At 40.1% G+C, this 144,179-nt stretch overlaps 2 protein-coding genes across 2 annotated transcripts; one reads left to right on the top strand and one right to left on the bottom strand.

The window, feature by feature from the left end:
• Positions 1-82,630: 82,630 nt before the first annotated feature.
• Positions 82,631-121,862, top strand: RNF17 (ring finger protein 17; the record flags this gene model as incomplete). Its single annotated transcript, XM_084201019.1, has 34 exons — positions 82,631-82,952; positions 83,545-83,636; positions 84,309-84,364; positions 85,318-85,373; positions 86,635-86,734; positions 87,810-87,890; positions 89,279-89,376; positions 90,183-90,354; positions 91,673-91,749; positions 95,292-95,395; positions 96,917-97,078; positions 97,660-97,852; positions 98,294-98,459; positions 99,790-99,980; positions 100,552-100,690; positions 101,155-101,308; positions 102,005-102,120; positions 103,050-103,170; positions 103,908-104,025; positions 105,593-105,814; positions 106,769-106,919; positions 107,979-108,097; positions 108,697-108,787; positions 109,607-109,722; positions 110,050-110,357; positions 111,490-111,653; positions 112,445-112,564; positions 114,876-114,956; positions 115,603-115,737; positions 118,043-118,147; positions 118,752-118,902; positions 119,805-119,940; positions 121,250-121,439; positions 121,764-121,862. Exons 1-34 carry the CDS (start codon positions 82,876-82,878, stop codon positions 121,860-121,862), a joined length of 4,461 nt encoding a protein of 1,486 aa, XP_084057145.1. The 5' UTR covers positions 82,631-82,875.
• Positions 121,863-124,369: 2,507 nt separating this feature from the next.
• CPAP (centrosome assembly and centriole elongation protein) lies at positions 124,370-141,486 on the bottom strand (the record flags this gene model as incomplete). The annotated part of the gene is made up of 16 exons (XM_084226390.1): positions 124,370-124,562; positions 125,174-125,294; positions 125,388-125,472; positions 125,580-125,720; positions 125,828-125,926; positions 126,608-126,708; positions 127,872-127,971; positions 128,568-128,807; positions 129,865-130,030; positions 130,842-130,974; positions 134,266-135,883; positions 136,181-136,286; positions 138,081-138,228; positions 138,894-139,127; positions 139,947-140,070; positions 141,109-141,486. The coding sequence occupies 16 exons, from the start codon at positions 141,484-141,486 to the stop codon at positions 124,370-124,372; spliced, it is 3,987 nt and encodes a 1,328-aa protein (XP_084082516.1).
• Positions 141,487-144,179: the final 2,693 nt, after the last annotated feature.

Raw genomic sequence — 144,179 nt, 5'->3', positions numbered from 1 at the left:
ATGTACAGTACTTGCATTTGAGTGTTACCAAGCAACCTCACATGATTTTTGTATCTGTGATTGTCACAAGGGACTGTGAGGTGCTGGCTCAAAAGCAAACTTGCTGCTGCTCTACTTGGGGGGAAAAAAAGAAAAAGAAGATAAATTATTCCAGATTTGCCATGCTGGCTGAAATCCATGGTTGGGCTGGTCTAATCCAGTCTCCCTTGTCCAGCACCAGCTGAGAGCTTCAGAGGAAAACTGAAACAAATAAACAAATAAAATCTGAGAGATATGTAAGCAATTTACAGTGTGATTTACAAGATCAGAGCACTCTTTGCTGACTTGCAGGGATGGCCTGGGGCAGACAAGTGCCATTACCTTTATTAAAGCCCCGGGGCAGCAGATTGAAAGGAGTTCAAGTGAGGTGTGTGGTGGTTTGAGGGGGGTTGACACAACACTGGCAGGGGATGTGGCATTCCCTCCCTTGGCAGAGGAGGGGAGGAAGGGCTGGGAAAGGCCCCTTGGGCAGCACTTCTACCGCTGGAAGATCTAAGGGAAGCTGGTGGATGCTGATCCTCCTATGACTTGGCATGTACCTGGACACGCTGTCCTCAGAGAGGTGATTCTCCCAGCTGGGGTTAATTACCACTTTGATGAAGAAGAGTGTACTATGAGAATTGCTACTGCTGCTGGTCTCAGAAAAGGACCTGTTCAGAATGTTCATGTTGCTCATCCTGGACATGCAGGAGTATAAAGGATGGGATTCAGGAAACTGCTTTAGAACCTTCTCCTCAAGCAAGGCTGGAAAGAGTGATCAGAAAAACCTGGCCTATGTCCCTGGGACCTGTCCCTCTGCCCTAATGACAACTTTATTTCTCATGGACCCCTGGCTGTGGAGGATGGCCCACCAAGGTGTTTACTGCCCAGCAATCTGACCTCTCTTGAGAAGAACTCTCAATTCACTTCCCCCATAAGCTTAGGAGGACCTAGAATTCACATCCCTTTCACCTCACTGTCCTGATTCCCCAGGTCCTGTCTCCCATCTCCTACAAAATCTCCCCCCATACATGCTGCAGCAGCAAAACCACAATTATTTTAGGGGCATGTATAAGATCCTTCTTGTAAGATCTTTGGGGTGGGGATGCCCAAAGTAGGGTACACTGTCTTAGTCCAGAAAGAGGTCTGATTGTGGGTTTAAACAGTTGAGTAATTTTGCTAAAGGAACCAGTTCTGTGCTTATTCCACCCTGCTGGAGCAACCACAGCCACTCATTTCTGACTCCCTCCAGAATGTTCAGTGGCTGGCAAGATCAGCCCTACACACTCGTCACAAGTATCTCAGCAACCCAAAGTCAGAGTCTGCCTCCAGACACATAAGAAGAGAGTTTGATCCATCAGGGACTTGTCATGGTCCCCTGAGTGGCTCCAAAATGATACAGAACAAAACAGGATGCAGAGATCTTCTTCAGTGAATATTTCTGCAGCATCTATAAGAATCAGCAGGCTCTCATAAAACCCTCGTGAAGACGAAGATATGGTCCCAGAAAGTTCTTTATCACAATTCCCATCCCAAAGACAGATTCCATCCTTTACACCAGCAGTGGAGCAACACCTTTCGAATATGAATTAATGGTGGGGTTTTTTTCACAGAATATTTGAAGCCCTTCTAAGTTGTCTTTATGCTAGTGCTGATAGTGTGATTTTACAAATGGCCTCTGCTGCTGTGAAGATAAGCCAGGCTCTGCATTAATGCTGCTGCTGCACATTCTAATCCAGCAAACCACCTCCAGCTCTCTCAGCTTCCAAAATAGGAGCTGTCAAACAGTTTTCTGTTCTGTCAAGATTTTAGGAGCCTTCTGGACAAGAAGAGTGTCTCCTAAATACATTCCAACATTTTCTAAGTTCCTACTGGTTTTCTAAGAATTTTTACCAAGTCTCCCAACAGTATATGGAAGTTTATAGCAGCTAAACACCTAATTTTGACAGAATGCCTTCATTCCATTTTCTTTTTTCTTCTCAATTATTAAGGCATCCTGGACAAAGAGCCATAAAGATAACATTTGCTATGTAGTGTTTTCTAATATCAATTTAATAATCCTCAGATCAAAATATGAAAAGAAAAAAATATATATATAAGTTTAGCATATGGAAAGGCACACGTTTATCTGCTGTAAATCCATCTGACCCCACATTGCCCAGCAAATATCTATGTGCAACAATTCACACTCAGAGACAGACACAGAAGTCACAGTGGAAGACCTTGGATCAAGCCACTAGTGCCTGCATTTTTCTCTGGAGGAAAATTATTTAAAGCCTCCAGTTAGAGGTTTCCAGCAGAGCTGAATTACACATTCCATGCTGAGTTGGGAAGACTGGGAAGTGTCTCTGAGAACAACTTTCATACATTAGTGCTGCACATACAGCAGTGAAAGTGCAAATAACATCTGGTTCTCAACACTGTTACATCAAGGGGCATCCCCCAGCCATTAGTCCAGGTGTTAATCCTTCTTCCAGTAGAAATCAGAGAACACCTGGAGTGGGAGAAATCCTTTGGGAACAACAAATTTAACTTCAAAATGTGTTTTAAGGCAAGATTTTTCAAATGTACCTAATGTCAGAAGCAAGTACCAACCATGAAATTTAAAGCACTCAGCAGGTAAGTTTGTGGGAGGCGAGTGCCAGGTCAGCTTTGGGATTTGTACTGATGAAGACAAATGATGCCTAGGTGAGTATCCATTGAGGTGGGTAGGATGGAAGGAGGGAGAGGGAGTCAAACAGGCTGCCAAGGCAGGAGTTCCAGGTGGTGAAAGCAACTTCTCTGTGTTACACTTGGGCAGTATGGTTTCCACACACAAGCTGGGCATGGTTTCCACATGAGACAAGCCTGATCTCCACGGGTACTCCCACATGCTGCCTGGAAGCAATCTGCTGCAGGAGGCTCCTGGGATAGAAGAGTACCAGGATGCATTAGAGCACAGCCTTCCCAGGACGCAGCAGAGATGAACCCAAGACAGGGAAGGAAGGGACATAGTGGGATAAAGCCAAACATCCTTTTCTGCTGGATTTCCTTTTCTGGTCACGATAAAGTCATGGTAGAGAAAAGTTTTGTGCAACACAGAAGGCCGAAGGATATTTCACCCTGTTGGCTGTGTGCCATCTGTAATCCCAGCTGATGTTTTATGATGCCAGCATGGGGTCTACATTGACGTTTTCATTGAGGGCTTCAGGTGTCAGACATGTACCTGAGGAGTAGTTAGATTTACTCCAGATTTCCCCATTTTCACTTGTTTTCATTTATATGTGATTGGCATGCCTCCTTTCATTAAAAACATAAACTCATAGCCCACTCAGTTCTTGAGTGAGATTAGGTACACAAGTATTTCTAACAAGCTATATTTCTTTCTCAGAATTCTGACTTTTTCTAGGGAAAAAGACCACAACCACAGCAATAGGAGAAGCTATTTCAAGAGCACTGACACCTGACCACTTTCTATGGTCCTTTCCCATCTTACTTCCCCATCATCTGCTATCAATTCCTAATCTAGATGAGGAATGTCAAAGGGTAAATACCTGTCTTTCCCCTTTAGTACTTATTTTTAACCCATTGTCTATAAATCTACTTAATTTCTATTTGAATCTCCTTTAGTTAAGCAGCTTGGCAACCTACTGGGACAACTAAGTAATAAAAAAGAAAAATGACTACTCACTTAGAATCATAAAATCATTTAAGTTGGATAAGACATTCACGATCATTGCATCTGGCCATTAACCCAGCACTGCCACTAAACCATGTCCCCAGGTGCCACACCTACATGTGTTTTAAATACCTCCTGGGATGGTGACTCCACCACTTCCCTGGGCAGCCTTTTCCAGGGCTTGACAACCCTTTCCATGAAGAAATTTTTCCTGCCTTGTAAAGAAATACTTTCTGTTTTGAAAAATCTTGATATTTAGAATTTGGAAAGTTACCATTAGGAATTATGGTTTGTTTCCAATCCTTCAACCAGTTGTCAGTCCAAAAAGGACCCATTTCCAGTCCCATAGCAACATAACTTCTTTCACAACCTTCAGTGTAGAACTCCATCACAAGCTCTTTGCAAATCTACACTTGCTATATACAAATAAGAATGCACCCTTTATCACCCTCCCAGAGCACCGTTGCTTGCTCCTCTCTTCACAGAGGCCCCATTGAGTTTCCCCAAAAAATAATGCTAACCCATGTGGTGAAATGATCCTGTTCTGCACCAGGGCTTACCAGGGCTGGAAGTCAGAGGCACTGACTGATTGTGCCTTTTTGGAGCTCTTTTGTGGATAGAAGTTCCACTGAAAATCCACAGGGTCTCCAGCAAGCAGCTGTTTGTAAGGACAACAGATACACCTTTTGTGCATAGGGGCCCTTCAGCACTGCCAAATCAGTGTTATCCCAATCTCACTACTTGATAGGATGTGGTTTTCTTGTTTGGACTGCTATACCCTGTCTCTTCATCTCAACCTGATCTAGCTCTGCTCACCTATTTGCAAAGAATCTGCTCATGGTCTTCTGTGTTAAGACTGACACAAAAAATTCACTGATCTTTGCCGCTCTGGCTTCATCATCTGTAAATGAGCTTTTGACTTGTTGCTCACCAAGTGCTCCTACTAGTTTCCTGACTGTATGATTGCTTTTCAGCTTTTTGTTATCCCCCTTTCCCAGGCACACTTATTTCTTCTGTTTGCATTTGAGCAGCCGTGTTTTATAGCTGCTCTGCTCCCTCTTTTGGGTAATCTTTTCTAGTCTCTCCTCTTTCTGATTCTGTTGGGCCACACACAGTTTTCATTGCATTACTTTCTTATGTTTTTGCTAGTAGGGTTAGGAGTACAGACCACATGCAGGACGGGCTGGCCATTTGTTTTTTAATAATCAGGTTACTTTCTTGAAGCCCCACACCTTTTATATTGTTGTGTATCCTCAGTGAACTGTGTGTTAGAACTCCACATCCTCAGCCCTGCTCCTTGACTCACTGGGATTTGTGCAGAGGAGCACACTCACCTGGCAGTGTTGCTGCACAGAAAATTGAGACAGGCACGTTGGCTTGAGTACCTCGATCTGAAACTTGTGAAATTCTGACCATTTTTGATGGTTTTCTTTCCTAAAATGAGCTTTTGTGTCCGTTTTAGGTACATGTACAATAAAAACAATTACAAATCTTACAAACCAGACCACTGAAAAATTAGGAAGACTACGAGATGAGTTATTCCATCATTCCTTGGCCCTCCTCTGCACTTTGTTCTAGGAAGGGGACATCATCGGTCAAAAGAAAAATTGATTTTCCATATGTGTAAATGATAGTGAGGACTTTTTCTTCTCTTATGAATATCCTCTGGCTGTATGGCCTTTCCTATTACAAATATATGCAGGTATTAAAAGAGGTGTGACAATGTATGCTTATAGTTTTAACATTCTAAGGATTTTTTTTAAACTGCATTTTAGAAACACAGTTACAGTGCTTGATTTGCTGCTGCATCTGTACAATTGAAAAAGAATTGCTGGAAAAGGTTGGTATGTTAAGGAAACTGAACTCAAAAAATACATATGGTTTACAGGCAAAATTCAATGAAGAGTCTGATTAGCTCATGATTTATTTTATGCTTTTAAAGGCAAATGAATTCAAAGTATTTAGAGAGTGTTTTGTGTCCCAGAGGTCCTGTTAGGACTTAACATGGTCTTCTACTTGCTGGAATGGTCCTAAAGAAATAAGTGAGATGTCACAACTGTAAGTGAAGGAATGCTGTGTAATATAAACAAATTATCAGTAAAACTGAACCAGCGTTACTTGCCCAATAAATTAATTTTTGGCACATATTTCACAAACATTAATTTTAATGTCTACATCCTCTGTTTTTATTTCCCAGTGATACAGTTTTATGATTGTGACCTCAGCAAGGATCTCTATTGATTGTTACCCACAATTGTTTGGCTCCAGTCTCTAACCTTTCAAAACTAAGCCTGTGCCTGGATGTGGGAAGAATAAAGGAATAAGCCAGACCACTTAGTGAAAAGTTGTACAACGAAACAGCCATGGCTTTTTACCTGGACAGAATTTTAACAGAATGCTATTTCAATTCAAACCCCAGAAGTGAGGTCTAGTGGACCTAACTTCAGATTAGATATTAAAAGATATTTTTTTAAAAACTCAAAAAACCCCCAATAAACAGGTTCAGCTTTAGATCAAACATTAGAAAAACATTTTCACTGTAAGGGTGATTGGAATAAATTGTTTGAGGAGATGGTGGAGTGGAGGGAAGGTGGTCTCTGGATGTGGCTTGGGCATGATCATGGTGGTGCTGGGTTGATGGTTGGACTAAATGATCCTGAAGGTCTCTTGCAACCTTGATGCTTCTGTGATTTCATAACTTGAGCCCTGTCATTCAGCTGTCAGCCTCAGAGAGCTAGAGAGCTCCTTGTGAGTCAGTCAGGAGCAACAGGCAGAACAGGGTGGGTGGTTCACCCTCCAAAGGTGCCCATTTCTGTCCCAGGACTTGAAAGGGAGCTCACATCATGAACTTCAGATCCAGCCAGCTCTCAGACTTCCAGCTTCACTTGAAATGGACTCCCCCAGAAGTTATCTGCAGTGCACATATACATGCTGGCACAGCTTGCATCATGAGGAAAGAATCTGATGCCACAGAGATGACAGAACTACCCAGACCCCACAAATCATATGGTGAAGTGCAGGACTGGGGTTTGGTACCCCACAGTGGTGTCTTAGCAGGCAGAGAGATGGATATATGCAGGTGGGCTGCTGGAAAAGAACAGAGCTGCCCCAGGTCACATCTGGCCACAACCACAGGAATTGGTATGGATAGCCCATGGAGTGTGCAACAGAGCTGAGGGAGAAGTCAGCATCCTCCAAATAAAACCCATAAGCAAAGGCCAGACATGGTGCCAGATCCCTCAGTTTTCCTTTCCCATTTCAGATTTTTCCCTCAGATGTTGTAAAGTTGCTCAGAGCTGCCAGCTAGAGTATGCCAGAAAATCCTAATTTTGTTAAAAGAAAATGTCTTTATTTGTGCCAAGAAAACTGCATTTTCAGCAGCACTGAAGAACTTGGCCTTGGGACCAAATGATGGAAATACCTTCTTGTTATTCTTACCACATCTGTCCAAGTTCTAGCAAATCATATCACACGGCTCCACAGGTTTCAATGTTCAAGGATGAGTGATACAGAAAAGCTAATTAACACTCATATTTTAAACAATTATTTTCAGTCCTCGTTGAAATTGCAGCAGAACTATATTCTTTCCAAAGACAGTTCTGGATCACAATTTTTTTGTTACACAGCATAAAAAACTATACATTTAAGAAACTAATCAGCCTTAGTTGCACAAAACTTACAGACTTTTAAAATGATTGCTATAAAAATATTATTTAGTGCTTCAATGAAAGAAATCTGTTGGTCTGCCTTTTTTGCAGAAAAGGCAATCTTAAAACTTTTGCTCATCAGTGGAGTTCACAGTAATGCAGCCAGCTCATGTATGTCAGCTGTAATCTACAACCCATGCATTTCTTTAACTGGGCTCCATTCCCATCCTCCAGGATGTTCTAGAGGCATCTGCTGAGATGTGCTTCAGCACCATCCTAACCTTCAAGGCCCTAAGCAGTACCTGCCTGATGCACAATCAATGTGCACGTGCACAGAATGCTTCTACATCACAAACACCTCAAAATTCTGCGGTGTTTGTGATGCCTGAGAACTCATACCAGAATCCAGGACATCAATAAATCCTCTGCAGTAAACAAGATTAGACTTGTTGCACTTTTGGACCAATTTTGGAGCGCCAGTTAAAGAAGAAGAATTGCAAAACTGCCGCCAAGATGATCAAGGAGCCAGAACTTATGAGGTACAGAGAAAGTTGAGGATTTTGGGCTGGCTTTGTCTGGTAAAGGGGAGGTTAAGAGGGGTGTAATAGCCCCCTTTGAAAAGGTAGGTGCAAATGGCAGTTTTTGGTAGTGGCAAATGACTAAAAGAGATAAGGGCCCAGATTGTGGCTTAGCAAGCTCAGGCTGAACATCAGGAAAAATTCATCCACCTTGAGGGTAGTGCAAAACTGGAACCAGATAAGGGGAGACAGGGGATCCCCATCTTTGGAGTTGTAGCAGACTTTGTTAGACAAAGCCACAGGCAGGTTGATCTGGTGTTGTTGATAGCACCACTTTGAGTGGGAGGCTTGGAGTGGAAACCTCCTGGAGTCCCATCCCACCAGTATGTCTAAGAAAAAAACTGCACAGCCTGGGTGATGCTGGTAGATCTTCCTTCAGCCTGGGGCTCGGGGTCAAGGCTGCAGCATATCAGTGCTCTGCTCACAGCTGGGACAGTCCTCAGCCACTGGTTTAAGCCTCTTTGGCTTGCAAGGGCCACCACTCAAATCACTGCTGAGACTGGCACTCAATCCTTACCTCCTGTGAGTGTCCTTGGCAGCCCAGGAAAGGTCTGCATGAGTTTACACGTGGGTAAACTCATGGTAAGGATCTGCTGCAGTCTTCTGGCAGTTCCTGGCTGGCTGCCACAGAGATCTGACTGTCCCCATTGCTCTTCCTATGACTGTCTCACAACGAACACATATGGAACAAGGTGTCACTTTGGGATTTTAGCTTTTCTTTGAAGAGGACTAGAAATCTGGAGCTTCAGCCATAAACAGAAACCACCTGCCATCCATACTTTATAATTTGGTTATGCTCACCAAAGCATTTTCAGCTCAGACAAGTTTCTCCAGGGAACCTCAATCCCCAAGCAAATTAGGAAAAAAAAAGTATATCTCTCAATATTTTCTAGCCAGCTCTGCCAGTTAGTAAGCATGCTGGCATCTGCAAGCTTGCAGGATTTATGAGTGCACATTATCTCCACCAGCTCCAATGGGAACAGTGACCATAAATCCCTTCATGCCATTAATACACCACAGTGTGCTATCTGCAGTTCAGCACGCTCAGCAGAGCACTGAGGGAAGATGAACATTAGAAGCATTGCTTTCCACTCATCACTGGCAAATTACCATAAAGAACTACCCTTACAGCAACAGCAACCAAAGTAGATGATTAAGTATTTGCCTGGAGACATATATACACTCTGATTATTTAGCCTAATTATCTCAGAAAAGTGGTAACTCAAAAGTATTGTCTCAGCTATAGCTGCTATGAGATTTCCCTTTCTTACTATAAAGATTTTTACAAGTTTGAATTATTTTCTCTAATACGTGCTAATATTTTTGAACAAAATATGCGAAGATAAATACAAGCCTCTTTTACCTTTCAAAGTTGGTTGTATTTGTTTTACACAGGGGGCTGAACTCCTGACTACATTCCAATTAAATATTTAACTTCTGTCTACTTAAAATTTACCCTAAAGACAGACTTGATGAATGTATCCACCTTCCTTTCCCGACCTGTTGTTCCCCCATGCTGCAACCATCTTGGAGGCAGCTGCATTTCCCTCGGACTGCAAAGCTGGTCCAAGAACACCTCACAGAGAGCTTGTCAGAAACACAGAGGGTATGAAACAGGCTCTTGTTTTGACAGGCAGCACAGATAGCAACAGATGCAGTTAAAAATACCCTGAGATTTGCTGCTCCAAGGTTTTCTTTTCAGTTGCTGATGATTTTGTCCAACTGTACAACTATTTTTTCACCCTTGAATCTTTCTGTCCTTGGTTGATTTTCATTGGAAACTTCCAGTCAAAACATGATGTTCAAAAAGAGGCTAAGAGGCTAAATATTAATATATTTCACATTGCAGCTTTAGCAGTCTCCCATGCTGCAGCATACCCCTGATGTTTGGAAAAGTGGTCAGCCTGTGCTTTGACTAAAAAACCTCCCATAGCTCCTAAGAGTCAGGGGCCTCTGGAAAACTCCATCCACTCTGGCAGAATTTAGCAGCTAAATTCCCCAAAGCTCCTGATCTGTCAAGGATGCTGCCAGAGCAGGACCTCTGGTCACCCCAGCCCTCACCAGAGGCCAGCCTGCCACAGCAGCCACCCAAAACCAGGGAATGAAATGCACCCTTTCTACCACAGCTGGAGTACCCAGCTCCCCACACTGGGGTCCTGGTGTCAGACCTGGGGCTCCTCTCCTTCCAGGGCCAGGCTCCTCCTGCAGAAAGGCAGATTCCAGCAGATTCCTCCTTCCAGCCTTACCTCAGAGGTAAACTCCCTGGCAAACTGTGCCCGACACTGCACCACTCAGATGCCATTAGAAAAGAAAGTACAAATCCATTTGACTTGAATGATGTATTTTGTTGAACCTGAAATATGTTTCTTTGGTTTAGTTTGGGTAATTTTTAATGAAATTAGAGGTACAGACCCTGCAGGGTGGTGAGGAGATGGAGGGGGCCAGGGTGTAGCACTAGCCTCAAGTCAAACCTCATCCCTAGTGCTGTGCTCCGAGCTGAGTCTGACTTACTGCCTACCACTTTCCCTGGGGACCTTGAGAAACTCTGCCAGGGTATTTTCTTCCTCTACTCTTGCAAGTTTTTTGTGTACAAAGTAGTCAATTTGTTGGATAAGCCAAGTGGGTACTGTGAACATGAGCCTGTCTCTCCCACAGTGGATACTCAATTGTCTGGTACAGCATTGACTGAACTCCAGAAGGGGCAGCAAAGGGTCTTGCAGTGTGTAAAAGGCCAAAGTGTAGCTAAGGGCTAATGAGCAGAACCTCCTGAGGGGTTTGTACACGGGGGCTGGATGTCCTTACAAGACCTGCACTAGCTGAACCTACTCCTGGAGAGAATTTAGCAGCACTTGTCCGGGCATCCCCTGCAGTAAGGCAGTCTGACGGCTCTAAATCCCTCTTCCTGCCAGTGAAGGTCTGGATGGACTGTATCCCATAAAACTGAAATAACACCAAGGTCAATGAGTGACAAAGGCTATGTGCAGAGTCAAAACAAACAGAGCATTGAATCCTGCCCCATGAGGCAGGCCCTTGAGGTCTCCAGACATTCTGGATGCTGCAGGGAAGCCTTTTCACCTCTGGGCATGGGCATTTACCAGCTGAAGGCACAACACCCTCCCTAGTCACCAGGACACTGCTGCTCACAATATGGAGGAAGACACAGCTTGTGTTCCCAGCTGGGACACTGCTGTCCTCAGCTCGGCGTGCCGGTCCTGGAGGGGCTGGGCTACCGTGTCATGCCAGAGGCACAAACACAGGGAGCAAGCGCCATTCGCACAAGAGGGGCTGGAAAGACCATCTAACTTTAGATGGGAAGGTAAATCTCACAGGGTCAGTGACTTAGGCTACGGGAGAGTTATACTGACAGTGGCAGAGGGCTTGGTCAAGGCACTCAGCATCACAAGGGTCCCTGTCGGGCACAGTCGTTCACCAGGACCTGTCGAGTGCTGCCGCGACCAGAGAGCTCCACCGGGTAAGGAAATGGCCCTGCCTTTGTTTCTGCCTCGCCTGCAACAACCAAACCACCTCAGTCATCCCTGGCTGAGGCAGCTCTGCACAGTATTGTGCTGATCCCTGGAGATGCACCTTGAATTCCATTGAAGTCCAGCTGTAGATTCCTGACTGCTTTATTACCGAATTCACCTTAAATCTTTAGGCAGCCTTCAGACACTAAGGCAGCCAGGCAGTAACAGTTAAATAAGATTTTAAATATAGAAATAAAAACTACTCCAAAGACTGCATATGCTTGTTATTTTGCTGAGACTAAACTAAATTTTCAGCTCCAGGATAATGGATTTGTTTAAATTAAAGAACTCTGGTCTTTCCGGTTTGTGATTGTTTTCTGCTAAGATACAAGCCAAGTGAGTATTAAATGAGCCCAGTGCAGAGAAAAGAGGACAAAGTGAAAATATAATTTATTTACATAGTGAATGCTCCACACAAGGTTCATAAAAACAAACCATATTATGAAAAGTGAATTAAAGCCCAATTGCTTCCAGGTCCAAAGAGTTTGATGAGCTAATTAAGCAAGGCTTTCTCAAATCCAACCCCTGGAGTCTCCAGGGAAGGTGAATAGCTGAGGGACACACTTTCAGACCACCTGTTCATTAATTCATTCCCTTTCACAGCATGGCTCTGCAGCCTGAAGCAGAGCAGTGGGAGCCACCTTCCCTCTCTGGGCTCCTCCCAGGAAAGGAAATCTGCCTTGCAATGGTCTGGCGTGCCTTGCAGTGATCTGCTGCCATCACTGTCCCCAGGATGAGGCCAGGGCTGCTCAGCTTTGTGTCACAGGCTGATTAAATTCTCAGTGTCCTGTGTACAGTCTGTAAATGTCTGCTCAATGATATTTGATGTCTCCTTACTAAAAACATTGTTTAAAAATCCTGCTGACTTCCAACAACGACTACCACAGGGACAAGGTCCTCTGGCAGCACAAACTGGACAATTCCCAGACAAACTTGATTCCAGGACTTCAGAAGTGACAAGTTTTGGATGGTACATGTCATTATCTGAGACCGTCCCTACTGTACCCAATGCTGTAAATTTATTTATAATGTGTGTTTATTCAGCCTCATGTTTTTGCAAATCCACATGTCAGATCTTGAGCTACTTAGATTTTTTTTTGCTTCACTCTTTTACTCTGTCAACTTCACGCCAGGAAAGTCCAGAGTACATTCAGCTTAGTCCTCTTCCACCAGTTTTTCCAAGTATTTTATTATAAAATCTCCCCTTTTTGGTGGAACAAACTATTTAAATCCCAACTTCAGCATTTGTTTAAAACATAGGTCTGATTGCACCCATAAACCCTTTGCATTATAGGAGGCACTATATTTCATGATGTTGGTTAAATTCCCACCTGATTTTCATACCCTATTACAGGAAACAAAATGTCTAAATTCATTGAAGTAGGATCTGTTTTGGGGTGACTTCAGATTGAGGGTACATGTTGGGATTTGGTTCATTTTTAAGTGACCTTTGGCAAAAATTCAGGAAACAATTATCAGTAAATTAAAGTAGATCATGCACATCACAGAACTGCAATTCTGAGATTTTTGATGTACAAAACAGTTTTGATCATTCTACAGCAATATGCAGGACTGGCTTTAGCCTGAAAACTCTGGAAAGCCACATTTTCTTTGTACACAGTCAGAGGGAAGCTGGTGACCTATGGTCCTCTGAAACAAAACAAACCACACTGGCTGTCACAATCTGAAATGTTTATAAAGGTCAAGGGACTCTGACTTTTTGTCTCTGTGCCTATGTTAGGCCACTGTCAAGACAAATACAATCATTGTTTCAAAGCTCTGTAATTCATATTTGTACTTTGAAAGCAAGAAATATTCCCTAAATGGTAGGGGTAATATAACCTCACATAACACATACTGGTATTTCCACAAATTTGTGAGCCAAGTATGCTTCCACACAGAGAATGATTTTATATTCCAGTGGGTACACTTTTCATTCTGTTGTATGTCGAAAGTTGTTGCTCTCTAAGGTCCAAAGCACTCTAACACACTCTCTCCAACCATGTGCAAAATGGAGTATCAGAAATTAGTGTGAAATTAACTGTTTAAAGAAAAATTAGTCTCCAGTTACCCAAACTCTTCAGATTGCAAATAAATCCAGCCTCATTCTAATACAATTAAATTGATTTCCTTTTATAAAGGCTTCTAGGAAAGGATCTGGTATGTCAGTGGTTGGATATACTCAATTCAATAAATGTGAATATGAAAAGAATTTTTATGCAAAGCTTTTGTTGGCTTGTCGCACTGGTGCATTAAAAATTGGCAGCAGCACCAGTTTCCTCTTTGAGAGCTATTTTCTCAATTTAGATGTGATTTTACAGTCCTGTAAGATGCTAGAAAATAAAAGGAATCATACATCCTTTTCTATCCTAACATGGAACTCCTGGTGAAAAATAATCTCTTGCCTATACTTAGGTATTAGGAAAAAACAGGCTGAGTTCAGATATGAGAAAAAAACTTCAAAAGCTACAAATTCTCTCCTAAACACTTCTGGTTTTATTAATTCTCAGTGTTGTCACAGAACCCCCACCAAACTGCTTTTTTCATGAGCTTTCTTGTAATTTCTGCTCTTGGACTGAAAATAGAGGCTGGGGGGGGAGGGGGAATCTGTTCTAATTCTCTACTAAAACTCCTTGTACAGAACTTCAGCTGTCTTGGTAATATGCCATAAGAGAACATTTGAGCTTTCTTGTATCTATTCCAAAAACACCCAGGAAATGAAAAGAAATGAGAGGATGTAATGAAGATGGAGACAGTGTTTTCTCAGTAGTGCCCATTGAGAGGACAGGAGGCAATAGGCCAAACTGAAATATTGGACACTGCACTTCCAAACACATTTTCTTTTACCATGAAGATGGAAAACAAAAGATGGCATAGCTTGCCCAAGAAGTTTGTTTAGTCTCTGGTTTGAACACAGTCCTGGGGAACTTGTTTTCAGCAACAGACTGGACTAGGCAATCTCCTAATGTGCCTTCCAGGCTCAGCCACCCTGTGATTCACCTGTATGTTGATTTCCTCCCAGAGAGTACAAATCCTTTACTCCAGGCAATATTCTCAGGCACAACTCAACATGTTTTTGCACAAACAGAAGAGCACAGCTCTGGACAAACCACAAAGCGAGTCTACTGATGGTGTACATGTACCATAATTTAAATCTATATAAAACACAGTCCAACAAAGCCCAGCACACTGATCCCTGCACCTTAAACTGCAAATAAATTAGGAATAAATAAATGTATAAGGGTCCTGGAGGCATTTCATTTTCCGTTTTGAAGAGCAGCACACCCCTCTGTGCTCAAGTGCAATTTCTTGGCTTGTATTAGGAGAGCACCTACCACCCACCAAAGCTCCTCTACAAATCAGAGGCAAGGCAGAGGCACCTTATTCCAATCTGATCTCCAGGGCAGTTCAGCCCCTCAGGAAGTCCTCAGAAAAGTCTGTGTGTCTCCACTGACTGACTCTGCTCCTGAGAGCAGAGAATGACCAGCTCTGATGGAGGTGCCCACACTGGAGGTGTCTGCACAGATGAACTGCACCAGTACTGACAATAACCTGCAACCTCACTCCTCAAGGAAGTTCCTGCCTGGACAGCTCCCAGCACAGCTTTCAGCCTTTGTGCAGGTTTGTGCCACAGGACAGCTTTGAAATCCAGAAGGGAGCAAGGACCATACAAGAGATGTTCATCTAGAAATTCCCCTTAGGAAGGATGTCAGTGTCCAGCAGGTAGACAAACATATTCTGGTAATAAGGGGGAAGATTTCAGGCTAAATTTCCAATTACATACTGACCTAACTTTTGATCCACAAAAAGTCTACTTCAGTGTCACAACATGCTGAATCTCCTTCAATTAAAACAGTTACTGAAGCATATGGGCCCTCCAAACTTACAAACATTAGATCCTAGAAATTAAATCCAACAAGATCCATAGGCCAACAAGGCTGTACTTAGACTGTAAAGACAACAGGACCATCAAAATCTGCAAAAGGCTGAGCAAAATGCAAAACTTTCCCAGTTGCCATGATCTTTAAAATATCTCCATTCTGTAACACTTGGTTGGCTTTTCATTTTCAGGGGAGAGTCAGCATGAAATCACATTTCATACTGAGCCTAGCAAGTGACAGTGCCTCCTATATTCCTGTCAACAAGGAATAAATTGGATTAGTCTCAGACAGCGTATGGTGTTCTGAAGATGTAAACATATGCCAATAAGAAGTAACATAACTCTCCAATTTAAACAAAGTAATGCACAAAGGAAGCCAGCAAGAGCCATACCAAACTTGTGTTAGTCATAATAGGCAGCTGCAGAACATGGGATGCCAGGAGATTTACCCAACCCCTAGTGACCATTAAAAGTGTTGTAAATAAGAAGGGCAAACTCGTTTTGCTGAACTTATAAATGACATAAAATATCCCATGCTGGAACATGGAAGGAAGATTCTGGGGAGGAAAATATGAATTCACATCAGCACTTTGAATCTGATCTGTAGCGACTGCACCTTGTGTTACTGGCTGGTCATGATGCAGTGCCCAGGCAGTAATGCAGGACTGACTGTCTTCACTTTGTTTTTCAGCTGCTACAGGCATGCAGAAGAGAAGCAGCCATCCTGGTTAGTGGTAGCTGTTACTGGAAACTGGGAAAAGGGGATGACACTGGAAAACTGATCTGTGCTCTCACCTCTCACCGAGGTCAAAATTGGATTACACTGGACAAGGAGGGGACAAATAAAATAATCTATTCCTGCTGCTCACAGTGGACTAAGGAGCCTGTTTTCAAGTCCCAAATCCAGCAATAAACACACAATTCTTCCTGCTATCCATAATCAGGCAAAAGGTAAAAATAGATGCTACAGAATCAACAAAGTTTCTCCACATTCCCACCAGGGCAAACAGACAGTCCTGACATGCAACTACTTGTATGTTCTATTACAAAGATTTAATTTATTTTAATCTTGTTACCTACTGCTTGGTCCCTTGCAAATGGACAGGTTTTTCAGCCCTTATGGGTGAGCTTTATGGAAAATTGACTCTGAAGAGTCTGAAGAATCTGTTGGAGCAGTCCTGGAGGATACAACAGCTGGGTGATGTGATCTGCTGCTAGCTATGGACCATATGCTGAGCAGAGTCTATGCACACAAACACAGTTCCCTCCTCCCATTAGCAGCTGGGAAGAAACGAAATTATATAGAAATGAATCAAACCTTCATTAATCTGCATGAAATACACAATATTTATGTGCCTAGATGACATTCGAGGGAAACTATTTTGCACAAAGTCAAAAAAATCTGTCAGAGAACAGATGCATAAAACTTAGTATTTGATTCTATCCTCACTCGTTGCAATCAATTTTTTAATGTTTTGTAAGGATAATACAGGGAGATCTAACACATTTGAGTTTGGTTGCCTTTACCAATTAAGCAGTTTTCAGGACTATTAAAGTGCTGTTCCTGTGTGAGCCAGCACAACAGCTGTTAAAATCTCTGGAATGGCCTGTACCACACCTTTTACATTAGAGCCTCTGAAGCACAGAAATGCTGCCCAGGACATCAGCAGCATCCTTAGACCTTCAGAACAAAAAGCTCCATGGCACAAGCTGCTAAATAAAAGAGCCACTAAGCTGAAATATACATTGAGAGCAAGAGCAATATTACCAGGTAGGAGGCTGTATCTACAGCACTACAATAAATACCCAAAGCTTTTCTGACCTTTCTTCTCCACCTCTCCTAGTGTTCCTCTGCACAGTGCATCTTTTGAAATACGAGTCTAATAGCAAAATGGATGTGGAGAATGGTCCCCACAGATCTCTGTCAGATGGTGCAATGCACTTTTCTTTGTCAAACCTGTTTTTTTCAGCAAGCATCTTTCCCTGGCAGCCCAATGGTGTTTTTACACACTGTATTCCACTCTGCTTGGGGTGGTAAACAATAGTCCACAATAATAAGAGCACCTGATTAACATATATTGTAATATTAAAAAAATACTATCCATATATGTATATGATAAAGAGGATATAACAGAGTCAAAGAAGATGAGGATGTATCACCAGTGGTCTTCCCCAGGCTTAATACTGCAGCCAGTTCTGTTTAATATCTTGAAATTACATCTTCCCAGGATGTCAAGAGCATCTTCAGACCTGACAAACAAAAAACTCCATGAAACAAGCTGCTGAATAGAAGAGTTTCTGGTTTTGTCCATCAGTGATCTGGACAAGGGGATCAAGTGCACTCTCAGTCAGTTTGCTGATGACACCAAGCTGGGTGGGAGTGTCGATCTGCTGGAGGGCAGGAAGGCTCTGCAGAGGGATTTGGACAGGCTGGATCACAGAGCCAGGGCCAATTGCATGATGTTCACCAAGGCCAAGTGCCAGGTCCTGCACTGGGGTCACAACAGCCCCAGGCAGTGCTGCAGGCTGGGGACAGTGGCTGGAAGCTGCCTGGTGGAAAAGGACCTGGGGGTGCTGGCAAACAGCAGCTGAACATGATCCAGGGTGTTCCAGGTGGCCCAGAAGGGCAGTGGCATCCTGGCCTGGATCAGCCAGGGCGTGGCCAGCAGGAGCAGGGCAGTGACCGTCCCCCTGTGCCCAGCACTGCTGAGGCCACAGCTCCAATGCTGTGCTCAGCTCTGGGCCCCTCACTGCAAGAGAGACATTGAGGGGCTGGAGCGTGTCCAGGGAAGGGCAACGGAGCTGGGCAAGGGGCTGGAGCACAAGGGCTGGGAGGGGCAGCTGAGGGAGCTGGGGGTGTTCAGCCTGGAGAGAAGGAGGCTCAGGGGGACCTCATCACTCCCTGCAACTGCCTGAGAGGAGGGTGCAGCCAGGTGGGGTCAGCCTCTTGTCCCATGCAAAAAGTGACAGGAACAAGAGGAAACAGCCTTGAGTTGCACCAGGGTAAGTCTAGATTAAGTACTAGGGAAATTTTCTGCACCAAAAGGGTTGACAAGCCCTGGAACAGGTTGTCTAGGGAGGTGGTGGAGTCACCAGTCTCCCAGGAGATATTTAAAATATATTTAGGTGCAGCACTCAGGACATGGTTCAGTGGTGGACTTGGCAGTGCTGGGGTAATGCTGGGCTCGATGATCTTAAAGGTCTTTTCTAACCAATGTGTTTTTATGATTCTGTGTTTGGAGATAGGGGCAGAGGGAAGAGAGAGGGAAAGAAGAAATACTATTATGTGTGTATCCCCAGAATAAAGAGCAAACAGCAGCAGCCGTATCCCTGCTGAGAACAAATGAGGAGTCGACAGCAGTTAGTAGACACCCACGGTATGTTTTTCAGCTGCTGCTCTGGATAAAATCACACATCAAGGAAAGACATTCCAGTGCTGGCTGATGAAAACTGACAACAGAAATTTCGGTGTACCAGCTCTGGCACAGCTATGTTTGAACTGTTCAGGTAGGATTCAGCTCAAAGACAAGCATGGCTAAATTTAGCAGTGTGCATGCGCAGTCGGTTATCTCTTTGTTGTCAGTGCAGATACAACCAAGTCTCTCACAGAACCCAGGGAGATATTCAACTCACCATGAAACAGACAGGGACAGGTATGGATATCTGAAATGCAGTGACTGTATTGTCAGGGCGTGACTCCACAGAAAAGCATCTTCAGCTGCTCCTAATTATCCCATCTCCAGCAGCAATCCCAGCAGAGAAGTGTCTTTCACACATCCTCTCTAATATCTCCCAGGCCTATGAAACTCTCTTGGATACCTCACAGCACCTAAATCAGCAATAGGCACACAGATATAATTGACTGAATTCCGCACTAAAGCTCCACTGCTGAGATTTAAGGGTCAGATCCAGAATCCTGCAGACAGAAAGGCAAATAATGCTTTACAAAACATGAAAAACAAGTGTTTTCTTACTCTGCTATTAGGTATGCTTCCACCTGTTTCTGCATTCTACCTTCATGTTTTTCAAGCATTCCACACAGCCTGAATTCCAAGAGCCATATTAAAAACAACACAATGTTTAGTAGAGCCTCAAATATGTCCCATAGAAGAGGTTAATAACCAACAAGGCACTTCTATTTCTGCTTCATATATAGTTATATTTGTTCTGTAAATAAGAAAATGCAAATGTACTTTCATGCAAATGTAACCTTTCTACTTGTAAAAGCTGAATGAAAAAGGTGTCAGCATCAGTTGGCTTTATAATAAATTTTACAACATCTAGAAGTTGGGCAGAAGGAAAGCTGAAGAGCTTTGTTCCAAAATTACTATGGAAAGAAAAAAATACAAAATATATTTCTACCTCTCATCATGCAAGTTTTTAGTAAGTGCTGGTAGGCTTCCTTGTGGTGGTATAGAAACATTTCCAAGGACCTACAAAAAATAGCAGATCTGACAAAGATAGTGACATGTTTCTTCTGTTCCACTCAGACAAGAAAAAGACTGACAATTAGCACCTTCTTAATGTCATTTGGAACACCAACACTTAAACTGTAACCTATATTCCATCAAAAGCTCCAGCTATTTTGAAAGATCTCTGGAACTGGCCCCAAGAATACAAATGTACCAAAACTAATAGATAGGATAGGCTGCTGCATTTAAATTCCCTATGATTAAATCATTGCAATTTTTTATTGCAACATCACAGCATTTTATTGTGCTTGACACAGTACTGCCCTGAAAACCTCCATGTCAGTGAGTAGGTAATCAGGGTCCCCGTGCATTTTCCCCAGATAAGTAAGAAAGCAGCTGTGTTTAGCTTGGCTGTAGCTCAGCTGCAGGTGGAAGGTGAGGAGAAAGAGAAGCCTAGGCTTTTAGCATCTGGTCAAATTACAGAGTTACAGAACCAGACAATGCTCGGAGTTGGAAGGGACCCACAAGGATCATTGAGTCCAACTCTTAAGTGAATGGCCCACACTGGGATAAAACACACAACCCTGGTGTTACTAGCACCATCCTTTGAGGAAGAAACACTGAGAAAAGAATGCCCAAGTGAAACAAAATAAAAGGAAACCTGCATAAGGGTATTGGTCACTCATTGGAGTTGGGAAGTCCTGGCTGGTTCTCATGCAGTGCTTACCTTAGGGATGCCTACAAAAATTTACTTCAAAGTTTTGGCTGATTTGGTACCCCAGCAGAGGTGGTGGAGAGTACTGAGAGAGAGCCACAGTCCTTCTATTTTAAGCCTACATTTGAGTGGCAGCAGAAATCCAGAATAGCTCAAGCCGAGAGCCGAGTTTGAGCTACAAGGGCCTGCAAAGAGAACAGAAGGTCAGCAACAGCTGATGAAATGCCAGCTACATGTGAGGCACTTCATTGATTTTAAAGTCAGAAATAAATTTATAGTCCCTTCTGATTCAGAATTTCAACAAACAACTTCCACTGGGAACAATTATTTACAAGTATACAGAATTCCATTTAGGTGGCCGTTGAAACAATAGTGTGAGTCACCAAAAAAAGAGGTAAGAACTGAAGTTCTGTGTGCAGATTATGTCATCTAGGATTAGTTTGAGCATAAGAAAGAATGGACTGGAAATACAGACCAGATATGATTGATTGAAAGTATAAATAAACATTAAAATAATTAAGCAACTTCTTAATCATAGATCTATTCTAGCAGAGACACAGAATTGTTAGCACTTGTACACTTATAATTTGGCAAAAAAACATTCTTCCAACAAAATACAGAAATACATAATGAACAGCAAATTATTTCATTTACTAGGGAGGCTTAAAGACAGAACACATTGTTTTTCAAATCACAGCTTGCATGTAAATTGCTGTACCAAAAGAGACCAGGGGTTCCTCTGGCATCAGGAGGCATCAGGAGGCTTCTGGCATCAGGAGGCATAAAAACACACCTCACAATGCACCTGGACTTCTGTGCCAAGCTGTGTCACAGGGAGAAAATCTCAGCCCCAGCCTGAGCTGGCAAATGTATTTTGCCTTCAAGTAGGAGTCCAGTTCGCTTTCTCCAGCACTCTTTATTTCACTTTTTGCCTTACATTTAATTAAAGTAGAGACTGGAATCTCTTAAAATCTGAAATCTCTTCTCACTTAATTTCAGTCTGTCCATGGAGGGTTTCCATTTGCCTTTGGACACAGCAGGACAAAAAAAGTCATTGTTTGTCACTGTGCACATTTCACTGCCTGACTTGGAATGTGTCTAATTCCACCCATCATGGAATTAGACAAACCTATCTCTGTTAGGACAGTGTATGTGGTCTCTTAGTTCTGCATAAGGCCAGACCTTTTCAATGGCGGCTAGCACCTGGGTTTTTAACCCAGGTTCCACTGTACATGTCAGCAAGGTCCTCTAATATTTCATGAGAACCTGCTCAAAACATCTTTGATTGCTTTTAGATTGTGCTCTTCTGAAAGCAGCACCTGGAAGTGAGGCATTTCAATAAAATGTGTCTATTCCCATGAGATCCTTCATCAGAAAAATGGCTGCAGGTTTTGTTTAGACAAAGGCTGCAGGATTTTTCTCTCACATGAGTTTTGATACACTTCAGTATTTGAGTTTGAGTATTTTTTGGAATATATCAGTGAGCTAACAGTGGGTTCTACAGTACATGGTGTTTAATGCTGAATATAAAAAAGTTTATAAGCTGCACTGTATTTAATATTGAAAAGCAATAATAAGGTCAAACCATAGCATCATAGGATCATTAATGTTGGAAGAGACCTCTAAGACCATCAAGTTCAACCATTAATCTAACACTTCCATGTTCACCACTTAACCATGCTCCTAAGAACCACATCCACACATCTTTTGAGTACTTCCTAGGACAGTGATTCCACTGAGCAGCCTGTTCCAATGCTTGACCAACCTCTCAGTGAAGAAATTTTTCCTAACATCCAATCTAAACCCACCCTGATGAAACTTGAGGCTTGTCCTAAAATGTGTACAGATATGAGATTATATTCTGGGTTACAGCAGCATAAATAGTAATAGTAAATAGTTTAAGACATTGGAGCAAAATGTGCTTGGCTGGGCTCCATAGAAAACAGGACAAAGCAAAGCACCAAAGCTATTAGGGTTGTTGTTGTGCAGGGTTCATCCATCCATGGGGCAGGACTTGGCACTATTTCTTGCTGAATTTCATGAAGTATCTGTCATTCCATTCCTCCAGCCAGCCTGGTCCATCTGAGTTACACACTAATTTGCCAGTGAACCAACAGGTCCCCCAATTTGTTGTCATCTGAAAATCTGAAAAAAAGCACATCCAAGCAGCCCCTGCAGGCCTGGCTACCTGCTTTTTCAAGAGACACTTATTATTTTATAAATGTTTTTTATTTAGGAGCCTATTCATCCAAAATCCTCTTTCCCACTGGAGTATGGCTGCACTCTGACACACTGATTTCATATCTATTTTGTCCCACAAGGGTTTATTCTGCTGTTCTCTCCATGTGGTGCTTCCTGCCATATGTTGCTGTGCAGTGTGAACCGTGCCTGCTCTGTGGATGCCAGCGGGTGCCAGAGGCACACTTCCACACTTCCACATTCATGCCCCAGGAGAAGCTCACATGCCACAAGTTGTGGCCACATTTCTCTTCACAGAGAAAAGCAAGGCACAAGTTCCCAAAGATGTTTTCTGGGAATCACAGTGAGGTACCTCAGAGAAAGAAGGAACAATTCTTATCTCATTGGCTGTGCCTGTGTTTGTGCCAAAGTAGAATGCAATGTGGAGACTGTTCACCCAAAGTTTTGGTGTTTTGTTTCCTTGGCCCATCAGGCCAAGCACGTGGGCAGACTGTGTTTCAGCAGACAGTCATGAGATTCTGGGCAGTGGAGTGGAGTGCTTGTGCAGGTTCAGTTAGATGGAGTGTAATACAATATAGAATAATAGAGTATAATAAAGTAATTAATTAGCCTTCTGGGGTCAATGGAGTCAGATGCATCATTTCTCCCAGACCCTGGGGTCGCCCTGCTTTTACTAGAACAAGTGTCAGAGGCAGCTCCCTGTCGCTGTCATATTTTCTGGAAAAATCCCTTCGCCAGAATTTCTTCTCCTGGGAAGCTGAGAAGCCTCAGCGAGAAATGAAAACAGTAATTATCTGATTGCTTCTCCTGTGTTTGCTGCTTTGGAATGCGGTCTGGAGATTGTTTACCAACTGGTCATTGTTTCATTGGTTTCATGTGAAGTGTTTTAACTTAATGGCCAATCATGTCCAGTTGCATCAAAGCTCTGGCAAGTCATGAGTTTTTCACTATCATGCTTTATAGCCTTCTGTTTGTATCCTTTCTCCATTCTTTAGTACAGTTTTAGTATAGTATTCTTTAATATAATCTAATACAGTAAAATAATAAATTAGCCTTCTAAGAACATGGAGTCAGATTCTCAATTCTCTCACCTCGTCCTGGGGACCCCTGCAAATACCACAGCTGCCCACAGTGACAGAGGAGGTGCCAGAGATCCATACTCCTGGAAGCAAATGCAAATGGAACCCCTCTCCAGGACGACTGTTTCCAGCCAGGGTGAGCACAGGAGCACCATGCAGAGCATGTGTGCAGACAGTGAACAGAGCACCAACAATACAGGGGGGGTGTGCTGGAATGTGATCTGCTGGCCATGCCCAACAGGATTGCATCTAGTCTCTGCTTCAGAGGCATTTAAACACACACAGCAGCAACTGGGCTGAGCAAGAGGACTGCTCACAGGATGAGGTTTCAGGGTAGGGCTCGTTTCGTCCAGTGTCAGCCATATGAAAGTTGTGAGTTTAATTTAAGGCATTAGGATCCTGCTATGCTAATGGGGAGAGAAGACCACAGAAGGAACGTGAACTTACCCTTCCTGCTCTTCTTCAGGATAGGATGGATCATCCCTTGCAAGTGCCTGTGTCTCTCCAGTAATTAGAGGAGATCAAACATCCTTAGGTTCTCCTTCAAGTGACTAAGTTTTGGTAAGGATGAGAATTCTTCAGCCTATGTAGGGGTAGTATATATTCAATGAATGAGGTCTTTTACTAGCACTGAAAAAGTGCTAGTAACTCTTTGTCTCAACAGCACTGCTCTCTTTCATTCCTCTTCCTCCCCCTTAGTGCTCAAGCAGTCTATTCAGTTTGCAAACCTTTTGAAGCCAGGACCTGGCTCCTCTCTGCTGGTGAAGCAGCTGGCACATGGTTAGTCCTGTACAAACAAACAATAATAATGCTCTCTAGAAGCAGATGTTTGGAACCTGTTCTCAGATGGAAGTGGCTCTGTCTAATTTGATGGAACACAAGTAATGTGCTACATGCAATTACCTCCATATGAATGTTGAACTCATTAATTAAAAGGGGACTTGGAGAATTTATTGCACACTGTGTCAGCCTGGCCTCACAGGTAGATGTTTTCCATACAAATGGCTATGGATGTCAATCCTGGTCTTACTAACATCCATTGTGAAAATGCCACTGAATGCTGTGGGGGACAGACTTGGTTCTCTCCTCAGAGAGACTGTGAGTATTCCCTTTTCCCTTCAATATGAGCATAAATACGGAAATATTATTAGGCCAGTGAGGTTATCACTAGATACTGATAATTTTCTTTGAGATTTTAAAAACCTTTAAAGACAGGGTATCAGTACTTGAACTCTGATGCAGTTTCTCTGATTCCACAGATGGAATATGCATGCACCTTCTGGGCTGCTACACCGACCATCAGTGGGTAGCTCTCAGACAGCAGAAAAGCAAAGGTGTGAGATAGGTGGTATTCATTCTGCTCATCCCACATTTCTTGCTGGAGTTTAAAATGCTGACTAATATGCTAGGTGCTGAACTGGAAATGATTCTCCCTTTGGTCACTCATTTGGACCCATCAGGCTTTTACTGTGATCAGACACTCTGAAGACAATGTTAGCAGATAGTTTAACCTACTAGAATTTAGTGAAAGTTTAACCTACTAGAATTTAGTGAAAAGGTATGAAAAGGTATGCTTTCAACATATCAGAAGATACCTGAGAAAAAAAGATAGTATATCTTTACACACACTGGAATGTATAAATACAGAATTTCAATGTAACAGCGTTTTCCTTTCAGCTGAAATTGCCTCTTACACTTCCATCAACCCCAGCAGTCTTTCACAGATGCAGATACCAGACCTATGTGTCCTTAACTTGGCTTCTGGCTTTCAAACCCAGACCTCACTTCACCATCACTTCTGTTTACAACTGTATCAATTTAAGTTATTACTCATTACTGGCAGCATAAGCCAGAGAGGGATCAGAGCTAGTTTCAATTTTCTGCTATGACTACTGACAGATACAGAGCTACAGACAGAAAAATATGTGCAGAATCAGTGTTTCTGAAGTGTCTTCAAATTCACAATTTCTGGTGAAGAAACATGGAAAATGGTTCTTTGGCCTCCCAGGTTACATTCACTTTGCTTAGTGGAGAGATCTGAATCCTAATTCTGACCTTGATAAGTTCTGATCCAAACCTCATGGGACAGGCTTCTCCCAGAAAAAAATGTTCTGAAGCAACAAAATTTGTTGGCAATCACATTTATTTAGCACCACATTCTGTGCTAGGATGAAATGTTTTCAACATAAAGGAAAATGCTGGAAGAAATCATTACTGTAAACAGTTGCACCTCTTGATATTGCACAGTCCTTGTTTTTGTTTTTTTTTTCATTCAGAATATAGCACCATTTCATTAAAACATGAAGGGAAAATCATGTTATTAACAGAAAACAAAGAGATATTTCAAAATCATGCAGAATTATTTTAATATATTATGGTCTGTATAATAAGGAATGTTCAAAATTTCTGCAGTTCCAAGCTGAGAACAAAAACAAGCACTACAGTGAGAGAAAGCCCCATGGGAGGTAATTGTGCATTTTGACCAGCTCTATTAATAGCCCTGAAATTCTGATTAAGTTTGGGCTGCAGGCCATAAAGTTAGGATTATCTTCTTATGGAATTTGAAAGAAAAATGGAGCCTGAAAATTAGCAACTATTAACTAATTAGAAAGCTCATTACACTGGAACAGCATGTCAGAAGAATTCATGGAAGATCTGTTTCTTGCAGCCCTGAACAGACGGACACAGATGGACAAAAACACTTGAAAAGCTCTGCTATGGACAAGAAAAGAACCTGATAGATTGATCCACCCCAGCAAAACATTTCCATCTCTACTATCTGTCCCTGACAGTGAACAGTAGATGCTGAGTTTTATCAAGAAGACTGAGTTTGATCTAATTGCTGCTGAGCCTTTTGGAGTTTCATCATTTCAGCTTTCAAAAACACTTAAGCTATTTCGAGAAATTTCTCAGACCTGAATGTTGTCTTTCATCTTCCAGAGGAAATTATTCTGAGCCCTGCATGAGGAGTATTTTCAGCTCTGAGATTTGAACTCACTGTAGTAATTGGAAATGTGAAATTTTTTAAGTAAGCTAAGTTTGCTCTTTGAAACTTCACTCTCTGGGGCATGTTTCCAGATATGCTCTTTCACAGACACAGCATGTTCCAAATTGTCCAGTCCTCCCATGCACTTGTACCAGCAAGAACAGCATGACTGCTTTTCTGGATTTTTGTTTTCCAGCATTTCTTTAAGCAGATGTTTACCTCCATCCAAGTAGCAAAGTTATTTGATACACATAAAATACTTTAACGATGAAATTTTAAGGATAATCATTCATTGTTTTGTTCCATCCAGTTCACTTTTTCCAGTTTCTATGGTGAAAACCATATGATATCCACAGTAAATTCCATGCTAAAGTTAAAATATATTCCACTCTCAATTTTCCAGGAACTCAATATGATCGCATTGTACTTCAAGAAATGAAAAACTGACTTTCTGAAAACAAGAAAGTGTCCAAGGCCCCAAAACACTTAATTTTCTGTGGTTGGTTAGAAGATTCCATTCCCTGAAATCTGTGGTCTGGTCATTGCCTCCCACAGCTTTGTTATTTCCTTGTTGCACTGTGAGGTAATACAAATAATGTCAGCAACATGGATAATAAGCAGGTTAAATAAATAATGCACCTGATGTGAGTCTTTCAGGATTTGGAAGATTCCAGTTAGCTCATAATCTACACATCCAAGATATCCTCAGCCACCCTAGCTCTAAGAAACAAATCCAAATTGCTTTCATTCACACACAGTACCTCTCCTAGTGTTCCCCAGCAATAAATCATAAATCAAGACCCCACACAGGTCTTGAAGGCACACTGCAGCCTGCACCTACTTCTACATGAAGTCCTCAGCTGACTATTCACGTCTTCAGCGCAATAAAACTCACTAAGGCAAGAGTAAAAACTTCTCTGTACAGGAGAGAAAAGCTCCCAGACTTTCTGGGAAGACAGCACTGAACACTGAGGTGTGCTTGCATTGGAAGCAGACAGTGCCCAGCCTCCCTGCCTGCTGCTCCCAGGGCAGAGAACATTTCCTTGACCCTGTCTCCTCTAACAAGAGCCACACCTATTGATACATCTTCTTTAGGCATTCAGAATTAAACAACCACCTGGAAAATCTTCAACAGAAAGGAACAGAAAAAGCACATTACATATCAGTCACACTAAAGACTTCACTGCCATAACGCTCTGATATGTTGAGAAATAAGCACAGCCAAGCATTGCATTGCATAGCAAAGAAGGCAAAGCAAGTTAGTTTGGCCAATTTCCACTCAAATCTGGGAAATTATCCAGCTCAGCCCCCCCCTACATATACCTACAATCTCCTTGTTTTCACTTCTTATCTTAAACTGTGATTCACTAGTTACAACAGGAGAGTTCTACCTGAAAAGTGGCTTTAAAGAAAGAACAGGCTTTTCTCACTATGCCTTGCCTATGTCAGGGGCAATGGCATGAGTTTAATGCTTCATTAATGAAGAACTGATCATTTTTAAAATCCAAGTGCTGGTAAAATACAAATACGCGTACATTAAGAACACATTCCTTGCATGTATGAGAAAAGGCTTTTATCTGTCCAACTGCATCAGCCTTGAGTTCTAGGAAAATTCAGTCCTTCAGATGAAATCTGAAACCAGTTATCACTGCAGCTACTACATTTGTAAAATGTCATTTTTCACTGGTCAGGTTAGTTTCATGCCAGCTGAGATATTTGCTTTAAACAGCAATACTCTTGGAGAAATCACAGCACTGAACATTTCCCTGTATGTGGGCTGGTGTAAGAAGCCTGTTACCATAGACAGCTCAGTGGTGCTCCTGACATTTTTCAATAGCTGCTAAGAATAGGACATCTAAAGCCATTTCCTCCAGTTCCCTCTTTGGGAATGCAGGGAAGTGATAACAATGATCCAGAAAGCCACAAGAAGTTGCTTTCAACTCTGTTTTAATTGGACTCCATGGGTAGCAATAAAGAAAGGGCATGAAAAAAAAAAAAACAGTATTTATGGTAATGAACAGGAAAACATAAAAATGTCTGCTAAGATTGCCACAGAAATAAAGAGGAGCTGCAGGGGAGAGGGAAACATGAGCAGGATGCTGGGTTGACAACTTAAAGATGTGGGATTCCTCTGGGACAGCTTGTGGACTCAAAAAGTCACTTCACTCCCCTGTGTCATGAACCTCTTCTCTGTAAATAGATTTAAGTGAACATTTCTGTAAAACACTTTCAACCCAGTAGAAAACAAAATGATGTAAGAACTAGACATTAGTAAGTTATACCCATCCACAGCAAATTTGTGATCCAATCTCCATGTGTTTCTTGAGACAATACTGGCAGCTGCAGCCAAGCTGACCATGAAAGCAGGCAAAAAATCATTTTTCTTTATCAAAAAATGGGCTGGATTGGCCATGTAAGGCTGTTCCCAGGGACATCCCAATGACTGCTTCCTGAACATCAAGCTCTCTTATTCCCAGCAGCACAACTCAGCATTTGAGAGACGCAGGTTTTGCGCTCCTCAGCTCTCCCTGCAGCGCGGTGTCACACCTCTCCCCAGACCACACGCAGCTGCTGAGTGAAACATTTTCCTGCCAGGCCTAATTGTGAGAGTCACATGCTCACATCTTCCAGGTGTCACTTTCCTTCAGTTCTTCTCATCCTCTTTGGTCCTGTCTCTGCATCCCAGCGACACAATGTGGCTCTCCCAGCTCCATTACAGCTCAGGCTCCCTGCACAGGGCAAGGAGAGGCAGATATGTGTCTGACCATCACAGCAAGGGCTCCAGCAGGAAAATTTAAATTATGAGCCACAGAGGAAAGGAAGGAAAAGTATATAAGGCAGAAATTAGAGCACAGGGCATGAGGAACATGAGGAACATAGTACAAGGATCTGGACCAGAAGAAGCCAGCTGGAAATGGAGACTAGGACCATGGCAGGGCAGACATTTATTCTAGAGGAAGCGAAACTTCTTCAATTTAAAGTCACCATGGTGGGCCAGAGGAAGCAAATTTCCTCCAGTCAGCAGCCCCACTAATTTCAGTGGGATATATAAAGTTGGTCTAGCTGTAGGCCCTGAGCTCTCCTTGGGTTATTTATTGTCTCTTATAGTCTGTGAGGAACAGATTGTACCATCCCATAGTGGTGCTCCACAAAGATCAAACTCTTTAGAAAGAATCCACCTACAGGGCTGTGGATTTTGGAAGGCAAGTATAACCCATTTACTGCTCTGGGTGTTACATGAAAGCCTGCTTTGTCAGAGTAGGTGAAAGGAACAAGAGGGATTTTATTGTCTGGTAAAAACCAATATGGGAAGCTGAAATATTAAGATTAACTTTGGTTTTAACAATTAACAGCAGGGCTTTTTCACTTGTATGGCTTCTGTGCTTTGAAGCAAGAGCACTACAGATAGCAACACAATGCATTGAAAAGAGCAACACACAAAAGAGTTTGGGAAAGAAAATGCCCTTTGAGCAAAGGAAAGGCTCAGTAGTTACTCGGGAAGCAAAATCACAGCCTTGTACTCTTGGAGAGCCAATTGAGCAGAAGGAAAGTAATGGGTATGAAAACAAGTACAGATTTCAACCCCACCAAATGCAGCATTGTGTAAAAGGTACTGTGTGTCTCTGGAGAGTAGATTTAGTAGATTTACTCAGATACAGAGAACAGAAAATCACTCAAAACCTCTCAGTAATAGGGAGTCAAGATACAGATTTTGGGGCTCTTTCAAACCCTACAATGTTCATCAAATGAAAGGGTCCTCTGTCAGTTTTACTTGCTGCCTTAGGATTTTAGCTTTTATATTTTTCATATATTTGTAATCCTGCAATGCTTTAGTGTATAAACTCCTTATAGAGTGTTAGCTACTGTTTTCCCATCTTATTCAGACAAAACAACTTCTCTCCAGGCCTGAAACTCAAGGACACCTCACTGTCTCCCCGAGAGAAGTAAACAACAGTGAATGGAAGGGGGCAAACTTGGAGTAAATGACTTCATTACCTGAAGCTGTAATTGGAGGATTAATCCCTGATATGTAAATGGACCAAACTTACCGCTGTGTGACCATCATCCATCTCGAGTGCAGCCCCTGAGAGGCTTTTGACTGTCCAAGGTGCACCTATTGAAGGCCTTCAAAAAATTCCCACTTTTATTCTCTTAATGTTATCTAACCTCTCTTTTAGGTAGGCACTCCAAGGCGTCATACTGACACCTTACACCCAAAGCAGGGCTTCTGTTCCTGATGACAGCGACATCTCCACGTCACTGTTCTTGGTGGAGAAAGCAGACACATCCCAGCCAGCTCTCTGCTCTGCAAACCAACCAGCTGCACACAGGGACCCTGCCTAAAGAAGTAATCACCTTTCCACAGAGCACAATTAGAAGAGGCAAACTCTTTGTCTCAACTTGGTTAACAAAGAAAAACTGCAAATTGACTTCTCTGCACAGAAATTTCAGATAGAGCTAGTAAATTAATTCTAGTTTAAAATATTTCCCAAAAAAATTAGAGTAGGGGCTCAGGATTCAACTATTACTGTCAAAAACAAGAGCTGATATCTTGCTACATAGCAGCTCCTTAAAAAATATTACCATTCATATAGCAGGAAGAAAAGTGTTCTGATACACCCTTTGATTTAAGTGACATGCACTCAATTTTTTTTATGCTGTCAGTACTAAGTGATGCCTAAATTTCTTTAAAGTAAAGTCTCTCACTTTCCTAACTTGTGGGAAAAAAATCTATATTAGCCTTTGTCTTGACACAGAAAATGTAGCTGATTATAGAAGGGGTTGCTTCAATTGCAGTGCCTTCTCCAGAAGAAGTGCTTGTGCATTGATTACAGGTCATGTGGCAAAAGTCTCGACCACTAAACATGGCACAAAGCCAAAGATTGTTATTCACTAAATCAGTTATGACAATGAAGGAAAAAGACATAAATGATCATTGAAAGAAGTTCAGAACACTTCCCAAGGTGCCCAAATGGCCTAATGAAAAATGGGGCTAATTAACAAATCAGCTGGAGAAAGAAAAAGAAAGAAAAGAGAAAGTAACACAGAGGTAATGGTTATGCAAATAAGCATACTCACATTAACCCCCAGAATTTTAAGAAGAATGAAAAGGAAAACAAAGCCACAAATACAATTCCATGACCTTCAGACCTATGAATAACATGCTGGATTTTAGGCATCTCAGGTATAATACCAACTTTGCTGTCAATTAAATTGCTGTGCTGCAGATAAACTTTAGTCTCAGGCAATTATGAAAAGTAGGCAGAAATGTTCGAGAAATGTTATGATTCTTCTTTGGTCAAAAAAATATATTGCCATCAAGTTTATGTCAAAATAATTTTATATCAATAAAGCAACAAGTGACAATGTCAATCAGTTATAAATAAACAAAGTTAATAGCTAAATAATAGGTTATTAATTTAACAAGTGAATAAAATAATTATTAATTTCCTTTAATTAATTCATTTTAACTAGTTTTAATTAGTTAGTTAATTAATTATGTAATAAGTAAATAAAGATAAACATTTAGGCATGTCTGTCTAAATGGCATGTGAGAGTTTGAAGCAGCCAGCCCAGGACTTTTCTGGCTTATTTGTGCTGAGCTTATTTGTTCAGTCCATAAGGACTGTGGATCTTAAAACACCTAGGGCCTTTTAAAATGTCTTGGCATTAAGAGGAATAGTGTTTGGCTACTGTGACCTGTGCACTTGCAAGCTTGTTAGCTTGGCACTGATCCCCAGGAAAGTAAGAATGCATGTGACATACACTCAGTTAACACAGAACGAGAGAAGTTAGTGCAGTCTTTGAATATCAATGTGCATTTATAGAAAACAGATTTGGTGAAGCAGCTGAATGAATTTTTTTTCATGGCCGTATATATTTGGATGATAAAATGACTCGTGTTGATACAATAACAGCAGACCTAAGTAAGCAAGTTTGCTTAAGACTGCATGACATTTTAAACAAAATATAACCACACAATATCAACGTGGCATGTATTATGTGGACTAAAAGCTGCCAAACTGATAAAATTTCTCAATTTTCCAAGAAGGATGTTTTAGAGAGATTTGGTCATCACTTTTTAATATCTCAGATAATGTCATAGTGGGGTTCTTTTGACAGTTATTTCTATTTTTTTTTTCACTGTGCTGAAAAACCACAAGTAACATGGATCCATTGGGTGGAAGCTGAAGTTAAATGAGTGAGCAATTACCCACAGGAAAGGCTTCCCGGGGGTCACACTCGAGTCCTCCTCTATGTATATTTGAAAATTCAAAAATGTTGCTCTAGATCAGACATACATGAAGTCAGCAAAATCCTATGACTTGTGGTATGAAAAGATTGAACTAAAGGATGGGCCCCATCTGGCCTTAATTTACACATTGTTGATATCAGAACATGTGCCTGGGTGAACCTGAACAGTCTGTTGGATTCCCAAGCAGAACCACAGAAAAGGGAAAAATCATTTGTGTATGCATGAATTTTGGTTCTGGCTTCAGAGGCAAGATTAAGCAGCTGAGAATCCATCTGCTCTGGCTGCCAGGTTTGCTGCATTGACATTAGCTCCAGCGAGCAAAGGTGCGGTGATTCATCAGCTTCATGCGTTGGCACAGCGTCCCTGCTGTTCGCTGGGCTCTCTGAGAGGGCAGAGGCACTTTCACAGAGAAATAGGCTGGATCAGACAGCAGAAATTAGTAGCAATTACTGGAACTGGCTGCCCAGGAAGCTGTGGATGCCCCATCCCTGGAAGTGATCAAGGCCAGATTAGATGGGGCCCTGAGCAAACCCATCTAGTGCGAGCTGTCTCTGCTCATGGCAGGGGCTTGGAACTGGATGATCTTCAAGGTCCCTTCCAACCCAAACCATCCTATGATTCCATGAAATTATGTTAGTTTTACCTTTCTTTCATTTGCAACACAGCTATGGGACTGGCTTGCAATTTTGAAGGTATAAAATGTATATGCAGATAAAGACATGCATTTTTACACAAACAGAGCATTAAGGGAGCGTGAACAAAGTCGGTGTCAAAGGGGCACATCCTCACTTCTGAGGTAGGTCATGATATTAACTGAGAGGATTCTCAGAAAGGCATGAAGAGAAATGACTTCTGCTTAAATAAAGAAATAATACAGGAACAAAGATGATTTGAAAGACCACATTAAATTTACCCTTGTGTCCAAAGTGATGCAAAAATCTATTCTTTCTTTAAGTTTATTTGAACTCCAGATGGGATATAAGAAATGCAAAGACCAGGGCTAAAATGAATTCAAAATAAATCCTTGCTTCATTTAAAAACATTCTCAGAAGTATTTCCTGTGGCAGCAGGTGGCATGTTACTGTGAAAAAGAAAAGACATGTAATCTCCTGGTGGCAGAACACTCCTTGAGCTGAATTGTATGTGACTGAAAGCCCTGTCATTGCAGTGAGAGCTGCAATGAAACAGAGCACAGATTTTTGACTCCTGAAGAGAAATTAAATATCTCTTAAAGCTGAAGTGAAGAACAGTTTCATGAGTATTGTCTGATGTTCAGAAGGGGGGCCTATCCTTCCTTTTGTCTTTATGAATCCATATTAGCAGTGGAATTATTCCAAGTGTGAAGCAGCGGTGGAAAGCAGTGAGACCCACGTGTGAGAAGACAGAATTAGCCTGTTTTAGTGAGGTAATCATGTACAAGACAAGTGAAAGATGAGACAAAGAATTAATAACAATTATTATCTCCAAGGCACCGTGCTAACACTGACATCTGTTCTTACAGCTAGAGGTTTTGTTCCATGGCTTCTCCTATAGTAAGGGAATTCCATCACTAATTGGGTTTTTATTTGCCTCACAGACTTATTGGGAGCAAGCAGTATTAACTACAAATAAATAATCAGATTTCATTTCTTCTGCCTGTCCATTTTTGGTTGTTACTGAGCCTTAGCCTGGAGAAAAACCTCAAATTAAAATCTTCTTCTGAAAAGTATTCTGTTACCGAACTAAAAACTATGTTGGCAGATACTTTAGGATTCTTATGCCTAGATTTAGGTAAAATATCCTGAGGTGAACACAACCACCATAGAATAATGCTTGCACACCATTTTTCTGCTGCATTTCTAGTGGATGAGTTGCTGAGACCCACAGAATAGCTGAGGAAGGAAGGGACAAGTGCAGATCACCCAGTTCAACCCTGCTCAGAGCAGGGTCAGCTCCAGCAGGTTGCTCAGGTCCTGTCCAAGTGGCCAGCCCGAGTTCCCTGCCAAGCTGCTTTCCAAGCCAGCTGGCCACTGAGTTAATTCTTTATCTGCTGTTAATAGATAAACACAGTTCCACTCACCTGAGTGGCACCTACAGTGCTTTAAAGTTTGGCTACATTTTTAATTTAGAGAGGATGCACAATCATCTCTAGGTATTGTAAATGTTGCTCATGCAAATGCACATCTACTGTAGGAAAAGCAAGACTGGATTAAGTATTCAGACATCATCAATGCTGATCAGACAAAAAGGACAGATTTTCTTTAATGAAGAAATAATGTGTTTAATTACATTCAAGTTTATTTTAAATGAATACTTCATTAAGTGTGAAATGGAGATGTATTTATCAGCCTGCATAACAAATGATACAATGTAGAAGCAGACTGGCTTATTAAATGCATATTATTTCTGGTTTTACTGTGATGGTACCTCATGGAAGTACAGTGAAGGAGGGAAGGACAACAAATAAAGAACTGAAGAATCAACATTATTTGTCCACAGCCACAAAACTGGAAGCTCAATCCAAATCTCCCTATCCTAATCCAACCCATTCTTGTCTTTGAAGCTAGACATTAAAAAAAACCTGGCGGAAAAATTTCCTTCAGATTTTTTTCAGCGTGTTGAACTAAAAACAGCCAAGGATGGCTGGATTTCTGTTCTGTTCCAAGGTAGATACCAATTTAAATTTGCCACAGTTCATCTGTCTTGCTCCAAAGGCAGATCTGCTTTAGGGTCCCACCAAACTGGGGTCCATGACCCTAACACAGCCTCCCACATTTTGAGGTAGGAACTCTTCTGAGACCATGACATGATACATCTGCTGAAGCCATTACCTTCTGTGAAAAACAAAAGGAAAAATGAGAGCAGGTAAAATCACAGACCTGCCTTAAAATGGGATGATTCATGCCTTGGAGGACCCTACTTCTCTCCAGAAAAGGGGAACAAGGAAGCTTTGATGACTTGCTTAAACCACATCACACCTTTAGATGGCTAGATGGTAGCAGAGATGTACCTAACAGGATCTATCCAATATAGAACTCCACTCTCCTCATGATTGCCAGCTATTAATGTTTTAACTCAGCTTTCAGCCCCAAGTGAAAAGAGGAGTTAGCAGTGAATATTCTCAAAAAATAATGTAATCAAAGGCAGAATTCTTCACTGTTGTAAACAGAACAAAAATAACCATGTCTGTGCCAGCAGGTATGTGAACCAATGTCAGCTGGGATTTGGTAGGATAAGAGCTGGGACATGTGGAACAGTCTGGGGGGGAGATGGGAAAAGCAAACTGAGAAATGTACAGGGCCAGACAGCACAGCCTGAGCTCTGCTGCTGCAGACCCTGCCCATGCCCTCTGAATGCCACAGGGCACTGGGAGGGAGCAGCAAGAAGCAGTCGCTGTGCCTGGCAAGGCAGAGCACAAAGAAAGGCCAGGAGGAGTGGAGCTGGAGCTGGGCTCACCAGTGCAGCCACAGCACCTGATCTGCAGCTGTGCTCCTGAGCCACGGCACATCCCTGAGCCAGAACACTGACACACATTTTGGAGGGACTAGGTCATGGGGACAATCCTGGGCACTGCTTGACGTTGCTAAGGAAGCCTGTATTAAAGAGAATCATGAGAGGATAAAAGAGACTAAAAGGTGAAAATAATTTATTTCAAATTGTGAAGTTGATTTTGAAATGCATGATTTGCTGTGCATAGTCTTTATCCGTCACATGAACATGGAGATTGACACAGTGGAACAAATCAGTCCAATTTAATTAATTATTTGATGCTTCATAGAAAACAGAATGATGAAATAGTCTTCTTATGCCCTGTCACTGGCCTAGGCATTGAAGCATAAAGATTGCTAGCTTTTCTTTTTTACTCATTCAGTTTACTTGTGGATGACCTAATTTTACCGATTATTCTTGATCTCTTGTTCTCTCTTGGCTGGAAAAAAATTTAAAGAAATAAACAAAATTCACTCTATTTCAAAATCTGATCCGTGTTTTCCCTTTCACTTCAGTTCAAAACCATTGCTATCATGTTTGCCTCCTTGGTGACAAAGAAAACTCGGCAAAGGGATGCCAAAATATCAGTGAGGGCTACTCAAGTCTTTCTCTGCAAATTACAGATAACTACTTTATCTTTCTGATGACTGCAATCCAGTATCAGAAAAAATCCCTTGTTAATCTTCAAATGATATATAAAATGTTTCCAAATTGTGTGGCATCCTGTAAACATGCTTTTCCAGATATTTTAAGAGTTGGTTTAAATGGACACAATTAATGCCTCATTTCAGAGATATCTGAAGTTGCCTCCTTTTCAGAAAGCAATGACCTCTGCCCTCTGTAATCTAGGTGTTGTCTGAATACAAAAGACAGACTTAAAATCACTTAAAATAAAAATAATATTTAAAAAAAATCCACACAACAAAATTTACCACTATAATTTCTAATGAACTGAAGAAAATTATTTCTCTCCAGTGTTTCCTGGGTGTCACTTACTAACAGATCTGCTTGTAGGAGATCTGAAAAATAATCCTTAAAACAGACACTGTCGTATGCTTCAGCACAAAGCATCACCAAACATCCCCTGGAAATGATTCTTCCCAGGAAAGCCTGCTGCTCTGCTGGGCTCTTCTGAAACAGCTTATCTATTTGCTGAGACCACCTAGGAATATGGATGGGGAATTGAAAATTTGATTCTTAGCCTATTCAAATAAATAGCAATTCCAGCTTATTCCTACAGGCTCTGCCACAGGGTATTTAGCAAACAGCTTTTAGTTATTAGCTTGGCTTGTAGCTAAATCATTTTCTTGACAGAATTCCTACACACTGAATTCTTCTGCAGCCTTGTATCCCATCTTGCAGACCTTGGTCTTGCTGAGCATCACTTGTGTATAACAGGAATGGAAATAATTTTCAGAGTACTTTGAATAAATTAACCTGCCATGAGAAATCTGGCATTTCCTTTGCTCTTGTCAGTCTTCTTGATCCCATCTTAAAAGATCAGCTGTTGATACCATTGACAGCTTTATTATTACTAAGTGACAGCATGTGTCAGAAAATCAAAAGAAAGCGCAGCAAGAATATGAAAAGGTTAAAAGCAATAGAGACAACATTACTGTTGCCATGGTACAGATCAGCATCTAGCAAAGCCAGCAGGGCAGTAGCAGTGACAGCCAGTGCTCAGGCAGTTTCCTTTTCTCAGGTAATTCCAATAAAGTGTCTGGAAGGAGGCAGAGATCATCCTGCAGAGTCCTAGTCTGAGTGAGGACTCGGTGAGAACCACGCTGACAGCTTATTCTGAAAAGTCAAAGCTGATGAGGATGGGATGCCTCAGTCCTCCCCAAGCTTCAGAGACAGCCCCTTAGTTACTTACCTCAAGGGCTGCCAGTCATATGTTTTGGCAGTGGCTCTGATCAGCCACCAAATAACATTTTATCACTTGCCAATTCTTGACCAGTTCATGGAGCACATTGAAAGAATGGGCCATTAATCACATCAAAAGAAACAAACACACTTGGTATTTGCAACTCTGAAGTCCATGGGGGGGAAAGCAAGTCAAAAGCAGCTTGTTTTCCAGCTTTGAGCTTCCCAGCTTTCTTTATTTTGATTATTCTAAGCATTTTGCCTGCTTTAAGACATAAATATGGTAGAAAGCAAAATAAATAGCTGATTTAATATTGGTGGGAAATTAAACCTGGATAAAATGTTGTATTGTGCTCTTCCCTATAAATACTTTAATTTCTATTATTTTCACTTTTCGTTTATTTTTGGATATCCTGTCTCAGAATTATTTCCTTCAATGGAGGGACATAGCAGAGTTATGTATCTGCAATGACCTCAACAGCTAAACAAGGAAGAAGCATTATAGGAAGAGGTAAATCTTCTGAGCCTCCCTGCACCCAAGACCATGGCAGAACACCAACCTTCCTGCAAACAAAGCTGTACTCAGAGTGACTCTCTTTGAAGAACTGAGTATACAGCTTCAACCAAAGCATTTGGCTCTAACACAGTAATAGCCTTTAAACTCTGCCCTTTGGGAACAACACATATCAAAGTTTTATGTATTTCAAGTATAAGTTTTGTATAAAAGCTTTTGACAGAACACACACATCAGCTCACTGGCAGAAGCAGCCTGAGCAACTTCCTGATATTTTTGAAGGCGCAGAGAGCAAACCCAGTCAGGTTCACAGCAGCTGAGTTCGTTCTCTCATTGCCAGGGACCAGACAGAAGAGGACCCTTGTATTTCTTCCTCCTCATCTTTGACCCCACCTACCTTTTCCTGCTATTCCTACCACACTGGTGTGTCATGAGGAGTCACAACACTGAAGCAGATCAGTCAGAGAACCGACCTGCTGGGCAAGACATGGTCTCCAGTTTTAGGAATGCAGAAGTTAGAGCAGCCCAATGCACCTGAAGACCATCTCCAGCCCCTGCCTGCCAAGGTGATGAGACACTGCTGGCAAGGCCAAAGAACATTAAATCCTCCACAGAGCACCCCACATTCTCAGCGTGGGGCAAGGGGTAACAGGACTTTTTAGCTTCCCACCTCAGTGCCAGGGGCAGTATGAAGGGCATCTGTACATCTGTACATCACATGGCAGGATGTACCCAATGTCTTCCATCAGCCTGTAGTTTGGTAGTGCACAGGCGTTCAACCACTGCTGCCCTTCAGTCTCTCATTCTCATATCTTCTCTTAATATTTTCCTAACATTTCAAATATTGGGCCAAGACAAATTCTGTTTTGCAGGGAATGCCACTTCTTTGGTATAAAATGGAGTTATACATGGCAAAATGATGAAACCAATCATTTGTCTGTAGTCTGTCCTCATACAAAAGTTTCTCCCCACATTATTTATATTTTTATTTTATTTGTAACATTTTTTAAGAGTAAAAATCAGTAAATTTCCCAGAAAATCTCACATAATGCAACTCAGAGAAGGTCCTAAAATGTTTACATCCTTCATGTTTTCTTTGCAAATCCTGTTCCACTCCCACTGCTCTGCAACACTATCAGGAACACAAATGAGGCTCTTGGTATCTACATTATTGCAAAGTCGTTAATCTGCTTAGGGACCACATGAGTTCTGATTGTCACAGAGAAGGAAGGAAGGAAACTTTTGTGACAGGAGAAATTTAGGATCATCACATTTACAGAAGCATCACACGGAAATACACACAGAGCAGTTTTGACAGACAGCTCAGCGTGTTTCTTCCATATTCTCTTCAGTATTTTTCATAGGGCTTGCAATCAAATGAATGGAGAACTTATTTCTATTATGTTCTTATATTGCTTCCACAGAGGAGCAGCCAGCTTTTAGAACCCAGGCCAAACTAAGGAAGTTATTTGGACTCAAATCCTTCCCCTCACAAGGATTTCTTAATCTTCAACTCAGGAAAGATTTTTCAACCTGCCTGCCACGATGCTACTAGCAAAACTTCCCAGCTTTGAAAATATCCCTTGGGGTTAGCCAGTTGGAGGCATCATGTGCTGAACATTTCTCAGAATCTGCTAAATATAAATCTAGTGTTTGACTGAGTATTAAGCAAGTCACTAACCTAGTGACTTGATTTCATCCTAGAAGGATGAAAAGCTCTTTTCAATCTGAAGTGCAAAGAAAACATATAAACATGTGGCTTTTTCAAACAGTGGACATTGGCTGCCCAGGGAGGGGGTGAGCTCACTATCCCCAAAGGTGTTCAAGTTGTCAAGGTGGTGATTGGTGAAAGGTTGGACTCGGTGATCCTGGAGGTCTTTTCCAACCTAAATGATTCTGTGATTCTGTGAAATGCAACTTGTGATATACCAAAAGGTTTAGTGAAACTTTGATTGGAGCACCAGGCCCAGGTTTGGGCACTGTACATGAAGAAATAGCCATCACTGGGAATCTAGACAAGAGCAGGCTGGAATAAACTCCATACTTATGGGCACAGTGAGGCACTGGAAGAGAACAGCTGAGAAGACTGTGCAGTCTACAATCAGAGCTTTTAAGAAAATGTTGAATAATTAGGAATCATTAATTATATAGACACAAATTAATCCTGGCTGAGTGAGGAAAGACAAGCTAAACAGACTCTCAAGGTTTTTTTGGGTTTGTTTTTGTTGGTTTTTTTTTGGGGGGGGGGGGTTTGTTTGGTTGGGGTTTTTTGTTTCCCTAAATGCTTTGTTTTTATGACAATCCACATTCAGGTTAAGAGAAAGTCCTGCAGCATTTTACCCAGACAGGTTGACTAACATAGGAAGGAAAAGCTATTTAAATCAGCTTACTTTTCTGTGCAAAGAAACCAAGAAAATGGCAGATGCAACATTGCCAGGTCCAAATCCAAAGCAGTATGTAACTGGCATCTTTAAGGGGTGTGTAAGAAAATTGTCTGGACTTCATGAACACAGCCAGCCTCACTTAGCTCCTTCTCTAATCCAGGTGTTTCTGCTGAGAAGTAGGATAAAGGGCATCATCTTCATCTTCAATCTTAACAATGTCTCTTTAAAGCTTTTTCACCATTTCACCTAAAGTAAGACTAATTCAGACAGCTCAGTGGTGAGTCTTCAGTTTCTTCCAGCTTCCTTTATGCATATGGACACAAATGCCACACAGTGTTCATAGAATAGTTTCTATCTTCCTCATCAAATAAAAGCTATCTTTCTTTTCACTCTGAACTCTTTAATTAACAGATTTCTTAAAAAAAATAAAATTAATTAGTAGATTCCTAGATATCAGTATCTAATTCCTCTGTACTAGACACGCCATTATTAGACCAGCTAATTGCTGTCTCAGGGGACTAAGGCACTACTGCAAGCAGGAGACAAAGGGAGGCAATTGACTGGCCTAGGAGCACACATACTTCAAGCCACTAAGGGCAGAGGGTTGTTAAAAATTACAGACATTCATCTGCCCTGGGACAAATCAAGGACTAAATTTTTCTTAGAAGCTGTTCTCCCAGAAACACTCTCAGAATCTGACCCAGCAATCAATTAAGTTAAAGAGCAAGCAAGCCAGCAACACGCAGCTGAGCCTTCTCTCAGACTCAGTAACAACTCAATTCAAAATTATTTATGCCAAATACAAATAACATCAGCACATCCTCAGGAAAATCAAATCCCCATTAATCTGGTGAAAAGGATTCCAAGCAGGGTTTTTAAATGACATAAGTTTGCTAATACTAGAGAAAAAAAAATCACAAACCTTGCTCAAGATATTGGTTCTACTAGTGTGTAACAGAGGTCTTCTAAAATAAGTGGACCAAGCATTGACCTCACAGATTACAGGACTTAAACACCTACAGGAAAATGTATTTTTGACGTCCAGAAGCCCATCCTTATTATCCTGATCCTATTAATTTCAGATGGCATGCTTGGGTTTATTCTTTTGCAATATGAGCTCAACCATGCTGGGGAGATACATGGTACCAGTCTTTGACTGCTCAGAACCTTCCCAAGACCTTATTTTGGAGAAGAGTCCACAATGGAAAATTCTCTCTAGTCTTTCAGGCAGCTCACCTTATAAATCTCTTGTCTGGCAGAAATGGCAGCTCTGACTTTAACCTTGACTACTGGGAAAGTTGGCGGGAGGCTGCAGGCTTCTGGAGATAGGGATGGTGCATCCTGCAGGCTGGATCCAGCCTGTAACTTCCTGGGGACCTCTGCTTCCTCTTGAACCCCTCCTTCAGTGGGCACCTCCAGGCCATCAGTCCCTCTACTGCAATGGTGTTCAGTGGGACTTCCCAAGGAAAGTGCCTTTCCCCATACAGTGCCTGACTCAACCCTGAGCATTGAGAACCTGTCCTGCAGAGATTTACATACTGCTGGCTCACAGCCCCACCTCTTGTCACACCGACAAAAGACTCCAGCCTAACAGTTTAGCTAAACCTTAACATTAAAAAAAAAGTATCTCCATGTACTGACATTTTGTGTCCCTCCCTAACTGATGTCAAAACTGACAGAATAGCTAACACAGAAATTAGAATCAAACTAAGGAAAAAAAATGCTGCAAATCTCAGAACCCAATAAATTGTCTCGAATAAATTTAAAAAAAAAAAAAAGAAAGAAAATTAAGCTACCTTCAGCAGAAAACAGTCTCCATATTTCTGTCCTAGGCATTTCCAACAGAACTGAACTGAGGAGAACTTATGATAGAGTTAAGCCATGCTTGGGTAACAGGAGATATAATAAATAACAGACATGGTAGCAGAAGCAATAATGTTTTTATACTGCCGTCTGGAAAAGCTTATTAGTATTTTTTCCATTTTGCAATTTTCCCCATAGCAGCGTTAAAGAATGACACATACTCTACCTGTAGGGTTTATGAGAAAGGGACTGCATGCTTTCTACATGAGAAGATATTCACAGTCTTTGCACCATCAAATCAGCAGTTTCCTAACTCCATATAACTTGTTGACCCAGCAAATACGTGTTCTGGACAGCGTACTTGCCAAATGCTGGTCACTGGGCTGTTAGTGCCCATTGTTTCCTGCCAAACAAAACTGAAGTATGTGCCTTTTTAATGAAATTGCATAGAAAGACATGCTAGAGCTTTCTAATAAAAAAATAAAAAAAAATAAAAGGGGACTTTAGATGAAATCACAGCTCTTTATTCAAGCAGTATCACAATCAACTTGATAATGTCTCAGTTTTTATATTACTAACAGCTGTGGATGCGGAGCAAACCCGAGCTTCATGCAACATGGTCTCTTTTGTCTAACATTTTATATGTAAATTGTGTCCAAAAGGCTTTACAGAGGGAAAAAATCAGCTACAGGGGAAAATAGCAGAGTCTGAGAGAGGTGAAAAAGAAGAGCACAGAACTGGAGACTAAAGAGGAAAATAGATACAGGTACCCTTGGAGGCAGTTGCTGCAGAGGGTGACAGTCAGAAAGACGAGGCTAGGAAAGAGCCTCTGCACAGAAGTGAAGGGAAATGTCCATGGAAGTTTAGCAGGAACCCTAAATCTGACCTTATATCATACCAATCACTTCTTGAAGGTGTTTCACTGGGAATGAGGGCTGCCCTAAAGCTCTCAGCAGATCAAACTAGCAGGACATCCTTGAGGACAAGGTTTCATATGAAGCAGAGCAAAATAAAAGGGAAATAAAGTAATCAATCTAACATAAACTAATAGAGGCAGATGAACCATACATGCATTTTTTCAGCAACAAAGAAATTAATTATGCAGCTGTGAAGCCAGAACTGCATTTTGAGTCTAGTACTGAGGGTTCTGTTCTCTGCCATATGCTTAAACTAATTAGATGAGATACTAAGAGAAAAAAACAGTTTAAATTTATTATGACTGCCATTAGAAATGTCTGACAAACTGCTAGCAAACAGGTATTTCAAAAACAGCAGAGCAACACTAAATACCTATATTCAGGTATTGTACAGTGTAACGTATATTTTAAGCAGAAAAAGATAATTCCTTAGCTAATCTTTATTATTTATAGATTTTGGTACATTATGCAAAATATTGGCTACTATTAACTGCTGCACATTTATATAGAAGTTGTTCTTATCTTCCTTTTAACACAGAACAAATTAAAGAAATTTGCCGTAGATGTTTAAATGTACCTGAGTTTAAAATCTCAAAAGAAGAAAGGAAAATTCTTATTTTAGAAAAGGGACTAATTTAATTTACTTATACATGGTAAAGACACCTGCTTCCACCGCAAAGCAAACGTTCTAAAAAGAACTCTTCCCACATCTACTCCATAAAATCACCATGCATTGCAGCAATAATACAGATGTTACAGGGCTTTGGCCTTAAATACATTTAGATTTCTAGATCTTAAAATTAATACATTCTGAGTATTCATAATGCAATTACTTAAACCAGATGATTTGATTAGAATGGCATGTTAATATAAGAATCTTGCCGTTTAGATTTTGCTCTCATCTCCCCTTTTTCCCTGGGTAATCATCATCACAGTAATGACAACAATAAAGGCCCATATGTTTCTTTGTCTCACACGCTGCTGATTGAGGGAGCGTGGTGCAAGTTAATGCAAAATGAGCTTCACAGCTCCCTGTGCCAGATAAAGATGCCTACACAGAATTGCATCAGAGCAGCCGTGGCCCCAAGGAGCAGAGCATCCTGGCAGGCTGACTGCAGAGATGGGGCACGGTTCAGTGGGGGCTGAAAAATCAGCAGGGAGAAGGAGACAACACACTTAAAACAGGCTCTGCCGTGTGACTGCTTAATCATAACCACAGATACCTACATCTGTTAAGATGAAAGAAGCTAATGCTGTCTGATGGGGTATTAACGTTCAATGTGCAGGAAGCACACGCTGGAGATGTCCCAGGCAGCACAAAAACCATGTTTTGAAAGCTGGTAGCCCTCCAGTTGAGACAATTTTCATGTCTGTAACCCACCTCTTGTCTGGAGGCACGTTTGCTGCTGGTGCAGCTCTGTCAGGTGAGCATGGTTCACACAGAGCAGCACAGCGAGCTGGGTCTGCACCAGGACTTTGCACCAGGAAAGTCTGAACCCCAGGTGCAGTTCAGTTGCCAGAGTATGAAAAATCAGTGCACATCCCTGGCCTGCTGCTGTGGCTGCTGTAGTACAGACCACAATGAGGAGCAGACTGAGAGCAAGGCTTGTGAGAAGATCTGGTGCCACATAATAGGCAGATCTTTGCAATAGTTCTTCCTGTCCCGAAAGGTAAGGATTTTTTCATGGCTCTATTTCAGCATTTCTGCAGCTATGCAAGCAAAGAGTTATCTTTTTGTTCCACCCACAGACAACAGTGAGCCTTGTCATATAGGAGCACAATCTGTTCACCCAGTTTTGCTTACTTTTTCCCACTTAACCTGAACACTTTTTGCAAGACAGGAGAGCACCTACGTCCATCCTCTTGCTGTGAACTTGTGATGTAAGAAAACAGAAGGTGGCTGTCTTTTTCTTTTAAAGGCTAATCTTGATGTGTCATTCCTTGAGGCTGGATGCCCCTTGTGTTGCACACTGTAATTTTCCCCTTAGCAATATCAATTTAATCTAGACTGTGACTGTTTAGCAGAAAAATCCTGTGCACGGCTGGCAATGGTCATGTCAGTGTATACACATGCTATGCTGTCCTGTGTGCTTGAACAGCTACTCAGTATCCTCTGCTAATACGTACAAAGATGCCATAAAAGCAAAAATACCTTTCTGGCACTGCCTTTGAGTTTAAATTTTTCTCATGAGTAATTATTAAAATTTGTGCCCATAAGAACAGAGAGACAATAAAGAGGAGAGAAAGGGAGAAAGAACCACTACCATGTTAGATGAACTAAATTGCTACTGCCATTTCAAATACTTTATGAGGTTCAATGTGTATATGGGGAAATCACTGGCATGAACATTTTCAGACTAAACACTACTTTTCATGAACTTCATTCAGGCAAAGAGACACTCAGTTTAAAATAACTTGGCCTTGGTTTCTTTAGAGGTGCTGAGCATTACTGTTTCACATTGACCAGAGTGTCTGCTAGGATGCTTCACTTTTCTGAAAACCAGTCCCATACTGGCCATACAGCGTTCCTATTTGCATCCAAATATGTGTGCCTCGATGTGTAGCAAGTAATAAAACAGTTTTTTCCAGTGCTCAAAAAAAAGAAAGGTAAAGAATGTCATTGAAGTTCAAAGTATGGTTGATTTGATTCACGCCGCAGTTGTTGATTTGGGAGAAACTTTCTCTCCAAAGAGAAGCTGGCCTCATTAACACTGATGTTAATGCTTGACAGCAAAAATGGAGGACTGGTTCCTTAATTTAAAGCAGCTCTATTGATTGCTTTTATAAAGAAGAAGGAAGAGCAGCAATTTCTGTATAACCTTTGTCCTCCCTCTTCATACTAAAAAAAAAAATAAAACTAACAATTCTGTTGACCTCAGCAGTGCAACATTTGTGGGTTGGGGTAATGACTGTAATCATCCAGCCCATCTTCCTTCTGCAAAATCTACTATTGATTGCTAAAGGTATTGATGGATTGATCTTAATTTTCTTTTTCCAAGTGAAACCTTATATTTTGCCTCCAAAAACAGTCCAACATCTTGTTTAACTGTCCAAGGAATAGCTTTGGGGGGGAGGCTGCATTCCTTGCCAACGCCAATTGCCTTGTGGAAAGCTTTCTGGCTTAGGAAGCACTAAATGCTTCAACACCCATCACAGCTTTTCCTCTTCTTTCTTAAGAGATGTTTAATCTCCATTTGGGCAGATACTTTAAATGGAGTGGGAAGTCTTGCTGGGAAATGGGAGAAGACCTCCTTGTGAAAAATAACCTTAAAGTCTCTAACAGCCTTTCCTAAAGGCTGCAGACAATAAAACACTAATTTTGGCATGGCAGAGGGAAGTCAAGCCCAGCATTAGCAGACTTTTCTAGTTCACATCACAGCTGACCTCTCTCCACAATACATACTCAAAGCATATTTGTTGTTTCTGGAAGAATTATGTCTGACAGAAGAGCTGTATCTTCTGTATCTTGAAAATTCAGGGTAGCTATTCATCAGAATAGATGTCAAAAGCTTTGGGCACAACCACTCAGCCAAAGCTTTCTTTCTGACAAAAAAGATTTTCCTTATTGATGCAGATAAAGATGACAGGCTTGACTGATCATTGTTCAGTTTCCTGCTGTTAACATTTACCTGTGTTTTACAAAATAATCCTGTGTTTGCAGCACATCATAGTTTTGGAAAATTACAGAGATTTGAATTTAAAGACTTTTTTTTTCAATATCTCCTCATCTTAAAGGGAATAAAATCTAGTGATATTTTGAAGTAATTTGGTGAAGGCTACAATGTGAACAGAAAACCTAGCTCGAGGAGGCATCACTTCATTGTTTTGCCCCTCTATTCCTGCTTAAACTTAGAGAGGGAGGGTCCAATATGATATAAGTCAGATCTGTAGTAAAGCAAGATAGAAGAGAGGGTCACTGAACGGGTCAGATATTCTCATAAAAGTGCTTTAATTTCTAGGGCACCCCTTTGGCTGTCCAAGACTTGTGACTTTTCTGTAGAAACCACTGATGTGTATGGACATTAGTAGTGCTTTCATTGTCCTGTTTCTTTGAGCATAAAACCTTTCTTCAAGGCAACAGAAGACAAAACTTAAGAGTATTTTTTCTGTAGAAGTACATCACTGAAAAGGATGCCCAGGGTCACTGGGTCTCACCTTGCTCTGCAGTAATGTTCCATAAAGACCTTTATGAAGTGAATTAGTTTCACCTCAAAATTTCCTATTTATTTTGGTTCCACTGTTGTTGTTTCAGAGGCTCCTTTCCATGATGGCAAAAAATACTCTTCTCATTTCCCAAGTAAAAGAATTCTTTCAGCAGGATAAGGAGTAGGCTGGCAACTGAAGAGGTAGGGGAGGGTCTGTCAAACCCTGGTAAGGAGGTGAGCTAAGGCTTTCCATTCTCCTGAAAAGCACAGGAGGAAAACAATTAAAAGCTCCCCACCTACAAAGAGAGCCTGAAATTGGTGTCTCCCATCACCTTACCCATCCAAAGCTTCCCACCAAACTATGGCCAACCCTCCCAACCAGCTGCCCAACTTAAATTCCTAGAAAGATACCGACCTATTGTCTGACTGAAAGCTTTCCCTTAAACTTTTTTTTAGCCCTACCTCCCACAGTCCCACAAGAACTGGCCAGCCCTTCCCAGCCTCTCCTTGATGCGCCCACAAAACCCCAGAGCCACCTTGGAAGACTTCTGGTGCCCATCCTTTCCTGCTCTTTTATGGCATCTGCTCTGCCCTTCCTGCAAAACTGAATTACTGCCTGAAGGGCCCTGTTTCCAGCAAAATAATTTCATCTGTGTGACTGGGAATTTTCAAGACAAGACTAGGTTTTGTGACAAAATTGTCTATACAGTTCAAATAATCCTATTTCTTCTCCAGTATTATGTTTCTCTTTCATATCCTCCTCTCCTTTCTGCCACCTCCAGTTAAATTATAGAAAGCAATAATGTCCACTTTCTAAGTTCAGTTCAGTAGAGAAACTAAGTTCTTTTTTATTCCTCTCAAAGAAGATCTCCTCTATTTCCTCCATCATGCAAACAGCCTTTTTAAAATAGTGTCTACTCCTCTGCAATTAACTCTTCCTTGAGCATTCCCAGCTTCAGCAGAGAGTTACACTTCATGGCCACACTTGTTGGTGAGATTATATCCAGTGGAAATATCTTGCCTTGCTCATTGTTTGAACAAAATTGTCTGTTTCACAGCTGCAATACAGTTGTTGCTCACACTGGTTCCATGGCAGCTACTAATTTCATCCAGCCCTTAACAACACATCTCTTTCTCTCTAGTTAGGTTTCTTAGTGTTGAATTCCTACATTACTGCACAAGATACTTTCCTATTACTTCTGCTTTGTATTGTTTCCCTTTGGGTTTTTCCCCCTTTTCTATTACTGCACTTTTTCTGTTACTGGACTTTCGAAGACTGTCCTCTTTTTCCCGTGCAGCATATCAAGGTCTGTTTGAAGCCAGTGCCTACCAGCTTGCCTTTTCGTGGCTTCCAGCCACTCTGACAGCCGCCCTCGGGGTCCTGCAGACCACAGACCTCCAGGTTTTCTGCACAGAGGCTGCTGCAGACTTGGAGGTGAGAGAAATGAGCAGATCTCTCGCGCGCGCTTTCTTACTTGGCACTTTCACATTTCTAATTTAAATTCTATCATCTGTTCTCCTCTCTGCTGAGTGACAAAGGTGATTGCATTGACACAGGCCATCTGTATACTGGAAGGTGTAAGAATGAAAAATGTTCTGCTGCCACTGTAGAAAACAGTCCAAGGCAGTTGTGCTTTAGGTATTACAGTAAAATATGTCTTTGGATAAGAATAATTTTGCAGTTTCTGTTACCTCACTGAAGTTCCCTTCAATTTTGTCTTAATGCTGTGCATTACATTTTAAAATGGTTTTGGAATAATAGGTCTATTTCTCCCAATCCTAATGAGAAACACAATAAAAACGTTTTTTCAGCTTACAAAAATTTCCCCTCTGAAATCACTGAAAGTCTCTTGCTGACATCAGCTCTGAGGAATTCCCCATGCTTGTTAGTTAGATTTACATCATCCACTATTTAAAGCAGGAGAACTTAGCTAGCATTACACCAGTATAACAACCCAAAAACTTAGAGGGTAATTATTGGCATGCTCAGTACCATATATTTAATTACAGGAACTTTGCCCAATCTGTGTTTATTTGCATTCTGATTTACCTCTTTATACTTGCCTAAAGACTTTAGTTTTGTAAAGATTAACAAATACAAAGAAAATGGTTGTTATTAATGTTTTACTCAAATGACCTGAAGAGCTTATTTTGAGGCAGATGGTTGGGCAAGAGGATTGTAGACCTAGGATGAGGTCTAAGGTGGCATAGAGGTGAGAAATGTTCAAAAGATGGAATGAACACCACCAGAAATTAAATGGAAAACAAGAAGCAAAAAGTTTATAGAGAAAATGAGGCAGATGGAACTGAAATAAACTGGAGAGGACAGGGGAGCTTCTGTTCATCTCCTTCAGGCACCTCACTCCAGAGCTACAAAAGCCCAAGGAGTGTCTCCCCTGCAGATACCATTGAAGCCAGAAGTAATTAAACACGAGCCCCACTGGCCCTGCAAGAGGTTTGGGTGGGCACCAGTAACAAAGCTTACAGCTCATCTGATTATGAAAATATTTATTTCATTTATAAAAATATTTATTTCATTTACTTCACATCCATTCAAAGCTTTCCTAACCACAAACTTTTGAAAAGAAGGAATGAAGAATCTGCTAGAATGGAATAACATGTACGTACACCATGATCCTTAAGTTGTTTGGCTTCATGAGGGTGAAGCCTAGGGATAAAGGAAAACCACGTGCTGGTAGAAGTTTACAAAGATGATAAATACTCAAGCACATAGTGATTGAATGAAAGAACAAACCATTATTAAAAAAATGTTGAGTGCTTATTGTTAAATGCCATTTTGAAAGGTGTCAGAAAAAAATTATTTTCAAAATGGAAGAAAGAAGAATTTTTATTACTTGAGCAGCATGCTTGGGAAATTATTTGTTTGACTGAAGTAATGCGATGTTACAGTATTTTGAGAAGAAGGACAAGTTAATTTTTGTAGCCAACTCAAAATTCACAGTTCTTTCCAAAGATTCTAATTCACTCTAATGTGATATACAACAAGGACTAGACTGACTTTGCTATTTAATAAATCACCAGGTCCTGTGTTCTATTTTTCGATATGGAAAACTCCTATCTGACAAGGACTGCATAATAGAAACTCTATTGCTTTCTGCTATGTCATTCTTGAAAACACAGATGTAAGAGTATTATGCATTAAAATATGGTGCAGGATACAGCTAAAGATGAATGAGCCCATTTAGATATGATATTAAAATCCACTGAAAGATAATTTGGGCAAAGGAAATTATAGAGGGCAGAGTTTATAGAGGGCAGAGTTCTGAGACAATATTGGCAAGTACAAACAATATCCCCATCACACTGCATGAAAAGAGTTCCTAAGCTCCACAAACAAATCAATCAAGTATGTCTGTTGACTCCATCCCTGAAAATTATTTTATTATATCAAACCCCACATATTTTCTTAAAAATGGTGAACCAAGTCCAAGATATTTGTGGACTCTTATGCCTATGGACAAGTAGCTGAGCCTTCAAGTGGCATTTCACTGCCACACATGAAACAGTTCAGAGTAAATGAAACACTTAAAAACAAAATGATAAAAAACAATAAATGACTGAAAATTGTAAAGGAAATGTAAAGGGCAATTGTTTTACAAGCATTGAAAATCACTAGTTTAATATAGTTCTAGAAAAGGGAGTTCACAGTATTCAGTGTTGTTGGTAAATGAAAGTATGAGACAACTTAGTCGTATGCACGTGTTTATTCAGATTTTGGAGACAGTAACATGATGGCAAGCCTTCACTGGCCAGAATTATCCATAACTGTTATCAGCTGTAACCAACGGGCTTCATGTGTTCTGCTATTTTTAATCTTGATCTCAAAATATTAAACTATTTCAAGATCATGAAAAAAAATGTGCAAAGTATGCTCGCACTTTAAGAGAAACTATTTTCAAGGATTACATTTAAGAAGTTAAAATGCTTCCTGCTGCTGAAGATGCTCTTTATGAGAAGAGAGAATTTTCCCAGCAGTGCTGACAGTAATTCTGGAACATGTAGGTACTAAGCAATTTTTTTTCAATTTACTTATTTAATGAGAAGTTTAACCATATTTTTATTTGGAAAAAACCCAAACCAAACAAACACAAAATGAGAAAAAATATTAAATTATCTAGTTCATTAATTCCAAAAACGCTAAATTTAAAGTATTACAAATACAGAATTTTGTCCATTTGTCTATTAAAAAATGTACAGGTGGAAAAGATGAATTTTTAGTTGAGTTCAACTTGTAACAATTTTACAGGATTGATATGGGAGAACAATGAAAACTCTTCATTGTGACACACCAAGTGGCAACCTCAAGAATTAAATCCTAAGAGCCTAGAAATTCTTAGAAATTTTTGCCACCGGCAACGTGACATTTTTTGAATCAATGTATTTCCCTGAGGAGCTGCTCTCATTTAATACAAGTAAATATCTTAGAGAGGAATAGTGGGACTCCTGTAACTCCCAAAGCAGCCCCACTCAGGTACAGGATTATGTAGGTTCACAGAAGAAGATCTTTCCTTTTTCATTTGTAGATAATGGAGTCAGTTTCATGGAACTTCTCATTGCTACATTTCAATCTGTGGTTCCTTCATATTTATAGAATTAATTTCTTCTAGTGATCTGAATGTGCACATTGCTGTACCTTCTGAAAAGCTACTCCCAAATTTAAAAACACTCTCACATGAGATTTGTTTGAACTATTCCTGTTATATATACCTGGTCATGAATCACTCTACAGTCCCAATTTGGATTTTAAAACAACTTTTTCATTCTGTTGCTAAATGAAGTGAGTGAAGCAGATGGCACACTATATGAGGAAAATACTAAAATAGCAGGATGCAGAAGTGCTCACACTGGGATTGTGGAGGAAATTTATGTCTGCAAATCCAACAACCAAGTCAGAAGGCTCTACCTATCACTGCCAAAACTTCCCAGCTGGATGGGTGGAACCACAAGTCCTCTTTGCTTTACCCTTTGGTGCATACTCAGAGCAGTACAGTCCAAGAGTTCAGTATCTTCCTAAAACCCATTTCAGATCAGACATTAGGCCCCTCATGCTGCCATTTCTACTTCAGTTTAAACCCTGGTAGACAGAGCTGTAACTGGAAGGTCACAGATGTGCAACTTTTCAGGCATGTCAGAACCTGAAACTGAGGCAAGTCTTGCCCCAGCTTCCTAACAAGACTTCAAAATATGCAAAGATTTTCATGTGGATGTGAAAACAGGAAAGCATCCGCCTTGGTCCAAAGCTAGAGAAAGTCCATGAGAAAGCCCCATAAAGCCCATGGATAGCCACTTGCCAATTTCAGTGAGATTTAGATCAAGTTTTTATTGCATTACTTATAGCTCTGGAATCTACAGGGGTAAAGAAGCCTTGAACACAAATCCTTAGGAAAGGAAATAGAAAGGGAACACCCTGTGATTTCTCATTCCAGTTACAAATTTTGAAGCTAAGACAAATAGTCAAAATAAACAAGTGTTTTCACAGCTGCTCATAATAGCTTAAAATATATAAAGCTTAAGTTATAAGTTATTTTCCTATTTTAGAAATGCATCATAACTTCCACCCCCTCGTGCATTTGCTCAGAGAGCTGCTAAAAGAATTTGCTGAGAAGTGCAGTGCATTGCCATCTGCTAACAGTCAATGGAGACACACTTTATTTAAAAAATCTTGTCTCCATATCGCTAATAATTTATCCTCATCCTCTGCCTTGATGCAACCTGTTTTCAGCTTCTGAACAAATCCTGAGGTCATGAATATCAGGCAAGAATATTTGGATTGGCTAAGGCTGGTTCCAAGCAGAAAGGTGTGGAGGGAGCCATGCTGTGGCAGTTCTATGCTTTCCTTGGCATGACTTTGGTAGCTGCAGTGTGCTTGGGGCTCTGGGCTTTGTGGTTTTCTGAACCCTAGCCCCAGATATAACCCTAACCCTAGGCAGAGCTGTAAAAGCAGCCTCAGCAGGGCTAAGTAAATGGTTGGACTAAATGATTCTATGAAGTCGGGGAGGAAGAACACCAAGTGAACAACAAAATCTGCCTCCTTATAACTACATGATTGCATACACATCTTCTTGCTTTAGGTACATTTTATAGCCTGCCAGTTGCCGGTGTTGCAAGTCTCAGTGTTCCTCTTGCTTCTGTTCAGAAGTGATTCTGTAACTTATCTGTTCTCATTCCCACAAAGCATTTCTTCATGTCATGTGAGCATTTAGGATGACCCTTCACATACATGTCTCACTTACTGCTTACTTCAGGGAAGTTCTGGCTATTCTGACTCTCAGAGGAAGGAAAGCTGTACCCCTTCCCCGTTGCCAAAGTTTTTAAGATGGGCTCTGCAGTTGCCTCTCTAGCATTTTTAAACAAGGTTCCAGTACAGAGCTACACTGAAAATGGGGGTCTTTCTTTCTCATAGTGGGAATGTCTCACCCGTCATGGACAACATCCCAACTGTTCTGAGTACTGCTGATTAAAGGGTTCTTCTGGTTACTGAGGAAATAATTTATCCTCATGGGACTTCTACTGCATAAAGAGGTGACTCCAGCAAGCCACACAACCAAAGGCCACAATGAGTTTCCTTCAGGGAGGGAGATATTCCTGTAGTTTTCAGCTAAATAAAGCTGTTTTGTTGAAGAAGAGTCAGAAGAGAAAGTGGGAACAAAGCCAGACTCCTGGATATACAGATGAGATCATGTATCTCCAGAACACCCATGCAAACCAGCAAGGATGCCTCTTCTCAGGGCCAAAATAAAATACATCACCTTCTGCATCTTTTATAGGTATGTAATTCTGAAGAACTTAATCAAAGGCAATGTGTCCTACAAGCAGATGCTGCATTAGTACAATGTATGGCAATTACTGTTCCTACAAATTGATATTATGATAGTACATTTTAATAAAGCCATATGTCAGGTATCCTCTTCTTACCTCTTACTCAAATGATTTTCTTTCTATGGTGCAAAGGCTGTAAATTTTCCCACATTAATTTTAACTGGAGAAGAGAGAGCAATACCTTTTTTTTCTATTTGTTTTCACTGTAGTTCAGACATCAGAAGTCCCTGTCACTCATCTGAGACAATCTGTGAAACCAGTCTGTTCAAAACTGACCTGCTTTTACTCTTTGCAAAAGAGGTAAGATTTTGCTTGCTTTGCCTCACTAATTGTAAAATTTGCCAGTGATAGGGCCTGAAAAGTTTCATAAACTTAATTTCTGAACCATTTATCCACACATCTTATATTCTCACATTTTCCTCATTAAATGATTTCATCTGTAATCCAGAATAGATGGAATAGTGCCAGAGGTCTGAAAGGTGAGGCAGGGAACAAAGAGACTCCTCAAATCTTTCCATTTTGATATTTTAAGTTTAACATACTCTGTTCAGCTGCTGGGCTTCCAGTAAAAGCTCATAAGCAAAGAATGGGTGTTTCAGCCTTTCAAACTTGATTAGCCAGCTCAATATCATGCTCATGAATGAGCCTTAGAAAGGGAAAGCCTGAAATGCCAGTTTTGCCTGAAGACATTTCACTATGTACACGTGATGTATTGGGCTATGTTTGTGTTACTTTCAGTAATATTCTTCTTTACAGTATTCCTCTAGCTGAAAGCGAAAATGACAAGCCCAAAATTTCAAATGCTCCTGCTGACTTTGGACCTCATATTTTGGAATAGTCATCTGGATGACCTTAGCAAAAACCAACACACTCAAAAACTGAAGAGCAGTATTTTTCATAAAATTGCAGGTCTAGAACAACAGAACTGATCGGAATGTAGCTGGTACAAGCAGCTATTTGGATCGGGGTTTCTCTGCCAAAGGATGCGTGGTCCCCTCACTCGGCTTCAGGGGTCGTGGGGAGGGGCAGTAAGCATTTAGATACAAAGTCTTAGAGATGCCAAGTCTTGTAGTGTGTCTTTGAACACGTGTCAGCCATTTGTTATGTTCTGAATCAAAAAGGGCATGAGGCTGAAATGTTATGTATCATTATTTCTTTATCAGAGATTGAGGTACGACCACATCCCAGGGTTGCTAGGCCAACAGATGTGACATTCTTGTACCTAGAGATCACAGAAATTCTTTGGCAAATTCAAGGTTTCTAAATCTTCTTTTCCTTTGAAGAGATCATTGAACAGCTCTACTGATTTTAGTGTTGTTCTTAGCTTGCCCTGTTGTAAACAAGAAAAGAATGAAAAGCAGACATTTACACAAGCAACAATTCTTGTGATGATAGCTGCAATATTTTGTAGAGTTCAGGTACATAGAGAGAAGAAATCAAATAACTGGAATGGAAATGTGGCAAGAAACAAAAACATCATAAATTTTCAAACACAATAACAAGAGCAAAAATATATCAGACACTCTGCAAGGACAATAGATGATAAAGCTACAACAGAAAGACACAGAAACATAATGAGACCACAGCCAAAAACCAAGTGTATTTTGTAACTGCACATCCTGGGGAAAGGAGGAGGATGGGAGAGGATATGCTGGCACCCATCAGAAATTTTTTTTATGGTAAGCATGTGGAAGATGTGTCTCAACCCAACGTGTCCAGAGCAGTAGTTACGAAGTGAAGAAAATGAAAGAGCAGCAACAACGGGATGGGACAGGACAGCAGGAACTTGCAATTGCTGAAGGTACTCTCAAGGATAAAAAAGCCAAACCAGTAAATCCTTTAAAGCTGCTTCATGCGCAGAACAGTGGCAATGGTTTCTTATAAAGGTTTTCAAGAGATTTGAGGAACTCTAAGCAAGTAGCCTCAACATTTCACTGAGGAAATTGGTAGCAATTCTTCCCAGGAATAGAATTAGCAGGTACAAAGTAGGGAAGATTAACACAGTCTTTACAGAGATCAGCATCAGAAATCTGCCAGAATTCTCTGATTATACTTTAATAAACATGTGGACAAAGAAGATGCATTTAATATAATATACTTTCATTTCCAAAACAAATTTGGCAGGGCTTACTATGAGACACTTTTATAGAAACAAGCTAAAATGGACAAGAGAAAAGGTCTTTGCATGGCTACATGACTAGAAAACAAAAGGCAAGAACATTTACTTAGTTTTTATGACTGGGAAGTTGCTATAACGCCCTGTCTGGGGCTTCACAATATCTTTAAAGAGATAAATAATATGCATAAGGGTTGTCAATGTTTGTTAAGAATACCAAGGTGTGCAAGGTAATACAGATGCCAGCTGACTGCAGAAATGCAGAAGGGTTTTATCACAAGTGATCAAGGGAGAAAATGAAAGATCAAGTTTGGTACAGGTAAACCTAAAATTACAGAAAGGAGGGAAATCATAACTCTCTAATTCCTAAGAAATATTTTTCTATGGTTAATGTAGCTCATATCATTTCCCAGAGATTGTGTCACTGTAATTTCCAACCCTGTGTGTGGTGAAAACATCTGTTATAATTATACACACCAACACTGAAATGGCAATCTGAAGTCAAGCAAAATTACTTTTTGGGTAAATGGGAATGACACTTTTGAATATAAGCCAGAGGCCTGTAGGTGCAAATAGAGGAAGAACCTGAATTGCTTTAGAAAATAATGAAATAAGAACAAGTGTTTTCCAGCATACTATGTACCAGAGCTGCAATCTGATCATTATATCCACTCAGTCCCCTGGAACAGAGTATATTCTGTGATTTCACAAATAATCAGGTTGTGTCATTCTAACCATGTGATTTCTCCTAAATACTCTTAGAATGTTTCATAATGAACTGTATTATTTTCTCTGGTGTCTCCCTTATGGAAACTGAATACATTTTCCCTTTGCTACCAAGTAGGCACACAAAAATCTGACTCTATACACATTTATTGTACAGGCTGCCAGAGCCCTGACTAGAGAAGATCCTCCTAACACCAGATCTTGATGAAGGACAGAAAGGACCACTAGAGCACCACAGAGCTGCTGCAGAGGCCAGTGCTTTCAGGTGATGTAACAGCAAGGGAGTCTGCTGATAGAGTGAAGAGAGCCTTCCAGCTTTTATTTCCCTGGATAGGAAAGTCTTCATATGATATGTGCTGAAGAACCAGGGGATGCTACATACTCATTAGAAGATATCTGTGAGACATACTGCTGCATGCATTTTGCACAGGAGGGGGGAAGTGGTTTATCACCTGACAGTCATGCTAGGGAGAATTTAAATAAGTTCAACAGAAGGAAAGTGTGAAGGCCAGCAGTAAGCATATAAAAATTTAAATGGACACCTTTTTTTCTTGATTTCATTATCTATTCCAGCTTTTAGACACATTTGTCTGTTCCCTTGAAAAGGCTGTCTCAAGGAGGGAAGGCTACCCCCCTGCATCTCAGACCCTCCAGAATCCTTTGGTAGACTTCATGAAGAACAGATATGACCAAAAAGCTGCTTGATAGAGTCAGTCCCAAGGCCCTCTCAGAACTGCACTAGTGGGAACATGGCTTTGTAGATACAGTCCTTGTTTGAGAGGGAATCAGTGATTTTTTTCTTCAATCTGACAAGGTGCCCCAAAAACTTTACTAGCTCCTTCTCCTCAAGAACACAGTGGCAGGAGTAATGTAATTTCCCATCCCTTTAAGGTTTTGACCTGAAGAATGCCCACACTGGTCTTTTTTGGTCACTGCAACACAGAAACCCAAGTGTGACTGTAAATGGACCCAGGATAGGGCATGTAGGGTTCCATATTGTTACTGATGAGGAGAGGAGCTGGACCGACCCTGGGAGTTCTGCCTCCCATGGTGGCCATTCCCAAAAATAACTCTGGCCATCGAGGGCACACTGTACTTAGACCCCACAACACCTGCTGCCAGGCCAAGTGCTAGGATTTCCCATTGGCCTGGGTGGTGACACAGGGCCGTGCACTGTCCTTTCCTTCAACAGCATCTGGAAATGCAGCTCTGGTAGCAGAGGAAGAGGCAGGGCGGCAGCAATGGGGAAGAATGAGAACATCCTGTGTCCAGAGGAAAACAGCCCTCTGGCTCCTCTTCCTGGCATGCTGTCTGTGTATTTGTACATGCCCATGGAGCAAAGGATGGTGCTGGTGTCTCCTTGCAATTCAGCAGCTGTGGACAACTTTTGCTGTCTGATGAGAAAGGGACAAAAATACCTGAGTACACACGCTGGCTGCAAGTAGATACAGTAAAAGCTGAAGGACTAAACTACTTCATTTAAATAAGCACAGTACTGGCAAAGGCTATCCAAACATCCTGGTACCACTCTGGGCTCCAGCATGGCTCAGATATCCCACTGTGATCTCAGAGCAGGGGAATATGTCCTACATACATACATACATACATACATGCATACATGCATACATCCACACTGGATGAAGGTTGTGTACACAGGCTGAAGGGCAACTCTGGGTGTTTTGTGTTTTGGATCTGTTGCTTAAAGTAAACAGCTCATGATCACAGAATCACAGAATGGGTCAGGTGGGAAGGGGCACTGGTAGGGTCACCTGGTCCAACCTCCCTGCTTAAGAAGGGTCTTCCCAGAGCACGTGGCTTTGGATTGTGTCCAGACAGCTCTTGAATAACTCCACAACCTCTCTGGGCAATCTGTTCCAGAGCTTGGTCACCCACACTTGACAAAGGCGTTGTCAAGTACATTCAGAGAGGAGAGCCAGGCACTAAGGACACTCGAGGACTGGGACTGTGTGAGCACATAAGTAACATGGTTTGTTGAAAACAGTCCTCTTGTTCATCACTTTGCTCTTTTTACTTTTTTACAGCTTTATTTCCAAAAAATACACATTTACAGTAATCTTAATTCTCAATCTCTCTTATAGGTAATTGAAACATGAAGCTGAAGTAATAGATATTACTTGGAGAAATTTAGAGCAGACTCCACACCATCTGAAACCCCTTGTGCAGTTCTTTGTTCTTTACTTTGGACCTTTTTTTCTCACTACAGATTGCATTTCAGTCTTTAGAGGGTTGACAGGTAATATGTGCTTTTAATATGTGTCTATGGCAACATTTGTTAAAATACTGTATATGCCACACACATTTGGCAACAAATTGACAGCATCTAAACTAATTCCAGAAATAATAATTACAATAATTACACCTTTCCACATTGTCAACAAAGAGATCACTATCAACATCCTCAGCCTCAGCTGATTGCTCAGTCCACTCCTGAACTTAATTTTGGCCTAAAACTAACCTCTTCCAAGAAACATTTGAGTGAATGTAAAGCCTTGTACCACTAAAGAGACACCAAAATAAGTCTGTAGTGAAGTAAAGAATGAAGTGACTATGAGACCAGAGGACTCTACCAAGGATCTCAGATCCACATTTCAAAAAGAACATCAAATTACTTTTAACAAAAGCAGTGGACCTGCATCCAGCCTTCTCACATATTTATACAGCTGCAATAAAGTCCACTTCAGTGCTTTACAGGTTAATATTTACCTTCTTGGACTATTTCTACACCAGTTGGATTTGCAATGCCTCTAGCAATGGCCTCATTCTCATCTAAATGAAGGATAAATTCCATGTGCTGATCATGGACTGTTTCCTTCATTTACTACATTTTTTTTTTTGGTATTCTGCTGAATCCCTGCATGGCCTAATGCTCTCCTCCAGGTTAACTCTGCCACAGAAGGATTTTGTTGTGCACAGTACATAGAATACTAATACACCCCTAATGCCTCTAAGTACTGCCTAAACACATGTCATCTACCACATTCAAGCATTACCTTTTTCCTCGAAAGCACTGTTCCCAGCAGCAGTGACTTCCTCACCAGGTGAACACACTCAATATTCTGCTTCTTGTTAGGAAGATTCAACACAAGGTAGCAGATTATTAGAGATGATTGGCAGAACAGTTCAACCAAACTTAATTAATTCATGTCCTGCTCCAAGTGGACACTGTTGACAATGTGACTTCTAAATCTGGACAACTCTAGAAAATACTCTGCAATGGTAACCCTTCATCCTCACTGAAAACTGGATCTCTTAATACATATATCCTATCTGAGTTAGTCTTCATATGTGTTAGAATTCACTACCTTTGGTCTCTCAGACATCAGGCCAGATAGCATCATCCTGAAAAATGCATTAGCCTTCTGCGATATCATTAACGTTGTAGAGATCTGATATAAAATTCCAGCCCATGCCTCCAAGATTAACATGTGTAAAAGAGTTCAGTCATCAAGAAGAGATGATTAAAGACCCTGGCTAATTCTATCTGCCTCACACCCATCACACCAGTCCCGTTTCCTACACTTTATTAATGAGTGCCCCATTGGAAAATCTGTTATCAATGTTCTTATTATGCAAAGGTCACAGACTGCATTAGCATTTGCAATACACCAGGTTTTTTCTAGAGGCTGTGCAAGTCAGTCACTTGCCAGACAAGCTACCATGTACAGAACCATCATCTTTCTCACATCCGCTCCTGCCCAGTCTCAGAGCAGAATCTATGAGAAGTCAAGAAATTCACGAGCATCAAGAAGTCAGTTTTATCCATATTGTTCACATCTCTTCTGTAACATCAATTTTCTACAAAACATCTGTCTACAGAGATCTTAAAGTAGCACAGCTGAAAGTATCTAGCTGTCAGCATGTTTCAACAAATTTCTATGTTTGTTTTCAGAATGTGATTTTGTGCCTGCTACCAAGTTCTCAAGCAAATGTCAGTGCTGTTCCCAAAGCAGCAGAAACTCTACTCAGAAGAAAATAGGGAAGGAAAACACAACAGCTTTTTTTTTTATAGTTAACAAACTTTACAGAACTCTGAGGTCAAAGGATGATGACATTCAGATCTTGATAATGAACATGACATTTTTGCAGTTACATTATCTTCTCTAAATGTCAGAACACAGTCACAATACATCAGTGCACTCAGAGAGGATCTGGTCTTCCATTCCTTCACATCAGTTTTGTACCAGTCTGACTTCATTTACATTCACAGAATTGTAAATTTTTAAAAATGTTTAAAAGAGGAATACAGCACAAGGATGGAGCCAATAATGATTCCTGAAATTCTGCAGGGAACACTTCACTATATAAGATATCTTAGACCTTGTAACAGTTGTAAAGTCGATTATACTTGAGGAAGAAATCAACTCAGCCATTCCCTAATATTTCAGACAGTACAATATCTGGGGCCGTTCTCAGATGTAAACCAAACTGACACTTTCCCTGGTGTCTGGTGCCTCCACAAGTGACCCTGAAAATCCGAACTAGACTTGCAGAAGGACAGTTACAAACTGGTAAGCAGAAAATGAAAAGAACAAACCAAAATAAGGAATCAACCCCCAAATATTGATTCAGCTCCCTTCAGTGCAATCAATTCAGAAACTTCCATTTTTGCTCAGAATGCTTAGTTGAAAATATCAGGCAGCTGTGGGTACATGGACAGTTAGAGGAACTATACTGCTAAGACCATTTGTCACTACACTTTTTTTGGTACATATGCAAAACCTCTTAGTGAAGCTAACACAGCCTCTGGCTCCTTATCTCTATTTATCTTTGGCACATCACACTTTTAGGTTCAGAACCTGTAGTACAAGAACAAGGAATAAGAAGCGAGCACTTGAATTTTAGATCTCTGCTTGTTTCCCCCACATAGTGTCATGAAAATCTTCATACACTCATAATGATATTTTTAAGTACCTTTAAAAGGTGTAACTAACTAAACAAATACATAACTTGGACAAACCTGTGTCTGCAAACTTGAGTGGGAAAACAAATTTGTTTAATTTGGCAGATGAAAGCTTCAGAAAGCAGAGAAAATGGCATGGATGTGGCAGAGTAACCGAGTATGAGCTGAGAGTGATTTCATTTTAGTTGAGAGCAACTTAATTTTAGCTGAGAGCAAAAAGGCAACCTCACAGTGCATTAACAGGTACTACACAGTTGAAGTGGTGAAGTGGTAATAATTCAGTACATAGCATTTTTCTGATACTCATGTCAGACAAACATTCAGAAAGCTGTTCAAATTACAGTGGCACACCTAGATACAGCTTTGCTATCAAAGAATTAAAAGCAGTTTCTCTAGTGAAAGGCAAACAGAACATGATCAGTCTCTAGATATCTAAACAGCAAGAGATATTTCTGAAAGTAGACTAATCTTTAAGCTAGCAGAGACATTATGAGATTCAATATCTAGATATGGAAACTGGAGACTTTGGCCTAAAAATAGGTGAAAACTGTTAACAAGGAATTAAAAACCTTTCCTATAAATGTGATTTATTTTCTTTTAAATTTACAGTATTAAAAGCAAACCTAAATGCAGTTCTAAAGATTATTAACACTCTTAGTCATTTGCAAATGGCACAAAAGACAGTGAGGTCTGAATTAAATAAAAGTTATTCATTTAATTCAGCATGCTTAAATCATGCCTACCATAACTGATAACGAAAGTTACAAGACGTAAAAATTATTGCAAGGACTTTAAAAACTGTAGCACTGGAGCTAAATGTGTTGACCTAGAACACATTTGGGACAGCTTGACTTCCAGCTGACTACTCTCCCAAAGCCAGTGGCTTCTTACCACTTAGAGAAAATCACACATTGCAAGTGTATTTCCCACATGCCACTGCTCAAACGTGTTTTTTCTGTTGATGTCAATCACTAGCAGTAGAATATAAGCAGTCACATTATGTACAGAGAACAAGTAATGAGAATATGTCTATTTTCAGATGAGACAAATGGAGCAAATTTAAAGAGGAAGAAACTCTAACCAAGTTAATCCTAGTCCAGCACAAAACTTCACCCATCCAACAGCTGGACACAGCTCAGCAGGATGCAAGGATATCAGGGTTCAGGCACACTGAGATCTCACTACCAGAACAGTAAAACCTGCGAGCAGTAACATCTCCTTGCTTCCCTGCATTTTTCTTGTATGAGTTTTACCTGCTCAATTTAGTTCTGCTTCAAAAAAATTGTAGTTCTGATAGATGATGACTTATGTTGGCATAGTATCAATTCACAAGCATTACCTGTTCTTTATCTTGTAAAATATCGTCATCTTTGACCTTCAAGTTCTTTTGTTTACAAATATTAAGTTACTTATATCTGCAATTCAACTGTGATGGACACAGAAAAAAAATACAAATACCTGAAAAGTACATATTTATTAAAATGCTTTAATATATGTTCTCTAAAATAGCCATTACATCTCAATGGCATTATTTTGAAGTGTTTGGATCACTGCAAGTAAGTATCCTCATACAGTTCTAGCGTTCTCTTCAGAAACCTCTTCTTCATCTCTTGTTAATAAAAAGGAGACAGGAACATAAAATGCCTTCCAAGCACAACTTTAAAAATATTTTAAATTATAAAGGGAACAGCTCTGCATGAAGATTTTCTTTTTCCCATGCACTTTCTATTTCCCACACTTTTCATTTCTCTCATAATTTTTAAGATATCTATTCCAGCAGCCTGGGAGGAACCATCATTCACACTGACTGGCAAAACTACAGATCCAGTTTAGTGTCTGACCATCACAGAGCTAATAATAAATTCTTGACTATGTGTAATTGTGTAGGTATTCAGTAAAACTCACTTGTTAGACTGTCTTCGTTGTTGATGCTGACACTCAACCTGCTGATTACCAAACTTATCACTTTGATCAGAGGTTTTGGTTTAGATCACAAGTGTACAGGGAACACTTTCAAGATGCTACATATTAAGACTGTAGGAGTAGTGAGACCACAGACAGCAGCTCACTGAGAAGGCTGCTATGAGACACCCAGCCACACACACGGATCCAGTGCTCTTCACAAGTCTGCTCGGGACAGCTATAGCTAAGCTGCTGGAGGTAAATCCCCTGCTGGCTTGCAGACTGGCAATTCTACATCAACAGGACAAGAATCTGCTCCCAATGGATTGTCTGGGCTAGAGGCTTGATCTAACAACATTTTGTGTATCTTTCTGCATTGCTTACATTTCTAAGTGGCAGTTGTTAGTTCCTGACTGGCTGGTAGCCTCTGGCAGACTCAATATTTCGAGACCTTTTTCACCTTCATGCAGTAAGAAGTATGCTACTCCATTTGGAATTAATTTCTTTATGCTCCTATAGTTACTACTTAATGTGGCCAGCCTGATATTACAAGGATTTATACTGAATCTTTTATTTATTTACTTTTCCTCCAGAACCTTCTTTTCTCATCCTTGTATTCATTTTTCACCATTAACAAACAGTTTCAGAAGAGTTATGTAAGATGAAAAAAGGATATCAGAGATATAAAAATCTAGGAAACCTCTAAGTAGAACAAGATAAAGTAATCCAAAACTTTTGGGCAGTGACTGTGATGTTCTCCTTATCCCATTCAAATCTGCATGCTTGATATTTCAAATTAAAGGTAATTTTCTTCCTATTTTTTTTTAAATGGACAATCCATGCAAAACATTATATTAGATGTTGTTTGATTTTGCTAGCTGCTATGCTAAATTTTTATGTGTATTTGTAAATGGGAGAAGGCATTTATGAAAATCCATCCTCTTCTGCATTGGTTCCCTCTCCTGCAATGAGCTGAGTGCTGGAAGCCCTCTGCCACAGTGTACAGAGACTCAACAGTTTAAACTGCATTGGTTCCCTCTCCTGCAATGAGCTGAGTGCTGGAAGCCCTCTGCCACAGTGTACAGAGACTCAACAGTTTAAACTGAGAGGAAAGGCTGTCAAAGGGGCAAACATTTCAAAAGATTCTGACTTTTGTTTCTCCGCAGAGATGTATTGAAATGCCTTTTTTTCAGTTTGTAGAAATAAAGATATTAAATAAAAAAGTGGGTTAATTATCAATATTTGTCCTTACTAATCTATTCTACCTCCCTGTTTCTTCACAAAGATCTTCTCCAGGGCCTTGTGCACAGTATTATTCTTGGGGGATGCAGGGCACTGGTCTGAACTGTAAGAGCATTCCCTGTAACTCCCATGCAAGCCCTAGCAGCTCTGACAGCCAGTGCTAGAGTGTTGTTGGACCTGCGCATTCTGTGCCACCCCTCCAGCACTGCAGGCCAGCCCTCATGCTCACTCGGGAAGGCCGTCCTGGTGGAGATGCTGAGAGATGCTTTTTGACCTTCTCCATAGAGACAGAGCAGATTCCAGTCCTCCTCTATCTTCTAGGCTGAAAATATCCATCTGCTTGGACTCTGTCACACATGGGAAAGCTGTGCCCCCTGCACGCTTGTCATCCTGTTTACAGGATCAGCAGACTCACAGAGGGCCAGGGGAAGCAGAAAGGTGTGTGAAGGGAATGCTGTTAATGCTCTGTGGCTCTGCTGGATGGGTTATACCCCCTCTGTGTCTGGTTTTGGCTGCTGCGTGCGTACCTCACCCCCTTGTCAGCGCAACACGGGAAAATTTTCACAGGAAATATTCCTAATCCCAGTCTCTCTTGTTTTGTAGTTTATCCTAGTTAAACTTCTTTCTCCAAAGCTGCCTCCATGGACATTTTTGTTCCATTGAGTGGACTATATTAGTGTTGAAGTGCAGTCTTTAAAACACATGCTCCATCAGAGGCTCTCACGCATTAATTCTCACACACGGGCGCTTCTGCCTTTCTCTCCACTGGCCTCAATGTGAGCAGGATGAGCAGACCTGGGTGCAACAAGGATGGGAGTGAACCAGACTGGGCAGCACACCTGCAGCTTGTGGCACCACAGACAGCCAGCTATGACAATCATGTCATAGTAGGGACAGGCAGGGAAACCTACCATTTGATACAGAGCTGAATTTCTTGAACTAGGTCCACAAGAGCTGTGGCTATAAAGACATGCCCAAACTACAGGCCAAATGAGTAAATTTACCTTCCATAGCTCCTCCCACATAATGCATGGAACTTACTAATAATCCAGCTTCTCTAACACAATTTCTCTGTCTTGTTCTATTTCACACTTTTGTTTCTTATTTTTCTAATTTTTTCCTAAAATTCAAGTAATTTTAAAAATTGCATTAAAAGAGCTGGAGTACTTTCTGGTACATTAAGTTAAAACAAAAAAATAATGTTCCAAACTAGAGAAGAGAAATGCAAGAAATTAAAGTCCATAATGATAGCTAGTTTTAAAAAAAACAATATGGATTTCATCCAATATAACTCCAGTTAATCCTTAACCAGGTTCTTTCACACAAAAACAGTCTTTACTTCAACTGGATCAGGACCAGTTACAAAGCTTTGTTATTTTTGGTAGTGATTGTAGTAACTGTAGCACTAAAAAAACAGCTTTAGTAATTTAAATGGCATTTCAGGCATTTTTAAAAGCAGAGTTTATTTTTTACATTATTGAAAATTCATTAGTTATTCATCTAGTATTGCTTGAGGAAAGCTTTAAGAATAGTTTTCTAAGACTTTAACTCAATACATGAATTAGATTGTGTTGTCCAAGTATAAACATACTCTAATACTAGACTTTGCACTGTATTCTTTTTAACTCACATGGCTTTACAGAAAGGCTTTCAAACATGTGAGATGGCATAATACATTTAAATAGTCATAGATAAGTGTATATAAGGTTCTCTAGAAATTCACCTATTAATTTATTTTAGATGTAAGCCTTTATCATGGTCGCAGAAAAGCAAGTTCATCTAACAATATTTTCCCACAGTCCTAGCTCTTCCTTTGCTGGACTAGCTTCTTTAAAGTACATGAAAGTCATCTGGAGTCAAAACTCCTTCATCAAGAAGCAGTCATCTTAGTGCTTCAAACAGGGTGGGCACTGAGTGAAAATGGCTCCATTAGCAGCTGCAAGAAATGCTTCTCTCTCACACAAATGAGAGAAAAGCATTTCAAAGACAGTAAAGGGAAAGAAGGAGCAGAGAGATCAAAGTGAAGAAAACACAGCAGCAGACTAGATTTTTTCAGTGATCTGCAACTGTAAACAAAAGGCACTGAATATTATAGGGATGTAAGTGTTTAGTTTGTACAGAGAGTCACATTCCTCCTCTGACTCCCATGCAACCTTCCTACCAATATCAATGGCTAAGAACTTTGTGCTTTGGGGAATCCACTGGCCTGATTTTATAGTTCTGGCTGCATGAATTATGTTTTGCATAATCAAATTGTGGCATTCATTATCACAACATGCCACAGGCATCATATGGATAAATAGATTTAAAATAATTAAACAAATCTATGCAGAGAGGATCTATCAGTGACTATTAAACATGACTAATACTTGACTTACTGATTGCAGAGGCTAAAAGGACAAACCTGGAAAAGGAGCAATGTGTACCTGTAATGTTTCTCCATGCACCACTATTTACCACTACTTGATAGAGTCCCAGATTCAGAAAGGTTAGAAGGGACTTGTGGGGATAATCTACTCCAACATATCTGCTCCAAGCAGGGTGAACAGGTTGTTCTCAGGTGGGTTTATCTTCAAGAAAGATGACTCTAAAGTCTCTGGGCAACCTTTTCTGATGTTTGACAACCTTTTACAGCTAGAAAGCTTTTTCTTACGTTTAAACAGAATTCCCCACTTTTCCATTTGTGCCACTGCCTCTTATCCTCTCACTGGATATCACTGAGAAGACTCTGGCTCCATCTTCTTTATTCCCTCGCATGACGTATAAACACTGATTAGGACCCCTGAGTCTTCTCCAGATAAAGAGTTTTAACTCTCTAAGCCTTTCCTCATAAGGAGGATACTTCAAGTGCTTAATCATCTACATGGCCTTTGTGGACTTGTTCGGGTTTGTGCATCATATTCTTACACTCCTCCTTCTTGTCTTCCTAGCTTGCTCTTCTAACACAGCTATCCCACCATGTTGCTGTGATCACCATGAGATTTAACCCTGCAGTTAGATGCAGAGCTATAACTCCTCCTTTTTGCTCCCCATGGAGCATGCAACTGCATAGAGGCACTCCAAAGAGGTATTTGGTCATGCTGACTCAGTGGCTTAGTTCAATCTTTGGTCTGATCCTATAAGGATGCTGATGTGGATTAACCCAGATGCTCTCTCATTCTGCCCTGCAGGTGGAATAGGGGAGAGAATCAGAAGAGTGAAAGTGAGAAAATGTGTGAGTTGAGATAAAGACAGTTTAATAGTTAAGAAGAAGAAGAAGAAATAATAATAATAATAATAATAATAATAATAATAATAATAATAATAATAGCAATCCTAATTGTGAGGAAAACATAACAAAGAAAAAAGTGAATCCCATGAAAGAAAACTGATGCAAATGAAAACAGTTTTCCACCACCAACTGACCATTGCCCTGCCAGTCCCTGAGAAGCAGCTGCCCCCTGGCCAACCTTGCCCCCTATCTTTATTGCTGAGCATGACACCACGTGGTCTGGGACGTCCCTTTGGTCAGCTAGAGTCAATTGTCCTGGCTGTGCCCTGTCCCAGCTCCTTGCACACCCCCAGCCCACTCACTGGTAGGGTGGGGCAAGGAACAGAAAAGGCTTTGGCTCTGGGTAAGCCCTGCTCAGCAATAACAAAACCATCTCTGCGTTATCAGCACTGTGTCCAGCATAAATCCAAAACACAGCCCCAATACTGTGAAAAAATTTAACTCTATCCCAGCCAAGATCAGTACAGCTATTTTTATAAACCGGCACTCTCAGTTTTTGCCTTTTCCAGGTAAATGTTGCAGGTAGTTACCAAAAATCATTGCCAATAGGTAGAGAACAAACATTATAAGGTCGTGGTCCAATACCTTGCTCTAAACTAGGGTCAAATATTGCTCCTGAGTCACTTTTTCTAATATATTCTTAAGGTGTGCAGTAGTTTCAAATATCAATTACCCCACTAAGTGTCTATCTCTCCTTAACATTTGAACTTCCCCATAGTATTTAACAAAATTAGTCTTTGCTTCAGCTAAAGTACAAATTCTCACTATTACTCTCATTCCTTTAATTTTCTTTTCATTAGCTGTGCTTTCCTGTTCCCTGACACATCTGGCTGCTTTCCCTGGGACTCTATCCAACCAGGCCATCTTCTTCTTCATGTGCTTCCCCAAAAACTGACACAATAGAGCAGTGAGGCCTGCCAAACAGAGAAGGCACATTAAGGATCTTTCAGATGTCACTCGCCCTGTTCACAGTAACATGCCATTATGTACTCCCATTTACTCCGGTGACTTCTAAACTACATGATTGTAAAATCTTTCATAGAATATTTACAGGCCCAGTTTCCATCTTACTTGAAGACATCCACAATTCAATGTCTGACGGAAGAAAGCAGTACTAATGGTCTTGGAATAAAAAAACATCTGAAAAAGGCTGTCACTCAGAAAACAGGTGGATCACAGAGGCAATATGGCACAGGCAGGAGAGGACATGTTCCTTCTACACAGCAAAACATTTCTCTTTCCCAAAAACATATTGCACCATGAAGCACTCCGCCCCAAAGAATTCCTGCCTTTCTCTGAAGTGAATCTAACTGTATCATCTTGCATGAACATAGTGTATTATACCTGTTTATCTTCTATGGTATTGTTGAAGATAAAGCCCACAAGATCCACCCCATAAATAAAATCTGTATGTCACAAATTTGAGCAAGCAATTTTTCATTATGAATAACCAATTTCTCATTATGAATAACCTGTGTTTTTTCCATGACTCCTTACTGACAGAACTTACAGTTCCTCTGTTTTTTTCAAAGAGAAAATGTGTTCTGTCAGTCTACTTTCACTGGCCTGAACTCCCACTAATTCAGGGTAAGAGCAATGTGAAGCAGAGATCCTGTATCACTCATTCAGTAGTAGGTAGCTCCCAAATGGGAGAAGCCGAGGTGACTCCCGTTATATTAAAACAGCTTCACACTAGAAGAGGGATGGAAGTTGCCCTCCTGACTCCAAGGATTTCCAAGCACAAAGGCTGATAAAAGCCAAGGATGTAACAACATTGAACATTGTTCAAAAAGTTTTTCAAGTTGTGTTTTTTATTAAGTTTGTAAGATCAGAGGTCAAGATAAATATTTAAAATTATAGATAAATGTATAGCTCAATATAAGTTGCTAAAAACTTCTGTTTCCATATGTATATGGGCATGGAAATTGTTTCATGAGCATGCTAATGCCACTGTCTTCTACCAGTCCTTAGGAAGTGTAATACTTCTGAAAGCCAGACATATCTAAGCTATTTTAAACACAGTAGATTAATTACATTCAATTAGGTCACCTTGTCTTTTAATGATCATTTTCACTTTCTCCTTTGGTGCAGCACTTAAGTAAAATTTGCCTTCTGAGCAGCAGCTCAAATGGGTATTAGAATTATACTCAGAGCAAGCATAAAAGACATAAATAAAGGAGAATAACAGATATATTTGGATTCTGAAAAGAATGTTTAATATTACACAGACATTCTACTATTCAGGCCTCAAGTCTAGAACTGAGCAGCTGTGTTCCTCCTGATGATTAGGTAGGTGAGCAAGCGAAGATGTTTACAAATTCAGGTTATCTTGAAGGGAAATCCTTCTATATAATTAGGTCCTCTGTTCCAATAAAAGGTATTACAGATGGCCAAAGTGGTATTTATCAGACACCTGTAGATTTCTCTGTCATGGGGGAAAGGGAAAGGAATTTTAAAGTATTACAGTCGATACTTTACCCTAGGGAGAGAACAGACAGTGATATCCATCAGTCTTTAAATCCCCTTGTTTACTGTACCACTAGATTTTATGTAATGTTGTTTTTCTTCCTGAAATGGGTCTGCCAGTGACATGAAATGATCACAATGTAATATCCTAAATGTTTTCATCATGTGTAATTATTTATTTTCATGCCATTTTGAAATCCTAGGCAGATTGCCGACTTGATGATCGTGTTTTCCCCCACAAAATACTTAACAGACAAGAGACAAAAGCCTTAGAAGGATCAGAAATAGAAATGTCTGCACAACCTGACATTTGAATAATGAGAAAGCAAATGCTATATCTTATTAGAAAAACACAAACAAGCTTTTCTTGTGCATGGCTTTTAATTAATTCTTTGCCAAAAATCTTTATCAACGAATTAGAATAATAATTACAAACAGAAAACACAATTACACAAAGAAACAAAGAAAATAAGAAAAAGCCAAGCTGACTGAATTAATTTTTACTATCTTTGAAAAACCTGGCAAAAAGTTAACATGTAATTGCAGATAATGTTATTAATTTAATTGAATGATTCTAGAATAGTGGTTATATTAATCCAATTTACAGCAAATTGCAAAGAAATTTACAGCCTAGAATTTTAGACTCTAAAGAATAGAAATCAGTAATAGCATCACAATTCCTTTTTTTTTTTTAATAAAGCTATATATGAAATATAATGTTTTGTAAATTTTCATACCAGAAGGATAATTCTGAAATCTGCCATCAGGGTGGATAAAATCACATGACTTGTGGAGCATAAAGATGGTCTCCTTAATACCTCAGCAGGAAAAATACTCTTTCATCTACTCTGCAAAAAGAAAGACATCCTAGAAGTGTGCTCCCTGGGGTCAGATTATTTTACCATTTGGGTTGAATTAATTTGACTTTGAAAAGTCAGTTGTGGATAGGCATAAAATGAAACCTTTGCTTTTTTTCCTGAGATTTTAGGTGTGTTCAGCACCTTCTGCATACTCCTTCAAAATTTCATTTGTAGTAACCAATTGCACTTTGGTCTTTTCTCAGTCATGCTTGAAAGCACCAATAACTCCCAAACCCAGGACATGGCTAATATGCACAGACAGAATGCAAAAGAACTTGTAGAGGTTGGAGAGAAGAGAAAACTCTTCCAGACACATTATTAAATAGCTAAATCATCTGGGCGGAATTCACGTCAATGACAGATTGTAAGGCAGATGTCCCAATCTCATCTGGTCTCTCTAAGTTACCTCTGTGAAGTCATACTGACATTTTGCCAGCTTCATTTCTTCCCAGCCTCACCAAAATAACTATTGTAATGGAGAATAACCTTAGCTTAAGAGTACTCTGTATATGCTTTGGAACTCCTTTTGAAGCTGTACCTTTAAATAATACCACAGGAAATCTGAAAAACACCCTGCTGTTATTAGCCTCAAGAACCCTTGCAGCTTAGGGGGTCTTTTCAGTCTTAGGAAGAGCTTCTATGGCTACATCAGCAAAACACAAAAACCAAGGTAAGTAAAACCACATAATAGCTTCAGAAGACTATTTTGGGCAGGGATGAATACACTTTTTGTCAAGCTTTCTCTCTTTAAATCCCTTCTTCCCACCTACACTTTCACAAACACCATATCTCTTTTCCACATTCTCAAGTAATCTGCCTCAAGCCTACATCCAGAAGCTGCTGAAACAACCTGTCTTACCTAATGGCATTCCTCAACTGCAAACTCCATGCAGAACCACATCTGAGATGGATGGCTTTAAAAAGCACCTGGGGGAAAAAAAAAAATCAACAAACTCACACACAAAACTACACTTTCAAACCAACGTGTAGGGCCTTTCCTGGACTTATCAGCAACTCCAGGAAAACAACTTGATTTGAATTTCTAAACATGTGTCCAGGACTCTAAGACCTATGACCTGCTTGGAAGGACTGAAAACAACTGACCAGGAATGAACTGATCAACTTTGCCTGGAATGTAACTGAGCACTGCTTTGTAAATACATGGAAATATACTCTGAAGAATTTCTAGCATTTCTGAGCTAGAGCACTGCTTTGTAAATACATGGAAATATACTCTGAAGAATTTCTAGCATTTCTGCTTATATTCTAGTATTTTCCATTATTTTAATTGAAGTTTTCTGCTTGAAAACTTTGGATTTATTTTTCTCCTCATTCCAACCACTGCTCTACCACTCCAATCTGGCAGTGTATGTTGCTCAGTTTAGAAGAACAGGTTTCACATTTTCCATTTAGAACTCCAGTGATTCCTGGAACACAGGCAAGTTATGGCAAAGAGCTTCCACAGATTGTTTCAGCCTGACAAGTGTGACTGAAAAAATGGAGAAAATAACACAGAAAGAAAATCCAGCAAAGTGTTTCCTTCACAGAAAACAGACACTGGAAAATACTCAAGTTTTTAATTAAGGATATATAATAAATTTTCTCTGTAGATTCTCTAAAATACTACAAAGCTGAGGCACATTATAGGTATTAAAAAAAAAATCTTGTCTAAATGAAATAAACTACCGTAAGAAATGTAATCCTGGGCTTTAACTGCTCTTAGTGATTCCCCGCTGCATTCCAAGTGGTCAGTCTACATTGAAAGGATTATATCTTCATGTGAAGAAACCTTTTTCCCATTCTCAACTCACAGTATCATTTTTGCTAAAGTCAATGTATTAGCCAGTATGTTAATTGGAATGTTTACCCAACCATGGAATACACTAAGGCTCAAAATGTATTTCAGTGATGATAACAAAGAGATGATGTAACTACTTTATTACTGCCAATACAAATGCACAAATGCACTTGTTAAAAGTGCATTTAGACCATGTATAAAAAACTAATCACACACCTGAAATAAGTATATGTGTTTTAAAATTTTATTGTATCTAAACTTAATAATCTTGTGCTACGGCTGAATTTAATTCTCCTAAATCACAGTACCACTCAGTAATATTAACTTTTTGTATTAGACCTTTATTAGATTCTTGGGACCATAACTTATTAGCATGGAAATACAAGCAAATTGGTGCATACAAAGAGAAAATTAAAGAAAAGTGGCCTTATCTCTGACTGTGGCCCTAAGTGGGTGTTTAGAGCAAACACATAAAAATAGACCATTATGGAATAGTGCTTCCCTCAGTAAGCTCCTCTGCTGTGAGCACTGAGAGACTAACAGAATTATATGTGCACCATTCTTTCTAACAGTTCTAATCCAGGGACCATAAAACTGACTGATCATATCTTAACACATTTATAATTCTGTATGAAGTCATTTTTAATGTTTAATTACAAATTGTTTTCAAAAGTGATTTTTGCTTAAGATCTGTCATTTTATCATTTCGTCAGATGCCTTCTAGTTCTTACATAACTTAGAGGAAATGAACAACCGTGCCTGCCCAAGTTCTTACAAAATACTCTATCCTATAATCCATTCTTCAGCAACAGCCATCCTAAGAGTTATAGCCCATGGAAGCTTTTTTGTACAGAAATCTCTGTGTATTTCTGATAATTCACATAATTCTTACCTTCAAATACAAAGGATAAAAATGAATACTCCTGTGATTTGGGGTAATTTTCTTCTCATGTATAATTATCAACTTCAATTTTATGCTCAGCACCATATGAATGTACTAAAAGATAGCTTTTACACCAATTGAAGTTATTAACCACACATTTCAATTATTATTCCAGAAAAAAATAATGAAAGATGCAGCAAACAGTTACACCAGCCAAAATAAACAAAAAAGACTTTCTGTTCCTGATATCTTCTTGTATTTTTAAAGGAAGTGAAATTTAAAATATATCTTTTTTTTCTTTTTCTTTTATTCCACAAAAGCTCTGTGCATATTAATTCTCATGGGCTCCATAAATAACAGCAATGCTTTACACTCTGTCAAATGGCAGATGTGCACCCCAAAAAATGAACAATACAAAGATAATTTCTGGGAACACAAGGTACAAGAGGCATATAATCCTGTTTCTCTGGGACCACAAACATATTGTTTCTTGGATATTTAATATTCTGCCTTGTGTAAATTGAAAAATAAAATACTCACAGTCCTGAGGATGTGCTCCACTTGCTTAGCAGTAATTTTAAATTCAGATTCACCATTTGTCATTGATTTCATTCCTCTTTTTTATGCATGAATAACACAAAAACCTTAAGACACAGAGTACCTTCTAGTAAAATATTTTATCTTTACTAGAATAGCCAGAATTAATTTGATAGTAATTACAATGACAGGGATTGTAATGGATGTGCCACAGGGTGGTAATCCTGTTCTTTCTAAATGACATCGCTTTCATCAGTAAAGCAACAGAATTCAGAACCAATGATGTGTGGTATTTGTCATCCTAACAGCCATCCAACTCCTATGCCTATACTTTTGGAGGAACATCACAAAGAAACCAAAATAAACAAGGGGAAATTATGATCAACTAACTAAACTAACTGACTAACTAACTAACTAACTAACTAACTAACTAACTAGCTAGCTCAAGGTCCAGCAAGGAGTTAATGGAGGAATATGGTATTAAACCGACATTTCAATGGTTTCAGTAGTCAAGCTCTTAGACCATCGGACCTTAACCTTAAGAAATAATCCATACTCTTCCCATATCACTACCCATTTTCAGTGCATTATGAAGAATTTTAACTATTAAATCCTCTAAATGCCTTCTTAAGACATACACAATTTTCTATGTGTTGATTATAAAAGACAAAAAAACTAATGGTTTTGTCTTATGAGGAGGTCCAGTAAGTGACATCACACATGAGCAGCTCAGGGGGATGTGAGAAATTTATACAGATGCACCTGGTAAATATTTGCAACAATTTGCTCTGAAGGGAATATCATTGCATATTTACATCTTGAACTGCTGAAACCTTGTGTACAGGCACTGAAAAAATACCACTGATCTTTTCATTTTCATTTTGTGTAGGTGATTCCAAAAGATCTAATAAATTTGTTTCTTAACAAGAGAACATCATTTGTTAGCAGTACTCTTTATCATAGGACCAGATGGCATTTTTGCTGTGAAACCAAGTTTCCTAAAGATTTTATGAACAAAAGAGAAAGCTTGGTTTGCCTAGAGACAGAATTTCATCTTCAATGAGCCCAACAAAGGCTGATCTGCAGAAAGATTTGAACTTTTTTTATACCTCCCATACGAACAAATGCAATTGAAAGACCCCCAAACCAACTTCAGTGCCCACAGAGAGGCTTCAGTCAGATCCCACAGGATACAGCAATCTCTCTACTTGACACTCATTTGTGGAATGGGACCCAAATCTGTGCATTGCTACAGACATACTGAGTTTCAGAGATGCAAAGCTGAGGTCAGAAAAAGACTTTTTGCTTGTTTAACAAGTCTTTATTTCCAGATATCCCTACTTATACTGTGTGGTCAAGGTGCATTTTAGGCTTTTCAATAACAAATCAAAATTGGGAATACACACTCAAACCTCACTACTGGCTGGACCTAGAGAGATGGAGCTTTAACAGTCTCAGCTCTGTCAGGCTACAAGACCCAGCAGCTGAGTAGAATGGACCAGACTAACTCACCATTCCATGTCTGGCTGCTTGATTCAAGCACTAATAGTGTGGTAAAAATCACAGTAACATTCTAAATTTAACACTCATCCCTCTGAATTTTGTCATATTTTTACTATAAATATATCTGAAGACAGATTCAGCAGATTTGCTACACTGTGTTTCAGACACAGTAAGATTCTCCAGAGAAAAGGAGCAGTGTGATTTCAACACCAATGCCACGGAAGTACCTGGGACCAAACTGTCCACTTACAGATAGTTTGTTAGTTTTAACCAACAGGGTGGATGAGAAAAAACTATCTGGCACACCCTGCAATTAATTTCATTCACAGAAAATTAGATAAAAAAACTAGCTACTGAATATAACCACCACTACTAAGTGGTTATTGGGTAGTGGTACTACTAAGCCCAAATAAGAACAACCACTGACTGCATTGTTAAGTGCAAGGCTCCAAGACTCTTGGTATGAATTATGAGGGAACTAAATGGTTACTCAACAACAACCTATACAACCAGCTCACCAATCCATCCAGTATGGTGCCAGAAACACTAGTGGTAACACTAGGAAAGGGTGAACACACAGCTGGGATGAGAGAAATGCAAGACCAACCCTTTCAGCAACAGCACAGGTTTAGATCAACACGTAACCGGTCATAAAAAGCAATTTTAGGCACAGTGATAATAGCAATGTAGTAAATGAACATAAGAAAGTCATAACTCTTAAATTTTATTTGAGGGACTGCTGCCAGATACTAGAGCTAAAAATTAACTATTTAGCATCATATAACATCACGGAAGAAAATACCAGCTGTACTGTTAGAGCAGAAATTTTGCACATAGAGTACATCTAGAAATGGGGAATACGTACTGGCTAACAAAAAAATCTGATGATCATGAAAAATCAGATCTCTTTTACAGTATAAATTACTTAAATCTGTGATACTTCAGAAAGGTAATTATAAGCCTTAACTATGAGCCAGGAGTTAACATTAAGTATATTTCCCTCAGGGAAATGTGTGAGGCCACCACAGTTTTAAAGTTACTTGTCTAACGGGTAAACCTTCAATTGTTAATGCTACACAATTAAAGAAACCATACTTCCAATACACCTGCACCACTCCTACCTACAAACTATACTGAATTGTGTCATTTGGCCCTGCCTACAGTAATGGAACAGGTCTCCTTCCTTTTGCAAACACACATGGAATCCGTCACACAGCATCTAGAGGAAGCACTTAATCACACAGCCACAGTACAGGAAAAAAATCTAGTAGTGATTACATACCAAATAACCAAGATACATATTTGCAGCATCTATAATCAAAATCACAGTTTAAAAATTAAAAACAGGGCAGTTTTAGTGCATTTAGTAATTAAGTTTTGAAAGCAGAAATTATTGCTGAGAAAAGGCAAGTTCCAGACAATGAGAAAGGAAGATGCAATTATGCATCTGAAGAAATAACAGATGGCTGGAAAGATTATAAAGAAAACATAGGACCAGAATAGAATCATAGAATCATTTAGGCTGGAAAGGACATCATTGACTTCAACCTCAGACTAATCACCACCTTGTCAACAAGACCACAGCACCATGTGCAATATCCAGCCTCCACTTCTAGGAATAGGGACTCTACCACTTCCCTGGGCAGTTTGTTCTAATATTTGACAACCCTTTCAGTGCAGAAATGTTTCCTGATGTCCATCCTCAACTTCCCCGGGGCAACTTGAGGCTGTGTTCTGTTGTGCTGTCACTTTGTCATCTGGGACAAGAGGCTGACCCCCTCCTGGCTGCACCCTCCTTTCAGGCAGTTGCAGGGAGTGATGAGGTCCCCCTGAGCCTCCTTCTCTCCAGGCTGAACACCCCCAGCTCCCTCAGCTGCCCCTCCCAGCCCTTGTGCTCCAGCCCCTTGCCCAGCTCCGTTGCCCTTCCCTGGACACGCTCCAGCCCCTCAATGTCTCTCTTGCAGTGAGGGGCCCAGAGCTGAGCACAGCATTGGAGCTGTGGCCTCAGCAGTGCTGGGCACAGGGGGACGGTCACTGCCCTGCTCCTGCTGGCCACACCCTGCCTGATCCAGGCCAGGATGCCACTGCCCTTCTGGGCCACCTGGCACACCCTGGATCATGTTCAGCTGCTGTTTGCCAGCACCTCCACCGGGCAGCTTCCCAGACAGCCTTCCCCGAGTCTGTAGCGCTACATGGGGCCGTCGTGACCGAATATATGTTTTCAAACTGCATTTGACTATGACTTAAGCATACAGCAGCAGAGTTCACCCCCAGGCCGTCAGTCTGTCCAGCAGCATCCTCCAATGGCAGCGCACTCCGCGCCGCAGCCGAGGGAGAAGCGGGCGAGCGCGGCCAGTGTTAGCCCATGCTGCCACCTCGCGGGGACCCAGCCGGGACACACCGGCCCTCCCGCTTCAACAGCACCGCGGAAAACTAGGGATCATCGGTAGTGCCCTCTGTGCACGGGCACAAGATGTTCCTTCCTTCCAGGATAATTACCGCTTTTTTAGGAATGGTTAACCAAACCGCCCGTTTTGTCTTCAGATTTTCAGAGTGGTGTGAGCACAAAACTAAAGGGATAATGTGTATATTCCTTTATTCTTTCAGATACAGGCTGACAGAGCTATAAAAAGCCACAACAGATACATAAAATATAACATAACCTGTATGCACATCTTTATAATTCTTTGTAAAGACATGAAGAGTACAATGTGAATTTTTAAATTTTTACACAATTAATAATAAGAAAACTATTACTTTGGAATGGGTTGCTATTGTTCACTTAACCAAAATATAAGCAAGAATGAGCTGTCTTCCCACCAAAGAGCTAATTAGCCTAATTAGGCTTCTTCTAGCTAGTTACACTGCTTTTCAGATAGTCATGTTCTGCTGGTTAAAATTGCACTCAGACCTCTAATCAAGGCAAACCTTCCTATCATTTCCCTTTCTCTGCTACATCCACAGCAGGTCTGCCATGACTGATCCTACATTTTACTCCTCAGCTGTTACTCATTATGATCTTAAGAAACTATTTGTGAGTTAGATTTTAAATGGGAATTAACACATGATAAGGAAGATGGAAACAAAATTTTGGGTGTGCAAGCCTGCCCTCACCTTGGAAGTAGAGGAAGCAATTTCCAGATTTTAAATACATGTTGAGAAAACACCTGAGATTTTAGCTTCATTGCAAAAAGTGATGGGAGGATCAGAAAGACTGGTACTCACAGAGCAGGGGAAGGGGGTTTAGTTCTTATGGGTCACATAGAGAGACATGATTAATTTCTTCCCATCTGAGGGAAATTATTTACAAGGGAAATCCATTTGAGGATAACTTCTGGAAAGCTCTACCTCTCACACTCAGACCAGGCTCATTCAAGTGTAGAATAAAAAAACCCCATGCAAATTTGTTCAATTTGGATGTTTTACCAAGAAGTGGGTGAGGCCCTACTCCATAAAATTGTGTAATTTTTGAACTTCACTGCTCCTTTCTTCATGCTTTCTTGCTCATTACTCCTGAAATTCTTCTCCCACCCTTTCAGCACACAGGACTGTTGTCTCTCATTTTTTGGCTCTTTTCTGCACAAATACTCTTTGCCTTGGCCACACCAAGTGCAGCACATCCTGTTGTTAATAAAACCTTCAGTAAGGTTTGTGTTTCAGCATTCCCTGTGCCCACTATCAGTGGTATGTCCTTCTTGGTAAGTTTTGGTAACCTTCATAAGCTTTTGGTAACCTTCCCCTGAGCGTGTCAAGCTCAAAACCTTAACAAGGCAATTCTAACAAGAAACTTATCTTTTTAAAACCCGGACATCAGCAGAGGAAAATCAATGTATCTATAATTTTTAAATTTAACTGTATTGCTCTAGAGGTAATTAAACAGATAGCTGGACAGTATCATGCTACATTTATGACAGCCAAAACACTAGTGGCAAAACACTGCAAAAACATCTCTTGCTTCTTCTACAAGCAAAGAGAATGCATGTAGAATAAAGTAACTCCAAAGCATGGACATAAGGGCTTCTAATCCAGTGTTCTGGTTTTGGCTGGGGTGGTGACAGTGGCTGTGGTTTGGATTTGTGGTGAGCAAGCGCTGATAACACAGAGATGGTTTTGTTATTGCCAAGCAGGGCTTACACAGACAGAGCTAAGGTCTTCTCTGCTTCTGTATTGTCAGTTTTTGAACTGATGTGATGGTGAGGAAGCTGTAGGTGCATCAGAGGCTGGGAGAGGACACAGACAGGACAGGTGACCCCAAGTGACCAAGAGGACATTCCAGACCATCTGACATCATGCTCTGGGTACAAAAAGGGGAAAGAAAGAAGGTGGGACGTTTGCAGTGATGGTTTTTGTCTTCCCAAGTTACCATTGTAGGTGACAAGTCTCTGCTCTTCTGAGGATGGCTGAACACTGCCTGTCAATGGGAAGCAGCGACTTAATCCTTGTTTTGCTGCGCTTATGCGGGTAGCTTTTGCTTTCTCTATTAAACTGCCTTAACCTCAACCTGTGGAAGGGGCTGACAGCGGGCCTGTCAGCTAAAGGAGCGAGAAGAAGCAAGAAAAGGCTGATAAGGAGCTCTCTCCAAGGCTGTCACCAAGGAGACCGAGAGAAGAGAGGAACTGAAGAAAGATAACACTTTTGCAGCTGGACAAAGTATTTTTAGAAAGTTAGTTAAGTCACCCTACGTTACACCAATAGAATCATGTTGATGTATTGTGACCAATAGTACAGGTAGAAGAACCATAAACAGCTGGACAGTGTATAAAAGATCAGCCATGTTCAGAAATAAAGAGTAGCCAACTGAGACTGCTTGTGGTCTCTGCTTTGTGTCATGACCGCCTCGACAGCGACATCAACCCACGGGTTTTCTACCTTTCACTCTCCCGATTTTGCCCCCGATGTCGCTGCTGAAACAGCGAGCGAACAGCTGGCGGTGTCCGATCCCGCCCAGAACCAGGCCTCCGCCACCCTCCGCCATGGCGGAGAGACGCGGCCGCCCGCGACCGCCCCGCCCCTCGCGCCCGCCTGCGATTGGCTGCGGCCGCCGCGAGAGGCGCCCCGGGCCCGCCGCCATCTTGGCGCGCGAGGGGCTCGGCGCGGCGGCGCGGGAGCGGGCGCGGTGCGCGAGCGGCGGCCGCGCGTCCCTGAGCCCGCCCGTCCCTGAGCCCGCCCGTGGCGCCGCGGGAGAGAGGGCTCCTCTGGGGCAGGGAGCAAAAACTACCGCCAGAGAAACCATGGAAGGTGCGGGGGGCGGCGGCAGTAGTCCCCAGGGATGGGAGTCGGGGTCTGTACGTGGGGTGGATTGCAGGCAGGGAGTGAGGATGGAGATAATTGCAGTGGGGAGAGACCATCCTTTGAGGGTACGCGCTCAGGAGGGAGGTGGGGAGAGCAGCAGTGGTGGGAGCTCGGGAGCTTCCTGCGGTGCCCAGCAGTGGTGGGAGCCTGGGAGCTTCCTGCGGTGCCCAGCAGTGGTGGGAGCTCGGGAGCTTCCTGCGGTGCCCAGCAGTGGTAGGTGGGTCGGGGTGGAGCAGCTGAGCAGTGCCCGGCAGGCTGCTGGTGTGTTCATTTAGATTTGCTTTTCAAGGAAGAAATCCAATACAACATAGGTACATAGGTGTACGTGATATGATTTCTGTGTCTGTCACTTCCATTTTGCTCTACGCAAAGTGATGTGGGCATGTAGGGTTGACTCAAGTGATGAACTGGGCGGCGTTGAAACGTTGAAAGTAATTCACCTTTTTTTTTTTTTTTTAATATATCAGGCACCATGAGTGGAATAGGAGAGTTCTCCTTGTTGGGTGATAGTAATAAAGAGCTTCACAGAAGTCGAATGAAAGGTGTGAGGTATGTGGATTTCGAGATGGTGGCTTAAATAATTTTAAGCTGTAACAGTGCAATTACCAGGAAATAGAATTAAGAAAATATAGTGAGTAATGTTTGTGTTCTGCACTGTTGTGAGGCTGTTTTTCTGTGTTAAGTATGTGAGTAAAATACTCAGTTTGTGTAAAGTTTCAGTATTTGGAGGAGGTTCATGGAAAAAGACATTTTTAATGCAATTTGGTATGCTGTCAGATACTGTATCATACTGGTCTGTATATATTTTTTACAAATTAGCTCTGTTGATTTATTCAGTATATTTTAAATAACTATAATGAATGTGATTATAACTTTTGTGCTGGTTCTAGTTACCTGAAATACTGCATGCCTAGCAGCTGTAGTATCACCTTTTTGTATGATGAATTCAGTGTCACAGAACTAAAGTACTTCCCCAGTTAAGAGAGTAGCAAATTTTTTGTGGGGTGTTTTGTTAACTGCAGCTTCTTCATGAAGTCATTTGGTAAAAGTGAATAAGCTTAGCTCTGAAACAGCTGGAAGTCAACATTAGCTTATTACTAATATTCTTGATGATCCTGAATCTTTACTTTTACCTCTGAAGGCAATGTCCTAAGCTACTAGAAGAGCATTTTACAGAGCCACATCAGAGAAACGGTGATTTGTGTCATATGTCAGAAGCTCTCAGTGCAGAAGGTAAGGCTTTGGGGTCTTTTTTTTCCAGCAGTTTATTGTGTGCACTAATCACTGTTAATTTTTATTTTATATGGTCTGTTAAGGACAGTAGACGAGCTGCTGGGTTTGATTAACATATTGCTTATTTCCTACTTACCACTAGTTAGCAAGAACAACCAATTCCTTTTGATTCCTCTCCAGCTCCTTTTCTTGATGAAGTGATTGTCAAGTTTGTTCTAAAAGAAACCTCATTTTTCTGGGTTTTTCTGCATGAGTAACTTTTTTCCAAGAGTTGAAAAAATGTATGGGATGTGTAGTATTAATGGGTGTTTATGAAGCAACTTTTTTCCCGTACCTAATTATGCTTTTTGAAGGTGTGGGGTTTTTGCCTTTTTTTTTTATATGGTTATCCTGTACTGAATGTAGTAACAATAGATATAACTAAAGATAACAGATAATGCCCTAATCAGTACACACACATCAGTCTTTGTAATTCTCAGCTAAGCTTTGTATCTATCCATCTGGATTTCTATTCCTAGCCCTAAAATTCTCTTACTAAAAAAAGTCGGGGTTCTAATTCCTGTTGACTTGCTGAATACTATTTAGAAGACTACACTGGTGACAGTGTATTCCTATTGTCTTATGGATTAGGATGCCCTACAGGAGTGGGTTTTTCTGTGCTTGCTTTTACAGTGTTGCATGGTGATGGGAAGGATGAAGACAGTGATTTTTGTTTCTCTTCTGCAGAAGTAAGTTGATCTAAAGCTTTCAGTTCAGTAGTCACTGTGGTGGTGTGAAGTAGCAATTTTATAAGAGCTTGTGAATTTTCATTGAGAGTGATTAAAGCAGGCTCAGGCCCCCTCTGGGTTCAGGATCTGTGCTTTATGACCACGTGCATCCCCAGCAGGTGGTTGCTAGCATTTCTCATTACATAGTGTTGCTGTGTAGTGCATGTCAGATGTCCAGGGCCTGGGTTTAGGAAGGTGTGTTTTTACAATTCTCATTAGTGCCCCTTGTTGCCAGATCTGTTCCACCCTCTTGTGTGCACACAGTGTGCAAGAAAGCAGCTCATTAATATGTACATTTTCTGTACATAAAGATTTAAAAGATACTAAAAAAAACCACTTGTCCCAGTAGTGTGCTAGTTTTGAGGTTTTCTGCTTCTGCATCAAAAAAATGCCTTGCGCATAACTCGTGTGTTATGACATGTTAAGGCCGTTGTTTCATTGAAATTTATATTTTGGACAAACATGAAATGCTTTTTTTTCCTCTTATGAAATTCAGGTTTAGCATTTATTGCAAAATACAAATGAGTCAGACTTTAGGCATTTAAGCCCTGAAATTAAGTCTTATTGAAAAGGTACATTGTAGAATCTGGTTCAGGAATCCAGTATGTTATGAGTCTTGCATAATATAATGGGGAGAATACTAAGTGCAAACAGGATGTCAGGATTCCTTTTACTTGGAACACTTTTTATTTATCACAAAGGTGCACTGATGGCTATAGATATTCCACTTTGGAACTCTTTCCTTAGACCTCCCCTTGTACAATTCAACAGCACTTACTTTGAAACTTGGTCTAATTGAAATGGTGGGCAGGAGTGGATATTGAAGGTGAAAACTGGTTTATAGAATACCTTTTCCTGGGATTTGGCTGTAAGCCTGTGGTTGAAATTTTTTTCCTTTTCCCCTCTGAATTTAGAACAGAATGGACTTTAAATTTGGGCTGTGTGGCAACAGCTCAGAAAGACAAGCAAGGTAAACCTTTAATAAATCTTTTAATGTCTTTAAATGCCAGCCTGGGAGAAGACTTGACCAAGTAAGTGATTCCAGACATTTTCCTTGGGCTAATATTTTAGTATGTTCTTTAAACTTCACAAATGCATTGTTGGTATGTGTCTGATACTGTGAGAACACATTGAATACAAGTATCATTTCACTGAGAGGCAGTGAAAAACAAATTGGTTTGGCGTGAAAATGTGTGAAACTGAAAGTTGGAAGCATGGTAGATGGCTGATAAGGGTTCAGAGGGAGAGAGATCTGCTGAATTGCCAGGAAGGACTGGCAATTGGTAGGAAGGACTCTGCCTCCTTCCCCCCACCACCTGCTGATCCCATTGCTCCTTCTGTTTCAATGACTAGTCACAGCTATATGAAGATTAGATGCCAGCAATATTCTGTGGTCTTGTCAAATCTAAAGTACATTTGCTTGTTTATTTGCCCAGTCAGTGTGAACCTGAAGGATGTCTTGAAGTGGCTATCTTCCCCCTGCAGTGTTACTGCTGTGGAGATTGATGTTCATGCAAATAAGGATAGTCCCAGCAAATTCTTTTAGGTCTGTTGCATAAGGAACCTCTTCTGAAAGGAGGATGCAGGAAATTTATCTTCTGAGTTTGGTGCACGTAACATGCACTGCTAACCTCTTGCCCAAAGTGAAAGATTTCATGTGTGGCTGTCAGTTTCTGCAGCAGTGTTCTCCAGATGCTCTCACTGTTGGTCAGACACAACAAACTGAGCCCCAGAAGAACAACATAAGGCTTCCTTCCTGGAATAAGGCTGGTTTATGCAGACTGCTTTTGTGGGAGTCTTGTTAGCTGTTGCAGAAGAGCAGCTAAGGGTCATCATCAATAAAATTTAAGAGCCTTCCTAAAAGGTGGCCAATAAATGGTTTTGGTGCCATTGGTCATATATTCTAAAGATTTTAAGAGTAACAAATGAAAAATGAATCCTGGAATATTCAGAGTTATGCATTTACTCTCACTGAGGATAAGAATCACTACCAGTTACTAAGGTTTTGTTTGGCCTTGCCAAAATTGTCAGATGAAAAATAGCTACATTTAAAAAGGAGATTTTTTTTTTAATGGGGTATGGGCTTTATGTGTGAATTCATCTGTTACATAAATAGGTTTGTACATGTATTTAATGATAGATTTTGAAATACTCTTGTAAAGTATTTGTAGGAAGTTTGGTACTTTATTTAAAATGCATAGGTCTTTTCTTTAATTTTTTTTTGTTTGCAGGCCCTTCAGTCACAATATCAAGGAGAAAAATATTCAGTACCCATTTTCTTCCAATGGTGGGCTGAATGATGGATCAGCTCTAGCTCCATCATCTGACATGGTGTGTTAACATAGAATTTCCTTATATTCTCACTTGGTTTTATATACACATAATTAATAGTGCCCTTTGTAAAACAAAAAACTCTGCAGCCTTAACAGTTACGTGCTACTGTTCTATCTTATCATAGGGATGTGCAGCTACAGTGTTCATAAGATAACTTGACAAAATGAGGGCAGCTCAGACCCCCCAATGAGATCATAGCTGCAGACTGTTAGTTCTATCCAGCTGCTGTGAAATGAAATATTTTGAATTTAGCTTTTCTTAAAAGATACCCCAGGCTTCACAACATTTGAGTTGGGGACTTTTTTATTTGTTTTTAAATTTGGGGCATCTGCAGGGCTCATGTTAACATCCTTAAAATGGTAATTCAGGGCAACAAGGTTGGTGGACAAATGGACCTCTTTAAATATTCTGTTAAATTTCCTAACCTCATCTTTCTGAATAGGTTTGTGAGGTTTTAGACCAGGAAATGTAAGTTGTGGGTATTTTAAAGTGACTGTAAAGGACCTGTATATCCAGTGCCAGTCACATTTTCTTCTGTGGAGATTGTCCTGTAGGCTGACCTTGCAAATGTCTGATGTGATTTCTTAGGTAGTTTTGTTACAGTGCCTGTTAAAGTTTGAAAATGGTTTCCTTGTATCGGCAAGCTACTGGGAGCTAGCTACGTTTTTTGAGGGGTTTTCCCCAAGTGATATTACTGAATATTTTACTTTTGTTCCAAGCTGCAGTATACCCATCTTCAATTTTCCATGTTTTCTTTTCTCGTATTAGTTTATTTTGCCTTTTTTTCATTTACTGTTTTAATTTGGTCTTTGTATGTGATTATGCAACTAAATCGCTTTAAGAAACAAATTTAGCTCTATTTCAGAAATACTACAGAGGAAATGTTCTCAGTGAAATTCAGGTGAGCCAAGTATTTTGTGCCTGATGGCCATTATGGAACTGCTCAGAGTCTTCACATATCTCATCAGTCATCCGCATCAAATGCCTCTGTCAAAATGGCAAATGGTTGTAGACCATCTTGTCTTTTAGTTGTGCGAGCAACTTGTGTGTTCATTGGCAAACTTTTCCTCAGGAGAACAACACTGGGCAAGATATTGATGAAGCTTTGGGCATAGCTGTTAGTAATCTTGGCCACTTCCATGATGCAAGCAAGGTGGGTGAAATTTAGTTAAATAAATAATGAAATAATCAATCCTCTCCTAGACTAGAGGTTTTTGTTGTGGGCAGTCACACATTAATGCACTATTTAAATTTGCTTTTCCCCTCTTTGTTTTGTTACCTGTTTTGTCTTTCAACTGTTCATGTAATTTCTGTGAGTACACAGTCTGAAGTCCAGGCTACTGCCTGAGAAGTGGTCTGCAGAGGAGTGCACAAGCCTGTGCATAATTTAAAGTTAATAGGTCAATACATACATTTAGCAGAACCATATGCAAGCCAGTCTTTTAAGTACTAAGTTTGTGTTTCCTTGGATCAGGGAAGAATTCAGCCTTTGTTTTTACTCTAGCAGCTACTCTAACTTTTTAATTCTAGTGCGCCTCTTTCTGCATTTAAAAGTGGAAAAGATGTTATGATGGTAGCAGAAGTAAAAAAATGCAACAGAATGTGCAGAAAAATGTAAATCAAGTAATACATTTATTTGCACAGTATAAAACATAGGAAGAATACTTAAAATATAGGCTAATGCTGTTAACACATTTTATTAATTAACTTTTTTAACTTTATCAAAGATAATTTATTTAACCTTTACCTCTTCTTACATATAGCTGTAGAAAAGATTGCAGTTCTGTCTTTACCATCTATTTGCATTTTACTTGTAAGATACACAGTATAGAAATATTTAATGTTTCAAAAACTTAGTTCTGGTAAATGTGGTGGGAAGTGTCAGTGAGGCTTGTTCTTCATTCCCTTTCTAATGGCCAATCTTTATATTAAGCAAAGCTATGCTGAATTCCTGATAGCATATTGTAGAAACTTCTATTTCAGAAGCTATAATATAATAACCCATGGGTATTATATTATAATACCAAGACTGTGGTCTTGCAACAGGTTTTCAACAAAGACTGAGAAATTGCCAAAGGAGTGTTGCACTATTGAGATTTTTTTTCCCATAGTCTCTTCATGAAATGTAACTGTAGTGACAAAACTGATGTGTAGCCCAGAGGAAGAATTTTTTTAAATTTTCCCTTTATGCTCACAATGAGTTTTAAAAAAACAGTAGAAGTCTCAGCATGCTGTTTTTTGTGTATGGTGCAGTGTTTGAGTTTCAGGTAAGGAAAGTGAAACATTGGGCCCAAGATCTATGTGTTTCTTCATAGACGTAAAAGCTTCAGTGTGGGATTCAAACAGTGCCAGCTGACTCCAAGTTAGAGAACAGAGGGTTGTAATGAGCTGTAAGTGGTTTAATGCAACTGTCTGCTGGGGTATCCATCACTGTCTTACTGTTCATTGCTTATGTTCTGAATTTTAAAAGTAGTAGTAGTATTGTGAGAATAATAAAATAATAATGAAATAATGCATGTTTATTCGTACTGAACAAAACAGGTGCTGGAATACTTGGAGTTGAAAGTAAAGCATAAAAAAGACAAAGTTACAGAAGCTGCAGATAGAACACTTGATGAACTTATTACTCTTCTGTCAAGGTAGTAATCTAGTTTTGTAGTATGGCGTGGGTGAGTTACTTTTACCACAAACCTCTTCCTGATTCAGGTGAAAGACTAAAATTTTGTTTAGAATTTTCTTGTAGCAGTATTTCATAGTACCTGTCTTTTATTTTTACTCTTTCATTGTGGCATCTTGGAGCTGGTTTGCGTGGTTGGAAAACACTACCTTATGCTGCCTCTGCTCTTAAAAAGATAAGAAAAACTACCAATAATGTTAATTTTCTGAAAAAGCTCAATTTTGAGGTTTTGTAATACTCTTATTTATGGATGATAAATTTTAACAGCGGGGATGGCAGGGTTTTTTTTATTTACTTCCTGCGTATTTTCAAGCTGATAGAAGTGCAAGGACACTTCATTTCTAGATTTTCACAAATATTTATGTCTTCAGATTGAGGGGAGAGAGGTGTTAAAGCACAGGTTTCCAGAAGAGCCTCTGAGGGGGATGGTCTTCAATTTTACCTTAGTAGAATTAATTGTAAGATTCAGCTGTTTATTTTTCAGTTGGATGTGTTTGGAAATATCAGGAGGCTGAAATGGAAGAGTGCTCCTAATATTTTATTGATAAATATCTTTTCAGTGTGAACTCTTTTAACATTTGTGGTTCCTCCAGTTAAAGAGTGCATTTCCCATGCCTGTAGTTGGTACTGTTTGGGGGGGATGATCCTTGTGTGTGAGATGTATCCACTTTGTATTGTGTGGCTGGCAGCTGTGTGTAACAGTTCAGATTTGAGTCTGTGCAGCTGAGTGCGTATTAAAATCTGTGAAAAGTAATGTTTTTAACACAGGAAAAGGAAATCATTCGCAGAATTAAAGGAGAACATCAACAACTACAGTTCTAGTATTGCAAAAACTAAGGAGATCATCGAAGAAAAGAAGAAGCGCTTGATTGGTGCCATTAGGACGGCAAAGGAATTAAAATTTTCATGTTCTCTAAGAAACTGTTGTGATCTTGCTCAGGTAGTAACATTCTTGCACTGTGAAATAATTTATTTTTAAGAAATATATTCAAATTTGGATTGAAAGTTTGTGGTCCCAGTTTGCTGACTTCAATGCTGACATTTTTGGGCTATTATATTCTTACCCTGCTTCTTCACAGACACAAATTTTTTAGTCTTAGTCACAAGATACAGTCTGGTGACTGGATAGGAAGCAAAAAAACGTGATTCTTACCTTGTAGAGTTTGGCATCTGAAACAGGAAATGGAGGGGGAGGGTAGGAAACCTGGCACAGTGCTGATCGCTGAAAAGGTGGTGTTTGGATCAGTTCTGTTTCTCAAACATTTTTCCATTCCAGAGCTCTCCGTCCTTCTCATTGAACTACTCCAGAATTCATAGCCACACTCACTTGATCCTTTTGTTCCCAGGCCTTTACTTTTGTTCTTTCTCCCCATCATATCTGCTGTTCATGGAAACCCATGCTACCTGCCATCCTGTATCAGAGCAGAGGTCCAGCCTGTCTCTGGCAGCAGAGAGGAAAGATGCTTGGAGGAAGCATCCAAAAAAGTGGGGAAGTTGAAGGTTAAGGGTTTTAGTATCAGTAGGATACATCAGGCTCATTACACTGAACAAACATTACCTTATCCTGTCATAAGATTGTGGAACATCTTCTTTAATGTCATTGTAAAGCTGTTGGCAATGTGCATGGGTGTGTACATATGTGCATTATTTGTGCATAGGCACAGGTTGTGTCAGTGAGTTCCACCTTCTGCTATTTAAAATGAGGTTTATGTAAAATAGCTTCCTCTATTATTTCAAAATGTGCCACTCAATTATTTCATTTGGAGCCTTTGTAGTCCTTGTGTTGAGAAAAGGAATGAATAATAGGTCTAGTCATTCTTTGAAGAAATGTACTTTTCAGAATCATCTACCCTGCATCCATTTGTCAGTTTCCAGCTGAAGAAACTGGGTCTTCTGACCCAGAAAAGACATCTAGTCCTTCCTTTTTCTCTACCATTTACTTCTATCTCACCACTGTGATTTTTTGGGAGCTGGCAGCCACCACTCTCCTCTCATAGGCCTGCCTTTTTACTTAGAGATCACTTCCTCATTAGATGTTGAAATAAAAGGAGTATCTGACTTTTGCTTCTGTTTATATGCTTAGATTACAGAATCCCAACCATTAAGTCTTAATAAGGCAGGAAGACATATTTGATAGTTGGCTGTTGGCTGAACTCTTGGTGTTTTTACCATAAAATTAAAGGTGTCATGCTGTAGATAATAGGTACTTGTATAACTTTCTGTTTAATGGAAGCTAAGATTGTACTTCTTAATTTCAGATTATTTATGACTTGAAGTCGCCAGTGGAGGCTGAGCTCTCCAGAGTGAAGAATTTAAAGGACAAAATACTTTCAAGGTAAATGACTGGAGTGGGAGGTAAAAAAAGGCACGGGTTATCTTAATTACAAAAACTGTTCATGGGACAGTGAAACAGCAGAAGTTGAGCTTCTTCGCTTGCAGTTGACCAGAAAACTACTTCAGGCATAAGTATAAGCTCTTCATTAAAAGTAGGCAATAGCCTTCATGTGTGGCATGAGCAAGAAAGCACATACAATTTGCTGAAATGTGGGCAAATACGTATGCATTTTAAAAACCCCTGACAGATGTCTGCCACTTCTGAAATCCTCCTTTCCTTACAAATGGAAATAAACTGCGAGAATAAGGGTTTAATTACTTTTTTAGTGAATCGGTTTCTGACCTTCAGGAAACATAAAATGCTTTTTGGGCTGCTGATCTCTAAAGAAAGTTGTGGAAAATCCCAGTTGCCATGCTGTCCTCACTGGAAGTGACTGATGATTTCTGTAGCAGAAGTGGGTAAGAAAGTAGGTCACAGCTGAGGTACACCTGACCCTGTTCGACTTGGTCATAGGGCTGGTCAAGAGTGCTGCAGTGCCTAGTGCATAAAGGCCGCTCTGGAGAATGATGGAGGGACAGAACAAAGATGGAGCTACTTTGGAACTTCTTGGGGCCCCTGTTATATTTCAGGATGTGGAACCACTCTGGGAGTTGGGGGGGGGCAGGGTGGGGGCATATGATTCTAACTGGCACAGAGAAATTAAGCTTAGCAAGTTGATTATTTACATGCTAAATGCAAACAATTTTTGTAGGATCACAGAATCATTTAGGTTGGAGAATACTATTAGGATCACCGAGTCCAACCATTAAACTAAGACTACCAGCTCCACCTTTGCCATGTGTTTAAGTATAGTGTCTGCATGTCTTAAATGACAAAATCATAGAATGGTGTGGTTTGGTTTGAGTGGGACCTTCAAAGGTTGTGTAGTCCAAGTGTCCTTCAGTGAGCAACGGCATCCTCAGCTAGATCAGGTTGCTCAGAGCCCCATCCAGTCTGACCCTAAACCTTTCCAGGGATGGGGCATTTACGACCTCTCCAGGCCACTCCTTCTGCTGTTTCACCACTCTTAGTGTAAGAAACTCCTTTTATCTACTCTGAATCAACATTCCCTTAGGTCAAGGGATAATGGTTTTAAACTGTTGCAGGAGGCTCTAGCAGAAAGTTTGTACCTGTCTTTCTGGAAGGTACTGTAAGGTCTCCCTGGTGCCTTGCCTTCTCCAGGCAGAACAGCACCAGCTCTGTTAGCCACATGCCTCCAGGGATGGTGACTCATCCAGCCCCTGGGTGGCTTATTCCTATGCTAGACAAAAGTTAGGACCCCTCCTGTCATGTTAGTTGAATTCTTGAGTTAGACTATGGATAAAGCAATTTATAAAATCCTCTTTTAGAAAACTTAGGCTCTACCTACTAAGTCACTATTTTGAAGATACTGTCAGTGATGAATGGCAATTTCAGAGAAGCCTGTTTTTAAATGCATCATGGTAAACTCTCCCAACTTAAAGCTGAAACATAACAAAATCCAAATTTTTTTTTGCATTGGAAAACTTTTTGAGAAATTCAGCTGAACAGAGGACAAAGGAGACCTGATGAAGGATAAATATAAAGGACTTACGTCCCTTGTGCTGCTCCAAAATTGCACCAAAGGTGAAAAAAAACACAAGTAGGAGGTGCATAGAAGTTGAGACACATGCTGCAGACATAAAATGTTGTAGAAGAAAGAGTGGATACGTTCCTGAAGGGGCAGTGGGAGAGAAGCCCAGACAGCTGTTCAATACTATTTACATTTCAGTTTTCATTAATTAAAACTGGATAGAATAGCTAAGGCATTTATTTAAGTTTTATTCTCATTCCATTAGTCTAAACGTAAAAGTGCTTAAAAGATTTTGCTGGTTTTCGTTGGCAAAGAAAATAGTTAACAGTGTAGCAGTAAACAGAAGCATATATTTTGGACTTGAGTTACAGTTTTGTTCTTTACAAAGGAAAGAAAATTCGTTGTCTCTGTGCAGAGTAATATATTGAACTAAACTGAGTATAGTTGAGAAAACTGGGTGAATGCTGCAGTACTCTGTGCATGAGGGAGAAAGCATAAGACAAGAGTTTTTAAATATGAACATGAAGATAAATGAGCAGCCAAATCTGGTTTTTGTAGGAAGAAATAAACTGGAGTAGGTAATTAATTTTACTTTGCCCCTCCATGAATATTGTGCTGAAAAACACCATAGATCTCAAACTGTCAAGGTGATTTAGATATGCTTGTCACTTTCTATAATATTTGTTCTCTTTTCTTGAGATTGTTCCTGAACACTTTTGAGATTACATCTTCATTAGAAAATTTGGGAGAGATTAAACAGGGAATGACAAGGAAGTAAGTATTTTTGAATGAAAGAAAATGGGTATAGTAATTTACCTGCTCTAGTGGTTAAGTATTTATTGGAGATCAAATTTTAAAAACTGTAGGTGCTTATGGAATTCTAAGAGTTTATTGAAGCAAACCAAATCTTTATATGCTGGTATTTCAATCAGCATTCCAGTCAGTCCAGTTTGTGTTTCAGTTCTGACATTTTGGTTTTACTTGTGTTTTGCCCTAGTATATTTTGCTGAATACTTAAGTTATCCAGATTGCATTTACGCTGTGTATTTTTCAACTTCAGTTGGCACTTAATGATTTCACCATGGAACCAGTTAGGCTGGAAAAGGTCATGGAGTCCAACTGTAAACCTAACACTGCCAAGGCAACCACTGAACTATCTCCCTGGGTGTGCTGTGTCTACTATATTTGTACTACATGTAATAGAGATGTTAATCATTTCAGCACATGAAAATGCGTGTAAATGAATCTCTAGTGAACAGCAAGTACTGAAATTGGTAGTATTTCCAGTTCCCAGTCTAAATACAGATTATGTCAAGTGCCAAAAGAAATTTCTTAAGATTAACAAAGAAAAACCTTTTATTTTTAAAATTACAATTGCTTTTATTTTATTTGCTGGGTTTTTGTTTGTTGTCTTTTGTTGTTGTTTTGTTTATTTATTTCTGTGGTCTTTGACTATTACTTGAAAAATTGGAATGGAGTTGCCATTAGGGCTGTTGTAGTTAACACTGAATATGCTAAAAAGGATTTATTGCATGCAGTAATATTTGAAAATCCTACATATGAGAGTGAGTAGTATCTGTTAGTACAAAGGCATCTGATATGCCTTTTGTTTTCAACATGAGCTGTCTTATCACATTATGAACATTTTTTTTCAAGTAGTTTGTATTTGTACTTGTGGTCTCTGATCATCTAGCTCTTGCAGTAAGCTGTGCCCAAGCATATCTACTGTGTCTGTGGCAATTCTTCCTAGGATTTAGAGTTACAGTACTGCTTTTTTGTTGTCTTGGTATTAAAAAATGTAATTCAGTTTATTTCTAGCAGGCCTTATGAGGCATTTTTTTGACATAGTAATGCATTCTTAATAAAAGCTCTGCTTTGACTCGTGCTTTTAGTCTAGATACAGACTGAATTATGTTAATTTTTTTCCAAATAAAATTTTTCCCAAACACAGTGAAGATAATGGACAAGATGCTCTTATCCTTGAAGACCAGGAAGAAACGCCTGATGTCATAATAGAAGAAATTCTTGAAGATGACTTGGAAGGCAAGTGTCTTAGTACCTCATGCTTTCAGTGTTCCATTGTTGAGTGTGATCTGTTTTTGAGTCTTGTATTATGCTGTGTGTTTGGCTCATGCAAGTTCTTTAATGGAGTCTGTTTCTATTCATTTGAGATTTTTTTTTTTGTTCTTCTGTTTAGCCTATTGAAAATTTATCACAAGGTCCCCAAAGAGGGTCAAAAGCACTATCTCCTATACAGTGATTTACTTTGACTTGTGGTTATTGCAGCCCCCTCAGAGTTTCTGTCATTGGCTCCTGGAGAATTCTTTTCTGTCATTATCTCAGCTTCATGTTTCTTCTCCCAGGCCATTATCCTGTGATATTTGGCAGGAGCAGCTAGGTTCCTCAGCTTGTCAGGTTTTCCCTGGGTTGTACTAGTCCATGAAGGGATCCTTCCCCTCTGTCAGAAGACTGAATCTGGAGTACTGTGTCCAATATTGGACCCTGTGGTACTGAACGTCATTGTCACACAGGAGGGAGTCCAGCGGAGCCTGCCAGGCTACTGGGCAGGAGGTGCTCAGGTTCTTAGAGGTGTTTTCCAGCCTTAATAATTCCATGATTCTGTATGTAAGACAAGATAGATGACTCATCACTCTTTGGAGATGGTGACCAGGGGTGATCCAAAAGAGGCTGTGTCCCTATAGGGGAAATTTTTCAAGTCATTCAGATTTTTGTTCAGATGCCATCGTTTATACTGGAAATGGCCAAGAGAAATCTTGCATCTTTCTGGATGTGGCATTTCCTAAAGTTGGAAGCGCAGTCCTGGATACCTGCTCGGATTGTTTCAGATGGCAGATTCTGTGTAGTCTTTCACCCATGATATGTTGCACTTAGAGGTGGCAGTGTTCCAGGATGTTGCAAGTTTGTCTGGTTGGTGTGCCCTGATCAGTCATGCAGGTGACACTCACTCTAGAGGCTGTTGTCCACTCTTTGCAGGAAGCGTTGTGGTATAAAATACTCTTGTAAGAATTGCATTGTGGGGCTTCTAAAACCCTCTAACCCATTATCAACCTTTGTTGAGTGGCTTCAGAAAGAGAAACCTGTCTTTTCTGTCCCTAATGGAGGGAGGTACCTGCAGTACAGAGCATTTGGATGCTTAGTTACAAGTCCTGTCTTACATAGGGTCATCTCTTGGTCTTCATGCACTAACATTGAGTAACTATAGGAAAGTGCTTAGCATACCTGTTCTTAAAAGTAGAAGTCTTAATCTCTAATTTGCTTTCTATGTCTTTGTTAGAGGGAATGAAAACTCTGAATTACCTACTTAAATTCAGGCTATGACTTTGTGAGACAGTGTTTTGTTTTGGAGGGTAGCATAAGGGAGGTAGTTCAAGAGAGCAACGTCATCAGGAAGCAAACATGGTAGTAGTTTGAAACAAGTATGAACAGACTTGTCAAATTAAAATATGTTTGTGGTAATATTATCATGATTAATGCAACATAAACTCAATTGTATGCCTGATAATATCTGTTGGAGTCACTTGGAGGATGTTTGATAATTTGTTATGTCTTACTCAGGTTTGACAGAATTGGTGTTGGTAAGCCATGTTATAAATCCATGCCATTTCTATATTCGGAGATACTCACAGAAGAAAGAAGCATTTGCTTTGCAGACGAAATTAGAAAACTTCTGCTGTAGTAAGAGTTCCTATCTCTTGCCTTCAGACATTTTGGAACTAGGTAAATGGTTAACTTCTAAAGGTCTGCACAGCTTAAAATACTACCTTGCAATATGCCTTCCTTAGTATCATATTCTTTCTGTTTTCTCTCCTCCCTCCCACTCCTTTATGTGAGAAAGCAGTCCTTATAAAGTTCACTGACTGAATAGAAACCAGTCTAGAAAGAAAAATGAAAGACAAGAATACATTCTTAAATCATTAAAATTATTTCCTAGCCCATTGATAATGTTACCCACTTCCATAATGTGTTCAGAAGATTGATGAAAAGTATGTAATAACTTTATATGTCAATGGGGCTTTTGCCACTTTACTCAGAACTACAGAAAGTTTACCAGAAATGACTTCTTGATACAAGCCAAGCACCTGCTAGCCTTAAAGACAATGTAAATGAATGTGAGGGGAACTTCTGGTGGCTATGGAGACAAGATTTACTGTCTTTGTGTGTTCATTGTAGCAGTAGCACTTTTATTACCTGCATGGAGGATGGGAACAGGGGGGTATTATGCAGAACTGTAATAATAGTTTCAGTGTGAAATACTTTAAAATACTGAATTTAGTCCTTTCATATTTGCTTCCATATAGGTGCTCGAACTTTCATTAAGAGTAAGGAAACTGGAATGTGGTGCCGTGGAACTATCACTGAACTAATTCCTGTAGAAAGTAAAAATCAGAGGAAGAAGCTTTGTGGTCCAATAAGATACAAAGTGTGTGATATTGCATTGCTGAAAGTATTCCTGACTGATTTTGGAAGCTCTGTAGTTCTTATTTTCTCAGGGTATGTTTATGGAGAGGGGAGTTTTTGTCTGCAGTTGTTGTCCTTACTGCTTTTATTCAATGTCTCTTCTGAGAAACACATTCTTCCTCAGCTTCACGCAGGCAGAAAACCAGATACCCAAATGGCTCTGGTATTCTCTTCATACATATTCCCCTCAGAAAAAGTGGCACTGTGTTTCAGTGCACAAGCCTGCATACATTCAAATATTTAACTGAGACATGAATTGCAAAAGCAAACTCATGAGCATGTAAGTACTAAATGCTTTAAAAAAATGCATTTCACTGAGACTTTCAAATTCTGTTTTATTGACATGACATTACACCAATTACTACAATAATAGCTTCCAATAAAAGTCTGGGGTTTGGTTTGGGAGGTTTTAGGCATTGGATTTGGAGTACTTTGCTTTTAAGCTAGTGCTGCATTTATTCCCATTGACCTTAGATGTGATCCCACTGAAAGGCCTGATCCTGCTACTGTGCAAACTATTGAAACCCATGACATTTGTCTGTTTGTGAGGAAGCCTGACCAGCACATTGAGGCAGAGCTTGCAGCCATTCCTCCTTTAGCAGTACGGTGTTCACTGAAGGATGTTGTTCCCAAAAATGAAGTAAGTATACAAACTGCTTAAAGTATTTCAGGAACTTCTTCATAAGATTTCTGTTAAAGAATGTAAATATGGAATTTAAAATTATCTTATTCCAGTATAAACAGAAGGAAACTCAAGAGTACAGAGTGTATTTTTTTTTAAGTTAAATTCTCCTGTAAAAAGATGTGTTGCATTGCTTTCATTGGAAAAGAAACGAAAGCTTATAGTCTGTCTTTAAAAGCCTGTGAGACTACAAATACATATTGCACTCTTAAATCTCACTGCTCATACTTTAGTCATGTTCTTTTGTGAAGTTTAAAAAGTAATGGCAAAATTGATCCTCTTCTTTTGTGTCTGTCTGATAACTACGCAAGTAGTAACTTTGAAAAGTCATCCAAACAAAGAATAAATGGCTTCTTTAAAAAATTTAAGATAATCTCTTCAGGGGTTGCACTTGTTACTTAAAAGTTTTTGCCACTATTGTAAAGTGTTATTTATTCTCTTTAAGTGTAATCACAAATAAAGTATCGTCAACCTTTATTCCATTACCAAAAAAAGGCATATATATAGCAGTATTATTTCCTTCAGTATTCACTTTTTATTAGGCTTGCTTTATTCTTGCCACATTCACATGGAAGTGAACTAAGTCCAGTACAGCTGTGCATTTCTAACAATATTAATTGTTGGTCAGTTTTGGGGAGTTTTAACTAGTCTGATGTTGACTGAAGTAACTTTAAATAGGAAAGTTCTGGAACAATTTTCGCAAGTGTAGATAAAGCGCCTTCCTTATATGTGATTTCAGTTTTTTCTGTGCCTAAAAGGCACACATTTGCAGTATCAAATGAGAAATGGATTAACTTGGTCCCAGAGAAACAAATTCAGACAGGCTTTTTCAAGGTACGTAGAGTGTTACGCAGGATGCTATGGAGAGTAGCAGTGTGTAAATTGATCAGATCAGGTTGTGCATTTGTGTAAAGACACAAGAAGACAAACATATTTTTGCTCTCTCAATTCATGGGAAAGTCATGAACTGAAACAGGTGACATGATTCTGGTTAATGTATCAAAACAATCTGAGGGGATCTTCAGAAGAAGATGGTAGAAACTGCAATCCTTTGATCTGACTCAGTTTTATACAGTTTAATACACATACTAATAGATAATGAAAGAATTCCATTCAGTGCTGTCCTGGCTGTAGACTAGACAAGTCTGACCATATTCAGTATTTAATCTGTTCAGATGCATCTGTGCTTTCTTCCTTGCATTTACTTCATCTATCTTTTATTATTTTGTTTGTATTTTTTGTTTTAACATTCCCTGACAACCTCAGTAACTTTTTCTCTCTGATACAGGATGAAGGTTGGGGAGAGGAGGCAAAGACAAAATTTTTAGAAATGGTAAATAATAAAGTTGTTTCAATGATGGTATTTAGAGAAGAGGATGGTGTTCTTATTGTGGATCTGAGAAAACCTCCTTTTAATGAAGTAAGCAGTAATACGCCACTGTCTCTCAAGGATGCATTGGTTTTCTTAGATTTGGCAAGGTATGTGTCTTCCTTTGGCTCATGCTCCTCTATGCCATAACTGGTAACAGAAAAATGCTTACCAAGTGAAGTTTACTAAGCTAGTTTCTTTTGCAGTGTTCCATATATTAATGTGTGATGTATTAACCTTCAGCAGCATCTGCTGATTTCCTTTTTTCACCTTCACCAATGAGCACCATGCTATACTCATTTGCACTAGTCAGGCTTCATTTAGATAGGGAACTTTATTTTAGAAAATGGCAAAATATTTAAAATTTGTACAGAAATATATAACCGGGGAGGCTCTCAAAATGAGAAGCCCTTGATGTCTATCACAGACAGAAAACCACACAGAAATGAGCCTGGGATCTGTTTGATTTGGCTGGTAGGCAGTGGGAGAAGCATTACGGATAATTGCCGGCACCACCTGCAAGAAGGAAAGTTTGAGCTATACATATAAGTATGAATCAAGTAATTTTTATAAGATCATTTTGTGGTTTTTTAATGGGAAATTTGACATTTGAATATAAAAGGGTTTGTTTGCAGTTCATTTTGACTCGCTTTATTCAAAATTTCACTTTGTGTACCTTAGGTTTAAATTACAGCTTCCCAGCCAGTTGGAAAACTGCACTGTCTTGCAGTACAGTCCACCAAATATTCCACAGGAAGGAGAAGAGGTCTTTGTTGTGGTTTGCCATATTAATAGTCCAAGTGATTTCTATCTTCGCTTGGTAAGTTTAGAAATAAAGCCTGTTCAGATGAAATTATGAATAAACGTTTTAATGTTGAGTTATTTGTAGTCCACACTAAATAAGCTACAACTTCTGTTAAGTTCTGTTACTTGTTACTAGTGGTTGGATTCCTAGAATTAGTAGGTGAGATTAATTCCAACAGTCATTGATTCAGCCTAGTTAAAATTCAGGAATTCTTAAAATCCCAGAAAGTTTTTGTCAGTTATGTAACACGATTCATTCTTTTGTGGGTGTGCAGTATTTTGCTGGTTAGAATTGATTGAACAGGGCACTATTCAATAATTGTTAGGCTCTTTAATTCACTGTGTATTCATGACCACTTTAATTTTGGAGGGAAGACTGGAAAATACAGTACTAGGTAAAAAATTATCCCTTAAAAGGGTAAAAATGCCATGAAAAAAGAACATCTGCTGTATATGTGTGGTTTGTTGTTTTTATTTCAGAGAGAGAGTGTGGAATCTTTAGCTCTTCCAGAGAAAATTCAGGAGATATATAAACAAGAGAATGGTAAAAACTTTGAAATTTTCTGCCCAGTTGAAGGCCAAGCATGCATTGCAAAGCAGGAGGATGGGAATTGGTATAGAGCACAGATTATAGGTGAAGTATTGATTCTTTTGCTCTAATGCTAGGTTGCAAAATCAGATGTGCTGGTAGGTCAGAGTCACACGCTGGATATGAGCAGTAGCATCCAGCCAGTATTTTTACTGGGAATTATGGTGCTACCAGGTAGCTTTATCAAGTCAGTAGTATTAATTCATATTCTTTTGCTATTAACAGACTTATTTATACACCTGTTCTTTCTAAGCAGAGATGCAACATATTCCATTCTCTAGAGATTATTGAAATTCTCTTACATAATTATTTTAAGTAGTATTTCTCTTACTATTACAGTGTGAACCCCAACTTTGGCTGTTTCAGCCAACCTGTGAGTGTATCTGGTGTTGATTCATAATTCTTCATAGTAATTCCAAAGGGAGTGGGGAGTTGTGCTTGTGCTGAGTCTGTGTTGGCTGTGTGTGGGCAGTGTAGCATGTCTGCTTACATGTTTACTTAGCATGTGTTCAGTGTGCCAGTGTCTCACAAAGGTGGCCGAAATGCCAGGGCTGTCATTTCAGGGACCTGAAAGAGCTGGCTCCTAAAGAATACTCATTTTGGTTGGGGTATGAAAATTCAAAAAATTTATACTAGGTAATCATATGGCATGAATGTGGGATCTACTCTGAAATTCTGGTGCTTTTACCTGTATCAGATACTAATTTTTTGTTAAAATATCTCGGGTTGTTTTCCTTGGAGGGCTGCCAAGTTGTCGGGAAGTTCTGGTAAAATATGTTGACTACGGCAACATCGCTAACTTAACTCACAAAGACATACGCAGAGTGAAGCAGGAGTTTCTGAGCTTTCCAGAAAAGGTAAATGCCTGGATTAAACACTCAAAATTAACAGCATCTCAGTCAATGAGAGGGGAAAGAGAGAATTCTTCACCTTCTGAAATACATTAAATAAATAAAATGTTAAGGAACTTCATTTTTGTCCATCCTTATGAAGTGTCTCACTTGATGTTTTGGGTGCATATTGAAAACTTTTTTTATCTTTCAGGTGTAAATTAAATCTAATGTTGCCCTGCAGTATACATACTGCAGGAGAGGTGTATATATACAATGTGTACATACATGTGTATTTAATTCACTTAAATTTATTTCCATAATGAGCCATAATGAGCATTCTTTCATTTTTAAATTATAATCTCACAATAAGAGGGGGTTTTAATATATATTTTTGTTTGCATTTAAAATTTGGTATTTTTCTAACTTGAGGAACACTTGGAGTATCCCCCTTTTGACAGGGAGGAAAAATGACTGGGAAAGAAATTGGCAGAGTATTTCTGTCAAATAAAAAAATGCCCATAAATGGAAATTATTTTTTCTTTGCTATTCATTTGATAGTTTGGTTACCAATCACAATTATGCTAAACTTTGAAACTTCATATGTTGGTAGGGGTTTTTCTTAACTCCTTGAAGGCACCAGTAGGCATCTTTTATCACTTCTGTGCAATAATCTTTACTGACCTCTGCACCAGTTCTATGCCTTACCATAAAGGGAGAAAAAGAGATTTAGGCTTATTGTATTTCAGCAAGAAGGTCTCTGAATGTGAGATTCATGCTTAGCTACTGGGAAGGGAGAGATCATTTTGAACTAAATGAGATTGTGGTAATGCGGAACCAGAAGCCAAGGTCATGCTGTCTTGGATGAGTGAAAAACAAAGCCTGTGATTCAGTCATAATGAGATGATTTTGATCTGTATGTGATGTTAGTTGCATAATCTTGGGTTATTCTTCAGGCAATCAGGTGTAGGCTGGCGTGCATTGAGCCATTCAAAGGGGCAAATGAGTGGAACAGAGAAGCCAAGGAAAGATTTGAAGAAATGACTGAAGATAAGCTTATGTTGTGTTCAGTTATTGGTAAGTTATCAGGAGTGTACTAATTTCTATTTATATATTGTTGTCTCAAATGTAGAAACAATCACTTTGATAATTAAAATAGTATTTATTTGAAATGCTTGTGTTTGTACCTGCTAGAGATAGCCTGGAGTGAGAATATCTAAATTCTCTCCTCTGATTGGAGGAGGCATAACAGATAAAACTTGCAACAAAAGTTCTGTTCATGTCTTGTCTTACAGTCTGCACCAATGTTACATGATACAAGTATTCTGATTATTCAGGTGGGCTTGTTTCCAAAAGTACTAGCTGTCCATGATGTTTCCTGACTTAATTGGTATCTTGGGAGTGTGATTGCCGCTGTTCTAAAATATTGACAAAAAAGAAAAATATTATCAGATAACACATATATGCCTTAGTAGGATTTTTCTCAATACCATATATTGTTCATATGTAGCTACTTACTTTTCAGCCCTTGCAGAATGATGATTTGGAGCCCATTTGATAAATGGAATTAAGCATAGCAGTTGGAGTTTTTGTACAAAAGCATTTTGTAATTATTGGTGTACTTTAAGTTAGTTTTATTGATATGGTCAAAGCTATGTGTCTGCATATTGTTAATGTTCAGAATCAATTATTTTGTACATCTAATGGTATTTTGGAGAATTCTGTCTTTTGGCACTATTTGTCATTGCTCTAAAACCAGTGTCTTCATACTGTCATTGATTGGCACTAATTATGTCAATATTATTAATTCACAGAAATTTTAGATAATAACGTCTTATCTATTGAACTCTTCAATGCCTCTGCTGATAATGGGAAAAAACTTAGTATTAACTGCCAGCTAGTTGAGGAAGACTTAGCATCCTACGTACCTGGGTAAATACATTGTACATTACTTTTAAAGTATTTGGAAATACGGAATTTGTGTATTGAAACTGTTGGCATGTCACCTCCAGTGGCTGGAATTTACCACATCTGCAATAAATTGATTTTAAGATCACATCCATCAGTTGTGTTATTTAGAGTGTAAGTGCAGCTCAATAGTTAAATTCTCAAACTAAATCTTAACTAATATGTTGAAGTTGTACCTGTGAAAAAATTAGAAATCAAATGTTTGCCTTGTACTTGTAGTGTCCCTAAGTGCCAGATCTTCCCAAAGTGTTCGCTGTTAAGGTTCCCATTCCCATGTTGTAAGAAAAAGAATTTGTGTCTTAAACCTGCACATATGGTGAGTCACCTCTTTGGGAGGTCTGTTACTAGAAAACACTTGGGTAACCAGCTATGACAGCAACAGAAGGGTTGGGAAGACAGCAGAGTTGGGAAGTGTGGTGGGGGAGATGAGGCTGATGAGGGTATAACACTGCTGCATTTAATTTGCTGGCTTTTTACCAAGATAATCCATGGGTTGTATTCATGAAAATCTGTAGTTACTCTTTCATTAATAATTTTTTGAATTCTGATGGAAATATAACATTAAATGGGAAGTTTTCATTCCAAAAGGAAATTCCTGAATTTGCTCTTTTAGGAGGAAGCATGTAAATGGATTTTCTCTCCTAGCTCAGAAATGTTATTAAATCTTACTCTAATACTGTCATAGTCACAATTTTTAGTAAGATTTTTGTAAGTTATGCAACCTGAACAGCTTAGTTGTTTTTTCTCTGTCACAAAGGTATTTTGTTGTGTCCCATCTGTACTTAGATGCCTGCTTCCAGCCTTCAGTTAAGGGGGTATATTCCATTGGTATAAGTTGTTGTGTAACACTGATCCCTAGAATAAAGTAGATTTTATGATCCCTTGCTCACTCCCCCTTCTTTAGTTGAACTGGGGAAAAAATAAATTCAAAAACTTATGGTCCAAAATAAAGTACTCTTGCAGGCAAAACAGACTTGATTTTACTTAGTTATTACTAATTAGCACTGAATTACTAATTTGGGCATTGGTACACCAAAGATTATAGTACCTACCCTCCTCCTTTCCCAGGGTCAAGTGTATTCCAAGCAGCTCTCATTCCTCTCCTGCATTTGAGCCACAGAGTCCATTCAGGGAGGCAGTGAATAGTGCAGGGAGTTGGGGTCAGGACACAGCAGTTTATCCATGCTGCCCCTTCCTTCTTTTCTTCCTGTGCTTTAGAATGGACCCCCCACAGGCCTTTGTCCCTTATTTTGTGGGGCAAGAGGCTCTCTCCAGATCTTCTGCTCTTATGATCTTGGTGTTCCCTGTGCTATCTTTTCTCTTCCCTGAATGTGGAAGGATACCTTCTGAAGGAGAATAAAAATGTTACTATTATTAGTGTTTCAGAAGTAGCATTTATGAATGTTTTTGTCTAAGCTACAATTCACTTTTTTCATGTTGAATAATTCTTGTTATTTTGTTATTGAGCTTTTTTCACTTCATTTAAAATCTGTTTAAACTTTCTATTCTAACTATTTTGTGCTCTTTACAGGTACACCGAAAAAAATGAAGTCAAGCCTAATGAAATATGGGATGATCCTCTAGAAGAAATTTCTAAGACCTCAGAAGCTTTTATTCCTACAGACATGGAATCTGTGGATGAAGGAGATTTCAGAGCACTTTGTAACAAGGAGTTACATGGGAGAATTAGTCATGTTGTGTCTCCTAGTAAAATTTTTGTACAATTGCTGGCATCAGAAAGTATACTGAAAAGGTACTAAAATTCAAAGAATTCCCTTTAGTTAAAGTGTCCTTATTACAAAGTGGTGAAGTATAGTCAGAACAAACTCTGATGAGAGTTGCATTTGGTACTGTGTACTTCTTGAAGGCTGCTGACTTACTTGCCTTTGAGGAAAGTATAGGAGCAGAAGAGAGGTTGGCACTATATTATGGCTTATTAAATAGTTCTGATTCCAAATTAAGTATATGATCTGATTCATGTTTCAAATCAGTTTTATTGCAGGAAGTGTTGGAGCCTGATGAATGCAACAGTGTCCAAAAAGATTAAATCTTCCTGCTCGCTCTTCTCTCCTTCCCATTCCCTCATTAGGAATCTGGTTAAATAAAACCTGTATCCCAAGTCTTAGAACTTAGTATTAGTGGTAGTAGCAGGGTTTGGTTTTTTCCAAAATGTTTCCAGTACCCTGTTAGGAAGATTGAACACAATTTCTAGACACAGTGTATGTCAGCCTGCCTTTGGTAGATATTTAGGTAACATTTCGGTACTCATGCCTGCTCTTTGGAAATAGGTAGAAGAGTGTGTCAAGGTTTAGTGCAAGTTGCTTATGTATTCATTTATCTTTTATTCTTCTTGGCTGTGACTGCCTAGAATCCCACTTATGTAGTCATGATATTGAGGACCACACTCTCCAGCTGTCAAGAGAAAACAGTGTAGTTTTCAAATAGTGCCATTCAAAGCACTTAGGATTGCTCAGATTAATTCCAGTACCTAAGTTAACATGATAGGTTTACAGACTTTTAATCAGCATGCATATGTTTTGTAACTCCCATTTCATGTATTTCTAACATGTCATGAAGAAAAACTGCAACACTGTGCATCTGTTAGAACAGTACAACTTCATTGTATGCTAGTTAAACAATGACTGAATAAGCCTTTTATTTACTGCATTACATTTTATCAGTAGAAAAGCGGTTTTTTGAATGTCAGTTTACAGGAGGAGATGGCTTCCATCTACAGAGAATCCCAGCCACAGTCTGTGAAGTGGGAGAGGGAAATGCACTGTGCTGTTTACGTACACGATGTGGGACAGTGGCAGAGGGGTCAGATAAGCAGAATTGTCTCTGAAACAAGTGCAGAGGTAAAGCTCTTATCATAACAGGGTTCTAACTTTTATTTCTAAACTTGAAAGCTTTCACTGATTAAAATAAGGTCAAATCTTTGTTTCTTTCTTCTGTGTTCATATTTTCTCACAGCCTTTTGCTTTTGTTGAGAGTTTAAGTCATGCTATACATTGCTGCAAATCAGTTGACTTGTCAAAGCAAAGGTTCCTTTACCAGGGAATCTGGTAGTTGAAGGCTCATGAGGTTTACTAAACTCTCTTTATTTACACTGCCCTTTGGAACATGGCAGTGATTCCCAAGCTATAGTCTAACAATTCATTTTAGATTCCAGCAGGTGTGTGAAACTAAGGGTTACAGTAATTCAAACGTAATGATCCTTGTTAAAAGAGGGAGCCAGTTGAACCAAGTGCAGCACCACAGGACCACATGTGGTCAAGCAGTTGCATGAACCCTAAACTGATGGTGATGCACTGTGCTGTGTAGCTATGGCATTTTCCACAGTAACCTTACACAGCACTGCTTGAAATGTGTTCTGTTGTACCAATTTGAAAATAATGAGCACCAGAAAAAAGCATTTTGTGACTAGATACTTACGTGTCTCTAAAGTTAGAATGGCTTTTTGATCATACAGGTAGTCCAGGACTGGATTGCTATTGATTTTTTTTCCCACCATTGTTGTGCCCAGGGGTCTTTTTAGTAGGAAGCAGAAATGGGACTTTGTGTATTTCAGTTTGTATCATCTGCTTTCTGAGCCCAAGAGCCTTCAAACAGCTATTTAACCCCCCATCAGAATAAAAAGCAAGGGGTGGAGGAGAGCTATTTCAGTGTTTCTTGGTTTACCAAAAAGTCAGTAAAGTTGTTTAACCCCCTCTGAACAACTTTGGTTTGTCCCTTTGCTATGCTGTGGTAGTTGCTTGAGTTGTGGTGAAGTATTTCAGTTCAAAAGGCATTTGTTAAATCCCAGTAATGTTTGAATTTTTTTTAACCTCCTCAGGAATGCTTTGAATTATCATTTCTTACAGATAACAGTAAGAAAGGGGTTGTCTTTCTGTTTTGTGGTTTCTTGCCTGTAACAGGTACTACTTTATGATTCTGGAGCTGAAAAAACAGTGGAGGTCAGCTGTCTAAGAAAACTTGAGGAAAACATGAAGACCATCAGGATGTTAGCAATAGAATGTTCACTGACAGAAATAAGGTAGCCTTTCCCTTATACTGAGTGGCAGCATCAGAAACTAATAATGACATACTTTTGTTAGCACTGATTATGTAAGATTTGGATGTGGTTTGCTTTTTGAATAAAGAAATGGGGTGCTGGCTGTGATTTATTAAATAAAGGTTTGGAGTTTTTTCTAAGGGTCTTGCTTTATAGTAGTAAAGCAGAAACTCTAGAAATAAATAATATTTATAGGTCGAGTTACAAAATAGTGAACAGATTTATTTCATTCAATACTTTTTTCTCTTGGCTCAGAATTTAAGACAAATTGGATCTCTTGAAACTGTACAGAAGGTCTCTTTTCTAGACTGTTACGACAGGCATCATAACTTCTAGAACTCATAATCCTCCTTATTTTGAAATTCTGGGCTTGTATTTTTTAATTTTTCTGGTTGTAGAGATCCAGAAGTTAATAATGATTTCATGTTACTCTTGACTGTAGTAGAGATTCTTTTTTTTCTGTAACAGTTTAGGCAGTGTAGAAAAAAAGCCAAGTTTTTAGTAGAGGGAAGAGTTGGCGGTTGTACTCAGGAGATGCCAACTTCTTTTGTACCTAGAGGTTATCATTTGTTCTATGTTAGACCCACAGGAGGAAGCACACAGTGGACAGCAACAGTGTGTGAATGCTTGTCCTATTACCTAACTGGAGCACAGGTGAAGATAGTCATACAGGTTTGTAATCAAAACCATTCGTATTTATAAAATTCCTGTCAGGCTGTCTGCTAATTTGGGATTATTTTCTGAATATTTTACCTTTCAAAAAGTCGTAAATAGAACTTGATTGTATAGCTGTTTGCTCTAGGTAAAAAAAGTGGTTTTTTTCTTTCTGTTTTACTTTTGTTGTTAACTGGAGCATTAGAGCAGTTGGTGGAGAGAACTTGATATATTTGGTTACTAAAGAACAGTAGATGTATCTTTGGGATCACTGGATGCTAACAGCCTTTATGAACAGATAAGCAAGCTGCTCAGGTTTTTTATGAGAATTATTTCAGCAGCTACTTTATTAGTTTTCAAGCCTCAGAGACTGGAAGAATTAATCCAGTGCTGTATGAATATCATTAGTAATTTATCTCTTCCACGGTTTAAAAAAAAATATTATTGGAAGGGTTTGATTTGTTCAGCTGTTGTCAGCTGCCAGTGATATTTTACAGTGTGTGTGGAAATAAAAGCAGTGATGAATGGAGTTATTTATGTAGGGGTTTAAATCTCCTGCTGGAAAACAAGTGTTTGGCACTTGATTCTATTAAAAAAGCTGAGGGGAAAAGCAAGTTTTACTCTACAACTCTTTTTTAATGCCATGTGTAGCATAGAACAGTTGGTAAAATTATTTATATGGATTAAATAGATTTGTGTCTTCTCATGTGGGCACTAGTTGTTCAAGGATGTCTGATTGACAGTCAGTACCAATAAAATGAAAAGCATGAAACATGCCTGTAGTTTAGAGGAAATGCATATTTGTAGTATGTTGTCCAGCTGTCCCATTTTTTCCAGGAAGATGTTGTGGGTTGTGCATTGCCTGTGAAAATTCTTTGCAAAGATGAAACGGGAAAAATGACTGATACTTCTGAATACCTTATTGAACAGGGTTTGGCCCTTAGAAACAGAAGGTTTGGATACTTTTCTTTTATATTCTCTCAGACTCTAATGTTCATATTTGACCAAACTAATAAGTAAATCAAAACATTTGGATTGTGTTCTACAGTTCTAGCAACAAAGTCCATTTTCAGTGGACTTACTTATAATGTTATCTAATGAGTATAATGTTATTTATTGTATCCATGGCACATTTCAGTTCTCTAAGTTTGTAGATGAGATGTTTGACAGTATTTTGAGATACCTTTGCCACTTCTCTGTGTTACTTGTATTATTTTGTAGTTTTGCACTTTTGAAGTTCTCTGTCAGTTAATATATTGGTGTTTGATTGAATCTTCTAGAACTGATAAAGCCAATGGGGCTTGTTTAGTCTCCAAGGAACATCTTGAAGTACATTTCGAGCAGGAGAACACACAGCTGGATGGTTGTAATTCCAAAATTGCATATGCAAGAAACAGGACTGTTCCAGAGGAAAGCACCACTATTTCAGAGAGGGAACAAAAATCACTCGAAATACATGAGCCACTGCCTCATCCAGAAATGGATGAAGTATATAAATCTCCCATTGTTCCTGAAGCAAAAGTTTTTCAGGCTGTAGTGAGTTGTATTGGAGGTGATGGAACTATTTATATAATACCAAAATCATTTGGTGAGTTTACGTAGAAGAAAATGCATTTATGAATCTGAGTGCTCTTGGGTATCAGAATGTATAGTAGCACACCTATCTGGTACATGTTCACTGTTCTGGAATATTCCTCTTGGGAGGTGGTGTCCTTTGGTGTGAGGGGCAGGGATTCTCTCTGTCCTGAAATAAACTTTCCTCCCAAGAAATTCAAAACCTCAAAGCACTTGGATAGGAAGGTTACTTGCCTTTCTTCTCTAGGCTGTAATGGGTAAAGCAGCAAGTGCTTTATTTTGTAATGTTGACTGATAAAGTAAATGTAGTAATTTACTTCAAAGTGATGTAGATACGCTCATAAAGATTATTGGAAGTTGGCTTGGTTCTCAGATACTGCTGTATTTTTTTTCCTTCAGTTTAAGCTCAGTACACAGTTTCTTCAGGCTCTTTATTTGCATTGTGATACATTCTGTATCTCACAATGTTTCTTGTTTGTGTTGCTTGAAAGAGGTTCATTTTCTTCTGACTGATGCAGTGTCACTCCTCATTCTCATGTTAGTATATCGTGCTTTAGAGAAATATTTACATATGAGAACATTAATTCTACCTTTTTTGCTCCACAAGTGCATTTAACTATTAGATTACGTGACTATTTTTATTCCTGAGACTTTGAAATTCAAAGTACAGTAACCCCACTTGAACAGGACTGTGTGTTCTTCCTGCAGTTCTTGCTGTAGGCTGGACCGTAGCAGGAGAGGTTCTTCTGGGCACGTCTTCTGTGTTGTTTCATGGTGTCCTACCCCTGAAACAGTGGTTTGGGATTTGTTGTCTTGTTCATGCTTTGTTTTGCTCTGATATAGTGCTTCCTAGGTGTCACTTCCAGAATTTATAGACTCTTCTACAAGTTCTTATGAGATTAGAATTCAGAATTTCTAATGGCTTCAGAATTGGAAATGCAGTTTACTGTTAGTAACTCTTCTACATATACTAGATATTGAACTTATATATTCTATCAGTGTTGGAAAATATATTTTAAAGCTGCACATGTGTTTGTTTATACATGTCATCTGCATCTGATGGGGCTTAGTGATGAAAACATTTTGCTTGAATTTTAGAGACTATTCTTAATTTATTTTTTTTTTATTTTGCCTCCTCTCCCAAGAAACTGCACTAAACAAATTGATGGCTGAGATACAAAATACCTTCAGAGGCCTTGGTCTCCTGATACCCTACTGCTGGAAGAAGGGAGAAGCCTGTGTTGTAAGAGGATCAGATACTGTGTGGTATCGAGCTAAAATTGTAGAAGTCAGTGGTAGTACTCTCCAAGTAAGTTTGATTGGATGGGGGGGATGTATATCTGCATATATGTGTTTTAAAAAGGCATATAATCCAATCCTCTAAAATAAATAATGGATTTAACATTTTTTCATTCAGCTGACCTGTGCAGTTGTTCATTCTGCTTAAGGCTGTGGATTGCTGTCCTCATTTTTACATTTATTTTAAAGATCAAATCTGTCTACCTATTTCAGTTGTCACAATTTTTCCTGTAGTTTCCCAAGTAATGATTAATTTTCTTAAGTAAAAAGCTGCTCTTGGTTTCCTGTAAGTAATCCCTTTTAGGTTTTTTATTTTGCTGTTCTTACCATATATAGAATGCTTTGAAAACAATTAGGTTTATAATGCCACATCTGCCCTAATCCCCACCCAAAAAGTATTGGCTGTCTGTTTCGAATTCTTTTTGCTGCACAGGTATAGAGCCTTCATCTCCTTAGCAGTTCATCTTACCTAAGCTCTTGAGTCTGCTTATGACTTTTGAATGCAGATTTGAAAAATCTATCCTAGTTCACAAATATTTTTTCCTTTCAATTTTAAAGTGATGTTGGTTATTCCACAAAAAGGTAGGAATTCTTGCAAGAGACCTTTATAAACTAAATTTCTAATCTGCCACACCACTTTTCTTAATCCTTTCTTGCTTTTTCACTTTGCCACATCACCTACTTAACCATCAAACCATTATTTTTTTCCCTCTATAAAAGTAATGCTGTAAATGAACGCATTCCTTTACTGGACTTAAGTATTTCAGGAATTATCTCAGGAAGTCTTTGCATTTCCTGTAGGTGCAGTACATAGATCGTGGTTACATAGAGAGCATTCCTCAGTGTCACCTGTATCCAACTACATTCTACACTGGCATTCCTCCGTTCTGCATCCCATGCCAGCTCTACAAGACGCTGCCGGTGGGTAGTGGCACATCTGTGTGGGGGTGGGTGGTTACTCAGATCAATACCCTGCCTAGTCAGAAAGGCTGAGATTAGTGCTGGGATCTTCCCTTGCCTGCAAGGACTCAGAGAAGAGATGGTGAGGATTGTTTCAGCAGGTCCTTGTCAGGACCCAGCAGCTTTGCTATATGAGGGGACCATGCTTGGAGGGTAGCTGTCAGTGGAGTAAACCTTTGAGACAGGACACTGCAGGCTTGGCAGGGGGATACTCTGAAATGATAATTCAGTTTGTAGTAGCAGCAACAAAAAGTAAGTCCTGGATTTCTTAATGCAGAATGGCCAGACAATCTGAAATTGTCAAGTCCTGCAAAACTGTGTTTCTAACATTCTAATCTTGGCTGTGTAGGAAGCAATCTAAACTAATACAGGTGAATTGTTTTAGGGGGTTTTGTCAGTAAGCAATTGGTGTGTAAATAACATCTTCACATTACCATCACACCTTGCTTACTCTGAACAGTGCACTTAAGTAAAAGTGGAATACTGAAATTACCAGCTTACTTTTATTGCTGGAAATAAGTTAATAAAGTAAGGAAGGCTGCAGGGGTGGTGGGGCAGGGACAGGCAGCAGACCTGCCAGGGAAAGGTAGCATGCCCAAGTAGGAAAGCTCCTGCAGCAGGTGGTGAGAGGGCCGTGTGGCATCAGGGAGGCTGAGGAGGGGTTGGATAGCTGATTCCAAGTGCAGTCTGCAGTGGACCTGCAGCCAAACAGGCAGAAACCCTCCCAGCTGCACGTGTAGAAAAGAGAAGGGGCAATAATGCAGAAGAGTGGAAGCTTGCAATGGCAAGGACCTGCAAGAAGAAGAGATTTTTCCCCAGAGTGTGAGGTGCTCTTGCTTTGTCACTCTGCAGGCTGATGAGGATGGAGCCTTCACATGAGGAGAGAGGCCAGGGCTGAGGAGGGCAGCACCCTCTGCTCCCTGTGTAACCCCCAGTGCAGCTGACAAAAGGCAGTGGGAGATGGGAGATGAGTGTCCTGCCTGTTTGTATCAGGGACATCACTGAGAGGCTGCCAGGCCCTGTACACTCCTCTCACTGTTACCCAGTGCCATGAGTTAGTTACCTACTCCTGTTGTCACCAGTGATACCCCTCAGACTGCTCCTGGCTGTATCTGCAGGGGTTATCTGCAGATCCCAAGAGTGTTTGTAAGGATCTGTGGCCTGCCAGTAGTTTTTTCATCAGTCCTGTCTGGCAGAGGGAAGAGGTTTGAAAGGTTCACTCCAGTCTGGTGAGTTTAGAAATCATGACAGGACTGTTGCCACAGCCAGTGGCTGGGCTGCTTGGATGATGGCACTCACTTTGAGGAGCCTGCTCTGGTGGGGTCCTGTGGGGTCGTGTCCCAGAGAAGAGGAGCCTCTTTGGTCCATAGGTGTGCCAAGCCTGGAGAGGGATGGCGGGTCAGGAGAGCACCTGAAGAGCAGCACAGTGGGAGCAAGTCCAGGGAAGGGCAGTGAAGATCAGAGGGCTGGAGCACCTCTCCTGTGACAGGCTGAGAGAGTTGGGCCTGTTCATCCTGGAGGAGGCTCGAGGGAGATCCTCAGCACCTTCCAGTGCCTAAAGGGGCCTAGAGGAGAGCTGGGGAGGGACTCCTTACAAGGTCCTGGAGTGGTAGGACAAGGGGGAATATCTTCAAATTAACAGAGGGCAGGTTTAGATTTTGTACAAGGAAGAAAATCTTCACTGCAAGGATAGCAAGACATGGGAACAGGCTGCCCAGGGATGATGTTGATGCCCCATCCCTAAAGTGTTCAAGGCCAGGTTGGAGGGGGCTTGGAGCAACCTGGTCTAGTGGAAGGTGCCCATGCCCACAGCAAGAGGGTTGAAGCTCAATCTCTAAGGTCCTTTCCAACCCAAACCAGTCTATGATTCTATGAAAGACAGGCTTGTAAGGGTACAGGTTGGAAAGCAAACAGATACAGCAGAGGATAAAAGTATTTAAGTTATTCTGTTTTGTTGTGTGTTATCTTAATTTCTGGAATTCTTTGGATTATGCTTCAGACAATTTTGTACACGTACATTATTGCATACGTAGTATTGGTTAGGTTTGGCAAGCAGCACCTCTTTCTAAGCCATTTCAGGATCTGAAAATTGTAGGTTGCATTGTCACTTAAATTATAATGCACCAAATAGCAGATAATATTTAAATGATGTGTGTCTTTTAATCAGATTTCTTTTTTAATGGTAGTTGTGTATTTCCATCTACTCTAAGAATAGGAAGACTCTTATTTGTTAGCATCTTAATGTGTTGATTTCTTGCTTTTCTCTAAATAGGTTGGAAATTTTTGGCAGCAGGAGGCAGTAGAATACCTTCAAGAGCTTCTCAAAAATGAAGAGGTTGAAATTCATGTTAAGGTAGCCTAATTTATCCATAGATGTGGAATGAAGCAAAGTTTTTGTTGTCTTTTTCCTTTTAACTGACATAAGGAATGGTACATGAGGGAGTATAGTAGTAAATGTATTTCTTAGACAAAAGAAAAACCACAACTAAACTTACTTCTCCTGTGCCTTTACCTTTATAATAGTTTTTAGGCCTTAGATATCTCCATTAGGGTTAGTGCTGTTTTTCATTCTGTTCATGTTGAGTTGTCATTTTGACAAGTAACCTACCTACTGGCATCAATTCTAGTCTAGGTGATAAAATTCTGACATAATTAAGCACGGATGTGCTTAAATTTATTTATTAAAATTATAGGGAAATACATTATCTGTATTTTCTGAAAACAAGCCATTTCAGACAGCTTAATGATAACTTGTGAAGGGGAAGGGTTTGAGTGAGCAAACATGGGATAATATTTCAGTGTTAGGATGAGCAATTGGTGCTTCCATATCAGAAGGAGAGATATTCCCTTTTGTGTTACAACTGATGTTAACAGGCATCTTGGTCTTGTGTCTTTGAGTGGTATGCTTATCAAGGAGAGAGGTTTGAATTTCTTGGTCACTATTTCTAAAACTTCAGCCAGTATTACTATTACAATCCTGTTTTGTCCTGTGTAAATAGGAGTTACCAGATAACCCATGGGGCAAGTTGTCCATCAGCCTGTATTTTGGGGGGATGTCCCTTTCGTCCTTCATGGCATACCAGAGGTACTGTGTTGCTGAAGACTGCCAGGACATACAAAAGCTGGTGAGATTTGTGTGTGTGTGTCCCTTCTGCTGTTGCTCTTCTAACATTGGAAAGAGTATTCAGTTGCTTGTGATCTAGGAGGATTTGTTACTTTTTTTAATCTGTGTGGTTTTTGCTGTAAGCAGCAGTAGGACTGAGCACACAGGTCTGCAGCATATCATGGGGAGCTACAATGTGCTGATAAGACTGTGGAATAGTAAATTGCCAAGAGTTTGTTCACAGACTGTAATGAAAAGAGATTCTTGCACTTCTGTTTAAAGTCCAGCTAGTTTTTATGTTCCTCTAGAACACTAGGAATAGGGTAATACTTTTATCACTTGAAGGGATTAGTTTTTCCTAGAAATATATCCAAGGATGGAGTAAATTAAATCAAGTGTTTCATCATAAACCCAATGATTTATAGAGGAGTTACCTAGGTTCTTTATTCCATGAGTCTGGGACATTTACCTGATGGTCTTCAGGAAAGGATTGAAGTTTCCACCTATCTTCATTTTCTTAACACAAAAAACTCATACATAAATAATTTCTCTGTATTTGTTTTCTTTTTTGTTCCTTGAAATCTGGGGATCAGGTTTATTTAAATTGCTAAGACTATGTTATTGCATTTTTCTCTTAATTCTGTTTAAGTCTACCAGTGTGCTTTTTTTGCCAATGAAGATCTTTGCTTCAGAAAATAATTTTCCAGTACAGAGTCAGCTGCTGTCACTGCTGGTGCAAGGCTCGAGTTGTCTGCCACTGGGCTCATGATGCAGTTAGAAAAATCCCTCAGTGTATATTAGAGCTGAGTAACCATGGAAAACCTCATTGTAAATCAATCTCTTGTTGCATTTTCATAAAGTCAGCACGACACACAGCTTCAGCAAACTAAATATGGATCTGGAAATGAGATTTGTACCTTTAACACAAAAATTAAATTTGGAGAACAAAAATAAAGCTGTTTAAGAAGGTTGCAAGCAAGAAGCATTCAGAAAGCCTGAAATGCTTTCCTCAAGGAATAATAGCAATAAGCAGATCCATTCCAGGAATAAGTGACTCAGAACAATTTGTAAGAAAATAGACATCAGAAGTGTTCAGTTGTAGACCAGAAAAGAAGCAAGGTATCAGAACTCGAGCTGAATCTCAGGAACAGCAGAAGTGGGAAGCAAGCAGCTCTGAACACATTCAAACATAACCAGTTCTGGGTTTAGCTGTAGAGATTCAGCAGCCATGCTCACGAGACAGCTAAAGTGCATTATTTTCACAGAAGGTATAAAAATTATCTATTATTTCATTCTATAGCTTTGTTACTTTATTTCACAGCTTCAAATGTGTGATTTGTGGTAAGTTAAGCTGATAAGGACTTCATTCTATTTTGTGAGCCTTGCAGCTGCTAACAGTGGCTTATGCAGAGCTCAGTGCAGCCACTGCTGCAGTGTCTCTGTCTCTGAGATGGGCTTGCCTTGCACTGCACTGATGAGCTCAGGAGCTGGTCTTTGTGACCATATGACAATCCTAGCTTAGGCACTGGCCTGAAAGACTCCTGGTAGGGCAGTAGGATGTTGGAGAATGCATCAGAGCCTACAAATGTGCTGAACTTTACAGCAGTGACTCTTATTCCAGGTGTGAGTGTCCAAGTGTAGTCAGGTGGCTCCCGACTCACACTGCTCCTGATAGTTTTGCAGAAATCTGGTATTCAGTTTGTGTATTTCTGATTTAGTTAGATATTCTTTCTTTACTTGTAGGAGTACATACTTTGAATGGAAAAAAAATCTTTTTTTCCTAGCTAAGTTTGAGGAACATAATGATTTTTTGTACTGCATCTGTCAGATCCTGGAAGGGAAACAAAGGGTCATAATTCATTGTTTCATTTTCCAGTTACATATGTTGCTTTTAGTTTTCTCTTTTCTCAGGGCATAATAAAAAGCGTTCCTCAAGTAAATGTGTAAAAATGTATTTTGGAGAAATTGTACATTTTGTTACACATAATATTTTAAGTACTAGAGATAATATGAGCTCTTTTCATGACCTATGATCTAGCTGAGCTGTGTGCCTTCTAAAAGTATAATTTAATGCACCAGGATTTATTTTGTGGTGAACCAAATGCAGAAATGACATGTAGAATTCAAATACATGGTTCTGAAAGATACACTGGACAAGGCCATGCTGCTGAGAAAAATTTTTATCTGTACATTGCAATGTCAGTTTCATCAAGGACACACTGCTTATTGTTATTATACACCTTTTTAGGTAACTCCTTTGAACCAGAAGTCATACCTAAGTTAGTTTCTATTTTGTTATTCAGTATGATGCTCAGCTGAAGTCTGTCTTGGTCTAGGGGGTATTTGAAGGAGAACTTTCACCTTCGTACCTGCTGCAACCACTGCCTGTTCCAGGAGAAACCTTTCCTGTCACAGTTACCCACTTGGTGTCCCCCAAGGAGGTGAGTGTGTCTGGTCAGCATCTCACACGCTGCAGTCCCACTGAGCTGGTGAAAAGGAGGGCACAGATGGCAATCTTAGAGCATTAGAGGCTGCAAAATGGTCCTGAGATATTGGTGCAGCTATTTGCGGCATTAGAGCTGCAAAATGGTCCTGAGCTATTGTGTGGGGCAGCTCTCTGGATGAACACTTAGTTGAAATAAGCTCATAGGTGGGAGCATTGAAACACTAATCATTTCTCTAGAAAAATGAATTAAAGAATTATGCTACTGCAGTCTGGTAGTTAGCTTTTTTAATAAGAAAATAGGTTGTTGGAGTTTAACATGGCAGAACAATAGTGAATTTTGTGTAAGCCCACACAGCTTCCTGGAGTTCTGCCCAGTCTCCCAGGCAAAAGGCAGAATGTCATGTGCATTGATCGAATAAAAGATTCCTATGTGGACTTTGGTGTTGACTGATGAAATAGAGAAGAAAGGGGAGCAGGGAGATGCTGAACCTTTCAAAGATGGGATCTGGATTAAAAGGAGTCTTTTCATAATAGTTGGAATTCCTCGTTCCTAAATTAACTGCAAAAAATAGTAACTTCAGAGCCTTTTCTTTAAATAGGTTTATATTTGTCTTGATTCTTCTGAGAACCTTAGAAAGCACTCTGCCACAGAGAGATCTGCCAGCTGTGACTCAGAGAGCCTTAGTAAAGCCCTGAAGTGGTGCAATAAAATTGTAAAGACACTTCCTCATCTAACAAACTTCAAAAAAGGTACGTTGTGTGTTTATTTTCCCTGTTGTTTAATGTGGATATTCAGAAAACCTGAATTTCCTTTTGTATTTCTATGTATCTTTAAATAAAAGTTTTGGAGAGTAAGGAGTAAGATCACACTATAATTACATGACACACTGTAATACGTTTTTACTCTTCCTTAAATTGAGGCTTTTGTGTCATTCTCCTCCACTGGAAAATGATGGACAGAACTCAGACTCCCAGTACCTGTTAGATTTATGGACTGACTTTAGATCCCATTTGGCAGTAATAAAACTTTACCCTAAAGGCACCTGTCACTGAACTGTGATAATTTTATTAAATATTCAAAAGACAAAAGTTATATACAGAAAATCGTGTTATAAATGTTTAGAAGTTGTGTGAGCCCTAAGGAGCACCACTTCAATGTCCACAGCTGTTGGGCCTAAATTAACACCAGTATGGCTGTCTAAAACCTGGTGAGGAAAGCAGTTCTCACTCATTGATTCTGCCAACTCATAAAACTCAGGATGAGATTTTAGACATTATCTGCCTCCTGTATTCCAGACATGTGTGTTCACCTGGAGATCAATCTATTTACTAACTGGATTGTGCAGATGAGTCCAAGTTGAAAAGCTGGAACATTAAACTACTTGGATCACTATCTTTTAAACAAGAAATTTGCCATTATTTCTCACCATTGCCATGTGAGGCAGAAAAACTTGACTTAGATTTTATAGTACTGCTTGGATTTCAGAGAGAATTGGAGGATGCATGGAACAAAATCGTAGTACAGTTTTGATAAGGAAAAGGAGACTTAATCTTGGTCACAAAGTAAAGTGGATTTTCAGGGTCACTCTGTACTGCACTGAGTACCGTGGGATGTTAATGTGGTGGTTTTGGTTTTTTTCTTTCTTTCACAGAGCTGCCTTGCCTTGCAGAGTATGTGGATGGTTTATGGTATAGAGCAAAGCTCCTCTCTATTACACAGCTTGTGCCTGTTCAGATTCTGGTTCAGTTTGTTGACTATGGTACTTACTTAGTTGCCCCAACAAGCAGGTAAATAAGAAATAACTGCATGTCAAATGTCTGTGTGTATGTATGCATACACTTAAATCATAAAATACGTACTTATAAATAAATATATGTATGTTACATTTATTATTAATTTTTCTAGAAATATGTATATATTTTTTACCATCATTTACTATTGGATTTCAGTTAGAGAGAAAGTGTTTTGGCTGGTTAAATAATTTCTGTCTGCAGGGTGTGGGGTTTGTGCACCTGCTTCTCTGTTTCAGGTTGTTCTGAGAAGCCCATTGTTATAATACCAGATTTCTCCATTATCCCCACTTACTTAACCTGTAAGTGGGCTCAGGTTAATCTGCTTCTGCACCTGAGAACCTTACTCAAAACAAGGCATGAGCCTTCCAGGTGTACAAACAAATCCCAATCCTGTGTGACTGTCTTCTACAGAGAAGATAGCTGGTGAATAAACTGAGGGATAAAGGAGTATCTGAGTGGGCCTGTGTGGAAAATGGAAGTTCAGATCCCTGTTCTGTGCAGCTCTGAGATGCTGTGCACTGCTCCTGTGCTGACACAGATGTCAGCTGAGTGTCTCAGACATCCCAGGCTTTTAGGGTTCCGTAAGGTTTTAGGGTTCCGTCTGAATTTCTTACACACATACATTTATATACATGTGGATCGTACATAGTACTACAGTGCATACGTAGAACCTGTATCTATAGTACACATACACACATATGTACTGCTTATTCACAATGACTTGCTCTCAGGCTTCTTGTGGAGTGTAAACTTCCTTGCTGAAGATGCAAAAATGGGGATTTGAACAGATTTTGTGCTTTACATTCTGTTAGGGCCTTGGGAGACAGTCTCTTTTGTTTCAGAGCTGCATTTCTCTGCTTCCCCTTTCCCTTGCTTCTTTAGAAAGATAACAAATGGGGAGATGACAATGTAAACTCCAGGTACCTATTTCCAGTAATGTGTCTAGAGCACATTCAGGTGTGTAGCATTTGGACCACAAAGGTTTGTGGAGCTGCATTGTTATGATTCACACTTGGATTCCGGTGCTGCGGTCTGTGTTTGGCTCTTGGGACTCCTCCCTGGGCAGAGTACTGGGTAGGGGTCTCTGATGCTGGGCTGCTTCCTGACAGCTCCTGTGCTAAGTCCTTCAGAGGGCCTGAGGAATTGTTGGGGCTGATGTTGGCATGTTTCTGTAGAGCAGGGACTCCAATCCTGGTTCCCACACCATCAAAGTGCTGTGTGAGCCACGCAGCCATCCTGATGACCTTACTGGCCAGTCCATTGCTGTGGGCAAACACTTCTCATTTTGTCATGTTGCTTTCAGATTGCGTCACATACCTTGTCATCTGCTGAAGTACCCAGTTCAAGCTGTACGAGTTCTCTTGGCTGGATTTAGACCTGCTTCAGATGACAAAAACGTGGAAAGAATTCCTTATTCCCCAGAATGGAGCCTGAAAGCATTGTGGACCATGGTGGACTGTGTGGAAGGAAAGCGTCTCTCTGCTTCCATACTTGTAAGAAATGCCTTTTTTTTTTTTCCCAGGTTCTTGCTGAGCCTAAAATTCTTACTACCACTCTAATTTCTAAGTCTTTGTTTTACTGTGATCCTCATAGTTAAAAATTGAAAACCATTTACCATGAAGGAAAGCTTAAGAGAAAATGGTGTGATGTTCTTAACTCTGCAATCACAAAGCTCCTGAGCATTCCTGTTATTATAAAACCAGTTTACTTAAAAACAGAGGTATTCTATTTATATTCACAGTTCCATTTAGACAGTGAGTGTGTTCAGTATCAGCTTGAGATTTAAATCTGTAACTGTCAACACTGTAAACTTTCAGACTGTTTCACCAGAGGTTACCATTTCCTTGTATGGAGATGACAAAAATCTGGTTCATCTGAAGCTGATAGAAATGGGTCTTGCAGAGTTGGATCAGTGACACGTAAGTACAGTGAACATGAACTACAGATTCATACCATTGGGGAGGGATGATTGCAGACGTTCTAAGCAAGGTATAAACTGCCAGTAATGTGGACAACTAAAGTTTATTTGAGAGAAAATCCCTTCTGTCCACACATCCATCTATTAGTAAAGTATTTAGCATAAAACAAAAAGTTGTTAATTTTTAACTTTTTTACATACCATTACTGAAACCCACGGTTTTAAGAAGTTACAGGCACTGAAACAAAGAACCCTGGGGTGGTATAACATAAAGAGCTTCTGCTGTCAGTAACTGAAAAAGGCAATTTGCAGATATGGCAGTGTACTCTGCCCAGGCAATCAAAACTAATCTTTATTTTCTGCTTTTAATCTGTGTCAGGTGCTGGTGGTTCTCAGTGATTGCTTGGGCAAACATCTGTGATAGCGTGCTGGGGACCACATGTCTAGACAAACAGGGAATATTTTTAATGAAGAGCTTTTTACTATGTGTATAAAGCTCTTCTTTAGGGTTATGTGTTATCCATGGGGATATGTGTTAGCCATGGGGAATCCCAGAGACTTGGATTTTCATATTTCTTGGCCAACCCTGTTATGTCATTTTTCCTTCCCATTTATTTATTCCCCATTCCTTCCCATTTAATAAAGCACTCTTCTAGCAGATCTGAACAGATGATGTTCCTAACACTTTCTAATATTGCAATAGTGGAACTATATATCCACATCTCAGTCGTTTCTGGCCTTGGAGCCTTAAGTATTGTTCTGTGATACCCTTCTCATAGGAGTAGATGGAACTAATGCTTAGGGGTGAAGAATTAGATCAAAAGCTGACGCTGGGACACTTTTTCTAGTATCTTGTTAAAAGACTTGAAGGGAAGATGAAATTTTATTATTGTGACATTAGCTCTTGTTGTGTTTCAGGTTGGTGGCAGACATCTCAACCCAGCACCAGATAGGGAGCAAACAGCTGGGGCTGCATTACTGTCTTTGTTCTAGAACACGTTTGTATTGTTGCTGGTTTCTGTTTTCACTTTCAGGTGTTGTTACACCTCTTTCACTTCAGAGTTTGGGAATAAACAGTTTGGTCAGCATGCACCTAAAAGCTTATTTTCCTTTACTGCTGTAGTACGTGAGGTTTCTTTGGGTGCGTCTTCATTGTACTAAATCCTTTACCTGTAAAGCTCAGCCCCTCCCAGTCTCTCCAAGGAGAACTTGGTCTAGATTATCAAGAAACACACTTGTGTGATGACTTCACAACCTCTCCAGGCAGTCAGTTCCAGGGCTCAGTCACCCTCCCAGTAAAGCAGCCTCTTGCTGATCGGAGGGAACCTGCTGTGCTTCAGTCTGTGCTCATACACAGAGAGCCTTGCACACATCTCTTCCTTCAAGCTCCCATGAAAGCAAGGGTCCAAAGCTGACCTCCATGCCCAGGCACAATGGGACAAGCAGTGGAAGGATCCTGTCACACTTGCAGTACATATTCTAGTACTAACCAGACACGTCCTAGCTGCTGTTGCAAATACCCCAGAGAGCTCATGCTCATTTTCAAAATGTTTTCATTTAAAGAAGACCAAAACCCCACTGTTTATCACCGTCTTGAAAGTGACTCAGCCCTGAATTATGTAACAGCTGCTGTTTGAGCAGTTTGACCCAAAAGGCCAGGACCTGTCTCTGCACCCAGCCAGGGAACTTCTGGGCGTGAGCAAGCACAGTTCTCATTGCCACCCTCTGGGTAGTAAAGGGCATAGACAGAGTAAGGACAAAGCTTGCCTTCACTGAGGAGGAAAGGGGCGGGGGCAGAGGAGACAAGGAGAAGAAATATCTTCTACCATGTGAGAGAGGGAAACAAATTTTTCAACATGCACAAGAATGGAGACTTAAAGCAGCCAGCTCAGCAGCAACCTTCTGATAGCAGGTACTGCAGAATTTTGAAAGACAAGTCAGCTTAAAAATACATGCTAGGTAGGAAAACTGGATGAGATGACTTCTGTTAATTTTCTGGTGTTTCTGAGTAGCCTGGAGAATGAACCTGTCCCCCAGTCTCACCTGTGTTAGCCCTGTGAGTATAGAAGAGCAGTTTGTAGAACAGACACTGCAGTCTGCTAATGTTCTTGCCTCCTAACTGTGAGATGAGGAAAATAAGATGAAGGAAAAAGAATAGTCCAAGACTGCCATTCCTTTGGTCTTTCAAGTCAAGCTGTAAGTATACTGATGTCCAAAATAAGCTGCGGTCTGCAGTTGTTTGAGTGTTCACTGACAGCTGATTTAAAAAACACCCTTTTAATGCCACATGGCTGAATACCAATTCAATAAACTGTTTCTTAAACATAGAAATGGTAAAAAAGAATTAGCAAAAGCCCTGATGTAGTAGCACCCACTGAAAAATAAATTTATTTAGAGAAAATTATAAATAATATATACACAACAAGCTTTAAGCTTTTTCACTTGTTTACAGAAATGTACATTATTTTTGCTGATGTGCTAACACTTCAGCAGTTTTGACATGGTCTACAACTTAGTGTCCATGATAATATTACCATCCTTGTCCTTTATTCTGACTCTCCCAGAGACATACTTGGTTTCTTGCTGTCCATTCATGTACACAGTCTTGACAGTCCCATCTGGATACTCCCGTCTCTTAAACTGTGGCGTGTGCAGTTCCCGCTGGCCATTATTGAACTCTATAGTTTTGGTTCCATCTCTGCATTAAAGGGGAAAGAAAACCCCAAGGATTATGCTTTGGTGTAAGATTAGTCTCAGAACCAGCATTGGATATGTAAGCCTAAAGGAAGGAAGACAGTATTTGTGGAAAAATCTGTTAAATATCTCAGCTGGTTCATACTCAAAAGCCTGTTTCTGCAAAACTGGTATTACTTCTTTATACTTGATATCTACCACTGCACTTTATGTGCATCAAATCCATCACTGCTAAAGTCTAAGGGAAGTGCTCAAAAAACCAAGTTTTAAACTATCAGTTACCTGCTGTCAGTCACACTTGCTTCCCACACCAGCCCGGTTCCTAGATATTTTTTACTACAATTATGTACAAATAGAGAAGTCTCTTAGGTTAGGGTATGAGACAATACACTGTCTTTTTGCCTCTTCCATGCTACCAAAAAAAAACCAAACACACCCAAAAAAACCCCAAATCCAAAACTCGTGTAGTAAATATGTGTTCACAGTATAGCCCATTGGAATGTAAACCAGCAGGAGATGCAGAAACACACCTGTCACCATACAGTGCCCCTGTCACTGAGCCCCGAGTGCTCCCATCCCCTGCCCAGCCCAGGGAACCCCAAAGGATAAGCTCACCGCTGCACACGAACAATGGTGCCATCAGGAAAGATACTTTCTTCTTGGCCATCTGTAAATAGACTCTTAATTGTCTGATCAGGGAAGGTTATTTCTTTCTTGCCATCAGGATAATGCTTCTCTGAAATGTATTTTGAGACAATATGCTTATTACATAAAAATATATCTATATCTGGGCAATAATTCTGACAGTTGGATTAGATGATTTCCTTACCTATTTGTCCATTTGAAAACTGCAAGACCTCTAGGCCATCAGTGTATGTTGTGTGAGTAGTTTTAGCATCAGCATAGTAATAAATCTGCAGACAACAGTTGAGATTTAGTGTAACTAATGAGAAGTTTTAAATAAGGGTACCCATGCAGATGAATAAGCATTTATTGAAAAATGCAGATACAGGATACCTACCACTGTTTGATCAGGCATAATCTGTTTCACATCCCCATTGAAGAAGGTTATAGTTATGGTCTTCCCATCAGAGCCCACTTTTTTCCATGTTCCATTTGGGAAAAATATAAGGTGACAGCCGTTTTTCAAAACCTTCTCAACCTAATGAAAACATGAGTGAGGTCAGTATTGAGCCCTCACACTCACATTCTCACTCATTCTTCCCAACACATCTTCCATAATTTTCAAGTGCTAAGCTCTCATTTTACCTTTCCATCAGGATAAGCAGTTTCTCTCTGTATCTCTTCACTGCCTGTAAATGCAGGAGCAGATGGTGGTGACACATAAGCTTCATTAGGAGAGGTGTCCTGAGATGACAAGCAAAAACTCAAATCAAGCTTTGTCTTTATATACTTTCTTCCTAGGCTGACAGGTATATATATGACAAGGAGCATCAGAGAAGGAAGATGAATATAGGGAGGCATAAACACAATCTGGGGTTTAAGCAACTCCAAGTATAATTCAACTGGTACAAGAGATGGAGACTGAGCAATCATTGGATATCTGTGGTCAGTTGGTAGTCTGGACTAAAGTGGAATTCAGTGATGTGCTGTGACATGGTGCTCAATTTCCTTAAGAAATCCAAATCATGGTATGAAACGATCAAGGTCTCTAAAGCCTAAGTGTAACCTACAGCAAATAATGTAAGAAAGAATTAAACTATTTAAAAAATTCTTGCACAGTTGCCCTACATGGAGCATATGAACATCCATTCTTTTTTAGCCCTCCAAAAAGGTAAAAAATTCAAAAGACCAGGAGATTATTACTTTGTTATTTTTTTCCTGAGCCAATGAATAATGCAACTACTAGACAAAGGTAAAACACTCCTCATTGACTGGTACATAGCCCTTTTCTGTTATGGCAATAAAAGCTGAACACAAAAAGATGAGTTAACAGCCTCAACAGTCACCCTCCAGATACTTATTAACTTTTCTATTTTAGGCTTTTTCTTCCCTGCTTTGAAAATCAAATCGAGACACAGGACTTACTACCATAAAAGGCTGAGAAGAATCTTCCAGTGCTGTCATTGCCTCAGAGGTGTTTCTCTCATTAGCAGGTCCTGATGCAGGTGTTCTAGAAAGTTTTCCTACTGAGATACATGTAATAGTTAAACTGGACAGAGAAATTAAAGTGAGGTTTAAGAGTTACAATTATAGAGGAGGTCAAGCTGTACAGGACACTCGTATTTCTTAACTGCAGTATAAACTGAAAGCAAGCTATTTATTAAAAGGATAGGCACATGCCCAGAAAAGAAACAATCACTGACATTGTTTTGTGTGTCAGCAAGAAGCTAGAATTGAAGAATCATTACAGTGGACGTTTAATGCACTTTCTCTCTTATTTCATCTTTGTAGATTTACAAAGGATTTGCCCCTCCTAGAAATTTAGACAACATTATTAGTGACACCTTATAATGAACAAAGGAAGGAGCTTTTAATAGGAACTGATCAGCTATTTTTTCCATGTCTCTCCTATCAAATTACCAAAATAAAACTACCTTAAATTCTGGAACATACTCCTGTAACAGATAACACGATGGTTGGATGAGCTGTCAGAAGTGTCAAAAAAGTACCCTGCAGTTACTTTCCATATGTGATTATCCCTTAGGAAGTCAGACACTAACTAACTGTGAACAAGGAACACTTGCCACAGCATTGCCCATATGATTACAGATCTGCTAAGAGAAGGTTCTGAAGAGACACAGCAGTTCTGATGTTATCAACACACTCAACTAGACATTAGGAAGAAATTCTTCACTGTCAGGGTGGTGAGGCACTGGAACAGGTTGCCCAGAGAAGATGAGGTTACTCCTTTCCTGGAATGGTCAAGGCCAAGTTGGATGGAGCCTTGAGCACCCTGCTCTAGTGGAAGGTGTCCCTGCCTGTGGCAAGGGGTTGGAACTGGATGATCTTGGATGTCCCTTCTGACCCAAACCATTTGGTGACTCAGATCTAACCAACATCTACAGCTTGGAGAACACCAGTGATGAACATCATTTTTGATTACAGAAAGCAGCTTCTGCAGTGCTGCAGACCATCAAGTATGACCAGAAGCATTTTTCACTCCAAAACTGGAGTGAAATCACAGCTTTCTCCAGAATCCCCCAGCCTATGAGATACTTATCCATATGCTCAAGCCCATCACAGCTCCCACTCTATTCTCCTTTCCAGGTGGTAATGCATTCCACAAAGCAAAACCTCACATTAATTTTAAAGACTTAACAGAATTCTCTGCATAGACAAATATTCTTACCTTTTGCTTGTGAATAACTTTTGCCATTTATCTTGCTGCACTTCTGTACTGGAAGAAGCGGAGATGCACATCGACTTTTTAGGCCTCTGTTTGGTAGACACTAAAAGAAAGGAAGTATTTGTGGTTTGTGAGACATGTAATCATAACTGTTCATACAGAGTCAATAAAATTTATAGACCATGTGGCATTAAATTTACTGGAAGCTTCCTTCACAAATGATACAGTTTTGAGACTTGATCAGCAGAAAGGCTGGTGTGATGTAGCCCAAGCTGCACTTTGGAACTCTTCCTCCATCAGCTCCCTCGCTATCAACAACTCCAGAATGTTTATTTGATACAAGCAATCCAGAATAATAGTTTCAACACAATAGAACTGCTTTAGACAATTGTGAACTGCTTGGTTTGCCTGGTAGATCCCAAAGGGGCAGAGTTTCACAGCTTAGACTCCATCAATTACTTTTCTTTCATACTTGCAAGATGAGTTCCTCAACAAAAGGGATGCTGCACATTGTGAGCACTGACATTTGCAGAGAATATGACATTAACAAAATTCTGTGTCTATCACCACTAGTGTTATCCCCACATCAGTAAATTAAAAGTAAACAGCTAAGTTGTAGTTATTAGAGTCCAAGTACATAACACAAAACTCACCAGTATTCACACAAGTATATTTGAAGCACCAAGATTAATAACTTACAGATTCTGCTCTATTTAGACTCATCCCAGGATTTTCTATTTTTTTCTTGATTCCAGCAGCTTCTACTTTCTTCCAGGCTTCTAGACGAAACTTCTCCATAATTTTGATTTCCTCTTTTAGCTCAAAATTCTCATTTACTAAAGCTTCTATTTGATCTTTCAGGCGTCGATGGGTGGTCGACCATTTTGCCTCTTTTCGTTTTAGATCTTCCTGTAACTCTGCAATCTGCTGTTTTAAAGCCTTAAAAAAAATGCATGCTTTCATTTTTAATATAATAAAATATATTTTTGTTTCTAATAGAAATACAAACACAAGCAAAAAAGTGGCAAAAAAGTCAAATCAGCTTAATAGTGCAGAGGTCAAACGTAAGGAAGAGTTTTCTTTCCTGAAAGAGTGATTATTTACTTGAAACTACCAACTTTACAAGCTCTACTCCAATCACAGGAATTGTTTTTCTTGCTTTCTTGGCATCCTTTACACTTCCTAGATTGGCCAGTACAAATACACTTGGGACAGAAACACAAAATCCTTAATGCTACCCTTGGAGGGCCCTTCAAAAATCTTGGCACAGGAAAACAGGGAGGACACAAACACGCAAAAAACTTGCAGATCTGCCTAGTTTAGCAAATGCCAATTCAGTTTTCTGAAGGGAAATTTGTAGGGAAGGAAGAGGGAAATCCCCATGTGATGTTTAATATGGCTTGTTTATGCATTGCATGTACAATACATCCTGACAATGAAGGAAGAAACAGCTCTTGTTCCTTACATCACTGACACCTAAAGACCTGTAAGTGATAATAAAATGTAACTTTGAAAATTGTAGATTACTACATAGACTGTACAAGACTTATAGACAGAAAAAAACCCTTGTGGAGTTCTAGTTTTGCGTTTTGATCCACTACCATGAATAAAACCTTACAACTTAATATTTTAACTTCAGTAATTTTGTTTTAAAGTTGAAGATCATTCTATCAGTTGCCAGCAGTTTTTAGTATGTAAATGTGACAAAAAGATTTGCTCATGAGGCGTTTTTGCCTTAAAACCATCAAACAGCATTGTAGAGACTGTAGTTCCCTTCCTCAATTAGAATACTTTACATTGGGAAAAAAAACTTTAAGATCATTGAGTCCAACCATTAATCCAGCACTGCCAAATTCAGCACTAACCCACGTCTCCTAGCAGTTCCCATCTTGAAATCACCTGTAATCTTTGAACTCAGTTAGAATTTAGTTCTTGACTGCCTTTAAGTGAACTTACATGCTCCTATGTGGACTAGAATAATAATATATTTTTATACCTGAATTTCATCCCGTTCTCTTTTATCTGGAATTGCTCTAGCTTCTGTGGTGTATTTTTCAAAAACTTTACGCTCCTTTTGCAGTTTTTTTATTTCCTTTTTTTTATACTCTTCTATTTCAGCCAGTTCTTGGGCTTTCTTCTGTTCAAAGTCTGCAATTTCTTTCCTATAATTATGAAACAAAGTTGTTGGTTTAGCCCAAATCTCCTTTATATCTGGATTTTAAGAAAGAAAGTGAAGACTCAATGTCTTGTGGTCACAGATTGCAGTTCAGCATCTATTAACCCCAGGAAGACTTACTTATAAATGGTATTATCTATTTAAGGAGGAAGAATTGTCACACAGCAGGTGTTTGAAGTCCAACAATATATATTTTTATATCTTCTAGTCACAAACATTATTCTGAATTTAGAAAAGCTTCTTCAAAACATTAGAACACCATCCCCCAAAAACACCAGAGAAAAGAATCTGCTAATAGGAGGTCAAAAATTAAATGTTAGCGAAAGACAAAATGCTATTCCCAAACAAAACAAAAGTGGCTGTGATAGGAACAGATGTGCCCCATTTATGTCATCAGAGGTAATTATTCTGCTCTATATGCCACTTATAAATGCCCCGTTCAAATTAAAAGATTCTCAGTGTGTACACATCAATATCAAATCCAAAGTAAAAGCATTAAGACCAGCTCTGCAAGGCTAATTCAGGATTGTATTATCCTTTAGAACAAAAGTATACATTCTCCAAAATACAGCCTTTAGGGACATCATATTAACTGAGCAGGGGTTCTTAACACTACTAAATTGTGTGTAATAATTACACTTTAACATACACAGAGAGCAACAACTTGTGTCTAGACCAATCTCTGCTGTAACTGAAGCATATGAATTGTTTACCTGTGCTGCTGGTAACTGGACATTAGGAGAGTCTGCAACACGCTGTGAAAGTGAATGCACCAAAATGTCTCGAGTAAAAATTACCTGATATTTGCCAGAGCGTGCTCTCTTTCTTCACGGAGTTTACTCAGAGTCGTGTTCTCAGCTCGGAATCTCTCAATTTCATTCTCCAACTCAGCAAGTCTCTCTCTCAGTAGCTGAGATGGAACAGTGTTTCCTGTCAAAGCACAGCCACATGCACATTATCCAAATGGCACTCATAAGACTGAAGTGAACAATTATCACACACCAGCTTAAAAATTGTTAAAAAAGAAAAAACAAGTAAATACTCTTTTTAGAGACACAGTAAATACCACTTAGAGACAGCATTAATTTTGCAAAAAAAAAATCTACTAGCCAAATAACATAGAAGTTATGCTTTAAAACACTGCACTACTTACTCAAGTACCTCAAATATGGAGTAGATCCATTACTTTTGTAATGTACTTTTTAAGTACTGAATGTATCTTTCATCTTGGTAGAACTAAAGCTATATTTAGAAATGGAATTTGAAGGGCTTCACATCAAACCAGAGAAATAAAATGAAGGTATAAGGATGTAATGAGTGTATTTGGCACATGTGTAGGTACATACCACATTTATGTGCCAGGTACATGTATACAGTATGACAGTATAGGGTATATCAAACAGGAAAGTTTATGGTTGAAGGTTTTTTCAAGTTTTAGTCACTGCAAAGTCTGTTCACACCCATCCCTGATGGGGAATCTGTTGCAGTGACTGACAATAGGGAGGGGGTTTTGTGGGCTTTTTTGCCCATCCCAGTTTTCTGTTCAGTCACTACTTAAGAATCTGTGGGGTTTCAGAGACTGAGTATGCAGCAGACTAGACAAAATATTGATGTTGCTGTGTAGGTGGTTTCCTTGCTCACCCTTACTCTGAAATACTCTAAAAAAACCCCCAACCCTACCCCTCTTCCTGCAACCCTTTAGCAGCCATCTTTCAACAAGCCTACACAATCAATTCTCCAGAAGTAGCAGAAGTAGCAGCTTTGATATGAATCACAGAATATCCTGACTGGGAAGGGACCCAAAAGGACCATCAAGCCCAACTCCTGGCCTTGCACAGTGCATCCCCAAGAGTCACACCATGTAATTAAGTGCACTGCCCGAACACTTTTTGAACTCTGTCAGGCTGGTGCTGTGACCAGCCCCCTAGGGAGCCTGTTCCAGTGCCCTGCCACCCTCTGGGGTGATAAGGTAATATCCAGATAATAGCCAACCTGAACCTCCCTAACACAATTTCAGGCCACTCCCTTGACTCAAAGGAATCTACTCCACAGCAGGTAGTATAAAGCAAAGCACACCTTTACTGGCGCCCAGAGAACCTGCACGGGTTAGCACTCCATATGCACGTCTGACTGGGGTTCATCTTGCACAGGCTTTTATACTTTACAGTTCTGGCATCCACCCTTGTTTGTTTGCGTAGCTAAAAGCTGCAGCTTTAAGGGTTGGGGTCTTACATAACCTGTGGTTTCTTTATCCTAGGGCTACAAACACAGTACATAGCTCCTATCTAACACAATCATCACAGTCACCTAACTGCTGTTATGCTTTTCTATAACTGTGCTTTACTGATGACATTCTCCTATGTATGAAAACAAACCCTATGACTTTGCATTTCTCTAGTCTTTTGTGACAGCCAACATGCCTCTCCTCCTTACCACCCTAGCCTGCTAGGGCTAGGCCTTTGCCTTTGCCTTACACTTAAGTTTTTCTTAATTCACATTTATGCTAAAGTGCTGATGTCAAGTGAGGCCTGTGTTTCACCCTCAGTGACCTCTGAGACTGGTCACCACAGAGAACAGATCAGTGCCTGCCCCTCCTTTTCTCCTCACAAGGAAGCTGCAGACTGCAAGGACATCTCCCCTCAGACTCCTCTTCTCCAGGCTGAACACGGCAGGTGACGTCAGCCATTCCTCAAACAGCTTCCCCTTCAGACCCTCCACCATTCCTAAGGCCCTCCTTTGGACACTCTCCCATAGTTTCACGTCTTTTTTATATGGTGGCACCCAGAACTGCCCCCAGCACTGGAGGTGAGGCTGCCCCAGAGCAGAGCAGAGCAGGACAATCCCCTCCCTTGCCCAGCTGGCCATGCTGTGCCTGATGCCCCCAGGACAGGACTGGCCCTCCTGGCTGCCAGGGCACTGCTGGCTCATGTTCAACTTGTCACAGACCAGGACCCCCAGGTCCCTTTGTGTGGCACTGCTCTCCAGCATCTCATTTCCAAGCCTGCCCCTACATCCAGGGTTGCCCCATCCCAGGTGACAAATCTGGCAGTTGCCCTTGCTAAACTTCATCTGGTTGGTCACTGCCCAGCCCTCTCATTTGTCCAGCTCTCTCTGCACAGCCTCTCTGCCTTCAAGGGAGTCAACAGCTCCTCCCAATTTAGTATGGTTGGCAAACTTACTTAGTATTCCTTCCAGTCCTGTGTCTGAGTCATTTATGAAGATGTTGAAGAGCACAGGGCAGAGGATCGAGCCCTGTGGAACCCCAGTAATGACAGGTCACCAGTCTGATGTCACCCCATTCCCTGTAACCCTTTGTGCCTGACCTGTGAGCCAGTTGCTCACACATCACATGATCCATTTATCCAGCTGAGTGCTGGACATTTTGTTCAGAAGGGCACTGAGAGAAATGAAATCAAAGGCTTTACTGAAATCCAAAAAGATTACATCAACTGGTTTACCATAAAAAAAACAAAATCCTAAACATTCACTGGAGCAGAGTCTGAAGCAAAGACCACAACCTCAGTGACAAAAGACTTAAATACGAGGTTGTGCTTTCACTGAACAACTTTCACTGAACAACTCCATTTTTAGTGACAGCAGAAATTCAACAGCTGCCAACAGGGGGTTTTAGAGGAAGTTCTGCACAGACTGGAACCATACAGACGAAATCAAACTTGGGCAAAGCAGAAAAATGAATCCACATTTCCCATATTCCACATGAACTCTGTAGATACTATACTACTCTCAGAAAGTCTGCCACTCCCTTATATTTCATAAGAGGAAAAAGTTAACCTAGCAGTGAATAGCATCACCCTACTGTGGTATAAATCCACTGCGGTGGAAAGGAAGGTACCAGTTCATTTTCAGCTTTCCCTTGCTATTTTCCTTCATTCAGAAACAGTGATCAAGCAGCTTCAGATCAAGTTACTTCAATGAGCTGAAGCCTCCAGAGAGAAGGAAAAAAAAGAAACCCACCAATTAAATAAATAAATGTTTAAAAGAAGTTTTCCCCAATCAGAGTCATTCTGCAAGCTGTGTAATTGTTAGATCTGGCATCAGACATGCAACCAGAGACGCAGGGGGAGAACAGGGCCATTTCTCACAGCAGAAGTCTGTACTTAAACCCTTTGCTGTAATTTCAGTTTGGAGCTTAAGCACTACTGGGGAAGACTTGTACAACACACCTTCCTCACCACCTCCTATCAGTTGCTGTTCTCTCACCTCCTAGCTCTGGTTCCACATTTGGTTTGGTTTCATGCTCTGGATGGCAGCCTGCCTTCTGCTTTGGCTTCAGTGAAGGAAACAGTTTCATCATCAGGTTTGATACAGGAGGTCCATTTGAATCACTGTCCACTGCAAACTCTTTGGACGTTTCATCTCCTTTCTTTGAGGCAACTTTTCTCTTTATTGCTTTGTCTGGGACAGTTTCCTTAAAGGAAAAGTCCATCTGCAAAGGTGTTTTAGTATATTTTTCAGGTAAATCAGTGCTAACATAATTTTCATCAAGATCGCTCCATGTTCTTTCATCATCAAACTCAAATTTATTCCGACTTATACACAACATGCTTCTGTGATCATCTGTAGCTTTTCTAATCTTTTGCTTTGACAGCACAACACAACCTTTGTCTGACAACCCAAGGTCAGCATCTCCATTTTTGCTCTCTTTGCTGATGTCTGTAGCAGAATTTCCACAATCAAAAAATTCTTCATCACTTTCTCTGTGGTTCACAAGGGCTGTCTTAGCATCTTTGCTGTCATGCTTCAATGTGGCCCCAAATTCACTCTCAGAATCTGTAGCAGTATCACTGTTGCACTCACTCCTATCTTCATTTACAATCCAGTGATTACTTTTTAAATCAGGAGCTGTTTTCATGGAAGAAGCTGAGAATACTACACCATCTGTTTTACTCAATGGATCCTTCATTCTAAAATCTGTTCCTGAATTTGAGACTGTATGCATAACTGGGCTATCAATTATATTTTCCTGTGCCACATAGTCTGCCCTTTTATTTCTCTCATTTTTAAGTTCGACGGCCAGTGCCTTGACTTGCTGCTGCTTTGCCTTGATTGGAGTAGAAGACATCCTACGGCCTTTTGAAGTTTGCTGGTCTCGTTCCAAGATCCTTTGCACAAATGAGGAATTACTTGAGAAAGATATTTCATCTGCAGCTTGTTCTAGAAACAAAAACTCATCTAATTCTAGATTCTCTTTTTCTTTTTCTTTTTCCCAGTTCTCCAGTTTATTCTGAAATGAAAGTTCAAAAGACAGTTCTGAATCTTTTACAGGGTGACCTATGGGACATTTAGAATTAGAAAAGGCACTGGTCAGTTCTTGAGACAACTGAGACTTGTCAGCACCAGGTAATTTGTTTTTGATTTTGCCCGTGTTAGACTTAAAAAATTCTACTCTGTTCTCTATATTTTCTATTTTGTTGTTAATTTCTGATTGGTAAGAATCTATCATCTGTCCATCATGATTTTTTCCTGATTGCAGTCTTGTTTCTAATGGCAAGATATTTTCTCCATTATGATTCCTGAGTACTACTGTCTTCTGAATAGGACAATGTTTTACTTTACGGGGGTGGCTGTATTTTTTACGTGGTGCAAAAGGATTTTCAGAAACCAGTTCTTTGCCAGGAAGCACAGTTTTCTTCTGTATTTGTGATCTGTCCACTTTAATAACATTTCTATCATCTAAAGCCCTTTGTTGAAGTTTTGAGGTGTTTTCTCCAAGTTTTGTCATTTTAGACTTGGCATTAGTGAATCTTGTTAAACCTTCCCCTCTTTTCAGGAAGGGTCTCTTGATCACTGGTTTTTGGACAGCTGATCCATTTGTCTCCTGAAAATGAGTAAAGAAAAGCAAAAAATAAAATGTTAAAAAGCTCCTTACACAGTTTGAAGATTTCTTCAAATAAATCCCAGATACCAGTAGAAATTTACATGGTACATTTCTACTGGATTTCTGAAAACTTCAGCAAGTCAAGTATTTGGGGATTTTTATTTTTCAGAATGTAAATGTTGCATTCAGTGTTAGCTTTCCCTGCTAGCATCTTCCTTGTACTCTTTTAAAGCACCTATCACATCTCAGCACAATATATAAAGGAGAATGAAGGTTTTTAAAGTCATGATCAATAACCTGTAACTTCTGGCTTTGCTCCAGGCGCTGTTCTTCTAGTTGTATCTGTTCTTCCAAGAATTCTTCAAAAGTTTGTTTCTTCCCATGTATTGCAGCTTTAATAGGTCTAGAGTAAGTACAAAAACAACTCTTACAATTCTGTATAAAATAACTACGTTTAACACCACTGGTAATTAAAGACTTACGGTGTACTTGCATAGAAGATGGAAAATTCTGAGGTGTTTTAGGCATTAAGGTAATCTGAGAAATACATTTTAACACTACATGTTTATCCAATCATTGCAATAGTTAATATACATATCTAAAAGACACTGTGTGCAGGTTTTGTTGCTTTCTCTTTCACTGCTTTTCTTAATGACCCTTTCTTTTAGACAAATCACTAAACTTCCACTCATAATACCTACAGTATCCCCTTTCCATTCAGGAAAGCTACTGAGATAACGTTCCCTCTCTCCCTCTTTGATATTCCTTCTCCGTCACAGGAGTGCTGGGTCTGGCTGGCATGGAGTGAGCTTTTTTCATAGCTAACAGCACTGACAACATAATATTTGAGCTATTACCCCTGCTTGTACAGCATCAGGGCTTTCTTTGCTTTTTCATGCTGCTGCCCACCCCAGGAAGCAGGCTGAGGGTGGGCAAGACCTACCCCAGGGGAGACACAGCTACATTTCATGAAATGACAAAAATCACTGAATGGTTTGGGTTGCAAAGGACTTTAAAGATCATCTTGTCCAACCTCCCATCCCTGCTGCACTGGGCAGGGACACCTTCCACTAGACCAGGTTGCTCAGAACCCTGTCCAGCCTAGTCTTGGTGTTCCAGATTGCAAGGCAAGATGTGTTCCATTACCATCTCTATGGCAGTTGTCTTGTGTCAAGTGGGCAATTCTCCTCATCTCTCTCCCTGAGTGATCACAAGCACTCCTCCCTGGCAGGGGACATCTGCTGATAACTGAATGTCACTGCATGGCTGATGAGAACTATAACATCCCATTGGGAGATGCTCTGCCCAGAGGGAGGAGCCAAGCATTGCTACCCAGATAGAATCTGGAGGTTCTGACACACCAGCACAGCTTCCCACTGGATTCCCCAGAGGAACAGCAGCTGCCTCTTCTTCCACTGGATCTGTGGAGGAAGAACACACCCTTTTCTACAGGACTCCCCTGCTCCAACAGAACCACATCTGACACTCCAGCAGGACTGCAACCCCTTTTCCAACTGGGCTGCTACCAACACCCTGACCAACAGGGTGTCAGGTTCTGACTCTGTCAGTGCTGTTCTAGTGCACTGCATTGTTTATTTTATCCTTTCTTTTTTCCCTTCCCTATTAGAGAACTGTTATTTCCTGCTCCCATATCTTTTGCCTGAGAGCCCCTTTATTTAAAATTCATAGCAATTAGCAGGGGTGGGGAGGGTTTGCATTCTCTATTTCAGGGAAGGCTCCTGCCTTCTTTAGCAAGCACCTGTCTTTCCAAACCAAGACACTTGGACATTTCAAACAATTGTAACTCCCCATAACAAACAAAAATGTCACAGCCTCACCCTCCTCCCTCACATTACTACTTTCAGAACATAACAGTGGATAGAAGGTTGCAATAAATCAAACTGGGAACAGCAATTATAACTGCATATATACCCAGCTATACTGATAGGTGCTTGCTGTCATTAACCCAGGCTGCACACACACCTCTTCATTCAACACACAACATTACGTCTTTTACAGCACAAGCAAATCCAACCAAGAGCCTCTCTTACCACAAGTCTCCACAGTACCTAGGAAAATCAAATCCTTTGTTAAGAAATTGCACAAATTCAGAGCATCAGACTCTTCCATTCAGGACTCAGAATTCAACCAAACTCGTGTGATTTGATAAAAAATGCATACTCATAGTCTGAATTACCTTTCCTCTGCATTAGTCAACAACTGTTCACCTCCAAGGGAATTTCCAGAGACATCTGTGCTTCCCACACCTAATATGTGATCAATGTGATTATCTTCACTCTCCATTAATAATTCCATCTTTTTTTCTGGACACCACAGGTTTTTTCCTGTGGAAGCAAAAGAATTGTTTGTTTTTCTTATCCCAACAACAAATCAGTTTTCAACACATACTTTAAACAGCATTCAGGTCAGGTGAAAACCAGAAGGGAGCTTGTGATCTGAATCCCTGCATAAAACAGTTCTAAGATTTCCCCAAATTAATTCTTATTTGAATTTGCACTTTCTTTTTAATGGAATAAGCAATTATGCATTAAAACATTTCCACACACCTTAAATAATCCATTCTGACTGTTCATCTGCTTTGCTATTGTTAAAGTATGGCTTAAAAACATAACTGAACAAATGTTGATATCTGCTGTACTGGGGAGCTCTCTTATAAAGCTTCTTGTTTCCCATACATATATATGCACATATATATGCATAAATTAAGAAGAATTTGATTTTTGGCTCGTGCTGCTTTTAACCAAACTCAAATGGACAACCACAGGAACATTCTGAGGTCTGTAAGCCATCAGTAAACAAACCAACATACCAAGTAAACCAACTAAAATTATAAAACCTTCAAAATAAGTAGCAACAAATTACTCTCAGTGACAAGGGGAAAAAAAAGCACCACACATCAAGTTATCTTTCTAGAAATGACTAAGCAGTAATGTATTTGTCTTCTTTGTTTATCAAACAATTTGACCTTTTCAGAGGCACACACACAGACCTTGCTTTTCACAGGCAGACACTTCTGAAAGATTGTTCTTCAAAGATGAGGTGCATTCTCTGTTGTTCAGCTTTTGTAAAGAATCGCTGTCTTGTGTATGGGAAGAGACAACCAGAGCACGAGCTCTGTCTTCAAAGATATTATGATACCCAGATGCTGGCAACTGAGGTGAAGGCGCTAAGCCTGTGGAATGCCCGTGTCTCAGCTTTTGACTTTCAGCCATTACAGTAAAACCTTGAAAGGAGAAGGAACAAAATGGCTGTGTCATTCTATCTGTATCACAAAACTACTGCTCCACAGGAGAAAAGAAATGACACTAAAGGGCAGGATTGATCACCCAGCCTTCACCCTTATGTCACTGACCAAGAATAATTGATTGGGCAATGTTGATTTTCTTCCTCTAACATAAGCCCTAATTTAATCTTCTCAGGTAGGCAGAGTGAAAGACAATCATTTAAATCAGGTTGGACTGACACTGCCAAGAGCAGGAAGTACCACTTCTCAACTCTAAAAGCTTTTCCCAGCCAAGAGCTGTCCCCTCTCCTTGCACCCAGCAAACAAGACTGGAAAACTGATACAGGTTACAACCCTCTGTTTTTAAATATAGATCAGCTCTCTCTCCTGGTTCAGTTCATCACTTGAATGTGATATGTGTGAGCACAAACAAGGAGGGACCACTTCATTTGGCTACACTGAAAGCTTAAAGCAATCAAAAGTACTGTGAGAAGCAGCTAATCAGAAAGGAAAGTAATTATTTTACACTTCAATACAAGTACTTTGAAGCAAGGGCTCCCATCATAGCACATATTGATCAAGCCACAATTACAGCTGGCGTTTTATAAAAATAGGACAATATTCCTTCGTCAGTCACACTCAACTTTCAGGCACTGAAGCAATGAAGCATTTATCTTTGACTAAGAAAATCTTAGTCAATCTTTGACAAGAAATCTTAAAATGAAGAACCCAGAAGACACTTTCAGATTTTAACTGGAAAATGATATTAGATTTTTCAGTTTATACAAAGTACATCATGTGCTTTCTTTCTCAACTTACCAAGAGCTGCTGGCTGGCCAGATACCATGCTAAGTAGCTTCTGCTGCTCTTCCATTAACCTTTGAAGTTGTTCCATCTGTTGTTTCTTTAACTGTTCCTGTTTCTGCTGTTGCAATTCCTTCAGCTTTTCAAACAAAGAAAATACATGTATTAGAGGCTAGATTTATTTAGAATGTGCCACAGAAATATTGTTATAGATTATCAATAACTTTCTAAGGACACTTAATAATTCTTCTTAAGATACCAAAAAATCAGCTAATATTTATTTAGCCACTGATTGATAGTACTGACAATATTTAAAAAGTGGGCAAGTATTCTCCTATCATGTAAAATACAGGAGAAAACTTTTATAGCACCTGGTAATTCATGGAATTCTACTCTGGAGACACACACACTCTCTCCCGCTGTCCACTCCAGTGAACAGATATAGGCATTTATGCTGATGTAGCTGCTGGCAGAGTGGACAAGGACTTTTTAGTTCCTAACTGCAAGATCTACTAAAGTTCTGCTGAAGACTTCCAGCCAACACAATCTGTATCCAGTATTTGGGAAGAGCTTTAGGTGAACAGCCACTTAGAGTGGATTGACTGACACACTTGCATTATGAAAAAAAAATAAGTAACATAACAGCATTGCAATTCCAGGCCTTTTTTTATCCTGATGTCTTTGATACTTGATCACATTCAACACTAACATATCCCCTCATCTAAACAGAACCAGGTATGCCACACCTACTTTGAGAACTAACAAAAGATGTTGCTATAGATACAAGAACATTCAACTCCACTGTGTTGTGAATACCTGTGGTCAAGCACTACCACTGTAATGACCAGCACCCCATTTCCACAACCTCAAGTGAAGAAACACTGTAGACCTGTGTGCACCTTTCCAGGAAAAATGATTTTAAGAACGATTTCATTTTAAACTGGAACTTGTGCCACCTGGAAACAACCGTAGTTACATTCTCAGTAAATTCACATCATGAGGAGGACACCAACTTTCACGTGAGCATAACTGGAACTTAGGATTTGCTCTTTAAGCTTGCTGTGGCCTATACATTCGTTGCAAGGGGTTTGCATACTTGCAGGTATAAAAAATCATATGCAGGAACAAAATAAATCCTACTGTAAGCATGTCAAAGAATTCTAGGTATATTTATTACCTGTTCAAGCTTTTGTAAGAGGGGATCACCGTGTCTGGATTTCTTCTGACCATCCACTTCACCATGCACTAAGTCTGGTTTAGAGTTTTCTATGTTTCCAGCTGCTGCTGGAAAAGGTGTTCCAGTGGTACATTGCTGAAGTGTCTGAGAGCTGGCAGACTCTTCACACAGGGAGTCATCACTTACAGAACAGCTGTCTGAAAGATGCAGCGCTTCTACAGGTAAAGCTGTGATGTTTTCAGGTCCAGGGAACAAATTTTCTTTCTTAAAGTTCAAACCAGTAAGACTAGGACCTAATAAGACTCCAGCACGGGCACTATTGAGCATCCAGTATGCACTGAAGTTTTGCTCACCACTCAGATTTTCAACAGTTGGCATCTTGCAAATCGTATTCCAATTTCTTTGCTAATCAGCATTAACACAATAATATTACGTTCTGCAGATTTAAGACAATATAACTTTTAAGTTCCAGGCAGTTGGTACGGACAGTTATCTATCTACTTCTAGCACCTAGAAATTAAGCAGATTAAACAAAATCAGAAATTTACAGTAACAGATTCCCAGTAAAAGAATACAACCAACTCTGCTATAACCAACCTAGTGCATTTATAAAAATAACTCATAGTAAATAGAAACAATTTGGATAATAAGTAACAAACACTTTTGGTGCAGAAAATCAACATAATCCAACTCTTAATTGTATTACTTGAGTGTAGCCAATATAATCTCAAATACCATAAAGCTGTACATAATATTTTCTTCAGCAGTACTGGGAGGGATTCAGAATTTTTTTTAAACACCTTTAATAGAAGAAGTGATTTGACGAGCTGAGAGATCTTTGCCACATGAACTTCATATTAATGCAAAGTTTCAGATATGTCCATGTAAATACAAACACTTAACTGCACATTACATTTATCATTTTCACATCTTCCTTAGTTTCTCAAGGAAACGCTGCAGCTACACTGCTTGTTGTCTTCCTTCTCCTAAAAAGCTTCTTTTAAATCCATCCAAAGTAAAGTTTAAATACAGCAACAAATCCTACAAGTGCTATAAAACATGAATAAATTCATGTAGGAAGGAAGCCCAAAGTGATTTCCTCACTTTAGAAGAAAAACACAAAACTGCTGCCGGTGACAGTGCGGCAACAGGAGCTGGGCTGCTCAGCCATGCTTCCTCAAGGTAATCCCAGGGCAAATGATTCTCTGCCTGCGCATGTGGTGTGTCAGGGGGAATACAGAGAAAAGGGGTCAGGGCACCAAGGACAGACAACCACAGCAGCCCAGGTTCAAGAGTCCTGCTAATTAGGAAATAACTTCCTAAATAACTTCCTTATTCCCAAAGGACCAGCTCATGCCAGCTCTAACTTAATTTTCCCGTAGTAAAAGTACTTATGCTTCCAACAAGAGTTTGAAACCGTGACTGGGAGAAACATACAAATGTTTCATATAGAAACGACTGCCTCCTGTTTCCCAGCGAGGTGCAGATTCCCGCAGTGGCAAACTGAATTCTGCAAGGCTCACGGTCTGTTTTACTCATCCCCTTTAGGAGACCCTCTGGAGGCCGCATGCCAGTCTAAACCTCGCCATGAAATTTACGGCAGCAGCACCTTCGTGCCAACTGGAGCAGCCGGCAGGGATCAGGCTGATTCGTCCCGCGAAGGGCAGGAGGGACAAAGGGATCCCCACACAGGTCGACAGTGGGGAGATGAGCACAACCCCGCTCCTCAGCCGAGCCGAGGTGTCGGGCCCAGCGCCCTCCTTCCCTCACCGACACCGCCCTCACAGAGCACGCCCCAAGCGCACCCCCGGCCCCGAAGCACCCGCTCCACGACAGCTCCGGCCCGCGGCCCCTCGCATACAGCGAGGCAGCTGCCCCAGTCCCGCTCCTCAGGCCACCGCCGTAACCGCACCCAGCTCCGACTGCCACAGCCTTCTCCTTCTATTACAAACCTGCCGCCATCGCACAGCCTCCCGGCGCCACAGGCGGGCACCGCCCCGCCGCCCCGCATACTGGGAGCTGTAGTTCGAGCGCCGCAAAGCCGCCTCGCAGCTGGCTGGGGAACGCGGCAGATAGGGACTACAGCTCCCAAGAGCCTCCGCGGCGGGAAGGCGGTTGATGGGCGCCCACAGGGGCGGCCGTGCCCCGGTTTGTGCCGGGGCTGTCCGGGCGGGAAGCGGCGGCGGGACCCGCTCCGGGCTGGGGCTGTGCCGGCTCCCGAACGCTCCCCGCAGCTCGGAGTGGCTCCTGGGTGCTCCCGCTGGTGGCCCTTTGCGGCCCTTTCTTGGGGCAGCGTCGCTCTGCTGCTGGGGCGACGCTGTGGACTTCAGTGTGCTTTAGCTGCGGCTACTCACAGCCTTTTAAACTTTAAACAGCAGCGGGACGGAAGGAACGCAAAGATAAATGGGCGAAATGCACCCCCAGGCCTTCTGACATTTCGTGCTTTAGGCATGCTCTTCTTACTGAGCGTTTTCCTCTAAACTGCGCACAGCGATAGAGCGGCACGCTGCAGGCTTGGGGAGCGTCTCCGGCTGTGCGCTGGAGCTGCGGCTCGTGTGGGCAGCGCCAGCGCCGAGCAATGGGCTGTGCGAGCCCGGGGCGCCTCTTCGGGTGCCTTCCTTCGGTCTTAATTCTCGCTGATTCTTTCTGTAGTCCCATAGGGCTCTCTCTGCTATACTGCTGTGAAAAAGGCGTATTTTAACATTGGCATTTCGCAAATATTAAGGTGAATATTATATGTGTTATGTTAGAAAGTTGTGTTGTATTAATTTTTTTAGTAGTGTGTTAAATATAGTTTTAGGTTATGACATAATGTTAAAATAGAAACTATGTACGCGGGATATTTTTTTAAGAAAGGAAGGAGGTACTCGCACCAGATGGCAGCCACAGGACACCTAAATTTTTCAGAGAAAGAGAATTTATTGCTCCCTTATCAGAAGAAACGAACTTCTTCCCGCCTTGCTCAGCCATGACGACGCCGTCAGGATTAAGAGGAAGAAGCTGACACTGACCAGACAGACTCCTTCGTTTGAATGGAATTTAGGCATCATGTATGAGGTGTATGAATATGC

Source organism: Fringilla coelebs, assembly GCF_963513975.1.
Source record: "Fringilla coelebs genome assembly, chromosome: 2".
In the NCBI taxonomy this organism is placed as follows: Eukaryota; Metazoa; Chordata; class Aves; order Passeriformes; family Fringillidae; genus Fringilla; species Fringilla coelebs.
Note: the sequence above shows the minus strand (reverse complement) of the source record. Positions and strands in the feature narration are given on the sequence as shown.